This window comes from Diadema antillarum, unplaced genomic scaffold (genome assembly GCF_040938485.1).
Source record: "Diadema antillarum isolate AM-2024a unplaced genomic scaffold, OU_Dant_1.0 seq00000561_RagTag, whole genome shotgun sequence".
NCBI lineage: Eukaryota > Metazoa > Echinodermata > Echinoidea > Diadematoida > Diadematidae > Diadema > Diadema antillarum.
Window position 1 is genome coordinate 152,873 of NW_027271500.1, and position 144,179 is coordinate 297,051.

General features: G+C 38.8%; 3 protein-coding genes across 3 annotated transcripts; 2 read left to right on the forward strand and 1 right to left on the reverse strand.

The window, feature by feature from the left end:
- The first annotated feature begins 34,029 nt into the window (after nt 1–34,029).
- On the forward strand, nt 34,030–94,260 carry LOC139734981 (serine/threonine-protein phosphatase 2A regulatory subunit B'' subunit delta-like). Its single transcript, XM_071645758.1, has 11 exons — nt 34,030–35,096; nt 44,333–44,530; nt 54,375–54,478; nt 62,404–62,506; nt 64,204–64,278; nt 83,878–83,964; nt 88,158–88,314; nt 90,682–90,733; nt 91,809–91,895; nt 93,257–93,401; nt 94,069–94,260. Exons 1-11 carry the CDS (start codon nt 34,368–34,370, stop codon nt 94,258–94,260), a joined length of 1,929 nt encoding a protein of 642 aa, XP_071501859.1. The 5' UTR covers nt 34,030–34,367.
- A 17,918-nt stretch (nt 94,261–112,178) lies between these two features.
- Nucleotides 112,179–113,831, reverse strand: LOC139734966 (uncharacterized). The gene is made up of 2 exons (XM_071645742.1): nt 112,732–113,831; nt 112,179–112,638 (listed from the first exon to the last, which is right to left on the reverse strand). The coding sequence occupies exons 1-2, from the start codon at nt 113,663–113,665 to the stop codon at nt 112,214–112,216; spliced, it is 1,359 nt and encodes a 452-aa protein (XP_071501843.1). The 5' UTR covers nt 113,666–113,831; the 3' UTR covers nt 112,179–112,213.
- A 205-nt stretch (nt 113,832–114,036) lies between these two features.
- LOC139734967 (propionyl-CoA carboxylase beta chain, mitochondrial-like) lies at nt 114,037–131,980 on the forward strand. Its single transcript, XM_071645743.1, has 16 exons — nt 114,037–114,231; nt 115,272–115,391; nt 116,866–116,934; nt 118,079–118,249; nt 119,110–119,170; nt 122,044–122,093; nt 122,906–122,947; nt 125,058–125,124; nt 126,223–126,343; nt 126,833–126,914; nt 127,903–128,026; nt 128,630–128,737; nt 129,447–129,547; nt 129,944–130,042; nt 131,077–131,176; nt 131,859–131,980. The coding sequence occupies exons 1-16, from the start codon at nt 114,037–114,039 to the stop codon at nt 131,978–131,980; spliced, it is 1,632 nt and encodes a 543-aa protein (XP_071501844.1).
- The last annotated feature ends 12,199 nt before the right edge of the window (nt 131,981–144,179 follow it).

The following is a 144,179-nucleotide window of genomic DNA, read 5'->3' on the forward strand; positions in this document are numbered from 1 at the left end:
TAGGAGCCCTGGCGAGAACAGGGTGGATGAGTACCTCACCATACGTACACTGTATATCATTATAATCGATCTACTTATATCATCTTCACTCACTTTGATGTCCTGTTGTAAGTCCCTGGCATCCTCGAGACTGGACAAACTCCGCGATCGATTCAAAAGTTTTGGGAAGTGCTGATGCAGACGATCTTCTAGAACGACGTTGCTATGAAATTCTCGGCCGGGGTTCAGGTCGGACGACGAGGACAGCGACATCTCATTGTTATTGTTGTCGACATCGTCCAGGGCGTTGTACATCGCCGGGTCGGACGGTCTTCCTTCCATAACAACGCGATTAATCATCGAAAATTACGTGACATCAATTTTAGTAACCATTTTCAATCAGTGTGTAACATCGTATGCGTAAACATGTGGACAGAATAATTCATATCGATATTCAGTGTTCACCTCTTGCATTCTTGCAAGACTGTACAAAAATGAGAGATTTCGTATTTTGTCTGTGTTTCATAAACGTTAATTGACTAACTCTGTTTGAGATTAGCATTCGCAAGTGTTCTGCATGATCTAGACTTACAGCGAGAGTTTAAGAAATGCAATCAATATAAAAGTGGTTTAATGTTAATTCTGCGCTCTCTTGAAAAACACAGCGGGCAATCGATTTGCAATAAGGCTTATTTCACATACAATTGTACTTCTTTTCAGTCCCTTCTTCTTCACCACTAATTACTGTCGTTTGAAAAGTCGACACAAATGTGACTAGTTTTATACAATGTTTGGGTGAAGCCTTGCTACTTCATGACATCACAAAAGTGAGGAAGAAACATCAAAACGCTGATTTCCTAGACGAGCTTTGATTACGTGTGAGAAAAATGCCGATCACCATCGTCAAAACACCAATTCAGACAGCTGAATATTTGTTTTCTCTCGACGGGGTTGGGGATTGGTTATTTATTAGTCTATTCTTCCGTAATTTACGTCATTCAGGGGGAAAATAATGTGTCCTTGGTACCTTGTAGTTTGGCTTGAAGTATACCATGCAGCGCTCGGGCAGAAAATCGACGCTCCTTCCGCGCTCGTCCGCGCTCTTCGGCCACGGCCAGTAGATGGCGCTCTAATAGTAAAAGTTCTCTCTCTGTAGCCAACCGTTCGATTGCCAGCTGAAGCTGATCTCTGATAAACCTAACGTACGAGTAAATGGGGAAAATATTTGCCAACTCCTTTGAAATTCCATTCACATCTTCGTTTGTCTACACTTCACTAATATGGTTGAGGTGCCTTGGTCTTGTTGACTTAGCACTGCCCTCTCAGTGAGGAGGTGCAGGGTTCGAGCCTCCAATCATAACAAAATGTTCTGGGGGATATAACGGCTTTTATTTTCCTTTCTTTCAAGGTACATACAGAGGAAAGTAGTAGAAATAGGAAAGTTAAGGGTGTATTGTAGATATTATTATCATGATAACTCCATAGTTGGATCAAGTATAGATGCCTCCCTGGTTGGATCAGGGAGGTGTCTCTCACGTCTTTCCTGGTTGGATGTAGGATATGTGCACCGGAAAGAGGCTGCGCAGCGCTGCTTGTAATTCTGGCCAGCAGGGAATGGTTCGTTTGTAAATTGGCAAAAGATTTAGCTCCAGTGACTGGAATGGTATATGTAAATATTGTACCTCGAATACAGCGCCCTCAACATCACAGACAGGGAGAAGCAACGCTAGGCCTGTTCAATCCACTGATCTCCCCTCTGAGATCAGTGGTTCAATCTCAATGTACTAATGGAGGCTTATATTTCTAATGTTTTATCTCTACACTAGTACAGGGTTGGATTTTTCTCACAAACTTTTACAAAAGTTGCAATTGATTGAGAATGCCTCAATATCCACACGACTGGCAGTCCTATTCGCAAGTAGGCCTAGCTATACTGACCACTCAGAGGCACCTATATTTCATTTCTACATTGCTAGGCCTACATACAGGACTACCTTCATGCTATGCATCCCTATAGGTTTACTATTTCAGCAATTCATAAGGCCTACTAGTATTTGCCGTTCTTGTTGTTTTGATATACACTGTAACTTTGCGTAAGGCCTGTAGTACATCTAGTTCTATCATTACATGTATCTCTCAAGATTCACTGAGAAAATAACGTTTAAATTCCAATCAGCGGTACACAACCAATAAATTGGAATGCCCCTGGCCTCAGACACAGCAGTGGCAATCACACACACACACACACACACACACACACACACACACACCAATCAGACACATTAAAAATTACGTACGCACAGAGAGACAAAGACACAGAAGGGCATACGGACAGACAGACAGACAGACAGACAGACAGATTTAACTTCATCGTTCTCCTCAATCCAAAACGAAAGGTCGTCTTAAAAAAAAAAGATCGAGTGAGAGGAGAGAGGGAGAGAAGTTAGAGAGAAAGAAGAAAGAGAGAAAGAAAGAAGGAGAGAGAGGGATAGGTAGAAGAGGAAGACAGAGATTCTTATAAACAGAGAGCAATTGAGAGAAAGAGGGAGAACTCTCTGATTTCTCTCATTTTGGAGTGACCTCAGGGATCACTCCAAAATCTTCGAGTGATCCTTGAGGTCATTCCAAAATGAGTGAAAATGAACATTTTCACTCAAAATTCACTCCAATTTCACTCTTAATTCACTCTTTTTTGTATTCACTCCTTTAAGAGTGAATATTTTCACTCGATTTTTTTTTTAGAGAGAAAGATTAAGCGATTCGGTAGCTGTGTGTCTCTGTACAGGGATTTTGTCAGCCGTAATAAACTTCCCTTTACCTGTGTTTGTTGAGCGCTTGACCTCGTCTTCTCCTCGTCCCGACAACGGATTGGAGCTGATCGATCACAGATTCGTGGTCACACTCATAGTCGTCTAAATTGTCTTCATACAGACCTTGTACCAGCGTCGATATCGCATACCTGTTCGAAGACAATGGGTCATTATAATTAGAGGTTAAAGGTCATGTGATACCTTTGGGAACAGTGATTTAAAAAATGTTCAAGATATCACATTTGATTTATAAGTATGTGTAGGTCTGAATCTGGATCTGGATCTGGATGAATACGTTGAAAAACTCTGGATAGAGTATCACTCAGCACTGTGGTGTGATGTGCAGCTAATCACAACGGAGGTGACGCTGGAGCGCTTCTTTGAATATGTCAAATTTATGAATCTGCTTTATGTTACTCGGCAGATTATTCCAATCCTTCGCTGTTCTATGGAAGAAGGAGTTGGCGAGAGCAGTTGAGGAACCGTATAAAGTATAGTAATTATCAGGATGATAGCTTCGGGTTGTCATACCTCTCGGTGCTTGAGCAGGACTGATATAATCCTCGAGATTTAAATCAATATTACCGTGCTTTATTTTATGAAATGTTGATAGCCTTAAAAGCTTGCGTCGTTCTGGGAGTGGATGAAGTTTGAGATCCTTTATCATTCCGGAGACAGAAGATTGCCACTTGTAATCATTACAGATGAATCTGGCTGCTCTATTTTGTACTGCTTGAATCTTGGAGATGTTACGTTGAGTGAAGGGGTCCCATACTGTACAGCAATACTCCAAGTGGGGACGCACTAGGCTCTTATATGCTTGTAATTTAACATTTCTCGGTGCATTATGTAGATTACGACGAAGAAAGCCAATCATGCTGCTTGCTCTGGCTGTAGTTATATCAATATGTCTATTCCATTTTAATTTGTCTGATAAGACAACTCCTATTTGTGACTGGACACTGTTTCTATTTGGTGACCGGATAAGGTGTACGTGTGATGAATGGATCGAGACTTCCTTGTGAAGCGCATAACGTTGCATAAGTTTTGTCCAGCTTGTATTTCATTTGCCATCTTTTTCCCCAAGCCTCTAAGGTACGTAGATCTTGTTGAAGTATGACGCAATCTTTATGTGTCTTAATGGGACGGTAAACTACACAATCGTCTGCGAATAAGCAGACGTTGGATGAAACTTGATCAGGGAGATTATTAATATATTATAAGAAGAGCAATGGGCCCAGAACAGTGCCTTGGGGCACTCCTGAAGAAACATGAACGGGTCTTGAGGATGACCCTTGGACTACGACTGTTTGTTCCCTTTCTGTGAGAAATTGTGAAATCCATGAAAGTAGTGAGCCCTGGATTCCAAGATACTTGAGGCGATGAAGGAGCCTCTGATGTGGTACAGTATCAAACGCTTTTGCAAAATCTAACACAACTGGTTTCGACAGAGGAGAAAATATGATGAATTGTTGTAATCAGTTGGGACTCACACGACCGTCTGGATCTGAATCCATGTTGTGTGTTACTGAGGATATTGTTATCCTCCAGATGGCTCATAATGTGGCGATAAATGATATGTTCTAAGACTTTGCAGCAGATGGATGTGAGGGATACCGGCCTGTAGTTGGCTGGGTCGGATCTACTACCATTCTTGTACAAAGCATTTATGTTAGCTTGTCTCCAATCTCGGGGTAGCGTGCCAGTCCGAAGACTTTGCGTAAATATGACTTGCAATATAGGTGCTACTTGTGCAGCACATGACTTGAGGAATTTGGGAGAAATGCCGTCTAGGCCTGAGGCTTTATTCACATCTAAGTTCTTAAGAAGTTTCATAATAATAATAGAAATAATCAAATCTGATATTGTTGGGATTTGTCTCTGTCCCATATGAGGAATATTAATCAAATCTTCTTTAGTGAAAACTGATTGATATTGATCACTTAAGACTTCAGCTTTTTTCTGTTGTTTCACAAAACATCCTACTATAAAAAAAAATCGCAATAAAGTCTAAAATATAAGGAGATATCAGTATTTTTCTTATTAAACCATAACTGTATAGACAATGGTAGACGGTTTAGTCTGGAAACAATTTCATTATAACTATTGTTCACATTTTGTATATATTATTTTACAATATTAAACACTGATTAGAGGACTATACAGTGCCTGTGGTTGTTTCTATCCCTAACTCATATTTTGGAACTATTTTGAAGCACTAATGCTGGGTTTTTGTTTCATCTGCAATTGACATGCCTTAATCTCCAAAACTGATTATTATGAACAGAATAAATACACGACTTCGCTACCAAAGTCTTCAATGGTGCAACAAAGCGAACGTAGATTCTATATTCTGATGCCAGCAAATAATTCAGGTAAACAATATTTTCCAAATTGCCGTATATATAATCAAGTCACAAGATACTAAACATTGCATGGCTACGTGCGAGCGACTTGTAAATCGGCGAAATAGGGATCTTGAGCATACACATCGAAAAAAAAAAACCAACCACCGATGTTCCATATAGTGATGAGCATATTAATTCACTTTGACGTCTAGACTTAAAGTAAAATGAATTCTTTTAGTGCTGTCATCGGCGATGTCCGGATTCCGATTCAGAGAGTGTCAATAGTTCCTCCTCTAATCGCCTTGCATAAGTCGCTCACCTTTTATTACTCAGGTTCCGTTTAAATCGGGCAAATCATACAGGAATTGAATCGGAAGAATGCTATAAAGGGGAATAAACAGCAACCTCACCTCAAGTCCGTCTTCTTCTTGAAGCGGTAGAATTCCAGAAGATGAAAAGCAGCCAACATATTTTCGAGAAAGACCCGCTTCAAGCCAGTGACTATACTTTTTGCACCTTCTTATGAAATCAAGTGAGCGAGCAAGAATATTTGCGATCAAAACTCACTGTGGGAAACAACTATAACCACTGATAGTGATAATGCAGGTTCAGTATCAGGGGCCTTCGAAATGTTGTGGATGAGTTTACGAACCAAATATGAATTATCACACATGCTTTACTTTGTTTTGATGTAAGTGCGCGTCAGGCGTGGTTACTGGTACAACTTCCTGTTTCCAAGGGTGACGCGCACCAATGTTTTAAAACGTCATAATGTTGACGCGCAATATTTCATACAGCCTAGCCAGGTACAGTCAGACCGCAGCACGTACTTAGTATGCTAATGAGCCGATCCGGCAAGATTTATTCAGCACTCTCGTTGACGATCTTTGCGTTCGAAAGGTGTCTCGTCGTGCGAGATTTTGCGAGAGTTTGACAGGGCTATGGTTTTCACAGTGTAGCGACTTATACATTCATCATGGCTACAAGTCACGGTAAATTGTTTTGCAGACTCTGATCTTTATTTTGATACTAAATTTGCGTATAACATCGGATCTCATCATGACGATATAATTAGTTGAATTTGCGTAAATTTTACCTGCTTTTCACGGAAGATTTTGTCGTCTAAAGTTCGTTTTTGGTTACTGACCGGTTTAAGAAACTGTTGTTTCTGATTTTGGCTTTTTCGTAGAGAGGAAACTTAGATACTCATCATATATTGGAGTCAAGGAGATGCAAGCATGATTTATATTAGTTTTTCTGTTTTGAAATGTCTGTAAAATTCACTCCTAAGCCGGAAGTATGCTCCACACAAAGTGTACAGTGGCGCGAAAGAGCTCTCTCATTGGACAGTGCTTGCATTCAGTACTTGAACTTGGCTTGAACTACACGCTTGCCAAGAAACCGCAAGTGGCATCAAACCGTTATGTAGCAGCGTAATGACGTAATACAAGCGCTGAATGCAAGCGCTGTCCAATGAGAGAGCTTGCTCTTGAGATTGCACGGTTTCAAGCTGATCAGCACTGGCATTGATGTATATTTTACTGGTTCCTGACCGGTTTAAGCAACAAATTGTCAAGATGTTTACATGTACAGAGACTCCAACCCAAAGCACCTTCTGACCTGGAGATTCTCCAGCCTGAATGCTAGCAAACGGGAGACTCCAAATTGATGTGTGCAAAGCGCGAAGTTCCTAGGGTTCTAGATGCTCTCTTAGGCTATCGAAGGCTTATTTTCTTCAACATACAATAGCAATAAGTAAGAAATCCTTTCCAACGGGAGACACAGAGCCAGGGCGGGAGAAATTAAATCTCAAGCGGGAGAACGGGAGACTGTGCAAAAATGGGTTTTCGGCGGGAGATCTCCCGTCAAAAACGGGAGAGTTGGAGTCTCTGCATGTATAGAAAGATTAAGAGATATACTACCAAATAGTGCATTTTCATTGAGATGCAAAGTGAATTCGGTATTCTTTTGACGTCTTGAACGTGTACTGCACGAATTACTTTTTTCATCACTTTTCAAGCTCAAATTACGCTATGATACTTTTCATTTACAATAATTTGAGTAACATGTGACAATAGTTTACATATTTTCCTTGAATTTGCTACCAAATTTGTGAATATAAGGTGTATTTTGGTTGCCGAAAGCCAAAGGACAAAATCCCCTTCCGCAGCTCATTAAGTATGCAAGCCAAGAGCGGGCTTGCATACGAGTTGAATAAATACGAGCGAATTATCGGGTGCTGCGGTCTGACTGGGTAGAGTCATGAGCATGTCCCTGTGATGTATATGAATATAATTATGTCTGGGGTTTTTTTTTATTCTTTATATCCCTGCATTTCATTTTCCCCTTGTAAATCAAGTTACTTTTGATAATATATGAGGGAATCGGTTTGGTTTGGTTTGCTTTGTTTTTTTTTTCAGTTTCAGTTTCAGTAAGTTTTATTTCTCCACTGTCTTGTACATAACAGAAAATAAGTACAACAATATCGAACATATTATTCACAAGTCATGAAAATATAAACAAAATGTCGCGTTACAAATATATAGTCATGTGAAATAATACATAAATATCATTACAGATCTTTAAGTGTATATTACAGGTGGAGGAGACCGTTATCAATAAGCAAAATGCTTGACTTGGACAACGGCCTCTGAACATAATATGCCTTGTAACAATTTTTTTTATTTAACTAAAGGAAGGAAGGGAACAATTATACACACGTAGAACAAAATAATAATGTAAATCTTTAAAGTATTTTAAATGTCATTTGACCAAAAAGGACAACACAAGGTGGAATGTATAAAGACGAAAGAAGAACAAAACAAAACAAAACTCGAGAATAAGGCACCCGAATAGGAAGAGTAGAGGAAAGAGAGAAGAGAAGAAAAGCGATGAGATACAATGTTCAGGAGTTGGGAACTATAAAACAAAAGCGTAATTTCTAATTCGTGTGGTACATTGCGAGAAGAACGTTTTTATAAGATGATTTAAAACATTGTAAAAACATTGTTTTGGCGTGCAGATCCATGTAGTAATATAACAAATGCAATTTATTATAAGGTTTGTTGAAGGATCTAAGTGCAAGTCAACCATACAGTTTTCTTTTATGCCATGGCGTATATAGATGTCCTTTGAATAGAACCCTCACAGAATATATAAAAAAGAATGTCCATGTTATGTCTGTGGCAGTTCCATGACATTTTCTCCTGAGAAAACTGCTCCCATGAAATATCTGCACGCTAAGTCAAACATATTTAAATACTACTCACACACATAACCCTAATCCTAATCCTAATTCTCTCATCAAACTAAACCTAAAACCTATCACAACCAACCCTAACTTATCTTACTGTACGTGATTGTGATCAATGATAGTGTTCAAGTCCAAATTCAAGTTCAAATGATAATTAATGAATTCCAGGGCTTACTTATTGCAGGGGCCGCGGAACCCCCCCCCCCCCCTTCTTTCTTCCTCGCTCTCTCTCTCTCTCTCTCTCTCTCTCTCTTGTTTTTGTTTTTGTTTTTGTTTTTGTTTTGTTTGTTTGTTTGTTTGTTTTTTGGGGGGTGGGGATACAACATGCATGAATTCCAAAGGAGGGGGAGGGGGCGGGGGAGGACAGTTGATCTTCAACCTCCGTCCTGTATAGCCCACTAGGCCTACCCTAAAAAAGAACATTCCGCCCCCATTGTAAGTATGATCTATCTATCTAATCTATCTATCTATCTTTCTATTCATCTTGAGACGAGGAAAGACAGTACGACATGATGCAATGTACATGCTCATTACTCTACCGCAGGTAAATTATTTGCTTCAATCAGTTACTACTGCAGTCTTCTATAAACAATGATATTCCATACATACTAGATTACTACGCATACATAGAGATGAGTGACTAACGTAACAAGCATTAGCAGCCGACAATTGCCCATAATCCAACTTTTATGCGGCATACCGATACAGCTTCCGGTTGCCAAATACAAACATGAACGTTCTGCCAACAGACGGTAAGCTTTGACCGCTAGATTTGTATGAATCTGATTTGCACATCTTAAAAGAATAGGAAAATGACGTATCCATACAAAGGATTTATTGTAACGAGTGAAGGAAAAGTTATATGTTATTCGTACCTCGTTTTTAAGGTTCTAGTAACCCGTATTTGCGAGTTCAGTGACCCGCAGCGACAGGCGGTTGCCTTTAGTCCCACTCGTAGTATCCTTCGTTACGTACTCTGAGCACAACTGACTGCCTGGTTTTGCATGGTCTGCGACCAGCAGCCCCAACGTACAACGTACAGTGTTGGGGCTGCGCCGTTTTGGCATCGATATTTTAATGTTGTACCAAACGGGTGCCGTTCCGGCGCTGTATTTCCTTAATTTTTCAACAAAAACTACTGGGAAAACTTACATGGGTCGACTAAACCTAAATGATTCACATCGGCGACTGTTTGATGCATTTCATTGCTTATGATGCAGAAAATGCTGTCTTATATTCTAAGGCAAATATCTTCAGCTCACCGATGCTCACTAAAACTCACAATCACTTGCACATGCGCACACAATGCATTCAGTGCAGTGCATTGACAGCTGTATTACTCGCTTACATGATGCATATTCACCGTGCGATGATGCATTATTCATATCCTTTTGCGTCTGTAACGTTGACGTCATTGTTTACGCATACGTAGATGCGTACTGATGGATATACACGTTCAAAATAGCAGCAGAGCTCTCCATTAGGGCAGACCGCCTACTCCTAAAAAATGTGGAAAATTATGCAGTTTCCAGATAAATTGGTGAGAAGGACCAAGGCAATGGGGTAGTGTATATTTCATTTTATATTGTCACTGTGTTTATGATGGACATTTAGCCATGGTTTATTTGTGAAGTTGCCGTATATGTGGCAATAGGGAGTTGTTCGTGATTCTCACTTGAACGAAACTGCGGGTTGTAGCCAGGACCCCGCCGCAGAGCGGCGGGTCTCCAGGGCTAGGTCTCACTCTGTGTGTGTACGTGTATAAATCTGTACATAAGGAACGTGTGAAAATATGTAGTGATAACAGTATTATTTTAACACGATTATAGTTGGGAAGTGATGAAAATGCAAAATATTAGCCAAAAAGATATGCTGACAGTATTGTAATCTAGGAACATATCAGAGACTCCAACCCCAAGCACCTTCTGATCTGGAGATTCTCCCGCCTGAAACCCCTAGCAAACGGGAGACCCAAGTTTACCAGGGTATGTGTGCGAAGCGCGAAGTTCCTAGGGTTATAGATGCTCTCTGGTGCTATCTAAAGGCTTATTTTTGCAACATACGATAGCAATAAGTAAGAAATCCTCTCAAACGGGAGACATTGATCCAGGGCGGGAGAAATTAAATCTCAAACGGGAGAACGGGAGATTTTGCAAAAACGGGTCTTCGGCGGGAGATCTCCCGTCGAAAACGGGAGAGTTGGAGTCTCTGACATATCCGATTCTGCGGTTCAAATCATAGTAAAACCCCAGTTTTCGGCCGTGGCCGGCCTCAAGAATCCGGACATTTATCACTTATCACAAGCCAGCAAATTCTACTGTCACAAACACACGCATATCACATCGTTTTACATAGTGGCACACTCTTTCACCACAGGAAAGTGCATGAGTCACCTCCAAAAATCCATCTAAAATCCCAAATTTCGGCATTTTCGCGTCAAAAACGCAGAATCGGCACAACTTTTACAAAGGCAGGCGCGCGAATTAGGTCCCATGTTAAGAATCTGGCTGATCAGTTCTGTTGCGTGATTTTTAGCTTATCGCAAGCTCAGAGTGTGATGGTATCACTCAAAACACACAAAAAAACAAAGGCTAAATCGTGATATCGGTCCCCTCTTTGCTCTTCTTCTGCGTGTGCGTCTTCCCTATGTGCAAAGTCTATGGAGTTTGAAAGCATTAAGCAGTCACCAGCTATGAAGAAATGAATGGAGTGGTGGACTATTTCACGATATTGCCAAAACAATATCTCTCTACGTGCCGATGCAGTTAGTAAATGTACAGGAGCTGAATGCAAGTGCCGAGTCACCAGAATTAGGACACGAACGGGCTCCACAATGTTCCCAGTGCAACCTTGCGGCAACAAAGTATAGCGCGTGCTCATTCTTCAGCGACCTTGTATGCATATTGACATTGAACGCGTACAACGCGTGTTCGAAATGCTGTCCAAATTCTGGGGGATTATCAAGGTGATAATATTTGGGGATTTTGTGAAATTTTATGATTGTATTTAACAAAATCAATGTTGAGAAGAAGTTGTTTGATATATTTAACATACATTGTTATAGATATATAATTGAGTTGAACAAATATTGCAGAGAAGCTTAAGTGTCTGAAAAATGGTGGTTTTACTCTAATTGTGGTTGCTACGTATTCATAATGTTTTATTTTGTTTAATGTTATGATTGATTATTGATCCATAAATCGATAAATTGGGCCATAGGACCCATAGCAGTATCAGTCAATCCTCCACGTGAGGTTGAATTGCATGATGCATGTTGGGAAATTATAGTAGCATGTCAAAGTTGATGTTGTACTTGTAAACAGCTAAACAATAATTTATACTTATAGGGAATGTACTGAGCTTATGGCGTGATCGATCTTTACCAAGTTCACAGAGGTTCTATAGACACAATACTTAACAAGAAGGGCTCTTCAGGAATTAAAGTTGTAACGTTACACTACTTTACACATTTTATTCAGTGATGCTTTTGATCTCAAAATACTCCCAAACAACTCCTTATCCTGGCAAATCACATCAGCCAGACAAGTATCGTGATAGACCCTTCAATAGATTGCAAGCAAATTCCAAATGGTGGAAAATGCATTTTAAACCCTTCTGCAACATTGTGTGCTTCCCATTGAACCCTAGATCATTCTCATGATCAGGCCCACACTAAACTCAAAATGCATGACATGTGTACAAACAAGCTGCTGTTGGCAATTTTTGTATTTTCATTTTCATTCAGATCAGATCATTCACAAAGATACATTTACGTGGAACACATATATGTCAATGAGTAATCTGATGAAGACATGTCCCCAGATGTTACACAAACAGGTTTGATAAAGAGTTGAGCTTTATCCATAGTACAGCATAACTCATGCCCCATTTATACACAAAGTCAGGCACAGGAGCGCTATATAAAATTGTATTATTCATTATCATTATCATTATACCACTTCCGGAGTACTGGAAATGTTGGAGACCTTTTATACAGGAGTAGGAGCACTTCAGGAGCACTCCTGAAACTATCCTCAAGAGGAAAATAACCTTAGAATGCTTTGGAGCAACTTTGTCTATTCATACAGAGTTTGGGGCATTTTAGGAGTAATCATATAGCACTCAAATTACCCTGTGTGCATGGGGTGTCAGACAGCATTCAAATGCAGCTCGATTAACATAGAAACTTGCTTCATGCATGGTTATTGTGAGAATGGTACTCATCACATGTATTCCTATCATTTTACAGATTACTGTTGTGCTGCTTCTTGAAAATAAGGAAACAAGACTGCTCAAGGACTTGCAACTCTGTACAGTGGTCGGAGTCTGGAAGTTACAGCCAGTGAGATATAATTATGAAAATGAATTCATTCTAAGAGGATGACAAGTATTTGGACACTGCCTATGAGCACGTTTGTGAGAAAGAACTCGCTCTTCAAATACTCCGGCTGCTAAACACTGTTATTGAAACTCCATGGTTGTTCAAGCGGTAGCCATGTCATCGCTGCGGCCAGTCCTAAAGCTCAAGGTTGACGAGCTCTTTCTCCGGTGGCTCAGTGAGCCGGACACTCAGAAGAGCCTACGCGACGACCTGCGTTCCGTGGTGAAGGGGGAAGCCGTCCTCACCTCCCCGGTGCCAAATAGCTTCCAGTTCCGTGCCCACGGCGGGAGCCCCGCCTCCCCGCTCTTGCGGAGCGCATCCCCCTCGTCATCGACCCCGCCCTGCTCCCCGCCCCCGACAATCTCTGTCAGCCCGAGGAGCCCCCGCAAGAGGAGCAGCTCACGACTGTCCCGCTCGCTCTCTTCTTCTGCTGCTTCGCAGGTAGGCCGCTTTTCTTGTTTCAGATTTAAGAGAAAGCACAATTTCCACCATTTTCCCTTGTCTACACATGTGATGACAACTGGAATTGACAAACATTCTTCTATGATTTTACATTCTTTTACTAGTCTTTCGAACATGATATTCTTTCTTCCAATAAAGCCAAGGTTAAGCATGCATTAGGCTGGTCTGGAGTGACGGAAAGAAGCATATCAATTAAATTTTCTCAGGATTAACATGGTGACAGCGAAAAACATTGAACCTTGGATTGCTTACTGTTTAGGTGAGCAATTTGTTGGCATGAATCTTGCCTATTTGTCTCAAATACATTTTTGTATCTAATACTATTTCTCAATTGCAGTGGCACATTGTCACTCTGTATCTTTGTATAATCTATATGATAGCGTACGTGTATGTTAAATATCAGTTTGTCTTTGAAGACAAATATGTCTATTAAATTCCATGTGAAATCACGATACACAAGTTGTATTTTGTGTATTTTTTTCCATAATTCAATGATTAAATGGATCTGAAATTAACTTTGACACTAGTAACAATTCTACATGTAGGTTTTTAGGGAAATGTGACATCTTTTCAGTGCTTTCTCATCTATCAAAGTTGATATTTCTGTCACAAATTATTTCCTACTAAAGGATGCCCCTCAAACCAGTTCATGAATGTGGATGATTTTTTTATTAGCTCTTGGTAAGAGTGCTTTACTCCATCTAGATGATACAGAAAACTCTTGTAATAATTTTAGGACCTGAATTCTTACTTTGTTATCACAAAATTTCATTATAAAATTCTGTGTTCATACAATAGAAATGCACTGTAAGTGACCGAGTGAATTAAGGGCTTTTTACACTTGTAAATTTTTGCTTAGTCCCGTACCAACGGTGGGGCTAAGGGGGGGGGGGGGGGGGGTCCTTAGCCCCACCGTTGGTACGGGACTATCCTTAGCCCACTTTCTGTTTACACTCGTTTTTGCCAAAGTGGGCTAGCCCCACCGATAGTCCGGTACTATCTGGCCCTGCAAAATTGGTAGAGTTAGCACCGCAATTGCGGTGCCAAGCAAGTGAGTGTAAACAGAACGAAAAAATAATCCGGGGCTAAGCGACGGAGACAAAGTCCGACCCCCACTGACCAATCAGAAACGAGGTAGTGGTAATCAAGTGCTGCCGGTGCGTGCGTGTACGTGTACAGTGCACAGCGTTATCATGAATATTCATGTGGTTTGGAAAGTCCGGGGCTAAGAAATACGAGTGTAAAAAGGTCAGTTTTCTCCTTAGCCCCGGACAAGAGATAGTACGGGACTAATTAGCCAGTGTAAAAAGCTGAAGAAATTGGTACGGGACTAACGATAGTCCTGGGTCAGAGAAAGTCTGGAGTTAAGAAACACAAGTGTAAAAAGCCCTTTAGAAGGAACCAGTTTGGTATTTTCTTACTTTGCAGTGTCACTATCAAATGAACTTCGAAGAAGAGTTTATTCCTTTGTTTTTGTTTAAATTATTTACCGGTATATGGTTAACTTTAATAACATTTTTTTTTATGCCTCCGCAACGAAGTGGCCGGAGGCATTATGTTTTCGGGTCGTCCGTCCGTCCGTCCATCCGTCCGTCCGTCCGTCCGTCCGTACGTCCGTACGTCCGTACGTCCGTACGTCCGTCCGTCCCGTTTTGTTTTTGTCGATATCTCAAGAACCGTGTGGTGGTTTTACATCAAACTTGGTATGAGGGTATATCCTTGGGGGATGATACTTTGTGTGGATTTTAAGGTCACAGGGTCAAAGGTCAAAGGTCACAGGTTATTTTGTGAAAAAAAATTGAAATTTCATGTTTTTCTCCATATCTCGCAAATGGTTCAAGGTATCTTCATGGAACTTAGTATATATGCTTGTACCGATGGGCAGTGATTATCTAGGGAAGTTGGGGTCATGGGTCAAAGGTCAGGGGGTCAAAGGTCAAGGTCAACTCCTCAAAATATCACTACTTTCCTTAAAATGCAATATGCCTGAAGGGTTTTTTTTTTCCAAACTTGATGTATGGCATGTATTACCCAATATATATTTTTGGGGAAGTTTCTTGCCAAAAGGTCAAAGGTCAAAAGGTAAAAGGTCAAGTGAAAGTGCTAAATTGCACTTTTTCCTCCATATCTCGAAAGTAACTCAAGGTATCGTCATGAAACTTACATATTTATGCATGTTCTACCTAACAGTGATTCTCTTTGGAACTGTGAGATCAAAGGTCAAAGGCCAGGTTTAGATAATGCTATTTTCCCATTTGATACTGAAATTATGCTTTTTCTCAATACCTTGAAAATTACTCAATGCATAGACTTATAAAAGGGTCAAAAGTCAAGTAAAAATCATCAGTTCCCCAAATACCTGCACTCTGACATTTTAATCATTCATCCAATTGAACCTAGTTCTAGAAAAAGTGAACATTCAGCACATTTGTGTCAAACCTGTCATTTTAATATTTTGCCAATTGTGTGAAACTGTCATCACACATTGTCAAGACATTGTACTATAGACCTATTAGGAGAACCATGCATTATGGCGGAGGCATATCAGTAGCCGTAGCGATATATCTAGTTTCTTTTGGGGTGTGTGTGTGTGTGTGTGTGGGGGGGGGGGGGGGTGAAGAAATTCATGACAATGTACATCTACCATAGTGGATCAAGTACAGTATTATGTTCTGATCTGTGATGGCAAATTGGAACTACATTTTGTACATAGGCGTAGCACACAAGATCGAGAGCTACAATTTGAGAAAACTCAGCATCAGTCATGGCATGATCCTGTAGATGCCTTCCAATGCAAAACTTTCAGTGATTGTTTTAACACTTTAACAACAACAAACAAAAAGTGGAATGTGTTGACAGAATGCCATTATTATCAGCAGTGAAGTATATACAATATGCAGAATTAAAAAGTAAATTAACAACAATAATGAGAGCATCAACTGTGAACAGAAATTACTGAAAAATGTACAAAATTTCACCTATTCAATATTATTTTTTTACACATACCCTTCAAAATCAGATATTTCCTAATATGATATCTATAGCACTTTTTCTTTTTTGATAATTGACGCAAAGTGATTTCACTGATTACGTTATGTATAATGTACCTTGATACCTGTTCATTTGAAGGCAATTTTCTGTATAGAGCGCCCTCTTTAGCTATCATGCAGCACATCATGAGCATGATTTACTACTTGTATCACACTTGCTTGTATTACAAGTTTTTATAACTTTTCAGTAAAAAGGCATACAAAACAATCAAGCAAATAAAAACAACAACAGGTTCCTTTTATGCTTCAATGTTAACAAGCAAAATTATATTTGTATTGAGAACAACATGTCATCAGTTTGTGAAGATGCCTAAATTGCAATCTTGGAATTGCACATCACTGTGATAAAATTTTGGCAGATGGATTTTAGTGCAGTGTCCTTGTCAAACTGTTGAAGCATTAAGGGGAGGGTCTTTCCTAACTAGTGCTTTGTATTATACTGTAACTGCATTATCATTAAAATTTGTAATTCAAGCTCTATTTTTGTAAGCACCTTTGAGAAGCATCCTGCGATGAAATGGTATAATAGCGACACAGTATACTTGGGTCCTGTTATCCCAAACCAATAAAGTATCACATTTCCATCTATGAATTCACTGTATGCAGTATGCAAGAAATTTCATCCATGAACAAAACAAAGCAGGGTGACCTACAATGTACATGTACAAAAGCTGGAATGAATTACAATGTAAACTAAGGTCAGGGTTAAAGGTCAAGATCAAACTCTATAATTTTACTATTACCCGTTATTTTTTGTTTGTTTGTTTATCAAATTAGGTGTATTGATGAGTTATGACAGGCCAGTACACTCATTCAAGTTCATAATATTTATGTGAAGGCAAGAGTCAAAGGCCATGGTCCCATGCCTTCAATGGTGATGTTTGCCATTGGTGGTAATCCTCATAGAATGGTACACAATACACATAATCATACACCAGCTATCCTGGAAATATAATTGCGCAACAAATGCAATGGATGGAGCACATCCGGAGATCAACTTCGTGTCCACAAACTTTTGTTTTCATATTTGCTTGATTGTGGCTGGTTCGTGGTATGCAACAGCGACAGTGTTCAGATTCATGTTAACCTGATAATCCACACCTCCGAACATACAATGACAAATCACAGCTTATGATACGTAGAATACTACAACTTAAGTACAAGCTTGTTTGGTTGTTGGATCAACTTGGCCAATGTTATCTTACGCCAGTGAAGACTAGTCCCGAGTATACACGGGCCGATGTCTTTGGGAAATGCGTGTAATGATAGCAAAATCAGCACATCCTTATACCGGGTTAAGAATGTTCGTTGTTCATAGGTAAGCATGATTTTGTTTATTGTCAATAATTCCATTGCAAATCAAATTGTGGAATATTGGTAGAATTTTTTGAATATTTAGTGTGGTTTTGATGGAGACTTTTATCATTTAAAGTTGTCACTCTTATATAACATTCACCAATTATTTTTTAAATCATAACAAGATAAGTTTCTTCACACTTTACTTTCCATCAGAATGTTTGACGTACCTGGTAGAGAAAGAATAAAATTGAAATGTGAATGAGCCAGGTAAGTGCTAATTCACTAGCTGGTCTCGAGATATCATTCTGAGCCATTTTAACACAAATGTTCATACCTGAACTGACAGCTTTTTGCTTGTAATAGACAAACTTCCAGAAGTGTTTGCAGTCTTTGACAAATCTTCCCCCTCCCCCTCCCCTCAACCCCCCCCCCCCCCCCCCCCCCCCCCGCCTAATAGGAAATCATTAGCACTGGCCTGTTCTGCATCCCAAACCAGTGACCAGTCCACATGGAATTTTGATTGGTTCTTGTCGAAGCATCATTCCTGTAGTGAGTGTCAATAATCCGCTGTCTAATTGGCAAGACTTGCCGAGATAGATTTCCAGATGGATCTTCGTTTTCTTGTCGAGCGCACGGCACTTATAGCGTTCAATTCCACTCGCATTTTCTCAAGGATCCCGAATGATTAAAGACAGGCAGTCATGATATTAGCATCTGAGGTCAAGTGCAGTTCATGACGAAATGAATTCTACTGTTCCTGCCGTGTGCATTAGACTGGAAGCGGCCATTTCCTTCATTTTATGATTTGAGGAGAAAGGAGCCATCCAAAAAATATTGAAGAAGAATTACTGCACACCCCAAGATTAAAAATTGTCTTGAGATCAAAAGTGATTGTCTGAATGTTCTGAAATCTGTCTCTTGCTATGATATTCAGCACGTTCATTTCTGTATCGTCCTGTGTGTAAATTCACATTTGGCAAAGTGTCTACGTTTGGGTACTTTACTGTGACTCACATTAGTTGCTGAGAATGCGCTACTTTGATTAAATAAAACGAAGTTTTTCCTGTCTTCTGTGTACTTTTCTTCTCAATAGTTCACACAAATCGAAACTTCAGTAATAGCACTTTACAGTTGTTGCAAGTGATCGTAAGTCAGCTTTTAAATAGCAAATTCTGCGCTGACTCATCTTTTTCATACATTGAATACATCATATTTCTTTGGAGAAAAAAAAATATCTTCCCAGGATCCTGAAGTGGGGACTTCCACCTTTGATAAACATTGCAAAGAATGAATCCATTCAGTGTTGGTCATTCTCTTTCTTTTCTTTTTCTTTTCTTTTTTCTTTTTCTTTTTGGTCCCCATCACTTGAAGTTTAATTGGCTCACGGAGCATGTGGCTGGCAAAATATTTGACTGTAGACACAGGAGATGGCTGAGATTGGAAACTGAATGGGAAATGACAATTGCTCACAGTGTTTTCATCCCGTCTGGCGTTGCCAGAAAGGGCAACTCGGCTCGCGCTTGCACTCAAGCTATTCTCTTTCCCCTGTCTGGCCATGTCAGTCATAATTTATGAGTGTTGGGGTTGAAACGAACAAGGAAAAGAGTTCGGGAGAAAAGTTCACAATAGTACAGGGCTTTTGTTTGTACATATGTGCCATGAATTGTGCTCTGTTGAATTCTCTATGTCGTACAAAATTATCTGATTGAAACCGCCGTTGCAACAGAAAAGAATTTCTGAAAAAGATGTGATGTGGTATGAAAATCACTAACAGGTGTTAGCATAGAGGTATGTTGAATTGGGTGGATGCAATTTTGCACCTTGAAAATATAAAGTGCATCAAGATTTACTGGAGATAAAGAAAAAAGAATAAATCCATCACTAATCAATTTATTCCTTCAGTAATTAAAAAAAGTAAGAAATGAAGTCCCTATCAACCAACCACTGTCCCCCCCCCCCCCCTAAAAAAAAAAGGGAAGAAAAATTATTTTTGTAACTGTCTGAACTACACAGGACCTATAAAGGAGAAAGCAGTTTTCATGAGCATCAGCAGCTTACTACATGTAAGTAGTTTTTGTGGGTCTTGGCATAGAGAATATATGTCTCTCATTCCATAGTAGACTGAACACGCAGGATACAGTGTGACCTTTGAACCACGTCAGAGGTAATCCATGTAGATGATGATGGACATCTCAGTACATTGGGAATGATGGCCTTCGTTATTCTGCGTGCAGGTGCAACATTTGCTTATTTATGAATATGATATCAGAACAAATTGGCTGAATGCATAGAGCACACATTGAGTGGCTTGAAACCAGTGGAAGGAACGGGCACGGCGCCCGCTGCCTGCATAATGCAACGCGCATCAATCACGAGATTTCTCAGACGAGTTTGATGGAAATTCGTTTTCGGCTTGTGTGCTACCAGGTGCCTCCAGTTTAGATGCAAGAAATTGCCTTCCAACTTGCTTCATAGTACATGATTTGTACTGCACTCACTCTTACACCCTTCTATCGCTTTCTTTTCTTCTTCTTCTCTCTCTCTCTCATAGTTGTATACAACTGTATGTATATAATGCATATCCACACTAAATTTCATATGCTGAAGAAAAATATCTACAAATACTATTTATCAAAGAGCCATTGCAGATTTTGAAAAGAACTAGGTCATGCAATGTTTACAAGCACATTTTGCAGTAATTTAACAACTTTTATTAAGTCTACAAGTGAGGAATTCACTTTCACACATTCAGAAACATAGCAGCAGGTGAAGCCTTGTAAGTTTAGATAGCAAAATACGGGCCAGAATGTCAGTGCGTAGGCCTATAGACAACTGTGAAACAATAGTTTGTCATTGGATTTGTTTGATTATCATCAGTATACTGTTTACATGCTATCACTCTGAGTAGCCATAGCAATCTGATACTTGTGGCAAATCACTTAAAGGGAAAATTGACTAGTTAAAAATTATGTCTAAAAAAGAATATAATTTTTATGTCACAACAATGACAATTTGATCAAAATCAGATGAAAATGAATGACTTTATGAAATTATGAAGTTACACTGATTTTTCACGGAATAGTTCTTGAACAGTCAATATGAGTATGCCAATAGTGAAGTGATGATGTCATCCCTAATGACTTGCAATAAAGTTTATGTACATAAAATTTTGAAATTTCCAGGTTTTTTTGTTCATATACAATTATGCCCCAGTCTCAAATCTGATATCTGAGTAATCAATATGTTTAAGTTATTCAACCACGAATAACATTCACACTTAGTACTTTTACATGACAGAAAATTGAATTTTCATCTTTTGTGTTTGTACAATGTCAATGGAAAATTGTGAGGTGATGACGTCATCAGCTCATTAATTTATGCAGCCCTACATAATCTCATCAACTGTTCAAAAAAATTTGTGAAAAACTTAGCAAATCTTCTAAATTTTGTAACTTCCATACTTTGATCTAATTTTGACCAGATTTTCACAGTTTCACTTGTCATATTTTCCTCTTTCTTCTCAGACTTTAAACTGGCCAGCCTAGAATTCCTATAGCTATACCTATCTTAGCATTGTCTTCTAATGTGTCAAGATTGCATGTGACATATTTTCAAAGCTGAGATAATTGGGTTCTGTTCTTGAGTAGTATTATAGCTGCACATATCGAGTTTGTAAATGCAGTTGAGGGGACAATGAAGATAAAACCTCAAAAGATATTCACTTTTATTTTCTCCATAACAGATACTTTAGTAGATACTCTGTACCTGGCGCACTCTAGGCCTATGTATATCAGCTTTTTAGTCATACACACGGCATTATAATAAGGATATTCATTTAAGCAGAAAATACCAAAGAGAACGGTGTATTGCTTGTTAAAATGAGTCTATCATGCTCTAGTTTATAAGGTTTGCAATTTACTTTTCATTTGTAGTTCATCTCCAGAGTGTAGGGCGCTGAATTACAGTAGACCTCGCCTAAGTCGACATCGCCTAAGTCGACAACTCGCTTAAGTCGACACAATAAAAAAGTCCCGATTTTTGCCTTTGTTATTCCTTGAAAATTTCCTCGTCTTAGTCGACATTCATAAGTCGACAACTCGCGTAAGTCGACCTGATTTTTCAGTGCCAACTGAGCTGAAATACGTGTTAATTCCCTCGTCTAAGTCGACATAATTTTTCGCTCAAAATCTTAACGCCATTCTCTCAAAAAGAATTGTTTTCCTGCTCCGATTCGCTGCGTTTCTACTCGGTAATTCGCTAGTGTACGGCGCGGTAGCGTTCGCGCCAAGCGTCCTTTGTCTTGTATACCAGAATAGAAAGGGCATACACTCATTTACACTGGAGCATTACATGTAGTACCCAAGACAGTTCACTTAACCCCTTTTCTCCCTCTCGTTATTCTCAAATCGCACAAATTTTGTACACTTATATGTCCCAGTAGGTATTCATTATCCGAACATGAAATACGTGTTTTTGTAAATCCGAATATTCTAACGTTGATTGTTCCGAAGCGGTATTAAAACCAGGGCCCTTTCTAAAAAGATTTATTACAATGCAACTAATAATGCAACTCAAAAAATCAAATGCAGGTGTATCAAATCACACGCAACTTTTGCATTTAAACGCACGTGCGTTGCTGAAAAGACTTGCGTTTGATAATTTGAAACTAGAAAATAATTGTACGAACCTGAAACTCAATTGCGTTCAAACGCAACTCTAAAAATCAAATGCAAGTCCATCAAATCACACGCAACGATGTATTTAAACGCAAGAGCGTTGCAGAGAAGACTTGCGGTTTTTGCACGAAACTAGAAACTGCGTTTAAATACATCTCTATACATCTACGGAAGTGCGTTATTGTTGAAAAGACTTGCATTACTTTTTTCATTTCATAAGCAAAATTAGAAATTAAACGCAACTCTGAAAATCAAATGCAAGTCCATCAAATCACATGGAACGCTGAAAAGACTTGCGTTTGATAATCACACGAAACTAGAAAATGGTAGGAAACTTAAACTCAATTGCGTTTAAATGCAACAATAAAAATCAAATGCAAGTCCATCAAATCGCACGGAAAGCTGAAAGACTTGCATTTGATAATCATACGAAAACTAGAAAATTGTAGGGAACTTTTAAACTCAATTGCGTTTAAACGCAAATCTAAAAATCAAATGCAAGTCCATCATATCACATGTAAGGCTGTATTTAAACGCAAGTGCATTGCACAGAAGACTTGCGGTTTTTGTACGAAACTATAAGAAACTGTGTTTAAACGCATCTCTATACATCTACGGAAGTGTGTTATTGTTTAAAAGACTTGCATTATTTTTTATTTCGTAAACAAAATTACAAATTAAATGCAACTCTGAAAATCAAATGCAAGTCCATCAAATCACACGGAACGCTGAAAAGACTTGCGTTTGATAATCAAACGAAACTAGAAAATTGTAGGAAACTTAAACTCAATTGCGTTTAAACGCAACTCTAAAAATCAAATGGAAATCCATCAAATCACACGGAACGCTGAAAGACTTGCGTTTGATAATCATACAATACTAGAAAATTGTAGGGAACTGTTTTTTAACTCAATTGCGTTTAAACGCAACTCTAAAAATCAAATGCAAGTCCATCAAATCACGTAACGCTGTATTCAAACGTAACAGCGTTGCAGAGAAGACTTGCGGTTTTTGTACGAAACTATAAGAAATTGCGTTTAAACGCATCTCTAAACATCTACGGAAAAAAATCTACGAAAATTAAAAATTAAACGCAATTCTGAAAATGAAATACAAGTCCATCAAATCACACGGAACGCTGAAAAGACTTGCGTTTGATAATCACACAAAACTAGAAAATTGTAAGAAATTTAAACTCAATTGCGCTTAAACGCAACTCTAAAAATCAAATGCAAGTCCGTCAAATCACAAGCAACACTATTTTTAAAACGCAAGAGCGTTGCAGAAAGGACTTGCGGTTCTTGTCCGAAACTAGAAACTCCGTTTAAACGCATAAAGATGTACGGAAGTGCGTTATTGTTGAAAAGGCTCGCATTATTTTTCATTTCGTAACGGAACTTTCGCCGTGACCGAACTTAGTCTGCACTTGCAGGGGAAAGACATCGCAACATTTACACGTTTCAAACTACTGAAACGCATGCATGCTGCTTCACAAAATGTCAATGAAAAAAATGATAACGAATTATTGTTAAAGTTTGCTGTGCTGAAGTTTTAAATCTCAGTACAAAGTTAAATTAGTCCGACTGTAGTAAGAGGTTTGTTTTTACGAAGGTTATAGTAGTCCGAAAGATGTCCTTTTCGGATGAACAAACTTTTCTTCTTCTTGTTATTTCAGACGGGCCCGCGTCGTACAGAGCGGTAATGTCGCGAATCGGAGCGCGAGAACAATTCATTTTCAGAGTATGTCAATACAAATTTAAGCAGAACAAATATGGCGACTTAGGGAAGGAAAATCACACATATATTTCAACTCAGTCGGCACTGAAAAATAATCTCGACAGAATCATGCGAAATCACACGCATATCTTCCCAGCAACGCACTTGAATTTAAATTGCAAAGTTTAATGCAATTTTGGGGAATTTGCCTTTGATATTTCAAATCAAGTTTAAAACGTTAAGTGTCTAGAAACGGGCCTAGGTTTCCAATCCCGCTCTCTCAAAATCTCTCTAGAGATTTGGGAAATGTGCGTTGTCGTTATTAACCCGCGCAAGATTTATGCATGAACTAAAACATTATTGTTGCTCATGGCAGTAGGCATGTTTTGGCAGCAAAAGGAGTAAGATATAGGTAGCGATCCGCATCGTGATCCAAATCTTACTCTGTATAGGGGAAATTAGTTTTCATTTATAAGTCGACAAAATGTCGACTTACGCGTAAGTCGACATTCGCGTAAGTCGACGTGTTTTGCTCAGTCCCGATTATGTCGACTTACGCGAGGTTGACTGTAGTTTCAAGCTATGCATGTCTGCACAAACCAGATCAATGTCATGAATAGAGTAAAGGTCACTTCAACTCTTACCCTAGTTCTTTCATATGTAGAGGGAAATTGTAGCTATGCTTGACCTTTTACTGTTAAATCAGATTCGTGACTAGTAAGTAGTAATGATTTATTGCGTGGGGACTGATGAGAGTGGGCCAAAACGTGAAATCAGAGTATGCATAATGAGACTAATACTCCCCCACTGCGTTCACCAGCGCCCTCCCAACCAGCTGGTTCACATTCCTGGCTGATCTCCTTTTATGGTCTGTTGGGACAGCAGGGACCCTACTAGTCTTGCTTCACAGACCTGTGGATGTAATATGTTTCTTCTCAGATTCAATGCTGGTAATATGCACTTGGATAGTGAACTGATGAAATACGGAAGGGGCTGCGTGTCAATGACCTCCGGTTCTCTTGAAGATCGGTTTGCATCATTCTCCACATGGGATTATCTTAACTTGTATTGTAGAGGTTAAGTTTGCTTTTCCGATATCTGTTGCTGCCAAACATGAAGGCTGTACATAATATAGCATGCCAACCATCTTTCTGGATGTGTGGAGCATGTGGTAAGCGGGTGTCTCTTGAGTCATAAAGTCATGGGTTCAAATCCCAACAGACAGACACAGTGCTGTTCTTGAAATGGACCTGTGTTACGCAGTTGCTGATGCCTTAATAAAGAACGAATCTGGACCAGAAAAAATAAGTCTGAAAAGTAAGAGTAAAATTTTCTGAGCAAAAAAGGAAAAAAGAAAGAAAAAGAAATCTTGATTGAGATAGGGTGAAAATAAAGTAAGTTATGAAATTGTGAAGTTTTGCTAATTTTCACAAAGCAGTTCTTTAACAGTCAATATGAGTATGCAAATATTGATCTAATCACAACTTGCCATACAGTTTGTACATAAGATGTTGAAATTCCTAGTTTGTTTGAATGTCAATGCCATAGTCTCATATCTTTATATCTGACTGATCATTATTTTGAAGTTCATCAACTAGGAGCAACACTATATATTTTACACTTTCATACCAGAGAAGTGGAATTTATGACATTTTTTTTTATAACGCAATCAATGGAAATTGTGAGATGATGACATCAAGTCACTCATTTTACATTATATTCATATCAACTGTTTGAGAACTGTTTGGCAAAAATTAGCAAATCTTTTAAAAATTCATAGCTTCCTTAATTTTCAGTTCGATTTTGACCAAATTTTCACTGTTGTGCTTGTCATATTTTACTATTTCTTATGAGACAACTTTTATCTGGACTGGAATTCCCTTTTCACATGTTCCATACTGAATTCTGAAATGCCCATTGACTTCATTCGCAGGCCACCGGGTTCCTGTATGCGTACAGAATGGGTTAATTGTCATTGTGGAATAGGTCAGGTATGAATTCTTTTTCAGAGTTTTTCAAAAAATGGGAACAAAGGAAAAGAATTCTGGAAAAGGGAAAAGAATGATAATAAAAATGAAGAGAATTGTGAAAGTGCTGCTTGAAAGGTACTTAAAGAAGAAAACTCAATGATAAGAATATATATTTCTGAATGGGATAGTACAGTACTGGTTGAGGTGATAATTCAGCTTTTAACTTTTTGTAAGGTACTTTTAAAACCAATTATGAAATGTTTAAAATAATACAATTCTAAGAGGAATTCAATGTTTATTTGATGGAAATCGGTTTTGAAATGGCTGAGGTATCCAAAAACGAAGTAAAACAAAGCGATCCTAATAAAAGGTGGGTCTTACCTTTTATTAGGATTACGTTGTTTTGGATATCTTGGCTGTTTTAAAACTGATTTTCATTAAATAAACTTTGAAATCCTTATAGAAATTTATGCTTTTTATATTTCATATTAAGAGATTTCTCATTATCTTACAAAATAATAATCAAACACTTTAGAAACCTCAAGTCCCATCTGAACCGGAACTGTACCATTCCTTTAAGTTATGCATCATTTGTTTGTATTTTTATGCCTCCGCCACGAAGTGGTGCCGGAGGCATTATGTTTTTGGGTTGTCCGTCTGTACGTACGTACGTCCGTCCGCATTCGTTTACGCGATAACTTGAGTAATATTGACTGGAATTTTACCAAACTTGGTCAAAGTATAAAGTATGATGAGGCAATTACTTGATTAGATTTTTGGTGAAATCGGCTAAAGGCCAAGGTCAAAGGTCAAGGTCTGTTTACGTGATAACTCAAGACTGGATCAAGCAAATTTCACCAAACTTTGTCCGAGGATGATGTATGATGGGACAATTACTTGATTACTTTTTGAGTGGAATCGGACAGCGGTCAAAGGTCAAAGATCAAGGTCAAATCCTAAAATTTATCTGTTTACGTGATAACTCAAAACTGGATGAAGCAACTTTCACCAAACTTGGTCCAAGGATGAAGTATGATGGGGCAATTAGTTAAGTAGTTTTTTAGTGAAATTGGCAAGAGGTCAAAGGTCAAAAGGTCAAGGTCAAATGCTAAAAATATTGCTATTCCCCCCATATCTATGCAATGCCCAAAGGTATTTTCTTGAAACTTAGTGTAGACATGTACTACTGTGTAATGATTCTCCAGAGAGAGTTTCATGTCATAAGGTAAAAGGTCAAAGGTCAGGTGAAAATGTTACAATTTCACTTTTCTCGCAAATGGTTCAATGTATCTTCATGGAACTTGGTACATACTCATGCATTGACTGGCAGGGATTAGCTAGGGAATTTAGGGGTAATGGTTCAATAGTCAGGGTCAAAGGTCAAGGTCAAACTCTTAAAAATTACACTTTTTCTTCATACCTTGAAAATTATTCAATGCATAAACTTATATTAGGGTTGGTTAAAAGTTAAGTAAAAATCCTCAATTCCCCAAATACTTGTACATGTACCTGTGCTCTTTATAGACAATTAAAGCAAACCTAGTTCAAGGAAAGTGAACATTCAAGACATTTCTGACAAACCTGTCATTTTAGTGTTTTGCCAGTTATGTGAAACTGTCATCACACATTGTGAAGACATTTTACTATACACCTATTGGACGAATCATGCATTATGGCGGAGGCATACCAGTCGCCATAGCGACACTTCTAGTTTGTTTATAATTTGTGTCATTGCATCATCTTTATACTGGTACAAATGATCTCTGATATATGTCCATCTTTTAATGCAATAATCTGCTGTATTTCTGCCAGACAAGAAAGATAATAATTCAAGAAAGATATCTCATTAAATCAAAATTAGCCAAAATGCAGTGAATTTGGACCTATCAACGTCATGGATGAATGTACTTACCGCACTTCCAAAGAGAGTGCGCTTCTTCATGTGGATATGATATTATCAATAAGAAGTTTCAACCATTTTGTATTTTGCTTAAAGGACAAGTTCACTCTCTTATACATGTGAATTGAGTGAATGCATCAATATCAGTAGAACACATCATTGAAAGTTTGGGGAAAATCCGACAATCCGTTCAAAAGTTATGAATTTTTAAAGTATGTGCGCAGTCACTGCTGGAGGAGAAGACTACTACAGTGTATGATGTCACATGCGTACAACGATATCAGGAAAATAAAAAGAAAATTTCAAAAAACTTGACTTTTTTAATAAAGTGCACATTCTTTGACTTGTTGCTGACGTGTGTTCGGGGTAATATCATTCCCCCTGACTTCTGAAGGAGAGAAGTCAAGTGTTCTTTTGCTATTTGAGAAAAGTGAGAATATCTTGAATTTTCTTTATACTTTCTTTATATTTTTGTACTCATATGACATCACAAGCTGTGTAGTCTTCTCATCCAGCCGTGACTAAGCAGAAACTTCAAAAATTCATAACTTTTGAACCGATTGTCCGATTTTCCTCAAACTCTCACCAATGTGTTCTACTGATATTGCTGCATTCACTCAATCCACATGTCTATAAAGGTGAACTTGTCCATTAAGGATTGATGTGAGAGGAGTCAAAGGGAAACAAGGTGTGCTGCAGAGATAATGTGATGTATCAAAAAATGCAAATTCATTCTGAGAAACAATGTGATGCAAAATGCAAAATGTCTTCCAGTAATGTGTAACAGTAGCTTTGAAAAGTGTCAAAAATATTATTTAAGTCATTATTACTAGGATATGAACAAGATTAAGTACAGGCTTATCGAAACCCAAGAATAGATGAATTCAGACACAAAACCAGAATAAAATATTAAAGACAGAGTCCATCCTAATATCTTAATGTTGCTTTGTCTGCACACAGAAAAGTCAGAGAAGTAGTTCAGTGAAAATTTGCTGGAAACATCAGACACACAAAAAAAGGTTATGAGCTGATAAAGTTTACAGAGTAATTTAATACAAATTGGCAAAAGAAATTGTCAAAACCTGTTGGGGTGTGCTAATGAGCCTATTGCTTTCTGCCCATCTAAAAACAGGATAGTCAAGTTGTTGTTTGTTTGAATATGAGATCACAATTTTGATTGTATATTTCATTGTGATTCGATTATATGATTCTGTAAGATCCAAGGTGAAGATTTGTCCAAAGATAATTGAATTTGTGGACTGTCCAAAATTTGAAGCTCATTTTTGTACATGATTGAAAATACTGTGATCGATAATCTCTTACAGTTGTTGTATTGAGAGCATTTTTTTTTTAAAAACCATATCACTCATTCAATATCTTGATCTAGTCTGAGATGCCAAGGAAAGCTGCATGCACTGTTACAGGATGTATTATTTTTCTTGGGGGGTGGGGTGGGGGGGGGGGGGAGGATAGAAAGCCAGTGTAAACTGTGCTGGGATTATCAGGTGAAGTGCTAATTCCCTTGGTATTCCTTGTATGTGCTTTGCTCTAGTGAACACTGAATCGGATTAGACTCCATGAATGTGACAATTCTAGTTAGTTTGCACCCTTGTGGTGATCTTTTTCCTTGTCCGACTTTGGAATTCTGTCAATATGTGACCATGCACCTCAAAACGAACATAAAGTCGCACACACTGATTTTGCATGAGGACTGAAAATAAGTGAAATGGGTCAACCTAGCCGAACTTGACTTTTTCATATTTTCTGAAAGAGCGGGTCTTCTTTTACATTATGTTAAAATTTGGTATCGTAAAACGGGCAGGAAAGTGTGTTTTTTAGCAGTTTATCTCGAACATTTTTGGTAGAATAGTGCGATTAGGTGTGTCTTTAGAATCCCTTTTTCATTTCTGAAAAACCTTGTCCACACTCTTCACTTTCAACTCTAATAACTTTTGAAAAGATAGTGCTACTGCTTTGAAAGTTGGCATTAATTATGGACAGAATGTGTTAATGAAGCATGCTTAATTTCAGTTTAATCTGATAATCCCTTCACTGTTATTACTCTGGTGGTTTACTTCCTGTTTTTTGTCCCATTCATCGCACAGCCAGCACGGTTTGGTAAAGATTAAGCGCTTGAATAGACACTGTACTTCGGAGCCTCTTTTCTCAGTTCACACTTTTCCTGAGTTTGTGCTTTCTTTCCGCTATTTAGATAGGTTAGGAGAGTCCATTTGATTTGAGTTATACATCATTTTAAAGCTTAAAGTCTGCTTTTTCAGAATATGGTCTTAACTAAAAATTCATGTCTGGCGACCTTTTCTTTGTTTTGAGGTGCAGCGTCACATATGTGCATTATGAAGATGAGGAAGTTTGTTTTTCTTTTTTTACTGTTCAGATAGGCTAGATATTGGTAGGACGAGCTTGAAATTTATGCCTTCATCGTTCTCTGATCTGTGCTTCAGATGCAGACTGGAAAAAGTTGCTGGAGTTCATAGAAGTTAGAGAAGAGAATGTTTGCTGACATGGTGCTTCTGAAAATCAGAAATGAATACAAAATAGGAAAGAGTAACCGCCCTGCTAGTTCGCAGGCAGTCTGGAAGCTGTTCGATGAATAGTCAAACACTGTGTGGACAAATTTGCTTGCGCAAAAAAAAAAAAATAATCTTCAGATTCATCTTTTGTTGCTATACCAGACTCCTGGCTTCTTACAATGCAGCCAGACTGTAAGCTTGGCACAGAGTGTTCTCGGAAGAAGCATTCAGAATACAAATTCATATACATGCTTACAAATGTAAATGTTCATGACATACATTTGTTTGGTGCCCACTCCCCCCTCCCTAAAAAAAGAATTGTGTCCAGCTTCCGTGATTTGTCAACCTGGCAAGAACCTTTAATAGCATTTCTACTTGCCCAATATTTGTGCTTGGTTGCCCAAGGAAAGCAGTAATGTGAAGTCATACAGTGTAGTACCTTGAATTAGAATGTCTTAATTGTTTTCTACTTGGATTTGTTCAACCATCCAGTACTGTAATAGTTCCCCGCAAGTGATTAAACCATGTGGAATGTTGGCGGATGCAATTGACAATAGTACTTTCCGAGGTTCTGTCATCAGATCTAATACGGTGAGACCATCAGCAGTCAATAGCATCCTACAAAGAAAAGCATTCGATGAGATAATTTTCAAGAATGTTATATTTCCCCCCCCCCCCCCCCCCCCTTTGGATGTTGAATGGAAACACCACAGTATCTAGACAGCTGTACTCTGATCGCTTGTGTATTTGTATAAATTTGCACTTGCATTTCCAGGTAAAAAGTATTAAAAATGCAGTCGGAGAAGACAGAAATCAGTGAGGAAAATGAGCCATAAGAAGTATTTGTTGTACTCTAGAGGGTAATTCACCAATATCACGTAATTATGATCATATTTTGTTGCAGTCTTCACTTGGGTATTTGGAAGGCCTAAGTGTATATCTGATAGAACACCAAGAAATGAGGGAAAGTTTGACTTTTCTCCAATAGTCTGAAAAACAGACATCTTTTTATCAGAATCCATGCAAAGATGAGGTTTGTCATAATACAGGCTATAGAGCATAATGAAATTGAGAATATGTCCTTGTGAGGGGAAAGAAGTCTTATAGTGCTTAGTCCCACATATAGCTATTCAAATAAAATGAGGAAATACCTCACATACGGTATTGAAAAGATTTGTCTTGTAAATATCTACTTCCTGGAAAGTAAGCTATTTTAAACTTGCATTGTACATTTTACCAAGAATCTGCATAGTTTCTCATCCTGAACTAGGTTGCAATTTTTTTTCTCATTGTCACCCTTTCTTGCATTTCATCAAAGGAGTATTTACTCTATGGAAAACTCATTGAATTGAGTATAAAATATCATATAGAAGTTTCAGATGACTGAAACAATTGAACAAATATCAGACTGCTGTGGCCTTCTTTGATTGCATTGAAACAAAAACCATGGCTGAGTAATCAACATATTTTTATATGTACAACTCTTTCATTTCCCAATGCAAGATAAGTAGCCTATAAAAGATGTGATTTTCTGGAATTTTCCAGAAGAAATTGACTCTTTCACAGATACGCAGATGTGTATGGACATTGGGTCTTGGCAGTCGGCGGGGATATGCATTGTGAACATTTTGTAAACTTCTTTTTCATAAGAAAATAAATTGTTCATGTTTGCTGTACATAGAACAATGTGAAGTACTACTCCTGGGACGTCACAATTATGTCAAACGATGTGGCACACAATTTGGCACAGTTCAAAGAATCTCTTGACTCTCAAACTACAAATCCTGAAAATGTGTAAAGACTATAATTTTAATTGTATGGGAGGTGCTGCATACTATCACAAGCAGTGGGGCTGAGCTGTAAAATGCAGCTGTGTGAATGATATTGCCAAACCTCCATCTAGGGTCTGGATTGAGTGAGGCACGAGACTACCCAGTGGGCTTCTCCCAAGACATATCAAAACACACTTTGCGTACTACCATGTGTGAAGTTCACTCCAGTCCCCTACCTTCCAATGCTGCTAAGGGAAGGAATAGGCATAGTGCGTACGGAGAGAGAGTGTTAAACCTTGCTTTAGCTTGGAAAAGCACTTACAGGCAGATGGGACTGTAGTTTTTTTGTGGGTTTTTCACCACTGAATTGAACATCACCTATGCAATAAAAGGATTTGCGTGTCAAATCTTGGAAACTATGCCAGCAAGGAACAGAGAGAGATATAGCATTGACAGGTGAATGGAGAGGAAAATTAGAAGGGGCAGAGATTCGTTTGGTTAAGTTTTGTGTGTGTTGTTGTTTTGGCGCATCTTCAGAAGACAGTTTGCCGTGTAGGGGATGCCCCCTGGAACACGTCAGTTTTAGTGCCCATCTCCCATCCGGTGGAAGTGAAGGAGCGAATTGTGACTGCTGTATAAAAAAGTTTGCACCACCAGCAACGCCGGCGATAGAACAACAGCGGTACTGAGAACTCACACGGATGCAGTGCTTGATGTATGATATTCTTATGTCACTGATAAGAGCGAGGAACTCTCTACTCCGTGCTGAGGGCATGACATACCCATGTACCAGCACTCTCCTGTGAACTTGCTCCACATTGCAGAATGGATTAGCAGGGGGACGATAATAAGCAACACATCACGCATGCCTGGGCCATAAAAAGGATCGAGCTGAATGAAAACAACTTGGTGCTTTAGGGGGAAAACAATCATCACAAGATTCTTTTGGTACGCGAGTAGAGTAGAACGTGTCGTGGTACCGGCCGGGCTGTGGTGACAGAGAGAGACAGCGACAGAGGGGGAGAGAGGAGGAGAGAGAACACTGCAGGAAGGGCCTGGCGTGTGGACAAGGTAATCAATCCGAGGGAACAGCGTCTGTCGCGGCTGAACTCTTTATGGAACAATTTGGACTGTTTGATGTGATCGTTCTCAAAGCCACAGAGAGAGAGAGAGAGCTGAAGAGAGGGACAGAAGTGGGGAGAGTCTTGTGGTTGGAGTAAGGGGAAAATGTCAACTGGAATATCATTGATATGACTCACTGAGTGGAATATCACTTTGTGGGAGAATCAGGAGTGAGTGGATATCCTAACATATATCTCCAATCATAGCAGTGTAGTTTTGTTGTGTTTTTTTTTTTTTTTTGTTATTTCTCCAGAGGAGATGCAGCTTACGGATATTGCACCATCGACCTTACTGGCAGGGATTTTTATGTTGAGATGCTGCCGTACCGGCAACCAATTTTTCAACTGTGGTAAAGCGCTGCGTGCAGTATGAACCGTCCAAATCGCCGTGAATTGGAATGGAGTGCGGAAGTAGCCAGTGTGGGCTTCGGACTGAGCGTGCAACGCGTGTCTGGAAGAAATTTGATTTGATTCAAGCCGCATTGAGGACAAGCCATTGGATGTGTTTGGGTGCCGACAGTGCAAAAGTAGACGATATATACGCAGTTCGTAAAAGTTGATGTGTAGGTCAAACTGTCTATCGGCGTAGTCTGCCTTGTGAAGCTGAATGCATGTTGAGACCAGCTGGAATACTTTTTGATATCAATCCATGTGATCACATCTTATGATGTCCATCATTTCTCTGCAGTTATTTCTTTAACACTTTGATGGCTCCCAGAGCTGTAACAGAAAATGATGACTATAAAGTTTGATGGAGAAAAGTGACCATTTATGAACATACCAGGAGTGTCTGCAATAGGAGCTACTATTGTCCCATTGCGACCATATATGTATGATAACAAAAAGTGTTTAGACTTGTCTTCTAATGTGTAGCAGAGCGTAGTTGATTGAGAGTCTAGACAGCCGTTCACCATATCCCCCTTTTCCGCCTTTCTGGACTTCTCAAAGACAATGACATGAGTTCTGCTGTTTCCTAAACAATAGGTTCTTTGCCCCCTGGCTATGCCTCAACCAAATGTTAAGTCTTCCTTCTAAGCCAAAGTGCTTCAGGCTTTTTAAAGGGGGTAATCAGACGTGACTTAGCCAGAGGAAGGAGTGCATGTGTGGTAGAATGCAGAAATGTCGCCCACCTTTGCAGCCTGCCAGCTACAAGCTCGTTGCGACCCGCATCACCGTCTATTCCAGTGTGCACGTCGACCAGCGGCAGGTGCGCGCCGTCCACAATTGCTTCCTCGGGTGCCCGTTCAGTCCGGAGTATGGCCGCGACTGCCCGTCAAAGGGGGGTGGTGGCACGGGGAGGACGCGGCTCCAGGACCGAGTGCTCGCCGAGGCGGCGTTCATCTGCCACGCCATTCACTACGGTTTCTGCACTGTGGTGGCCGTCCCACCGGGTGTTGTCCCAAAAGGTGACGAAGACATCAACGAAAAGCGGAGGAGCAACGAACTCTTGCGGTACGTGGAAGATCCGCCAACGCCTTCTCCAACACCGACACCAACACCGACACCGACACCAGTATCACAAGTACCTCAGCCGATAACCCGCAGCTACCCGGACTTGGCGATAAAGGCTGGACCCGCCAAGGCCGAGATTAAAATCGTGAACTTCCCCGAACTTGCCCTCAGCAACAACTTGCCTGACCTTGTGACTAGCAATGACTTGTCCGATGTAGAGAGGAAAAAGTCTGCTGCAATCGCTGCAGCGGGCGATTTAGCCAATAACAATGTCGTCCACATCGACGCACCAAAGAAACTTGTGAACACCAGCGAGGCAACAACGGCCAAGGCTAATCCTCATCACTCTCAGGATCTAGCCAAGGTGAAACCCAAGGTAACCTCAACCTCTCTTATGGCTATAAGATGCATTGCTCCACACAAACCTTTTTCTGTGGTGGCCCTGGTGGCCCATTTTGGCCACTAAAACTTTTGAACTTGATATTTTGGTGGCCCCAAAAAAGAAATGTATTAGTGCGAAATAAAATGATGCATGACAATCGATTGGGCTTTTAGTTAAGACCAATTGGGCCACTGAAAGGTACCCTTTTTGGAAATTTGGTGGCCCAACATTGATTTTTAGTGGCCCCAGGCCACTGGGCCACCGTCAATGTTGAGCCCTGTTTTGAGCCCTGTGGTATGGATTGTGAACCCATTGGCCTGGAAAAAATTGAAAACTCAGGGTAATACTACAATGCTACAATTGACTTTAAGTCTGTTAAAAATCATCCTGAGTTTTTCTCAGGTTATAAGTTATTAAAGCGACAGGCCCCTGGTTTACAGTGTGTCACACTGTGGGGAAGTAGTGTATTAGTATTTGAGAGCTAAAGGGTTAAACAGGCTCTGAAGTGGTAAGATGATTACCTATGCAGTCTCTATGTAGGCCGGTCCTCTTTGGGAAATATTGCAATGTTAAGATATTGCATGTTTGACTTTTGCATTCACGCCACTGTGAAAGTTTATGATGTTATGATGCTTGAGAAATATAGTGATTTCTCACCAATGTAATTGCGCAGGTGCTGCACAACCCAGAACTATGTCGTTGACAATTATATAACCTGGCCAGCTAGGTGTGCATTTGTCATGTGGGTGGTTGAGGGATATGGGATTAGATGTTGCATGACAGAAATCTATAAAAGTTACATGGATTTCAAAAACAGAACGTTTTCCCAAAGCATGACAATGTTGGTGTCTCATGATAATGTCGCACACAGGGGGTTTATACCATGGCACATAAAGAGTTTAAAAGAATATATCGATGTCATGCCACCAATACATGCACAAGCATGTCTGGGTGAACACTTAAGCACAAATTAATTCAGAAATGTACGAGCGTAGACACATGCTCCCTTTCCCTAAATTGCGATGATTACATTTCTCTCTATAAAGTAAAGCTCTCGATGAAAGAACGAATTGTTGCAAAGGGAACAGCCATTAATGCTGCTAATAGAAAGCTCATTAGTGTTGTGATTGAATTTCTCCCAGTGGCTGGGATAGCATAGAACCCAGTTGCCCAGTTAAACTAATAGCCGGATTCACACGCAGGAATAATCGGTGTTTGCATCGCGATGTGAAAATCGATTAATATGGCTCTGTTTTCACAATGCAAAAAATCTCAACAACAACATAACCAAAACAAAACATGACATTTGAAAAGAAAGGACTGGGTGCAAATGACGCACTGTCAATCTCCAGACTGTGCATGACTAAACGATATGACCTAGTGTAGCAAGTTGCATTATGGGATTGATAAAAGACTTGATAGTTTCTTTATGTACCATTCACACACGCCACATAGGACAAATTATCGCGAGAGTTTAAAAAAAAATCAAGCTTGACAAATTTTTACATTGTGATGTATACTGGAGGAATTAACAATTTTCTTCTTTTTTTTGTACATACACAAGTTTATGCATCTTGTTGCAAAAATTAATTATCCCAAACTGTTAATTTCGGTTTTGTGTGTGAATGTGACAAATGTCACAAGGAGCTCACGAACTCTTGAACTTGACATATAGTTAGTGCTCTTGCTCATTAGGCTCCCCCACATCCGTAGCTCACTCATACTTCATCAGAAGCCAATTAAGAGGCCACCATGTCAAGCTGTATTAATTTCAAAGAACTAGTCTAGATGCTTTTATTTCAAGGGACACTTGCAAGCTTTTAGGGAATCTCAGTTGACATGCCAGGAGGTTTTGCTTTCCGTTTTTGAAACAATTGAAAAGGTAGCGGTGATTGTCCTTGTGATTACCATTTGCGCCAATCTGCGCATAGTTGCGATGCAATTCTGTGGTGTCAGTATTAGGGGTTAATGTCTGCGTGTTTGTGAACTTTACACCAGAAATGCCTGTCATTAGTCGTGTAAGTTTATGCCATTTAGGGCTTTGCAAAATAAATGCCTCCTACTATGGACAGGTGTTCTGTGAATGCTGATCTTAAAGGAAACCCAATCCCAAAGAGAAATGTGGATTGAGTGAAAGCAGAAACATTAGTAGAACATATCAGTGAAAGTTTGAGGAAAATAGGAGAATAGATGCATGAATTTATGATGTTATGAATTTTTAAAGTTTTGGTGTTGGAACTGCTGGATGAGGAGACTACTAGAGGTTATGAAGTATGTGTGGACAACAATATAAAGAAAATACAAAGGGAATTCCACAGAAATTCACTTTTCTAGCATAATGAAAGACCGTGTTGACTAACCGCTTTAAGAAAGCAGGGGGTAAATGGAATGTGTAATTTTCATGAAAAATGAATTATTGTGGAATCCCCTTTAGATTTTCTTTATATTGTTGTACACACAATCATGACACCATAACCTCTAGAGGTCTTCTCATCCAGTGGTTCCAACACCAAAACTTTAAAAATTCATAACTTTTGCATCAATTGTCCGATTTTCATCAAACTTTCACTGATATGTTCTACTAATGTTGCTGCTTTCATTCAATCCACATTTCTCTTTGGGTTTGGGTTTCCTTTAAGTATGCAGCAAATTTATTCAGCATCTTTGATAAACTTGAGGATATCTTTTTTTTTTTCATGGTGATTGTGTGATTTCACCTTTAAGAGTTAAAAGCATCAACAACAGCTATAATGCTCTCATATATTGTGCTAAAGTGGCACTCCTTATATGATACTTTCACCAATATTGGACATGCAATTTGCTGGCCAATAACTCTTACTTCCCTGTGGACAAAAATGGAGCTAGTTCATCATATGATATTCATCATTCTCTCTCTCTCTCTCTCTCTCTCTCTCTCTCTCTCTCTCTCTCTCCTGCTGTATCTTTCTCTTTCACTGCCTGTATGTCTGTCTGTCATTTTTGTCTGTCTGTCCCTCTATTTGTCTCTCCCCTCTCCTATCTCTTGGAGGGAGGGGATACGTACGCATGGCTTTATTGAAAAGCATGACACACCATGAGTTTGCTGTGTGGCTCATGTGCATGGAATGTTATATCAGCCTTTTTTTCCACGAACATGCACAAGGTACTTGAGAAATTTATTATACACGTTCATGGAAAAAAGGCGGATATGCTCTTTTGTTGTATAGCTATGTGGGATAAGTTTCTTCTCACACTGCCACTAGACTTATAGAATTATCATTCAAAGTATTGCTACAAATATCATTGTTATTATCATCATTAATATCATCATCATCATTTTCACTGATTGTATAAACAGGCATCGGCGTGATTTGAGCACTGCAAGATGTAGCATTGAGTATACGTGATTAAAGGGAACGCAGACCCAAAGAACAATGTGGATTGAGTAAAAACAGCAACATTAATAGAACATATCAGTGAAAGTTTGAGGAAAATCGGACAATCGATGCAAAAGTTATGAATTTTCAAAGTTTGGTGTTGGAACCGCTGGATGAGGAGACTACTAGAGGTTATGACGTATGAGTGGACCACAATATAAAGAAAATATAAAGAAAATTCCACAAAAATTCATTTTTCATGAAAATTACAAATTCCATCAACTTGATACTGACATATGTTAAGGGTAGCAATTATTCCCCCTGCTTTCTGAAAGAGGTTAGTCATGTGCTCTTTCATAATGCTAGAAAAGTGGATTTTTGTTGAATTTTCTTTATATTTTCTTTGTATTGTTGTCCACTCATACGTCATAACCTCTAGTAGTCTCCTCATCCAGCGGTTCAAACACCAAAATTTTAAAAATTCATAACTTTTGCATCGATTGTCCGATTTTCCTCAAACTTTCACTGATGTGTTCTACTAATGTTGCTGCTTTCACTCAATCCACATTGCTCTTTGGGTTTACGTTCCCTTTAATGGTTGTTTTTTTTTTTTTGTATACCAGGTGATATTTACTGTATGTGCTCTTAGTCCTACAAATGTCAGAGGAAAGAGTCTGCTCATGTTGGAGATTTCGTCTCATCCGTGAGGATCAAAGGATGCTGTTATCACCAATGCAAGATGAACGAGATTAGTATTTAATCCCCACCACATAATCCTGCATTCAGAGACCATATAGGAGGTTCTTGAGCCCTTGAGTTTGCAAAATATTTTACCCAGTCTTACACGAGGAAATCTAGGCCCATTGCACCTTTGAGTGAATATTGACACATGGTACATTTCAAAGTACATGTTTAAGTATCAATCTGAGTTTAATCCTGCCCCATATCAATGTTAACTTTTGTAAGTGAAGTGAAGTGAGGTGAGACCTTTAGAGCTATGTTAGATGGGACATAGAATGAGAAAAATGTAAAATGTTAAAGTTTCACATTGATAACAGTAATTCCATTTCCTAATTTGGAGATAGAGGGTGATGATGTCATGATCTCACAGCTCCCTCATGGGTCCTGTTCATAAATTTTCTCTATTTTTTTAAACATTAGATTGATAAAGATTAGTTGTCTACCATGACTGTTAAAGGCATAATTTACCATTTGCAGATGAAACAAAAACCCAGCATTAGTGCTTCAAAATAGTTCTAAAATGTGAGTTAGGGATAGAAACAACCATCGTAACAATTTGAACCAGTATAATCTATGTTAAGTATTGTTAACTATACAAAATGTGAACAATAGTTATGATAAAAATGTTTCCAGACTAACCCTTCTACAGTTATGGTTTAATGAGAAAAATAGTGATATCTCCTTATATTTTAGGCTTTATTGCAAAAATTTTATATAGTAGGATGTTTTGTGATACAACTGTTTACTGACCTACATATCTTTATGCATCAAAAGTGATATCTTGAACAGGTTTTAAATCGCTGCTCCCAAAGGTAAACATGGCCTTTAAGAGGAAAAGGGGGGGGGGGGGAGGGGGGGGGGGAGGCTTTTCACCTGACCATGGGTACCAAAGGATAATGTCTGCCAATGCCATGCCAATGCCTTTGACCGATTTTGATGTCATTTTACCCATTTAGACAGTTCATGAAATATATTTCCGAAATGTTTACCATTACAAAGTGCTAGACTGATGTTTACGCATGCAGTATTTGCCCCGACAGCGATTATTTGTTCAGAAATTCCCACAATGCATACATCACACATGAGTGATTCTAATCAGCTAGCTACGTTTTTTTTTCCTGTTTTTTGGCATTGGAATGAAAATATGTTGCACAATATTTTGCAAATAATTGCTGTGTGGTGTTGGCCGTGAGGCATAGTTTTGTAGCATAGCCCTGGGAACATATCTTTTTGTGTGGATTATCAAGGGCTAGATCTGTCAACTGTCATTTGTACTTCGAGAAAATTCTAGAAGTATATTATTTTGCCTGAAAGCAGCAGTGTACAGTACCTGTTATGACTATCAATTCACATGTGTAGCAACATGTGTGTGTGTATTATGCAAGCATGTGCACATATATTGTGTATCAATTCATGCATCTAGTCTGTGCATTTAAAGGTACAGTGAGCAGTGATTATATGCATTGCAGTTTGTGTACTAGGGGAATGTTTTATGCATCCCAGCTTTATGCCACGTTCTGTTTTTCTCTTATTTTCTCTCTCTCTTTCTCTCTCCCTCCGTTCCTTCTCTTTCCCCATCTCTCTGTTTCTATCTATGTCTCCCATTCTCTCTCGTCCTCTCTCCTTACAGTCAAATTGAATTGAGTGGAATACCAATAGAGGGAGAAATGAGGATGGATGCAGATTCTTCGTCCTCCCCCTCTCTTTGTTTTTTTTTTTTTCTGCATCTCTTCCTGAAATTAGTCTTTGCACTGCATCTGTTCCAGACCCTTTGCATTTATATTCCATCCATACACTTTGCAAATTATCACTGGTAGAAAACAAAGCCCTGCAAGTGATGACTTCTAATTCCAAAGCAGTGTAAAAACAAAAAACAAACACCAACAAACAAACAACAAAAATACAGCAATCACTGTCGATCTATGAAGAGCCACCAAAAAAAAAAAAAAATTAAAAATATATATATATTGGATAGCAAAGTTTAGATCCAATTTTTCTGTATCAACCCAAGCACTTGAGTAAAATCAGTGAAAGTTATGTAATGTGGGATGTACTCAATAGAGTAGACATATTCTTCATCTTTCATAGAAATATTGTTGGTCCATAGTTATACGGTATTCTGTCCAGGATGTAATGATGCATTTTTGAAACGTCTGTGCTCATTATGTAAACATAATTAACCCTGTAGAATAGATTCTTGACATTGCCCTAGACATTCTCTTGCCAAAAACATTAAAATTGCTGTGGTTATCATCACTATTCCACATAGTACGTTCAAACAGGGTTTTTGGTATAGACTATCTGTGCATCTTTTCATTTCCTTAGTTTAGTCTTGGAGCCACAGGAGCACTTTCAGATCTCAGGTGGTACACAAATCTTCTCAGCATTTTGTCATTTGAAATTGAAAAAAAAGAGAATGACTGTAAATTATTCTTCAAATATGTATTTTTTACTTTAATAATATCCAAACAAAGATGGCTTTTAACGGTGTAGGGATCGTAGCTGTTATTTTTTTATTTTATTTTATAATTGTTTTTCTTAGCCAAGACATGGTTCTTTTTAAATTAGGAGTTTGCCTGATAAGTGATATTATGCAGCAGAGGCAAACTCCGCCACTCTATAATGCATTCAAATTGAGAGATCCTTAACCCGTTGAGGACGGTTTGATTTTGCTACAACACGCATTTCCCATAGACGCTTGCCCGAGTATACTCGGGACTCATCCTCAGCGGGTTAAAATAAAAAGAGGAAAAAAAAAACTGTGAAAATACCTGGAGACTAATGATTAAGTTGTGGTACAATCCATTACTCTATAAAGCACTGTGGAACCAATTTAAATGTACAATTAACATATCATTATTGTCTCATCCCATTGTGTATGTGTGTGTATGTGTCTGTATACATGTGATATTGCATATTCATATGTGTACACACTGACCTTACCTTCTTCCAGTAAATTACTGCCAGAGGGTTGACTTAATTCCCCAAATTATGAACTTGTTGCCAAGATACGAATGGTTGTCACGGCTTCCTGTTTTCGATCCAAAGTTTCCTGAAAGACGGCCACTCTGAAATATGAGCATCAGTCCTGCAAATTCATTGCGAGTCTCGTGCAAGAGCAGAAATACAAAACATTGTGTAAAGTAAAACTCAGTATTGATGTTAAAGGGTGTGTACAGTTCTGGTCGAGGTGAAGATTTAGCTTTTAACGTTTTGTGAGATATTCAGAAACCACTCTATGAGATGTCAAAGAGCATGCAGTTCTATGGGGTATCAAAAGTTTAATTGATGAAAACCGGTTTTGAAATGGCTGAGATATCCAAAAACATGGTGAAACAAAGAGATCTTAATAAAGTTGTGGCATGTCGCCTTTTATTGTTAGCACTTTTTGGGATATCTCAGCCATTTGAAAACCAATTTTTATCAAATAAACATTAAATCCTTCTTAAAATTACATGCTCTTTCATATTTCATAAGAGGCTTTTCATTATCTAACTTAGGAATGTTCAAAACATGAATCCCTACCTCAACCAGCACTGTACAGTCCCTTTAACCACCTTTGCGTGATGTAGACAATTTAAGGAAAAAGGACAATACCACTACATAGATAAAAGGGGAACAGAGACTTTAGAAGCAAAATATCTCTTGATCATGTCCTGTAGTTCACTAGAGATTTTCTCAATGTACATTAACCCGTTGAGGACGGTATGATTTTGCTATGACATGCATTTCCCATTGACACTTGCCCGAATATACACAGGACTCGTCCTCAACGGGTTAAGAAAATCTCTGGTGATTTAAATGAAATTGTTTCATTACATTGAATGTGCTCCTTTTATCAAACTCAACTTGAATCGCAGCATCAGTTTTCCCTTTAAAATGCTTCAGGCTCAAAATCTAAGGATTTTTGTGTAGAGTCTGAGGAATCAAAGAGCATTAAATAGCAGAAGGTGCAGACCGAAATTGTCTGATTATCAAGATATATATTTTGCATTACTGGCTTATAGGTCAGCATGACTGTGCCAGGGTGGTGATTGGCATTTTGCAGTCGACGGATGAGTTCGACGCAATCCTGCGTAATTTCTGTCTCAAGACGTGGGAGCCCATGGTCTAGACAGATTTGAAATCGCTCGGTCATGTTCCGTGGGGACCTCTCCCTGGAACAATTATTGCTGTTACCAGACATACCTCTCAATTTTTTTTTTTTTTTTTTTGCGCTGTCATGCAGAGTTGCTTCAGGGATTAGAGCGACATATTTTCAATAGTTCAACATTGCCTCCATTTCACATCTGTACTTTTGTTGGTGTTTTTTTCTCTCCTCCAATTTTTGTTGGGTTGTTTCCTCTCTTGGACATCTCTCTGTGAGCCAGCCAAATTTGATTTGAACAGTTAAATCAGTTCATCTATTCCTTCAATTAGATTAAATTTACCTTCATAATTTTCAGCATGGCAACATGATATGAAATTGTATCAATGGGAAACATGGGCAAAGGAGTTGATAGCAAAATCTGTAGAACGTATCTAATGTGTTCATATTTTGTACTAGGGTCACTATGCCTTCCTCAATATTTTCATTACCATTTATGTCATACCATGTTATTCTGTGAGTGTGGCATAACTTTAGTGATTACCTGATTAATAAATGAGCTTCTCCTTTTGTACGTTAACCCCCTCATACCAGTTTCAGCATACAGTCTACAAGTACTGTACATACATGTATGAAAATAAAAGCACACTAAAGTTTGTGCTTGTTATATGTAGCACCATTTTATGTTTTGATTTAACAAAAACAAAAAGACTTAAATTTCATCTTTCCCTTCCTAACAGTAACAGTGCAAAAAATCAGTCTTGCAAAAATGTCCACTTTTACAGTATACAGTATCATTTGTACAGTGGTATACAGAACTTATCCCCCCCCCCCCCCCACCATATATTATCATGGACATAGTTGTGCATTAAATGTTTTATAACCCTTGGCAACCTCCATATCATTTCATTTCAGGCATAACAGTGTTTGGTTTCCATGTGTGATGAGCAAGACACATATCGTATGAATTTCACTCTGAGTAGAAATCCGTCTTTTTGATCAAACAAGTATTAAAATCCCTCAATATGTCGTATTTCCTGTGACAGCTATTCCAGGAGCAGCGAGAGGCCAGCAAGCGTCAAAACTCCACACAGGCAATAGTCAACGTTCCCCAGTTCTACTTTCCCTTCGGGAAGCCTGTGCCTAGTGAGGAGAATGAGGCAGTGCTGAAGAGGTTAACGGAGGTCTTCAAGACACTCCCAGACCAGAAGGCTGAGAGGGGAGACATGGACAAAATCACTCAGGTGAGCAGATAGTAATCAGGGGCGGATCCAGGAATTCCATAAAGGGGAGGCGCCGTTACAAAATTAAAGGGGGGCGGACCCCCCCCCCCTTAGTTTTTTCTTTTTATTTCTTTTGTTTTAACAAAAAATGAAGAGGGGGCGCGCACCCGATGTGCCCCTCTCTGGAGCCGCCACTGGTAATACAAGGTACATTCTGATGGCAGAAGGAGTAAGATTTGGATCGCGATTGGAATCACGATCGAAATCGCGATCGGAATCTTCATAAATAACCATTCAAATGAGGCGAAAATTTTGCTGAATAACTGCGATCGAAACATCAGTGTTTTTTTGTTAGGTGTTCACATGATGACCAAAATATTTCGCTAACTCACTCGAGTGGAATGCCCGTGATTTCAGCCTGACCCCCAGCCACTAGAGCTATCCAGCATGTAGCATGATTGTGTGTTTTGCATTCCTTCATGCATTGAAGGACATCGGAATGCACCTGACACATTGAGGGTCAGGTGCATTCTGATGGCAGAAGGAGTAGGATTTGGATCGCGATCGGAATCCCGATCGGAATCTTACTTTTTAAATAACCGTTCAAATGAGTCAAAAATTTTGCTGAATAACTGCAATAAAAACATCTTAGTGTCTTTTAGTAGGCTTTCATATGACGGCCAAAATATTTCATTTATTCGTTAGACTGAGACCCCGTGACCTCAACCTGATCCCAGCCACTAGAGCTACCCAGTGTGTAACACAGTCATATGTGTCACACGCATTCACGCATCGCAGCACACTGAACGCAGGCCCAGGCCTGGACACTTAAACACAAATGTCATTAGTGTGTATTGTATGCACTCACTACTGACCCCGATACCTAATCATTGGCTCTTTGCAGCAAAAAACAGACCGTACTATGGCCGCCCCAGTGAAAACAGCTGGTGCACTGTGAGCTTAAAAACATTTATGTTCAAATCACCGTTTTGGTGAGACACGGCGTGGAGTAATCATCCTGATTATTTGGGAAACATTGCAATTATGTGGGAAAATCGCACAAATAGAAAGATATGGATCGCGATCCGAATCGCGAACCGAGAGCGATACAAATCTTGAGATTTGCATTGTGATCCAAATCTTTTGATTTTCACCTGTATGAATGTAAAAATCTCACTAAGTTTTCCCATGAGCATTGCGATCCAAATCCCAAGAAATCTTGCAATTATTTTGAAAAAAATCATGATGATTTATATTTGATAATTTGAGAAAAAGCACAATATTTTTCACTGCTACGAGTGTGTTATTGCTGTAGCAAAAATTCTGTCGATTTAAATCCTGTCATTCAAAACATGCATGCTGGAACAGCACACAAACACTAGGGCAATGGTGACCATTTGGGCATATTTCGGCCATGCGCAGTTTGATCGACAAGTAATCACGATAGGCAATAAGCAGGATATTTCTGTCCATCAGAACAGGTGCAAAAAATCTTGGTATCTGGATTGCGATCGTTATCCCACTCTTTTGTCTGTGTGAATGTGTTTAGTGAGCACTACATCTTTGAGGATAGATGTTTGATTGTTTGTGGATTACTATTTTCATCAGCACGGGGGGGGGGGGGGGGGGGAAGACAACAAAGCAACAAAGAGTATTATTCTATGGGTTATGTGGACTTTTGTATTGAAATTAGTGAGCATATATATTCCTTTGAAGCTTCTGGGGAACCTGTTTTCACCCTCTTCTTGAAAGGACAGATACCTGTATACATTTATGCACATGGCGGTTTGTCAGAAGCGATATAGTTGCTCCCTGTCTTTCTACTTATTGACTGCATGCGAGCATTTCGCATCTTGACTGTTTTTTACGTTTACGAGCGAGTCCTTCATCCGAGGCTGGCACGCAGCGATTAATAGTGGCATTCTTTCACTTCTCGTTAGCGTTATTAAGCGCCAGCCAATGGGTCGTGGCGAAAAACAAGAGTTGATAAGTAGTTTCTTTCCAGTGGACAATTGTGGAGGTTTTTGCTTTTCTTTCCCCTCCCTACCTGGATAATATTCTACAGAGCTCTGCAGATTAACGGGTAATATCATCACAGAAGATGTAATGATGGCTGATCTGATTCTGTGTTCAGAGTGAAAAACACATGACATATCCATTTGTGTGTGTTTGTATGTATGTATGTATGTGTGTGTGTGTGTGTGTGTGTGTGTGTGCTTAAAAAGAGACTATCTATGAATTAAAGAGAACATATTAGAAGTCTGTTGAGATGATATCTTTGGGCTCAGATTAATTTCTCTCTCAAGGTAAGGAGGGCAAAGTGTTTATATGATACACATGATACTAATAGCTGAAAATTGTGAAAATGAAGGAAAATAATTCTACCTAGCTCCATAGGAAATTACATGAGTACTGTATACACTGAATATTTTGTGAGGTTTTTATTTTTGTGAATTTCCCGAGTCAGGTGCTCTTCACAAAATTAAAGACATGCAAACATTTTGACTCTGATCCCGATATGAGTGTGACTTACGTGCACACAATTCTCTGTTCAGTACAGGACCCCACAATCGCGAATTTAACCACGAAATTGGTAGGAAGTGGATTCGCGAAATTTTAGACTTGCTAAATATATGGCGTATACAGTAGTTGTTTCATAGGTCCATTATAAATGTTTTCTTCATATAACACATCTCTTCTGTTTCTCTCTGTCTTTTGTTCTTTCATGGTATCTCTCCCTCTCTATCTATCTATCTACCTCTGTCTCTCTGTCTATCTCTGTATCTTTATATATCTCTCCCTCTCTATCTATCTAGCTATCTACCTCTGTCTCTCTGTCTATCTCTGTATCTTTATATATCTCTCCCTCTCTATCTATCTAGCTATCTACCTCTGTCTCTCTGTCTATCTCTGTATCTTTATATATCGCTCCCTCTCTATCTATCTATCTATCTATCTACCGCTGTCTCTCTGTCTATCTCTGTATCTTTATATATCTCTCCCTCTCTATCTATCTATCTATATACCTCTGTCTTTCTGTCTATCTCTGTATCTTTATATATCTCTCCCTCTCTATCTATCTATCTATCTATCTACCGCTGTCTCTCTGTCTATCTCTGTATCTTTATATATCTCTCCCTCTCTATCTATCTGTCTATCTACTTCTGTCTCTCTGTCTGTCTCTGTATCTTTATATATCTCTCCCTCTCTATCTATCTATCTACCTCTGTCTCTCTGTCTATCTCTGTATCTTTATATACCTCTCCCTCTCTATCTATGTATCTACCTCTGTCTCTCTGTCTATCTCTGTATCTTTATATACCTCTCCCTCTCTATCTATCTATCTACCTCTGTCTCTCTGTCTATCTACCTCTGTCTCTCTGTCTATCTCTGTATCTTTATATATCTCTCCCTCTCTATCTATCTATCTACCTCTGTCTCTCTGTCTATCTCTGTATCTTTATGTATATATCTCTCTCTATCTATCTATTTACCTCTGTCTCTCTGTCTATCTCTGTATCTTTCTATTTCTATTTCTATCTCTCCCTCTCTTTCTTTCTCTATCTCACTCTCTCTCTATTTCTATCTCTCTCTTTCTATCTCTCTTCCTGTATCTATATCTATCTATCTCTCTCTGTCTCTCCATTTCTACTTCCATCTCTCTATTTCTCTTTCTCTGTGTGTCTCTTCCAGTTACTCTGCCTGTAGTTATGTGACACAAATAGTAATGCCATCATTCCTGTGGGATATTTATTGTGACAGAAACTACTTTGACCGCGTCTTCAAAACAGTGCGCCCGGTAGGCTCCATGCGTCACACGTGCGTCGTCTTGTCGACATACATCCGAGTCACTGTCGAGGTAGCTTGGGAAATATATAGATATGGTGCGATGAAATCTGCACTATCTGTTCTATTTTTGTTCTCACTGGGCCGAGGAGGTTAAGGGATACCAGTGGAAAGTTCACTTTGCGTATGCCATATGTTTTGCTAGTATATACTAGACAGAGAGGGACTTCAATATAAGACAATTTCATGAGTGGTGGAATTCACAATTCAGAGCCAAGTAGATGGAAGGAGAAAGGACTATGACTCTTTCTGAGAGAAAAGTTAAGTGATTTTCTGCCGTGGAGACAACATACAGCACATGTGTGTTACGGGAGCAATGTATTTTATGAGCTATTAATTTTGAAAAATTCAGTTGACTCGTAAAATGGTTAGAAATAAAACACTATGAAGGATATTGCATTTGCAGGATGGGTTGCTGCCAAAAAAAGCAGCCCATATGGTGATATTTTCAATATGTGCTACATTCTGTAAGATTCCCTGAGCATCCAGAGAAAATGATGAAAATATGGTGATAATGATGATAAGGATAGTGATGATTTTCAACAAATATTGCTTTATTTGGAGCCGTATTATTGTGTATTCTAATAACAATAATAATGATAATAATAATTATTATTGTAATAATAATAATATCAATAATAATAATAATAATAATGATAAATTAAATTATTATTGTTATTATTATTATTACTATCATTATTATTATTATTATTATTATTATCATTATTGTTATTATTGATAATATTTTCATCATTATCATTATCATTATTGTTATCATTAGACCAGAATAAGCATTGTTATAGTACTGATAATGGAAATAATGATAATGATAATACTAGCAGTATCAATTCTGATGTGGCTTTCGAGTATGACAATCACTATTATTGTATTGCTGTCATTGTTACTACTACCATGTAGTGCAGTCATCATTATTATCCCTAATCACTCCAGGTATCTTACAAATGCCTGAGGATAAAAGGATCCACCACATCAACAACATGTACCTGTATTCAGCACATTAGCCAATGTCATGCATCAAATGGCTTGATACATGTATGCATATCTGCTAGATTGCAAAACATCATGCGCAGCAATGTGCTTCGTGAGGTTCAAAGTCCTCCGGAGATTTTTACGACTGGGCAAATATCCGGAAAAGAGATAATGAATTGTTTGATCATCTCAAAAACACAACTACCCAATTCTCATGAGGCAATAATGACCCCTTCTGAAAATCATTAAATCTGGATTTATCAGTTATTGATCTACATTGTAGTGTTGAAGGGTGTGCCCAAATAGATAATGTGATGGCACCTGTATGACAAACAGTTTTGGAAATGTAGAGTTGGATCAGTTCAGATGTAGAATTTGACTAAATGGCAGATACAGTGTGTGTACATACAATTAAGCTATTTGGAATTGGTCTCTGTGTGTGTGTGTTTGGTGTGTATGTGTGTTTGTATGATAGACCTGCATGCTTCTCCCATACCCTCCCCTAAATTGCATTGGGTTGGTCAGTGCACTTAACTCCCTCCTCCTCCTCCTCCCCTCCTCCCCCCCCCCCCCCCCTCCCCCATTAGAGTGTTTAATTAAGAGGTGAATAATTATATTCCCTTCATAGGTCAACCTTAGCAGCTGATACTCCAGTGTCTGGAAATTACTAACTCTATCTTAAATATTGTATCTGAAGATCCAAAGGTGCATAGAATCACACATCACCTCACTGAAAAAGGCCATGATTGTATTATGAAGAATATGATTGTGTACAGTGTATGTATTTAATTGTTTGTTTAAGAGTCCACTTGCTAGTCTGTTGCCAAATGTGTTTTTCAAATGAAATTTGGTGAATTGATGTTAAGACATTGTAAAAGAAGGCTTGTGTGTTTGTAAGGGGAAGCTTACCCCAATAACATGGATAAAGAAAATACACATATCGGTCAAAAATATTATACTCAAATTGAGCCCATACATACTGAATCTAAGAATATATGAGTTTGGTTTATTGTGATAATCTCAATGCACCTGACAAACATGTTAATGTTAAAGTAGGTGTGATATCTTTTTGAGTCATACTTTTGTTTTCTTTGATGGAATTTGTATTCTGGGAACATCAGAAGGCAAATAAGCAATGTGTAATTTAAGCCCATAAACTAAGAATAATGACAAGGTATGTTAGATATTGATAGTAGCTTCACTGCTTTATCCCCCTCCCAAAAATATTAAGACCCATTGTATATATATATATATATATATATATATATATATATATATACATATATATATATATATATATATATTATATATATATATATATATATATATATATATATATATATATATATATATATATATATATAAATGTATAGGCCTATATGTATCAATATATATTCATAAAGTTCGAGTCTCCCTTTAAAACCTCCTGACCTTGTACCAGTGGAAGCTTGATTCAATCTCTTCCGAAGATGATCACAGATGTGCGATAATGGAAGGCGATGTGCGCAGCTGTGGTGGTGTTACAGGCCCATTCTCATCGCGGGAAATATCGCATCATTTATAATCGCGATGTTTGAACTTCCCACTTGCACTGCAATGAGAAAAATTGTAATTGCTTGAAAGTTAGAAACATTGCATGTTTTTGCTGCCGTTAGAATCTTCATGCGCCATGGGCTCAGCATTGTGTGGTTTGCAGTTTGCTACTATGGGTTTTACATAACTATGGCCTGGGCAGCTGGTTGCATGTTCCATGTGTGGCCGCAGGGCATAATCTTATTGTTAAGTTGAAATCACATGATAGCTGTCACCATTACTCTGCAGTGATTTTTTTTTTATCGCTATTAAATGTCACAGCAAATTCACGTGAAGTTCAAATGCTCATGCTGCAATCTGCAATATTTTTGGCAAAGTTTCAGTTCGCTTTGGGCACAGCTGCCCCGCAACTTTCACCCAGATGTTGACAAATTTTTTGGAATGTTGTGATTTTTCATCGGCAGTGTGAATTGTCCCTAACGTCTTCTCTTTCTGTTATAACACCGTCATAGATCTCCCCATCTCATTTCCTGCACCATCTTCCCCTTGGCTTGGCCCAGGCCGTCTGGCTGGTAATCAAGGCAAATTACTACCATTCTCTTTGGACAAGGCCATTTATCGGATGATCATCATCTGTGCCACCCAAAACCAGCACTCTCGTCTCTCTGTTCTATTTTTTCCTTCTTTTTTCTATTGCCAGCATTCTTGGCAGTGTACTGAGATTGCTTCAAGACTGAGGCCCGTTCCTCTTGCGGTGTTACCATAATCATGTATGTTCATATTCTTATGTTGAATTCAGTTCCTCCTGCCTTTAGCCAAGTAGGAATCGACCAGAAACAATTTCTTCAGTGTTAACGTGCAGATTTCCTGGGATGTGGTTAAAGGGATATTCACTGTTGTGTGAAGCCAAAATCTTTTTTTTTTTTTTTGATGCTATAAACTGTTGATATTAATAATAAGAAAAAATTCTTTTCCTTTGAATTGTGCGTTCAGTAGGTTCATATCTACCTCTGAAAAAAAGAAAAAAACACCAAACACCAATTTTCTTGAATGAGCAAAGAGAGAGAGAGAGAGTGAGAGAGAGTAATATGATTTTTCCTGAAAAAAAAAAATATATATATATATAAAACTTGAAGTCATGTGAAAGTCTAGTCGAAACCAAGGCTGTAGTTCTTTTTGTTCAATGCACCACCCTCTGGGACAATCACTCTCCCTTCCTTCCTCCTCCCCTCTCAACTTTTTTTTTCACCCCCATCTCAACACATCACTGCCATCTGCCTGTGCATTCAAGCCTGTAATTGGGACAAATTTGTGATGTGTCCCCCGGGGGGCTCCGGATACAGTTTTGTCCGAGGAGGATGTTCCGAGCCCGCTGCGTCACTTCTCGACGAAAAAACCGACAGACTGATGGAGTGACGTGTCTTGTCTCGAGTCACGTTTCTTGATTGATGATGCCGAGTTGTTCTGTCATGCTCCATTGATTCCCCCCAACTCACCACCGGTCTTCACCTGTGATGCAGGCTATGGAAGATGGAACAACATTCCCTCTCTCCATCCCCCCCCCCCATCTCTTCACCGGTCTTCACCTGTGTTGCAGGCAACGGAAGATGGAATATTTCCTCTCTCCATTCCCAACTCACCACCGGTCTTCACCTGTGATGCAGACATTAGAAGATGTAACGATATTCCCTTTCTCCATTCCCCCCAACTTACCACAGGTCTTCACTTGTCATGCAGGCGATGGAGAAGATGAAACAATTATTCCCCCTCTCTCTGTCCTCTTGAGCCACGTATAGTCACTAAATTCAGGTTTTATATGAGGTTTCATAAATATCAGGTTTTTATGCCTCCGCCACGAAGTGGTGCCGGAGGCATTGTGTTTTTGGGTTGTCCATCCTTCCGACCTTCCGTCCGTCCGTAATGAATTTTGTGGACATTGTAACTAAAAAACCTTTTGAGGTATCCTAATGGAACTTGGTAGGTATGTGTATTAGGGGCTGAAGTTGTGCATATCATATCAAGTTTTGGGTGCAGATGCCCAAGGTCAAAGATCATGGTCAAATGTTCAAAATTTTACTATTTCCCCCATATCTATGCAATGACTGAAGGTATTTGCTTGAAACTTTGTGTATACATGTACTACCCAATAAAGATTCTCTGGTGAGAGTTTTGGGTCATGAGGTCAAAGGTCAAGGGTCAAAGGTCCAGGGAAAATGTTAAAATTTCACTTTTTTCTCCATATCTCGGAAATCGTTCTAGGTATCTTCATGGAACATACTGCATATGCATGAAATGACTGGCAGTAATTATCCAGGGGATTTTGGGGTCATGGGGTCAAAGGTCAGTGGTAAAAGGTCAAGGTCAACTCTTCAAAATTTTACCTTTTCCCTCACATTTATGCAATTCCTGCAGGATTTTTTTTTAACTTGGTGTATACCTATGTATTACCCAATAGAGATTCTCTGGGAATTTTTTTTGCCAAAAAATGTCAAAGGTAAAAAGGTCAGAGATCAAGTGAAAAAGCTGAATTTGACCTCTTCCTCCATATCTCAGAAATGGCTTAACCCGTTGAGGACGAGTCCCAAGTATACTCGGGCAGGTGCCTATGGGAAGTGCGTGTTGTAGCAAAATCAAACCGTCCTCAATGGGTTAAGGTATCATCGTGAAACTTAGTACATATCTATGCATGTTCTGTCTGACAGTGATTCTCTTGGGATTTTTAGGGTCATAGGTCAAAGGTCAAGGGTCAAAGGTCAGGTTAAAGTGCTAGAAATGTATTATTTAAATACAAAAATTATATTTGTCTCTATATCTTGACAGTTTCTCAATGCATAAACTTATAAAATGGTCAAAAGTCAAATAAAAGTCCTCAAATCCCCAAACATATGCTCTCTCAGAAAATATAGCCATTCACCCAATTAAAACCTACTTCAAGGAAAGTGAACATTCAACACATTTGTGACAAACATGTCATTTTAATATTTTGTCATTTATGTGAAACTGTCATCACACATTGTCAAGATGTACTATAGACCTATTAGGAGAATCATGCTTTATGGCGGAGGCATACTAGTCGCCATAGCGACATTTCTAGTTTATATCTCTATTTCTCTGCATATATTTACATTTTTCTCTCTCCCTATTTTTCTTTCTATCTTTCTGTATCTGTCTGTCTATCTATGTGTACCCATCTATTCATCCAACTATATATCTACCATCTATTTGTTTCTATAGCACAGCCTCTATCACTCTCACTTATATTATTCATCTTTTATATCATGTGTCTGTCTTACTCCCTGACCTTTTTGCACTGACTATAACTCATTTTCTTGTTCATGATCAAGTATGGAAATTGTTAAGTACTTGTATGTTCTACAGATACATGTACAATTCAAATGTTATGTACTTTCTGAATTCATGCAATGAATGTTGTATAAAGATTTCAAGTGAGTGGTCAGTATGTTGAGAATTGTGCATTCTTTACTCTTTGTTGCAGGCATGCAAATGTCCGAAGTTTTGGAGGGTTCCCTTGTACAATGCAGCTGGAGGCGAGACGTCCGACTGCGTGTCAGCACAGGCATTTATGGCAATGTGGAGAAGGTAGGTGACTGTGTGAAACTCCCCCATGTGAGGCTAATGGTGCTTAAGATTTTTAATACATTTGAGCCGAGAGGAATAAATAAACTTTTGATTAAAAGGCCAACCATCTCACCCCTACTGTGAGTGACCCATGTACAATGTAGCTCTATGTTGATTTTGGTTCCTAAGCTGTACAGTGTTTTCATTATGGATTTGATATCCTATGTATGTGTGCATGTAGTAGTGTGAGCAGGGAGGTGGAATGTGCGAGGTAGACGTTTACTGTAAAACAAGAGTAGATATGAACACATCGGAGATAGTTTTGGCTGTATGGGATATTTTAAAGAGATGCATCTAGGTGTAATTGTTTGTCAGATTGTGTTCATGTGACTGCTGTATTTGACATAATACATATCACGTATGTTGTCACTGAATGCCCAAGTTGCAGGTTTTGTTATGGAAGAAGTTCTGGAGTCTGTGCAGTCAAGACTACAGATGAACATTCCACAGTCCTTCTCATAGCAGCGAACTTCTTTTTTTGAAATAGGGCAAAGCGTTTGACAGCTTCAAAGCAAATATAATGCCGGCCTAATCAGCAACAAGCACAAGTGTAGTCTTGTCCCAACAGGCTGTGCATAATCTTTATTCTTCTCATGCACAAGGGCCTGGAAATGTGGGCAAACCAAAGGGCATATCACTGTGAGCTATGTCGTTGAGATCAGTAACCTTACATTTGCAGCTTGGAGCTGTCATCTTTGGCATATCAGAGGCGCATTTTTTCAAGCGTTTTGTCAGATATTTTTTTTTTCTGACAAACTGTGTTAAGCTACCGAAATTCTTGCATCTGACTTGCTGAGAGCAAATTTGTTTGAAAAAAAAAATACTCTGAGGAAACGATTGATGAAATACCCCCAGATATACATGTGTGATAAAGTAATTACCTCCTCCAAGGGAGGAGGTTATGTTTCGTTACTGTTGGTTTGTTTGTTCGTTTGTTTGTTAGTTTGTTCGTGTGCAAAATAACTCAAAAAGTAGTTAACGGATTTGGATGAAACTTGTGGGAAAGGTGTAGAATGATACAAGTAACAGATGATTAAATTTTGGTAGTGATCCAAGAATTTTTGGGGAATTTATGAAGAATTTGTGATATTTTGGCAGGTAGGGTCAAGAACTTGGGAGTTCAGGCTGCGCGTATTTGAGGTTTGCATGTGCGCACTAAAGTGCGTGCTCTAGTTTCTGCTAGGGCGAGGCGCGCCGTGCAGCTGAGGGTTTATGACGTAACAAAGGCTTCGATATTGGGAAATCGGGCGACTTTCAGCACACAATGCTATTTAGCAAGTACGTATGGATGAAGTCACTGATATCTCTATGGAAGAACAAGATCAGTGATGGAAATGAGCTGCATGCTTGGCGGAGGTCTGCGCTCTCAGAGTGCTTCTCTAGTTGGGAATGCTTTGAAGGTCTGTATGAATAGACTAGCAAACACGGCAGAATGTAGACTGCTCTAACTGGTAGAGGAGTAGATCTTGTCACGATGACTTCGTATGGAAAAGAGATCTTGTCCCCGCGAGGCGCCGAAAAGTCATCGTCCACCGCGGCTGGCCGCAGCCTCCGTTTGCCCGGTCATCTCATTGCACTGCCAATCCATCGCTTGAAGTCCAAAACATTCACCATCCGTGGACGAAAATACCCCTGTTGTCAATGTGGGGGTGTTAACTGTTATTGCTACAAATGAGTGGAATAAGCCCCGGTCGAACCAGGTGGAGACTGGTGTAGTGATGGAGGCATCACCAACCCCACACGCCTCTGCTCACCCCTCGGATCCCAGTACAGAGCAAAACCCCCAGAGCTCTTCCAAAGCCCATAATTGGTCATTGGTGTTTATGAAAAGTTGATGGCTCTTAAAGCGTGCATGCTGGTGGAATTTTCCCTGTATCTCCGAGCATTGCAGCAAATGTGATAAGCTAGGATATTAAGAGGCCCACTTCTAAGCCCTATGAGATGTAGATTTTGTGTCCTCAAATGTGAGTTTATCATATGTGTATGATAGAGGTCAGGAGATGTATGTACAGATGACAGATGGCAGAGGAATAGCAACAGACAGACAGACCCACACACATACAGAGGACAGAAGTAGTTTGAGAAAGGGTGATGCTGTACCGTAAGAATGAAAGATGGGGGGGGGGGGGAGAGAAAGAGGGAGAGAGAGGCGCTATAGGGACAAACTTAATTTACAGGCGTTAACATTATCTTTACAGCTGCAATTGATGCTTCGTTTCGCCTTAACTCACTCCTCGGGAATTCCATCGGCATGACGATAGTAGGAGGGCATCTGACAGATTTAAAGCCAAAGTATGGTTTTTGAAAATCACTGGGGGAGAAATGACCCAAAATAACTACACAATCTTTGCTTCCTTGTTGCCTATATCGAGAAAACATTATGTAGCGTAGATTCCAGTGAGGTTAAAGCAAAGCAAAGATGAATTACCTCAACATTACAAGTTGTAGACGATCAAATCGCTTGTGACACATTATTTTTCAAAATTGCAAACCTGTCCAGCATACCCGCAGTTTGTAATGATACATATTCTTTGCTTGTATGGCCGTCAAAAGAGTTTTGACGATTGTGAAACTACTGCTGTAGTCCCGTTGACTGCAAATGCTGTGGGATATCAGCACTCTTCCGCGGAGAATGTAGAACAATACGTAGCCTGTTTCTCTTAAAGTAGGTTGTTGCTTTCAAAACTCTACTGTAGTGCCAACTTCAAGGCATATCTCCTCAAGCTGAGACAGTTGTATCATTCTATGAGATGCCCAGTCTCTAAGAGCTGTCATTAATCACATTGAATTGTACATCATTGCTTTCACTTTCTAAGATGTTATTGTTCAAATAGAAGTATTTGCATTGATAGTTATATACTTTAAAATATTATTACTTTGTATTAAAATTCAAATGAAAGAGATTATCATGTGAGGAAAATACTACCTTTGCTGATGTAAGGATAGTGTCTAAGGCTACTTTGTGTCTTTCCCTTTAACAATTCTAGGAAAAACATGAAAGTCATGCATTTAAAGGAGCAGTTTACCATTGGGAGCAGTTATTCAAAAAAGATGTTCGAGATATTACATTTGATGCATGTGTGTAGATCAGTTGTATCACAAAACATCCTACTGTGTAAACATTTTGCAATAAAGCCTAAACTATAAGGAGATATCACTCTCTAATTTTTCAATAAATTAAAACTGTAGACGGTATAGTCTAGAAACACTTTCATAATAATTATTGTTTATATTTTGTACATTTAACAATATTTAACATTACTTATACTGAATCAAATTTTTACATTAGTTATTTTTATCCCTAACTCACATATTAGAACTATTTTGAAGCACTAAAGCTGGGTTTTTGTTTCATCTGCAAATGATAAATTATGCCTATAAGTTACGTGTTTGGCTTATTCTCCCTTCATCAAATCATAAAAGCTACCCACAAGAAAAAAAGAAGAAGAACACATCAGTTCATTGTTGTCTCAGTGAGAGTTCACAGTTTTCTTGTTGCAGTACTGTAAGTGGTTTGTTTTGCAGTGTTTTTATTTTCCGGAAATTTTGCAAAATTTATAATTCAGGGAAAATATTGCAAGTCATAACACATCTGTGTTGAGCATTGTCTCCCAAGCTGGGAAATAACTAACTGGTCTCTTGTTAAGGGGGTAATACTATCTTCATCGTTCTGTCAGCATGGTTCTTATTCATACATGTAACCACTCATGCAAATTGTGCGAGAAGTCCCCACTTGTGTAATATCCTCATCAAACATGCCAGCAAAGCATATAATGGTGTAGAAAAATTGCTTTCAGGTGGGAGTTGCAGCTAACTTTTTGTTGTTGTCTCGATGTTTCTGTTGCACTAACATTGTCCCCATGATCTGTTGGCAATAAACATTAGTTAATGGAAGAGAACGAAAGAGACGGGTGACGAAGGGAATAGTTTTATGTGAAATAAAAGACATACGAGTGGGAGACAAGGAGGAAATTGCGCACACGGCCAAATTCTTCCTGTAGTGTGATTTATCGCTGGCACATTCTTCAGCAGTTTTTAATCAGGCGTGTGGGTATGACCCAGTGCGGCTCTGCGTGCCAAAGTCGTCATAAACTCACTCATGTACCACTCAACGTTGTGATCTTAATCAAATTTTGCCATTGCACAACTTACTTTGTCAACTATTTCATTACCCCCTTTAAAGGGAAAGGCAACTAGACTAAAGATCCTAGCAATTTTGAGTTTGAGTTTATGAACTGCTGCTGTGTGAGTCAAAGATGTCATAAACCCACTCATGTACCACTCAACTTTGTGATCTTAATCAAATTTTGCCGTCCCAAACTTACTTCATGAACTATTTCATTACCCCCTTTAAAGGGACAGGCAACTAGACTAAAGATCCCAGCAGTTTGGAGTTTGAGATTATTACCAACAGTACCAAGAACTAAGGACAAGGTTCTAGTCTTCAAGTTTACCAAGTAAGGTATAAGGTATAAATGAAAATACTTGGGAATCTATATTATAAGAACAAGGTTCTAGTCTTCAAGTTTACCAAGTAAGGTATAAGGTATAAATGAAAATACTTGGGAATCTATATTATAAGAACAAGGTTCTAGTCTTCAAGTTTACCAAGTAAGGTTTAAGGTATAAATGAAAATACTTGGGAATCTATATTATAAGAACAAGGTTCTAGTCTTCAAGTTTAGCAAGTAAGGTATAAGGTGTAAATGAAAATACTTGGGAATCAAAAGAATTAAGGACCTTCAAGAAACATGATACAGACATATATAAGAAAGATATGAACAACAGTTGAAAGTCAATGTATTACAAATGCGAAATTGAATGTTATTTTGTTGTTAAAAGCAACCAGTAGGTTGCACAAGTGCAAGTCCAGTCTGTGTCCTTCTATCTTTGGCAAGATTTATTTAAAAAAAAATGATAATACAGTACTATATTCTTTGAACCAGATTATATGTACAAAAGGTAGATACAAAACAAAGACAGGAAAAAGTAGATAGTAACTCGCATACAAATATAAAAGCTAGTTGTATTTATCCTTATTGTCTTAATTCATTTACATTTCATACAAATTCAAAGGGCTCATAGTACACATGGTCATGTTGTCATGTTATCAAAAACATCCCATTTGTGGATGATTTTATGAGAATAGTGCTGAAAATTCAAAAAAAAAATTGGAAGAATGACCCATGCCACTTGTAATTCAAGAGACAGAAAAAAAAATATATATATATATGTATATATATACATACATACATACATATATATACATATGTATATTACCTTTTTTTAGAGAAAGAGAGCATATACAGGGATTTGGAGAAAGTTGTGACAATCTAGCAGAGCACACTTCCTGTCATTCTCCATAGACCTCTGTTTCTTGAATTAAAGAGAATGAAATAAGTAGAGGGAGATAGATTAGAAAATCATGTGAAAGCTGTTCCGTAATGATATCCTGTCAGCTTTGATGATAACGCAAATTGCAGAAACTTTTTTATGACTTTAGCATCATGGTGTCGAGATATTCTGCATCCAGCGCAGTTTGTGAACTGCGCAAAGACATGGAGGTCACCCTTGTTTCTAGATTCATTTGAATGCCAAATTTTCATTTTGAGGAATCAGCTCAAATTGACATCAGCAGTGGAATTTGCTAAAAATCAACAGAGGCCGGCTTCCCTTCTTACACTGAAATAAATGTCGGCAGCAAAAATGGATAGAAGGCATTGGATATTGACAATATAATGGCTGCCGCATCCTGTACCAGATTTTCTTAGAGTGGAAAAATTTTCAGGAGTCAGCTCTTCACTTTTCTTTACATGAGATGTCTGTCTAGGCCTAGTCTTTAGAGGGATTTCATACTGAAAAATTAGATTGATTGTAATCATGTTTTAGTGCCTGAAAACAAAAAAGATATTGTTGAGAGTTATGAAGTGTTCATCAGACACTGAATTGGTCAACTTTGCTGACTGCTAGTTGTACATATGGCTTTCCATGCAAACAGCTGTATCATAACCTGTGTATCAAACAGACAAGTTTGTGCAATATTATCATATTTTTTATGAACACTGCATTCCCCATGTACCATGGCAAGGTCAATTGTAGCTCCGCATTGGTCAGTCTTGTTTCAGAGGTCAGACGTGTCGTGTTGCACATGCACACTCGTGATGTGATCGAGCAAAGCAAAATTGGACAACACCAATAGACCAATATTAGCCAGGTGTGATAGAGATATGTTTGGAGAAATGGTATCTAAGTTTGCCTTCAGCTTTAAAAAAAAAAAAAAAATGAAATAGGTTAGTGTGGGGCATGTTTCCAGACACACTTATACAAGTAAGTTCTTTCATAGGTGTGAAAGGAGAGCATTTCTGCTTCCCATCTTAAAGGGGACTTCCAATCCAGTTATAAGTTAGTCTGATAAGAAAGAGTCAAATCTATTGACAAGTACAAAAGTACACTTCCTTGTGAAAATTTGATCAAAATCAAATAAGAATTAGGGGAAGTTATGATTTGTGAATTTACGCTAATTTCTGCAGAACAGTTCACATACAGTTGATATGAATAATATGCAAATGAGTGAGCTGATGATTCCATCACTTCACAATTTTTCATTGATTGTGTAAAAAAAAAATGGTGAAAATTCAATGTTTCTGTTATTAAAGCATAAAATATGATGTTATTCCTGGTTGAATAACTTCAGAATAATGATCATCTAGATATTCCAGGGTATGAGACTGGGGCGTGATTGCGCTTGAATGAGAAAAAAAAAAACCAGGAAATTTCACAATTTCATGTACAAACTATATGGCAAGTTGTGAGGGTATGACATCATCACTTTACAATTTATATATTCATATTGATTGTTCAAGGACTGTTTCCTGAAAAATTAACAAAGCTTCAAAATGTCATAACTTCCCTATAAATGTTTCTTCCGATTTTTGGCAAACTTTCAATGTTGTGCCAGGGAAATTTCACTCCTTCTTAGACTAACTTTAAACTGCACTGGAATTCCCCTTTACCCTTTCGTCCAGGTGTTAATGGGCAACGTATTGAGAATGTAGGCCACCCTGATTCCAGGCATGTGTTTCGTTAATATCCACCCATCTCACCATCATTTCCAGGTGGAGTGCGGGCCTACCTTTGCCTCCCCAGTGACCGCCACTTATCGATGGGATGACCTAGATGGGTCACAAATGATATTTGCACACACACACTTACAAAAAAAAAATGCTCTGACTGCCCTGTAAAAGAATTTCTACTGTGTGAATGTCTTCAATTTTCTTCCCTCTCTATCCATCTGTCATACTCTTTACCTCATATCTATACCAGCCATTCTGTGCCTTGTACGGACATTTGTGTAATTTTACTCGCGTACAGCGCACTCCTGTCATGCAAAAAACATGGCTGTAATGAAATTTTATTACAACAAAGTAAAAATTCCAGTCTTGAAATCATTTCCTATATATCTTTACATATATACTTGATTCGTTCAGCCGTAACGAAGTTTTGATGTGACGAAAGAAAATTGCCTATCCTGAGGACTTTGTAATAACCAGCAGTTGCCTGCATACCTCTCTCTCTCTCCCTTTTCTGTTTATTTTCTGTTGCAATTTTTTTCTCTGGATTTTTTATTTTCTGTTCCATCCTTTCTCCTGCTCTCCTTTCTACTGCCCCCGCCTCTCCCCTCCCTCTCCCCTTCCCCCTCCCCTCTCTCTCCCTTTTTTCCTCTCTTGACATGCTCTTTATGATATGAGATGACAACAGATTGAAACTAAAATGATTGAGGCTCACAATGCCAATGTAAAATATCAGTTTCAAATATTCAATTTCCATTGTGTAATTTCCAATCTCTTCATCTTTGCTTTCTTTTCTTTTTTTCTCACCATGAACAGAATAACCAGAGATTGTCATGACGACCCATCAAGATTTTTCCGTCTTCTCGTCCGGCACGGCAACACCTTCATCACCCCCGAAGATTTCAATCCCATTGTGCAGGTAACTGTTGTGATTGAATTCATATATCAATTTTCAGAAAGCTATAAATGATTAAGTATCAGATTGTTATGACTTGCATTCTTGTTACCGTACACAAGTCGATATTTTGTTAATATCATTGGCTTGTGTAGTGAAGGTTTTATATTGTCAATTGAGAACCAGAAGGGCACTGTCACGTTAAAAAAAGTGAGTGTGAATAAAAAAGAAACAATCAATTTTCATGAAATGAAAAGTCTATTTAATCAAAGTGGGTTGTTTCAAATATAGGATACAATAGTGCCCTTGTGGTTTAGATTTTTAACAATTCACTGAAAATTAAAAGAATCCCCAATTGACACCATAATGTAGAGGAGATAGAGCTCTACAACATACCAATAACCCCCAAAATTGTGATAAAGCCCTTCTGGCTCTCAACTGACAATATGTAAAAAACAATTCCTTGTTATATAAAAGGGAGAAGAAAGTTAAAGGTTTGAGCATATGTGCTAAGATGTGAATTTCAGCTCATGTTTATATGAATTTGATAAGAATCATACTGTTCTTTTATAATTGAAATATTTATACAGACTCCCATAAGTCAGGTAATGCTGGAAGATCTAGGAGAGAAATACGAACTCCACAACATTGTGCATCTACTAGGAGTATCTGACCTGTGGAAGGAAATAAAAAGAAGTAAAATGTTATGTGTGTGTGGGATTGTAGATTTTGTAGGATACATTTAGCTTTTTAAATAATAGAAGTGATTCTGTTTCTTTGGAAAAGGAGGTAATTTAATCCATGTACCATCACTCACACATACACACATACCACACAAATGCACACACACACACACACACACACACACACATCACACACCCATTCACATACATGGAAACTCAAAGAAACAAACACAAATGATGGAAGAATGAGAAAGCAATTTCCAACTATGCAGTCAAATTTTAATCTATTTTGATACCTGCCAAGAATTCTATTAAATTCAGTTTATCATTAACATTATGAATGTCAAATCAGACAACCGTATGTTCTTTATATTCCCCTTTTCATAGAACAGTGGATTCCTAATATTTTCATTGTCAAAGCATAACCACCTCATATTCATACAAAAAGAGCGACTGTTGTACATATTTGAAATACAACATTTCATACAGGGTGTTCAGACGCAAAAAAAATTTATACTAGAACGCTATAGCTATACCAAAACGGTATAGCTATACGATGAATTTATACGTCTGAACGCTGACTAACGAAACGACGTATAACGAAACAACGTTTAACGAAACGATGGTCAGAGCATTGTTTCGAACTAGAACTCGATAACGAATCAGCATTCCATCGTGTCCATTGTGCATCTGAAAGCATGGCGACCATAGAACGGTATTACGGGGGGGGGGGGGGGGGGGCTTAGTGGGAGCACGCACGAAAGGTGACGCCACAGCTGTCACTCGTGACCATAACAGCATGCATAGTGGGAAACTGCGCATCTATATGACCTTTTCTAGAACGGTCTGTCGGCTGTACGATGATTCTTTATACATCGTTTCTTTATCGAGTTTTGGTATAAACTGGCTTGCGCCTGAACGGGGTAAGTGGATGAGGTGAATTATGTTTACACTTGTCTGTGTTTTCAGCTCTTACTGACCAACTTCCTTGCTGCAAAACATTTCCTGCATTTTTGATATTCTGATTTCCCGCAACAGGACATAGTGGATTCACATCCAGGGTTGACTTTTCTGCAAGACGCCCCGGAATTCCACTCAAGATATATCACAACAGTGAGTATGCCTTCAAAGTTTCCTTCTCTAATTTTTGTCATATCATAAAAAACAAACAAACAATGATTCATTTTTTTCTTCTTTTTTTTTACAGCAGGAAATATCAATTTATTGTATTCAGGGATGTATCAGATAAACAAGGGATGGTATATGCTATTGTTTGTTTGTTTGGGGATTTTTTAAGATGCAGATGTACTAATGTGATGCAAAGCTGATATGGAAAACTTAGAAATCATTTTAGATGCAACTACTGTAGGTTCTACAAACTTTGCCACCATATACACCTAAGTCGATGCGCCACTCTTTTATTGTTGATTATTTGCATACTGACAGAAATGATGATTTGGAGTGTCTCAATCTTTTGAATGTCAGATGTATTTATATTATATTGATCTTTGCCCTCATTAACCAATGAATTCTTACAACTTCATATGAACAAGATATTTATCACATCTATAAGTGCAATTAATCAGTATTTTTGCATTAAGGAGCTATAACTGCTCTACATATTTTTTTCCTTGTATTTTCTGTCTAAGTTTCTTCAATTTCAAGTTCCATACAATGCATCTAAAAGACGGAAAATTATTTGATTGTGATAAAAGCAGACTTTTTGATATAGATTACATGCACTTGTAAGTCTACAGGCAAATGTTATAATCTCAAAACAAATACTCTAGTACACAAATCATGCCGTCACAAATGTTCACAGATTAGCTTGCCTGGAAGAGTAGCATTTGACTGAAAAGAAATTCAAAGAAAAATAACAGATTTATCATAGTTTAAGAAAGTGTGGCTATGAAGTGTTGGTTTAGAAGCTAAAGCATGTGTATGTAGAACAAAAATGTGTTATAAAAACATTCACCATGGCCATTTCAATATAAGTAAAAATGGCCTTTTATTATGTTTCTGATGAAATCTGAATTCTGTAATACTATGATGCTCTAATAGTTATGGAAGTATGAAGTTAAAGAAACAGGAAACTCCTTGTTCATACAGGCTGCAATATAGCAGCAAGAAGCTTCTTCTATGTACAATCTCCATTGACTAGTAATCCGACATAACACCAGTGGTGTCTATAGATTCTGTCGCAGTGTGAATCTCAGTGTATGTTCGGGTTTCCACAGTGGAACTGATAGTCTGCTTGTTGGCCTCTGATGGATGTTTGGTGTTTGGTGTCAAGTTGAGAGATGCGTCTGAATGTGGAGTTTCATTGTATGGTGTTAGTGTCTGGTGCTGCGGTGTTGAGGTTTGTGACTTAGGTGTTGGATCTTCGTACTGATTTTGAGGATGGCTTACTTCCGCAGCAGGATGTGACAAAGCTCGTTGTGTTGGTTGGAGATTTGCACTAGAATTTAGGGAACCAGTGCTGGATACTGATGCAAGAGCTGCTGACACCACAGATGTGGTTGTATGGACTGATGAGGTGTTTGGTGTTTGGGAAACACTGAAGGTGTTTGGTTTTACAGACGATGTAGAGGAATCATCTGATGGTGGTTGTGAGTGACTCAGTGTCTGTGGTAGTGATGAAGTAGGATGTTGCATAGGATGTGCAGCTTTGGCCCTTGTGGTCATGTTGGATGATAAAATATATGCTGTTAGAGTGGAAACTGTGATGTTCAGGGTTTTAGTTGAATCTGTGGTGTTTGGTGTTTGGTGAAATTGGGTTGTGCTAAGTGTGGAGTTCGATTCAGGACCATTCTGTGCTTGTTGTGATTGACTGGTGCTTGGTGTCAAGGGCTGTGTTGCTTGAGGCAATGTGTTGTCAGGAGCTCTGCTGTTAGTCTGGTAAGAAGGTAAAGGAGTTGCATGCAAAGAGGACTCGCCCTGTGTTGCCTCAGTGTTCGAGTTGTTCCTCTGTGTATCAGCAAGGACACCAGTGTCGGATGAAGAATTTTTCCTTCCAGGTGATCGTCCATCATCAGACAAATTTTCTTCCTGTAGGGTGTTTAGTGTATCGATGGAATCAGCAAGATTATCCTGATACACCAGCGGTGTAATTGTTGCCTCTCTGGTGTTGGATGTTGAAGTTGTTTCATCCATTATGCCAGGTGTAGTGCCTCTAGTGTTGTCAGTACCCATGACCCGTGTAGAGCTCACATCTGGTGTAGAGGTTGGGATGTTGGTGGAATTCACTTCTTGAGTGATGTGTGTCTTGGCGGTGTCTGTGTTTAATGACGCTGAAGCGGGAACAGAAGATGATGTAGCCCAATCTCGATGTGCAACACCAGCAGTGGACTGTGTTTTGGTGTTTAATGAAGAGATAAGGGGAGAAAGAGAAATAAACATTTAGTCAAATGGAATCTGATTTACTGCATGCCAAGGGTAATATATCAACTATGAATGGACATGGATCGTGAAACATTGATATTCTACTCATTGTCTTTTACAATTTTAGATGTATTGTCGTGCTTTGTACACACACACACATACACAAACAATTTGTGATTAATCAGTTGATAGGCTGTAAGTTGTACACCAATCAAAGGCATTCTAAAAAGAATTTACCTAATATCAGGAAGGCTTTGTATTTATGAAAGTTTTCTTATGACAAATCAACAAAATCAGATTAATAGAGTAGCTGTTTTATATTATCAAATATTTGTGTATTTACAACATGATAGTGAAACAACTTAGTTTTTACAGTAGTAGCCAGTTTCGTACTGATCCCCCCCCCCCCACAAAAAAAAAAAAAAAACACAGACAAAAATAACACTCATTGGCATAAATCTTATTCAACTTGATAAGTGATATGTGGCAAAGATTATGTCTCAAAATTTCAAGGGATGAAGGAAGGGGACAAATTTACAGAATATTCCAGGACTTTTTTCCATATGACAAAGAATTATCCAAATTGCTTCTGATGCTACAGGTACAGATATAAATACAGATACAGAATACTCTTTATTAGTCTTTCTTCCTACAGAAAAAGATAAATTGTCATCCAGGTGAAAATAGATGATAAGCAAGTCATAACATATTCAGTTTTTATAAATAAGATAAATTGCTCAATCATTACACAATCCACAAAGCATGATATTGATATTAAAGGAGGAAATTGAGAATAAACATAGATATTTCTGAAATATATACCTGTAAATCGTAACAAAAAAGAGATACTAAAATACAAAGGGTGGAGGAAAGACAGAAAACAGTGAGAAAAGAAAAGGGTAAGGTAGGGAAAACAGGAAAATAGAGAAGGAATGGAGTAGAGAGAAGAGTGTCTGAAAAGGCAGTGTTTCTCACATTGACCAAGTTCTCATGCCCAAGCTGCATTAGCTGTGGTGCGCCCTCTGTAGCCAGCTCCGTGACAGTGATGAGTTGGGTGTAGGTCTCAGTGTCTGGATGAGGGGAGGAGTGGGTGACAATGGTATCCTGCGGCAATGGGAGGGAGAGTGAGGTTGTGATCCCCAGGAGGAATATGGCACCAAACCACATGTACCTGAGGGAAGAAAAGATAGTAAATGCAATGAAACAGAAACAGCTTTGAGGGATGCATTATAAAACTTCACAGTCAAACTTTGGTGAAATTTATAAAATGTACTAATTGATAAGATAAATAAATTTTTGAAATATACATAATGATTAAAGAAACAGATTGATAAGATCTGCACATTGTTAAGATGTTCAAATTGATATGATACTGCAAATTGATATGTATATGAATTGATAAGATATGCAAATTGATAAGATATACAAATTTATAACAACTTATGCAAATTGATAAGATAAAAAAGTTGATAAGATATATGCAAGTTGGGAAGATATACAAATTAATAATAAGAATCTACAATGTGTATACAGAATGGGAATCTATATCGCTCATCTTATGATTAAAGTTTGCAACTTATGATAAGATATATGTAAATTTCAACTTAATTGAAGCTGGCAATGGTACATTTGTCCAAAAGTTTCTCCCTGTCAAATCTTTATATCAAAATGCTACAGAAATAAAATGCTTCAAAGAAACCTCTACTGCATTGTCACTTTGTTCATTGAATGAAGTGAGGCAGACAGAGCAGTGGAAATTTATCCAAACGGGAAGTAAACAAGGTTATGAAATTTTGAAGTTTTTTCGGGTGAAACACTGCAATTCCTCACAATCACAAAGGCATATTGACAAAAGAGATGATTTCATTTCCATATGAGTTTGCAGTTTTGGCATTCATAAAGAGTGTAATGAGGATATTTTTCTGGAAAATATAGCAAGAACTATAATCTCTCCTGGTCAACAACTGTGTTTGCCAAGTTATGACTCTGAAATACTTTGATGCGAAGGAAATGATTTCTTCCTTTCAAAATCATTCCAAGGAAAAGAAGAGTTTTGTATCCATGTCAATGAGAAACTTATGAGGTGATGATGTGATGATTTTTATGTAATTTGCATAGTTGATTTTGACCAGCATCACTTTAAAAAAAAATCTAGAACCTCAAATATTCTGTAAATTTCTTATTCTTAGCTCAACTTCAATGATACCTTTTACATTTTGTTTCATCTCATCCTACATTCAACTTGAACATGAAATATGGTTTTACCTTAGATAAGCATATTTGCCATGGGTCAATTCATGTAGGCAGGCATTTTATCATGTGATTTCATCAGCATACCCATACATGTATATATCAACAGCGGTAATTATACCCTTGCCAAACGAAGTTTGAAGGGGGTAATAGGAATCAGCGGACGGTCGGGCAGTCGGGCGGTCGGGCGGTCGGTCCGTTGCAAATCTTGCGTCGCGAACTACTTCCTCAGTTTTCAACCGATTCCCATAAAACTTGGCACAGATGTGTGCCTTGGGTTGTAGATGTGCAAGACGTATTTTTTGACAGTACCCAAAAGTACGTTGCCATGGTAATGGCATATTATGGGCAAAAATGGGTACAAATCTTGCGTCGCGAACTCCTCCCACAGTTTTTGATCAATTTTTATGAAATTAGGTACAGATGTTCATCTGAATATGTTAATGTGCAAGACACATATTTCCGCAGTGGCAAAAAGTGCGTTGCCATGGTAACGGCATGTTATTGGTAAAATATAGGGCAAAATGCTTCATGGCAAAACTGCTTCATCAGTGTTCTTCCAATTCTCATGGAATTCATATTGAATGTTTGTCTTAGGATATAGGTCAGCATGACACATTTCTTGACAGTGACAAAAAGTATGTTGCCATGGTAACAGCTCACATATTATGAGCCAAAATGATGGAAAATTTTGTGTTGCAAACTACTTCCTCAGTTTTTGCCCAATTTCCATGAAACTTGGTACAGATGTGTGCCTTTGGTTGTAGATGTGCAAGACGCATTTTTCGACAGTACCCGAAAGTAAGTTGCCATGGTAACGGCATATTAATGGCAGAAGATCAAGGAAAGATCTTGCGGATTTAACTACTTCCTCAGTTTTTTGACCAAAGCTTATGAAATGTTGTTTGGCGGGGGTATAACCAGTCGCTGTAGCGACATTTCTAGTTTTCGCTTACTTCATTTCACGAAATTGGTATTCTGTTTACAACTGTGCAGAAGTAAATGGGTGTGCTCTGCTTTGATTTTGATGTGAAAACTCATATTTTTGAGGATTCAAAGTAATACGATGAGCCCAGCAAGAGAGACAGTGCCAGTTTCTACACATTGCTTTGAGCTAAAGATTGAATTTTATGTCTGAAAAACTGGAATTTAGGCACCTGGTGCAAAACTGCACAAGCATCATTTGCACAATGGAAAGTTATGGTGCAGTCAAACCAGCCTTAGCGACAACCTGTCTATAACTGCCACTTTTTTTGTCTCCCCCAAGTGCCTCTATAGACAGGTTCTACTATAATTATGGTTCAACTTAATTTTTACATGATTCAGAACTATGACAACAGTGGTTTACTGTAATAGTACTTGACACAGTCAGTTTCACAGCATAATCGAGATGTGAAATCCATCAGAAAATTGTAATATTTGAGGAGAAGCGAGTAAAGTTTGTGGGCTAACTGTCATATAAACATCTTTTTTTTTTTTACTTTCCTTCATTTGGACGGACACTACATCTCATTCTAGCCATGAGCCAGCATAGAGTACCAAGTTTTAGCTGCAATAGTATTACTTTGTAGTGATACAACCGTGCAGCTTTTTTCCCACTGAAAAACAATGAATTGTATAACATTGAAGATTTAAAATAGGTCATACAGGGAATATAAAGGCTGTGTATGTTGGAAAAGGGGGGATTTAAAAATATTAATATTAATTGTCTTGTCTTCAGTGATCACTGTGGTAATGCTTTAATAGGAAAGTGTTCTCAAATGATATGCACAGATTCATTGAATGAAGAAAGATGAGCAGACAATTCTGTAAAAGTTTAATCCTAATCCCACCCAGTTTTTAGAGGGACTTGAAACCACGGGGGGGCCTTCAGATCTCGGTCGTGGATCGCGCAATCCTCGCGAAAATTTGCACTAAGGTAGAGGCCAATGTATTCGACAAGGCAGTATAGTTAGATTTTTCAAATTTTAATTTATGCATTTTATATTGATTAATTTATGCTAATTTATCTATAAATCAAAAAATAAAGCTCCAAGACTTCTAATTTTTGGTGAACATATTCTTTTCAATATCCTCAACAATAATATTGAAGCAAAAATTTGTCTCCATAATTATTTTTTATGTATTTTATTGTTTATTGAATTTCTTTGTTTTTTTACTTTTTGTTTTTGTTGGGTTTTTTTCATCAAAATTTATTGCAGAAACTTTTTAAAGCATAATCAGGCTAAAATGAATCATTATCAGCCATTGAAAGTAAAAATATTTATTTTTATATGAATTAATTGCAAAAACACAATTTACATTGGATTTGTACACAAAATCATGTTTTTGAGAAATTTTTGGGTCAATGAATTTTTTTCAAAGGGGCGTGACTTCAAAACAGTATGCCTAGGAGCGACAAATTTGGTCTCAAAATTTGTGCATACTTAAAAGAAAAAAGTCATAAAATGTCGCGGCGAGAGCATCACGCATTGTGGAATAATCACGCGAAAAGTGAGGGGGGGGGGCCAACATGCCCCCCGGTGGGAATAGGGTTAAAGGAAATCAGACGATCCTTTTATAAGTTAGGGATTTTAGAAAGTTTTGGTCAGTTCCATGTGACACATATTCTAGATGGGGAATCTACAAGAATATTTTATATCAGAATAATTCAAGATAAGAAATATGAAATATAATTTGTACAAATGCTGATTTTCTTTTCTTTTTTAAGATGAAAAGTACATATTCCCTCAATATATTTTCTTTAATTAAGAGCTAGGTTGAGTGTTCTTTGGAAACCTAGAAAATAAAAATGGTTGATTTTGTGTGTAAAGGTACAGAAGCGATTGTTTTTTATCAGATTGTGCAATATTCCTCACTGAGTGTTTCACTGAACTTTATGCAAGTGCTGAAGCAGGATACTTGTATTGGGAAATTGCCTCTTTATGTTTCATCAAGCACCAAAATAAATTCATTTATTGGAAGTTATAGAATATTGCTTAAAGTGAAACATATGACAGACATGGCCCAGTAATAGAGAGAGTTACAACTGATCGTAAGCTCAATTACTAATCATAACCAAATAGCTTGCTTAGCAGATAGCTTGTACAGAACCAACTTACAATGACCTGCGACTCTTCAAAATATAAAGCCCAGCAAAAATATTTTAGCAAAGTAATATCATAATACTATTCTACACCTATGTCAATCATGTCAAGAGTAGCTAAGTATTAAGTCAGAAACTGTGAGCATACCTCATTGTTGAATAAGTTGCGTCAGTTCCTCTCAGAGCAGTAATGGTTGCTAGTCAGTGCTGAGTTCAAGTCAAGCGGATTGCTCTTCCCAACAGTCAGCTGCTTTTCAGCTGGATCCTGTCCCATACACCGACTGCATCATATCTGATCACCTGTGAAAGTCTAACTGAATATGTTTCATCTGATCCAGACCAGTTTATGGATACATCGACTCCTTTTTCTCCCTGTCTTTTTCTTTTCTGTGCAAAAAAAAAATGTACTCAAGCATTTCCTCCCCCCCCCCCCCTCTATTTTTTTGATTGGTTGGGAACATCTAGAATATTGCCTCTCTGACACAGTTTGTTGTCGCCAGTCTTGGTGTTCGATTAGTCAGTACCTTGCAAACAACTCCCTCCAAAAGTCGTAGAATAAAACCATGGGGGGGGGGGGGGAGGAGGGGGGAGAAAGAGAGGGTAGAAAGAGAGAGGGAGAGATGCTGACATAGATAGACATAGGGAGAGATAGGGACAGGGAGAAAAGAGAGAGACATACACACACACACACACACAGAGGTTGAAAAAAGAGAGAAGAGAGAGATGCAGAAATAAAGGGAGAGATAAGACATAGACTGTTTTCACACGGGTCAAGAAGTATAATTGCAATGCTGAATTACAATTACAATTGCAATTATGATTAGAATTTTCATCCGTCATCCGTTCTGTGGTTTTGAATGTCAGAGTTAGGAGAGGAGGTGTGACCTCTTTCTGAGTTCCCTTCAATCACTCTTGAGTGGTTAGGAGGGTGTAGTTTTTCTGCAGAAGTGGTTGAAAGGTCATCGCAAGCTTAACCCCCAAAACATGATTTGGAGGTCAATCCGTACACACGTCTGTTTAGTTCTGTAGTTCTGAAGAATCGTCAGAGCTAGAAAACACCTCCAGACCGCCATTTGAGTTATGATATGAAATACAATGCAAATCACCCCCCCCCCCCCTCCATGATTCCACTTTGCATACACACTGCCAAATGCATCAACTGAATTATGATTCTAGTGATGCATCACCAGAATCGCGATTCAAATTATGCACTCTTGGTGGATGATGGGGACATAGAGAGAGATGGGGGGGGGGGGGGGAGATGGGGAGAGTGTAAGGTCAATGTCTTGTAGTGTAACAGGTAGCACAACAGTCTGTGAATTTGGTGAGAAAGCTTGGTAGAAAAAGTTTATTGTGAAAAAAAAAAAATGCAACTCATGAAGTTCATGTATCATGGCAGTGTGATCTAGTACTGTATGTAGATTTGTGTATGTTCCAAATTCAAATTTATGAAGTTCTTCCGTCGTGATGTTTTCATTGCAACTGATTGACAAATTGCCCTACATCGACGTAAATAAGCACTGAATTGATCAGTGTTTTAGTAGTAGCCATGATAAAAAATCATGGGCGTACATACTCGAGCAGGATTCGAACCCACGACCTCCTGATCACCGGACAGGCGTCATCTCCACTAGACCACCGAGCTTTCGCCCGACAGCAAGTGTTGGTTCTAATCCTTATAGCATGCAGCGGGTACTGCTTTTGTTATTCAAATTTATGAAGTTCTTCCGTCGTGATGTTTTCATTGCAACTGATTGACAAATTGCCCTACATCGACGTAAATAAGCACTGAATTGATCAGTGTTTTAGTAGTAGCCATGATAAATGTAGCCATGATATCATGGCTACTACTAAAAGCCATGATATCATGGCTACTACTAAAACACTGATCAATTCAGTGCTTATTTACGTCGATGTAGGGCAATTTGTCAATCAGTTGCAATGAAAACATCACGACGGAAGAACTTCATAAATTTGAATAACAAAAGCAGTACCCGCTGCATGCTATAAGGATTAGAACCAACACTTGCTGTCGGGCGAAAGCTCGGTGGTCTAGTGGAGATGACGCCTGTCCGGTGATCAGGAGGTCGTGGGTTCGAATCCTGCTCGAGTATGTACGCCCATGATTTTTATCATGGCTACTACTAAAACACTGATCAATTCAGTGCTTATTTACGTCGATGTAGGGCAATTTGTCAATCAGTTGCAATGAAAACATCACGACGGAAGAACTTCATAAATTTGAATAACAAAAGCAGTACCCGCTGCATGCTATAAGGATTAGAACCAACACTTGCTGTCGGGCGAAAGCTCGGTGGTCTAGTGGAGATGACGCCTGTCCGGTGATCAGGAGGTCGTGGGTTCGAATCCTGCTCGAGTATGTACGCCCATGATTTTTTATCATGGCTACTACTAAAACACTGATCAATTCAGTGCTTATTTACGTCGATGTAGGGCAATTTGTCAATCAGTTGCAATGAAAACATCACGACGGAAGAACTTCATAAATTTGAATAACAAAAGCAGTACCCGCTGCATGCTATAAGGATTAGAACCAACACTTGCTGTCGGGCGAAAGCTCGGTGGTCTAGTGGAGATGACGCCTGTCCGGTGATCAGGAGGTCGTGGGTTCGAATCCTGCTCGAGTATGTACGCCCATGATTTTTTATCATGGCTACTACTAAAACACTGATCAATTCAGTGCTTATTTACGTCGATGTAGGGCAATTTGTCAATCAGTTGCAATGAAAACATCACGACGGAAGAACTTCATAAATTTGAATAACAAAAGCAGTACCCGCTGCATGCTATAAGGATTAGAACCAACACTTGCTGTCGGGCGAAAGCTCGGTGGTCTAGTGGAGATGACGCCTGTCCGGTGATCAGGAGGTCGTGGGTTCGAATCCTGCTCGAGTATGTACGCCCATGATTTTTTATCATGGCTACTACTAAAACACTGATCAATTCAGTGCTTATTTACGTCGATGTAGGGCAATTTGTCAATCAGTTGCAATGAAAACATCACGACGGAAGAACTTCATAAATTTGAATAACAAAAGCAGTACCCGCTGCATGCTATAAGGATTAGAACCAACACTTGCTGTCGGGCGAAAGCTCGGTGGTCTAGTGGAGATGACGCCTGTCCGGTGATCAGGAGGTCGTGGGTTCGAATCCTGCTCGAGTATGTACGCCCATGATTTTTTATCATGGCTACTACTAAAACACTGATCAATTCAGTGCTTATTTACGTCGATGTAGGGCAATTTGTCAATCAGTTGCAATGAAAACATCACGACGGAAGAACTTCATAAATTTGAATAACAAAAGCAGTACCCGCTGCATGCTATAAGGATTAGAACCAACACTTGCTGTCGGGCGAAAGCTCGGTGGTCTAGTGGAGATGACGCCTGTCCGGTGATCAGGAGGTCGTGGGTTCGAATCCTGCTCGAGTATGTACGCCCATGATTTTTTATCATGGCTACTACTAAAACACTGATCAATTCAGTGCTTATTTACGTCGATGTAGGGCAATTTGTCAATCAGTTGCAATGAAAACATCACGACGGAAGAACTTCATAAATTTGAATAACAAAAGCAGTACCCGCTGCATGCTATAAGGATTAGAACCAACACTTGCTGTCGGGCGAAAGCTCGGTGGTCTAGTGGAGATGACGCCTGTCCGGTGATCAGGAGGTCGTGGGTTCGAATCCTGCTCGAGTATGTACGCCCATGATTTTTTATCATGGCTACTACTAAAACACTGATCAATTCAGTGCTTATTTACGTCGATGTAGGGCAATTTGTCAATCAGTTGCAATGAAAACATCACGACGGAAGAACTTCATAAATTTGAATAACAAAAGCAGTACCCGCTGCATGCTATAAGGATTAGAACCAACACTTGCTGTCGGGCGAAAGCTCGGTGGTCTAGTGGAGATGACGCCTGTCCGGTGATCAGGAGGTCGTGGGTTCGAATCCTGCTCGAGTATGTACGCCCATGATTTTTTATCATGGCTACTACTAAAACACTGATCAATTCAGTGCTTATTTACGTCGATGTAGGGCAATTTGTCAATCAGTTGCAATGAAAACATCACGACGGAAGAACTTCATAAATTTGAATAACAAAAGCAGTACCCGCTGCATGCTATAAGGATTAGAACCAACACTTGCTGTCGGGCGAAAGCTCGGTGGTCTAGTGGAGATGACGCCTGTCCGGTGATCAGGAGGTCGTGGGTTCGAATCCTGCTCGAGTATGTACGCCCATGATTTTTTATCATGGCTACTACTAAAACACTGATCAATTCAGTGCTTATTTACGTCGATGTAGGGCAATTTGTCAATCAGTTGCAATGAAAACATCACGACGGAAGAACTTCATAAATTTGAATAACAAAAGCAGTACCCGCTGCATGCTATAAGGATTAGAACCAACACTTGCTGTCGGGCGAAAGCTCGGTGGTCTAGTGGAGATGACGCCTGTCCGGTGATCAGGAGGTCGTGGGTTCGAATCCTGCTCGAGTATGTACGCCCATGATTTTTTATCATGGCTACTACTAAAACACTGATCAATTCAGTGCTTATTTACGTCGATGTAGGGCAATTTGTCAATCAGTTGCAATGAAAACATCACGACGGAAGAACTTCATAAATTTGAATAACAAAAGCAGTACCCGCTGCATGCTATAAGGATTAGAACCAACACTTGCTGTCGGGCGAAAGCTCGGTGGTCTAGTGGAGATGACGCCTGTCCGGTGATCAGGAGGTCGTGGGTTCGAATCCTGCTCGAGTATGTACGCCCATGATTTTTTATCATGGCTACTACTAAAACACTGATCAATTCAGTGCTTATTTACGTCGATGTAGGGCAATTTGTCAATCAGTTGCAATGAAAACATCACGACGGAAGAACTTCATAAATTTGAATAACAAAAGCAGTACCCGCTGCATGCTATAAGGATTAGAACCAACACTTGCTGTCGGGCGAAAGCTCGGTGGTCTAGTGGAGATGACGCCTGTCCGGTGATCAGGAGGTCGTGGGTTCGAATCCTGCTCGAGTATGTACGCCCATGATTTTTTATCATGGCTACTACTAAAACACTGATCAATTCAGTGCTTATTTACGTCGATGTAGGGCAATTTGTCAATCAGTTGCAATGAAAACATCACGACGGAAGAACTTCATAAATTTGAATAACAAAAGCAGTACCCGCTGCATGCTATAAGGATTAGAACCAACACTTGCTGTCGGGCGAAAGCTCGGTGGTCTAGTGGAGATGACGCCTGTCCGGTGATCAGGAGGTCGTGGGTTCGAATCCTGCTCGAGTATGTACGCCCATGATTTTTTATCATGGCTACTACTAAAACACTGATCAATTCAGTGCTTATTTACGTCGATGTAGGGCAATTTGTCAATCAGTTGCAATGAAAACATCACGACGGAAGAACTTCATAAATTTGAATAACAAAAGCAGTACCCGCTGCATGCTATAAGGATTAGAACCAACACTTGCTGTCGGGCGAAAGCTCGGTGGTCTAGTGGAGATGACGCCTGTCCGGTGATCAGGAGGTCGTGGGTTCGAATCCTGCTCGAGTATGTACGCCCATGATTTTTTATCATGGCTACTACTAAAACACTGATCAATTCAGTGCTTATTTACGTCGATGTAGGGCAATTTGTCAATCAGTTGCAATGAAAACATCACGACGGAAGAACTTCATAAATTTGAATAACAAAAGCAGTACCCGCTGCATGCTATAAGGATTAGAACCAACACTTGCTGTCGGGCGAAAGCTCGGTGGTCTAGTGGAGATGACGCCTGTCCGGTGATCAGGAGGTCGTGGGTTCGAATCCTGCTCGAGTATGTACGCCCATGATTTTTTATCATGGCTACTACTAAAACACTGATCAATTCAGTGCTTATTTACGTCGATGTAGGGCAATTTGTCAATCAGTTGCAATGAAAACATCACGACGGAAGAACTTCATAAATTTGAATAACAAAAGCAGTACCCGCTGCATGCTATAAGGATTAGAACCAACACTTGCTGTCGGGCGAAAGCTCGGTGGTCTAGTGGAGATGACGCCTGTCCGGTGATCAGGAGGTCGTGGGTTCGAATCCTGCTCGAGTATGTACGCCCATGATTTTTTATCATGGCTACTACTAAAACACTGATCAATTCAGTGCTTATTTACGTCGATGTAGGGCAATTTGTCAATCAGTTGCAATGAAAACATCACGACGGAAGAACTTCATAAATTTGAATAACAAAAGCAGTACCCGCTGCATGCTATAAGGATTAGAACCAACACTTGCTGTCGGGCGAAAGCTCGGTGGTCTAGTGGAGATGACGCCTGTCCGGTGATCAGGAGGTCGTGGGTTCGAATCCTGCTCGAGTATGTACGCCCATGATTTTTTATCATGGCTACTACTAAAACACTGATCAATTCAGTGCTTATTTACGTCGATGTAGGGCAATTTGTCAATCAGTTGCAATGAAAACATCACGACGGAAGAACTTCATAAATTTGAATAACAAAAGCAGTACCCGCTGCATGCTATAAGGATTAGAACCAACACTTGCTGTCGGGCGAAAGCTCGGTGGTCTAGTGGAGATGACGCCTGTCCGGTGATCAGGAGGTCGTGGGTTCGAATCCTGCTCGAGTATGTACGCCCATGATTTTTTATCATGGCTACTACTAAAACACTGATCAATTCAGTGCTTATTTACGTCGATGTAGGGCAATTTGTCAATCAGTTGCAGTGAAAACATCACGACGGAAGAACTTCATAAATTTGAATAACAAAAGCAGTACCCGCTGCATGCTATAAGGATTAGAACCAACACTTGCTGTCGGGCGAAAGCTCGGTGGTCTAGTGGAGATGACGCCTGTCCGGTGATCAGGAGGTCGTGGGTTCGAATCCTGCTCGAGTATGTACGCCCATGATTTTTTTATCATGGCTACTACTAAAACACTGATCAATTCAGTGCTTATTTACGTCGATGTAGGGCAATTTGTCAATCAGTTGCAATGAAAACATCACGACGGAAGAACTTCATAAATTTGAATAACAAAAGCAGTACCCGCTGCATGCTATAAGGATTAGAACCAACACTTGCTGTCGGGCGAAAGCTCGGTGGTCTAGTGGAGATGACGCCTGTCCGGTGATCAGGAGGTCGTGGGTTCGAATCCTGCTCGAGTATGTACGCCCATGATTTTTTATCATGGCTACTACTAAAACACTGATCAATTCAGTGCTTATTTACGTCGATGTAGGGCAATTTGTCAATCAGTTGCAATGAAAACATCACGACGGAAGAACTTCATAAATTTGAATAACAAAAGCAGTACCCGCTGCATGCTATAAGGATTAGAACCAACACTTGCTGTCGGGCGAAAGCTCGGTGGTCTAGTGGAGATGACGCCTGTCCGGTGATCAGGAGGTCGTGGGTTCGAATCCTGCTCGAGTATGTACGCCCATGATTTTTTATCATGGCTACTACTAAAACACTGATCAATTCAGTGCTTATTTACGTCGATGTAGGGCAATTTGTCAATCAGTTGCAATGAAAACATCACGACGGAAGAACTTCATAAATTTGAATAACAAAAGCAGTACCCGCTGCATGCTATAAGGATTAGAACCAACACTTGCTGTCGGGCGAAAGCTCGGTGGTCTAGTGGAGATGACGCCTGTCCGGTGATCAGGAGGTCGTGGGTTCGAATCCTGCTCGAGTATGTACGCCCATGATTTTTTATCATGGCTACTACTAAAACACTGATCAATTCAGTGCTTATTTACGTCGATGTAGGGCAATTTGTCAATCAGTTGCAATGAAAACACCACGACGGAAGAACTTCATAAATTTGAATAACAAAAGCAGTACCCGCTGCATGCTATAAGGATTAGAACCAACACTTGCTGTCGGGCGAAAGCTCGGTGGTCTAGTGGAGATGACGCCTGTCCGGTGATCAGGAGGTCGTGGGTTCGAATCCTGCTCGAGTATGTACGCCCATGATTTTTTATCATGGCTACTACTAAAACACTGATCAATTCAGTGCTTATTTACGTCGATGTAGGGCAATTTGTCAATCAGTTGCAATGAAAACATCACGACGGAAGAACTTCATAAATTTGAATAACAAAAGCAGTACCCGCTGCATGCTATAAGGATTAGAACCAACACTTGCTGTCGGGCGAAAGCTCGGTGGTCTAGTGGAGATGACGCCTGTCCGGTGATCAGGAGGTCGTGGGTTCGAATCCTGCTCGAGTATGTACGCCCATGATTTTTTATCATGGCTACTACTAAAACACTGATCAATTCAGTGCTTATTTACGTCGATGTAGGGCAATTTGTCAATCAGTTGCAATGAAAACATCACGACGGAAGAACTTCATAAATTTGAATAACAAAAGCAGTACCCGCTGCATGCTATAAGGATTAGAACCAACACTTGCTGTCGGGCGAAAGCTCGGTGGTCTAGTGGAGATGACGCCTGTCCGGTGATCAGGAGGTCGTGGGTTCGAATCCTGCTCGAGTATGTACGCCCATGATTTTTTATCATGGCTACTACTAAAACACTGATCAATTCAGTGCTTATTTACGTCGATGTAGGGCAATTTGTCAATCAGTTGCAATGAAAACATCACGACGGAAGAACTTCATAAATTTGAATAACAAAAGCAGTACCCGCTGCATGCTATAAGGATTAGAACCAACACTTGCTGTCGGGCGAAAGCTCGGTGGTCTAGTGGAGATGACGCCTGTCCGGTGATCAGGAGGTCGTGGGTTCGAATCCTGCTCGAGTATGTACGCCCATGATTTTTTATCATGGCTACTACTAAAACACTGATCAATTCAGTGCTTATTTACGTCGATGTAGGGCAATTTGTCAATCAGTTGCAATGAAAACATCACGACGGAAGAACTTCATAAATTTGAATAACAAAAGCAGTACCCGCTGCATGCTATAAGGATTAGAACCAACACTTGCTGTCGGGCGAAAGCTCGGTGGTCTAGTGGAGATGACGCCTGTCCGGTGATCAGGAGGTCGTGGGTTCGAATCCTGCTCGAGTATGTACGCCCATGATTTTTTTTATCATGGCTACTACTAAAACACTGATCAATTCAGTGCTTATTTACGTCGATGTAGGGCAATTTGTCAATCAGTTGCAATGTTCCAAATTGTTGTGATTTCCCACATTTTTGGGAATGTGCCACACTCTTTTCATACTCCATCCTTAAAACCTGTGAAAGCAAATAAACATTATGATACTCACATCATAATAACCCATCCACTAAAAATATCAAGAATATACAGAATGATCAAAGAGAATGTGGTATAAATGGAACAGAGAGATTAGACCCACTTTTACCCCAGACAGGAAAATTCAAGAGTGATGTATTTGTGACCATTAACGAAAATGAAATTAGACAAAGATCCATGAATTTGAAGACTTGTGAGGTATTGAAAGATATACCAGAAAAGTCAGATTATTTGAGGCTTTGACTTCAACAGAGAGGGAGGCTTGAAAGTTTGTCTAAGAGAGAGAGAAAAAAAAGAATGAGAAAAAAGTGTTTGATTTTTTTTTGGGGGGGGGGGGGGGCGGGGGGGCAAAACATGCCTTGTATAGGTCATCAGAGTTTTGCAGACACAATCGCAGATTTCTCCGTAGCCAGAGGTAAATAAAGGTATTAACCTGCTGGCATAGTGCATCTGAAGGCTTTTGATATGTCTCTGCTTGAGGAAACCTCTCTCTATTAAAGTTATTTTTTGTTCCCCCCTCTACTATTCTGACTTCATGTCTTCAGAAGCTGGGTGGACTGGGTGGGATAGTTGGAAGACAAAGATGAAAGTACACATGCCAGCCAGAAAGTGTGGATTGCCAAAAAACAGTATCTCTCCTTTTCTCTCTGTCTCTCTCTGTCTCCATATATCTATCTACAATTGTATCTATCTATCTATCTATCTATCTATCTATCTATCTATTTATCTATCTATCTATTTGTCTGTCTATCTATTTGTCTGCCTGTCTATCTATCTATCTATCTATCTATCTATCTGTCTGTCTATCTATCTGTCTGTCCTTCTATCTATCTGTCTATCTATCTATCTATCTATCTACATTGTATCTATCTATCTATCTATTTATCTATCATTCTATCTATATGTCAGGGCTCAATACTATCTTTCTGTCTGGTGGCCCTTTTAGGCCACCAAAATCTCAAAATTATATGACTTTTTTTTTTTTTTTTGGGGGGGGGTCCAGCAAAAGATGTGTAGTGGCCCTAAATGAAAGTGAAAGTAACAGTTCTTTTTCAGTCCTGGTTGCCTGATCAGGCCACCAAAAGATAAATTTGGTGGCCTGACACCAATTTTTAGTGGCCCCGCGTCACCAGGCCACCACCGATGTTAAGCCATGTATGTATGTTTTGAAAATAGATAAATCAGTAGAAATAAAGATATATTTTGAGGTGTGAATTTTCTTAAATTGAAGAAAATTTGCCTCAACCTTCACCCCTCTGATTAATATTCTCTTTCAAAGATATATTTATGATAAATTTGACATGTTTTATTGAAGCATGTATCCTAAATACACACAGATGTGAATTTTCAAGAGTTCAATACATTATTACCTCCGCCAAGGGGGGAGGTTATGTTTTCGTTACCGTTGGTTTGTTTGTTAGTTGGTTCATTCGTTCGTTTGTCTGTGTGCAAAATAACTCAAAAAGTAGTCAACGGAGTGAGATGAAACTTGCAGGAAAGGTTTAGAATGACACAAGTACAAACGATTAACTTTTGGCAGTGATCCGAGAATTTTGGGGGAATTTATGAAGGATTTTTGATACTTTAGCAGGTAGGGTCAATGAACTTGGGAGTTCAGGCTGCGCGTATTTGAGGTTTGCATGCGCGCACTTAAGTGTGTGCTCTAGCTTCTGCTAGGGCGAGGCGCGCGGTGCAGCTGAGGGTTTATGACGTAACATTATTAAAGGACAAGTTCACCTTCATAAACATAAGGATTGAGAGAATGTAGCAATATCAGTAGACCACATCATTGAAAGTTTGAGGAAAATCGGACAATCCGTTCAAAAGTTATGAATTTTGAAGTTTTTGTGCAGTAACCGCTGGATGAGAAGACTACTGCAGTCTGTGAATAACTTAAATGTCACATGCGTACAACAATATAAGGAAAATATAAAGAGAATTTCACAAAATGTCATGTTTTGAAAAAAGTACACATTCCCCCGACTCGTTACCGACAAATGTTATGGGTAATATTATTCCCCCTGCCTTTAGGAAGAGGCAAGTCAAGTGCTCTTTTATTGTGCGAAAAAAGTGAAAATATGTTGAATTTTCTTTACATTTTCTTTATACTGTTGTACGCATATGACTCACAAGCTGTAGTAGTCTCCTCATCCAGCCGTTCCAACACAAAAATTTTAAAAATTCATAACTTTTGCATCGATTGTCCAATTTTCCTCAAACTTTCACTGATGTGTTATACTAATATTGCTGCATTCTCTCAATCCTTATGTTTATGAAGGTGAACTTGTCCTTTAACAAAGGCTTCTATATTGGGAAATCGGGCGGCTTTCAGCACACAATGCTATTAAAGTACGTATGGGTGGAAATCACTGATCTCTGTGGAAGAACAAGATCAGTGCGGTGGATATGAGCTGCATGCTTGGCGGAGGTCTGCGCTCTCAGAGTGCTTCTCTAGTTACACATGAATACATGATTACAAATTGTTCTAAGATGACCTATATGAGTCAATGCAAGGTTTTTACAACAATATTTCAACAGATGAGATATGAGACAAACTGTTCCCCCAAAGAAAAGCTTCATTAGACTTATCAAGTACAGGATTGTAATTGCGTTTATCTATATTCTACAAGTCCCAAATGTACTTGTGTGTGTTTGTCTGTTGTTGTCTCAAGCTGTTTGCTCTTGTTCAAATGTCTTCAACTGGTCTTTCTCGTTCCAATCAAAGGTTGTTTCCAGAATATTCTACACGGTGAACAGGTCTTGGTCTGGGAGGATAACCCTGCCCGAGCTTCGGAGGAGCAATCTACTTTCGGTGAGTTGAAAGTGACCTTGTCAAGGAGAGATTAAAGGACAAGTTCACCTTCATATACATGTGGATTGAGTGAAGGCAACAATGTTAGTAGAACACATCAATGAAAGTTTGGGGGAAAATCCGACAATCCATTCAAAAGTTATGAATTTTTAAAATATCTGTGCAATCATTGCTGGGGAAGAAGACTACTACAGTGTATGATGTCACATGCGTACAACGATATAATGAAAATGAAAAGAGAATTTCACAAAACTTGACGTTTTGAATAAAGGGCACATTTCCTTGACTTGTTACTGACTTATGTTAGGGTAATATTATTCCCCCTGACTTCTGAAAGAGAGAAGTCGAGTGTTCCTTTACTATGTGAGAAAAGTGAGAATATCTTGAATTTTCTTTATACTTTCTTTATATAGTTGTACTCAGTTGTACTCATATGACATATGACATCATATGACAGGGGATCTTCGGATGTTCCGATCAGTTTGAAAACTTTTATACACCTGACTTTCTGTGTCAGTTTGATCTGAATTTGTGTCACGTCACTGGTACTATTTTGATGGCAGTTTTGGATGTAAGATATCACAGAATTCACCTTCTTTTGTGAGATGTAATTCACTGAATAAATTTATCTTGAACATTGCTACCAACCCCATATGCCCATCTGGCATAGACGAGTAACAGTTTGATGTTTTTCATGCTGACTTTTTGAAATCGTGTAAAACTTATCTAATAGAATGCTAGGAATTTCATTAAATGCAAACATAACATAATATAACATAACATAACATAACATAACATAACATAACATAAGTTGTGAAAATTGGATAAAGTGATGTTAGATGACTTTAATGTAGAATTTTAACAAGCAATGATGCAATGCTGATTGTATGGGGTATAGTGTAGCAGTTGTTATTGACAAGCCAGAAACATGCTTTTTGTTGTACACTCACTTGCAAGCCACTACGAATATGTTGAAATGAGATATTATCTCATCTTATATTCTATTTAATTTTTTTTTTTTTTTGCATTTATGGAGACAAACAAAAATTTTCTTCAAAGCAGGTGAAGGCTTTGAAATTGATTTTGTCTCAGTATGTTCCATTTTCTTGAAGTTGTAATATTTTAGTTGTTTGAATCTAATCTATGGAATATTGAAGTTATTGAAGTCAATATGGCAAATGAGCCAAGTATTCTGTGTAAATCTGGGAATTTGTTTAATACATTCAAATCTTCAGTTTGGTGAAAGTCACTGGGTCAAAGGAAAAAAAAAAACATTGTAGAAAGAAAAAGCAGACAAGTCTCTGTCAAGTTCACCGACACCTTTCATCGATGGATGTCCTGACGTGATTTTTGAGGGGTCAAATGGGGTCACCAGGCACTGACAATTACGTCCCTGTATCCTGGAAGGATCCGTACCAGTCGCCTTGTAGCGCTTTGGTTTAATGACCAGCAAACATAGGTACATTATACGCCAGTCATGCAGCTTTTATTTGGGTAACCCGCACTGTAAATTTGGCAGTGCCGCTGGGCGAGAACAAGACATCGTCTCTTCTTCAAAATGTTTCTTCCGCTGAAATGAAAAAAAAAAAAATTAAAAAGTGAAAAAGAGAAAAAGAAGGAAACAAGTTGTGTTGTGATAAGTGTGTGGATCCTGTTTTGATACAGTTAACCATCGTTTGAAGATAAGCATGGACTGTGGGCGTAGATTGCATTTTTTTTGTTGTTGTTGGTATGATCTGGTGAGAGGATGAGTTTACAAACAAGGTGCAACAAAAAACTCCATATATTGCAGTTTGGGGGGGGGGGGGAGTGAATGAATTTGAAGTAGGGATGAACTTTCAGTAGTGGTTCACCCAAATTTCAAAGTTCACGGCAAACTTTGCGAGCAGGATAGCATGGTGGAGCATCTAAATTATTGACTAAACCGTGATTTACCTTTGTCATCTACTACTAGTCAAAGAGTTACATAAAAAGGGATCAATATCTGGAGGAGAAAAGTGTATCATTTAGTGTTAGAAGCAGATGCAAAACAGTTTTTTGTTGCATTTCCTGTTCTTTGTACCTGGCAGAATTAGCAGGAAAAATATCTTTTCTTTAATATGTAAAGTGAAGAATAAAAAAGAACAATTAAAGTAGTGTGTTCAGAGATATAAGTTTTGAAGGTTTTTTAAACCTATTTATTTGTGAAAATTCCCTGTAATCAATTATGATAATAAAAAGACAATGTATTTTTCTAGTAGTATAATGGAATGCACTGAGAGAAGAGTGCACTCAAGTAATTTTTTTTTCGAGGCTATGATAAAGTAAGTTATACAGCATTTCCTTTACGCAGTATCACACATTTATATGTCTCCTTTTCGATACAGTAGCACACGCTGTTCAATCAACTTTTTGAATTCGGTTTTTTTTTTCCCCCTTGGATTATTGTTCATGCTTTCAGGTGAAATTCTGATAATCATGGATATACTGTAAAATTCTAAAGAAAAAAAAAGGAGAATGCGACAAAGATCCTACATTTAGATATCTACACTTATTTGGTTTACTTCCCTTTATGTGTGATTACATCATGGTCTGCTTAATAGGCCTATGTGGAGATGATCAGGGCATATGCATTTTCTTCTTTGTTACATTTGAAACATTGACTGTGCCTTTAAGAAACTTTGTCCCGCATATTTGTCAGAAAAGAAAATTTATTTCCTGCTGGCTCAGCAAATTAATTCATCTTTCTCCCTCTCTCTGCCTGTCACTCTCTTTCTCTCTATATGCACTCAGCGAAAAAAGAAAGTAAACACTTTTCCGAAGTCATATTTTTCATAGAAGATTTTAATGAAAATCAATGCATTATATACCATGTTAAAGGTAATTTAATTGGCTATTAAGCTAATATGTTATTTAAAAAGAAAACTTTACGCATGACTGAGCACATTCGCTTTTGTTCTCCAAGGCTCAAAATTAAAAATTGCAAAAATTGACATGTTTTCTGTCATTTGCAAATGCCCTTCAGAATAACATTGTTAACAAAAGACCAGTTTTACACAATGAGAGACGTGAATGAAATAGGACAAATAAGTTTTTGTTCTCTTTATCTCTTTATAACCTCTAAGAAAAAAAAATGGGAAACTTAAGGGGAAAATAAGAATTTTCTGTCAAGTCAAACTTCAAATGACATAGTGAATGATATGCTTAAAGATGATTAAATGAGCAGAATTTCTGTATTCATTTCTTTTAATCTAGTGATTAAAGAGTCTATGTGACAATTTCAAGAACCAAACATTATTTACAATTTCTTAATTTGAAAAAAACCCTCAATTTTCTACCATTTTTGTTAATTGTTACTTCTCTTATTTCATTTGAATTTAGATTTGACACAAGATGTGTCATTTTTCTCCATTATTTTTATCCTTCATTGATTTTTGGGGCTTTAGAGATATCATAGAGAACAAAGGTTTATTTTTGCAACTTAATTCATGGTTCTTTTTGTGTGAAATTTGTTGTTTGTTCTTATTGTTCCATGGAAGAGCACATATGCATGAGTGACAACTTGTTCAGTTTTGCAATTTTTGCTTTTGTGCCTTGGAAGAGAAAAACAATGGTGTTCACTCATGCGTAAATTTTCCCGTCTTGTTGACCTACCAGGTTGATAGCCAATTAAATTACCTTCAATATGATATATAATACAATAGCTTTCAACCAAGTATTCGATGAGAAATCTAAACTTGAAAAAGTGTTTACTTTCTTTTTTTGCTGAGTGTATATCTTTCTATCTTCCTATCTATCTGTCTATCTATCCATCTATCGACCTGTCTATATATCTATCTATGTATCTATGTGTCTATCTATCTATCTATCTATCTATCTATCTATCTATCTATCTATTTATTCATCTGTCTATCTATGCATCTATCTGTTTATATGTATCTATCTATCGTAAAACATGATATATTCTTGGCATGAAATTTTCACGAATTGGAGCTGATGGCCTTTTATCATGATATGAAATTTGTGCAAATTGCCACTGGCGTTCAATGCATATAGTGAAGACAAGAACACTTTTCACATGCATTTTAACTTCATGAATCTTGGCAATTGTGAAATTCGCGAAATTAAAATGCACGCGTACATTCCTAGTTTTACAGTTAGCTACTTACCCATCTCTCCCTTCTCCCTTGGTGCCTCCTCATCTCTGCTCAAAGGTCATTGCACTTCTGGAGGAGGAGGATGACATTAACCAGATATCGGATTTCTTCTCCTACGAGCACTTCTACGTCATTTACTGCAAGTTCTGGGAGCTGGACACTGACCATGACCTCTACATCGACAAGAGGGACTTGGCCAGACACCAGGACCATGGTCAGTTGGCCCGAGTTGAGCCAGAATCCACTTTGTAATATTTACATGTTGACCAGTACCTGGTACATTTTGGTTTAGTAAATGTTTTTTTTTTTTTTTTTGCCTGTATTAATTATGAATGAAGTGGTTTCGTTTGTGTACATCATGTTTGATATGATGTGTTTTTTTTTATGTTTTGTTTAGCAAGTAGAGAGGCAGACATGTGTCTAATAAGCAACAAATGCATTAAGAATTATAAAGTGATTGAAAATTGGCACAATGCCAAGACCAGCTTGGAAAAGACATTAAGTTCTGATTTTGTTGCTATGTAATTGTTGCAGTAGCTGGTAGCTCTATCCTGCTGAAACATTTATGAAAATATAAGGGTTTGGTTTTGGTATCATGTGTACAGAATTTTCTGCTCACTAAATTATCACATTTGAGATCTGTATCTTTCAGTAATGTGGATGTAAAGTGCCAGAAAGCCACACAGTCAGATTGAGAGTGCAAATCGTGTTCACAGAGAACGAAATAATGTAATCTCAGCTTTACAAGATTTTTTATACCCCCGCCAAACGAAGTTTGAAGGGGGTATATAGGAATGAGCGGACGGTCGGGCGGTCGGGCGGTCGGTCAGGCGGTCGGTCTGGCGGTCGGTCCGTTGCAAATCTTGCGTCGCGAACTACTTCCTCAGTTTTCAACCGATTCCCATAAAACTTGGCACAGATGTGTGCCTTGGGTTGTAGATGTGCAAGACGTATTTTTTGACAGTACCCAAAAGTACGTTGCCATGGTAACGGCATATTATGGGCAAAAATGGGTACAAATCTTGCGTCGCGAACTCCTCCCACAGTTTTTGATCAATTTTTATGAAATTAGGTACAGATGTTCATCTGAATATGCTAATGTGCAAGACACATATTTCCGCAGTGGCAAAAAGTGCGTTGCCATGGTAACGGCATGTTATTGGTAAAATATAGGGCAAAATGCTTCATGGCAAAACTGCTTCATCAGTGTTCTTCCAATTCTCATGGAATTCATATTGAATGTTTGTCTTAGGATATAGGTCAGCATGACACATTTCTTGACAGTGACAAAAAGTATGTTGCCATGGTAACAGCTCACATATTATGAGCCAAAATGATGGAAAACGCAGTGGCAAAAAGTGCGTTGCCATGGTAACGGCATGTTATTGGTCAAATATAGGGCAAAATGCTTCATGGCAAAACTGCTTCATTAGTGTTCTTCCAATTCTCATGGAATTCATATTGAATGTTTGTCTTAGGATATAGGTCAGCATGACACATTTCTTGACAGTGACAAAAAGTATGTTGCCATGGTAACAGCTCACATATTATGAGCCAAAATGATGGAAAATTTTGTGTTGCAAACTACTTCCTCAGTTTTTGCCCAATTTCCATGAAACTTGGTACAGATGTGTGCCTTTGGTTGTAGATGTGCAAGACGCATTTTTTGACAGTACCCGAAAGTACGTTGCCATGGTAACGGCATATTAATGGCAGAAGATGAAGGAAAGATCTTGCGGATTTAACTACTTCCTCAGTTTTTTGACCAAAGCTTATGAAATGTGGCACACACCTTGATCTTGGTGGGAAGATGTGGAAGACATATTTTTCGGACGTGTCGGAAGCTGCGTTGCCATGGTAACGGCATATAAATGGCAGAAGATCAAGGAAAGATCTTGCGGATTGAACTACTTCCTCTGTATTCGACTGAAGCTCATGAAATGTGGCACACACATTGGTCTTGGTGGGAAGATGTGCAAGACATATTTTTTGGACGTGTCGGAAGCTGCGTTGCCATGGTAACGGCATATTAATGGCGGAAGATCAAGGAAAGATCTTGTGGATTGAACTACTTCCTCAGTTTTTGACAAAAGCTTATGAAATGTGGCACACACAATAGTCTTGGTGGGAAGATGTGCAAGACATATTTTTCGGACGTGTCGGAAGCTGCGTTGCCATGGTAACGGCATTTAAATGGCAGAAGATCAAGGAAAGATCATTCCTTGGGTAAGACTGTCGTCACAGGGCGGGGGTATTAATCACCTTCAGTGATATTTCTAGTTTTTTCTTATTGAGGGCGAAACAGATATATTCACTTATTGGAACTTTGTTTTCAGAGATGGATGCAATGCGTCTTTGCAAGTTTTGAGAGGTTACATTTCTTTGACACGAGGAGAACATATCTTGCCAATAGGGAGAACAATCCTTTGCAGTGGGGAAACTTTGTGCTATTTTAGTTTGTGCTGATAGTATTATGACTCAAACATCATGAGAAGGTCCACTTGGTACTTGGTGTATATTATCAGTGTTTAAAAACAGTATAAATGTATTTTTCCTGTCCTTTTTTTTTTCTTCCATGCAGCCCTGTCATCAAGAATGATTGATAGAATCTTCTCCCCTGGGACGGTGCTGAGGTAGGTTCCATATTTTCAAACATCCACCCCCCCCCCCCCATACACAAATTCAAGACACACAATGTCATGTAGTGATAAGGTGCTAAAATGGCACAAGGAAATATGCTAACCTATAATGCACAGTCACAATCATTAAATTGTGCATTGTGTCCATGAAAGTCTGTCATTTCTTAATTCATGTCTCTGGATATCCCTCTGACCGGTTTGTTCCAATTTCTAATGTATATTTCCTTCATGAATGTCAATCCAAAATGATTCCCAAAGTTTGTCCCAAGGCTTTCCTGACCTAGCAATAATTATTCATCACCAATGTCTCTTTGTTGATATGTGCAATACAGTTGAACCTCTCGTATCCGGACAAGTCGGGACCGGGGCTCATTCGGATGAGGGATTTTGCCGGATACGGGAGACTCAATGCTTTATACATGTACATATACATACACATGTACTGATTTAGCCCGTTGTAGTACCACATGTAGTAATGTGTATACTGCAACCTTTTCATTGTTACACTCAGTAACAGACCCCAAAATAGAGGTTCGTGTTTGCAAGAATGAAATCATTTTCTTTTATAAATTCTTGGGATGATTTACCTAAATAATTATGAAGAAATGTATCAAGTATATGGAATTCATGTGTGATTGTGTAGGAGTTCTCAAGGAGTTGGGAATCCCCCTTTCCTCCCGTAATTATTGGGAAAAAATCACAGCGAGATTGCGTCCGTATAATAGAGAGATCCGGATAAAGGGAGGCCGGATAAGAGAGGTTCAACTGTAATAGGAAAAAACAAAACAAAAGTATGTATGTAAGTATGTATCTGCATATGTATGTATGTATGTATGTATAACTGTATGAAATGTGTAATTGTATGTATATGTGTAAGTATGTAATTGTGCATATGTATGAAAGTATGTATGGGTGTATGTATGTAAATTTATATGCACAATGTATGTATATAATTATGTATGTATGTAAGAGTGTATGTATTCAAGTGAACCTTAACATGAGTTGCTCTCTAATGTCCATGGTTCTGTGCCGTGCTGTAATCATTCATTTTCCTCTCCACCCATGGCAGCTCTGCGTCTGTGAGGGAAGGCAGGATGAGTTACTACGAGTTTGTCTGGTTTCTTCTTTCTGAGGAGGACAAGAAACAGCCCACCAGGTAAACATTTCTTGTGCAATTAGAGTCTGCTGTTGGACCCCTTTAAAGGCATCATGTACTGTTTGCAGATAAAACAAAAACCAAGCTTTAGTGCTTCAAAATAGTTCTGAAATGTGAGTGAGGGATAGAAATAGTGTAAAAAAGTTAGTATAATCAATGTTAAGTATTGTTAAATATACAAAATGCAAACAATAGTTATATATTAAAATTGTTTCTTGACTAAACTGTCTACAGTTATGGTTTATTGAGAAAAATAGTGATATCTCCTCATATTTCAGGCTTTATTGCAAAATTTTCATAGGGTAGGATGTTTTGTATTACAGCTGACCTACACATATGCATCAAATGTGATAACTCGAACATTTTTTAAATCACTGCTCCCAAAGGTAAAAAGTATCTTTAATGTATCCTTTAAAGGGTGTGTACAGTTCTGGTCGAGGTGAGAATTTAGCTTTTAACGTTTTGTGAGATATTCAGAAACCACTCTATGAGATGTCAAAGAGCATGCAATTCTAAGGGGTATCAAAAGTTTATTTGATGAAAATCGGTTTTAAAATGGCTGAGATATCCCAAAACAAGATGAGACAAAGAGATCATAATAAAAGGCGTGGCCTGTCGCCTTTTATTATTATCACTTTTTTGGATATCTCAGCCATTTGAAAACCAATTTTCGTCAAATATACATTGAATCCTTCTTAAAATTGCATTGTCTTTCATATTTCATAAGAGGTTTCTCATTATCTCACTTAGGAATGTTCAAAACATGAATCTCCACCTCAACTAGTACTGTACAGTCCCTTTAAAGGACACTTTCACCTAAATACACATGTGGATTGAGTGAATGCAGCAAAATTAGTAGAACACATGAGTGAAAGTTGGAGGTAAATGGGACAATCCATTCAAAGTTTTGAATTTTAAATTTTCTGTGCAGTCTTTGCTGGATGAGAAGACTACTACCGTTTCTGAAGTCACATGCGTATAACAATATAGAACAATATCAGGAAAACATTAGATGATTTCGCAAAATTTCATTTTTGAAAAAAGCACATATTCCCTCAACTTGCTACTGATGTATGTTAAGGGTGATATTATTACCCCTACTTTCTGAAAGAGGCAAGTCAGGTGCTCCTTAACCCGCTGAGGACGGACTAATTATCCTGCAACACTCATTTCCCATAGACACTTGCCCGAGTTTACTCTGGACTTGTCCTCAAGGGGTTAATTATGCAGGATGTAGAATAATGCAGCTCAGTTTTCTTCAACTCTCAGCTTTCCACTTTGCCGTCTTCAATTTGTCCTTCTCTCTCCCCGTCATCACTCATTCTTCCATCTCTCGCTCGTTCTGTCTGTCCGACCGCCAGCATCGAATACTGGTTCCGCTGCCTCGACATCGACGGAGATGGCTACCTGTCCATGTTTGAGCTGGAGTTCTTCTACGAGGAGCAGCTGAACAAGATGGAGAGTCTTGGGATTGAGACGCTACCGTTTGAGGATTGCTTGTGTCAGGTTCGTTGCAGATAATGCCGATCATCTAGGTGGAGGATGCAGCTATTGTCTTCACTGTTACATGCGCGCTAAGCATCTGATGCGGCGAGACTACAAGCAGTGGAAGCATCCACCGCCTACATCTACTCGTCTTGCTTCAGTCGTTGTTTTCTTATCATCGACTATAAATTGGTGGCTGTTTTTCGTATGAAAACTGCCAAGGATTTGTAGTCGATAATAAGAAAACGACTAAAGCAAGTCGAGTGGATATAGGTGGTGGATGCTTCCACTGCTTGTAGTCTTGCCGCATCAGACATTTTATAGGGTGACAGTAAAGACCAAAGCTGCATCTTCCATGTAGATTATAGGCTAAGGGAGATGTAATAAGTGAGAGAAAAATACAGGCAACTCCTGTCATAATTAAGTCCTCGGGTCTGGCAGTTTTCCTTCTTAATATCGAAATGTATTGAAGCTGAACAAGAGTTGTTCCTAACCATACTTGCACCTTGTCCCAACTCAAGCTATAACCAAAGACTGTGACATCATCACTTTGGTACTCTACACGTATTCAGAAGAGCAATTTCATGCTACCGAAGTGAGATGAAAAGTTTAGGGATAATCCACTTTTAGAATTTCATCGTAGGAGTTTACCAAGTTTGAATTATAACATTGACCTCGTCCCATGCAGCTCCTGGACCTTGTCAAGCCCCGGCATCCCGACTACATCACCCTGCACGACCTCAAGAACTGCAAGCTGGCCTACATCTTCTTTGACACCCTCTTCAACCTGGAGAAATTCCTGGAGCATGAGCAGAGGGACCCGTTTGCCACCAACCGAGTGAGTCGAGAAGCTCTCATGGAGGAGTTCCTTACTAATTAGCATTATGCCTGTCGGGGTTTACGGCATTGTCCGTGTCATGTTCACTAGAGTAGCACTGTACACTAACAGTACTGTGATATATCAATTTGTACAGCAGTCATACTCAATTGGTTCCACAACATTTGACAAGAAGAAGTGGTAGGAAAATATGTTGAATTACACTACTAGGTCTTACAGGTTACACATCCCTTTTGCAAATGTCATAAGATTTTGCATGGTTGAAGAATAAAGTCTTCTCACATTGTGCATGAAATCCTTACCATAATTCATCTCAAGAGTTTTTTTTTAAGAAATGAAAAACTTTACCCATATCATTCAAGAATATTACCCACGTTTGTGCCGAGAATAACAGTTGGTATTTTGGGGGGTCTGAATAAATTCACTGGAAATCTATAGTATTGTTTCTCCCTCAATGATAAAGAAGTTTCCAGCTTTATTATTCTGAGGAAAGGTCTAAATTACCTACCTGTATAATATACCAGCTTATGAAAGGAATCTGATTTTTCAGAGTTACAAAAGGAACATATGAACTTTAACCCTAACTAGGCCAAGCTATTTAGGTAGATGATAGAGCCAGGGGGGCTCCCATGCCCCCCCTCCAGATCTCGGCAGTCGACCTCGCGATCATGAAGAAAATTGGCACACACATTGCCTATAGATGATGTAATCTAAAGTACCATGAAGTTAATTTTTCAAAAAATTATTATTTATGCTGAATTATGCTAATTTATGCATAATGATGCATGAAATCAGACAATTTGGTATAAATCACTAAATAAAGCTCAAAACAGGCACATTTTTTGTGTGTAAATATTCTTTTTAGTGTCCTTAGCAAATGTAAGAGAAAAAAAATTGTGGCATCAGAAAAATTTCTTAATTTTTTTATTGTTTTTTAAATTTATTATGTATTTCTTTGTTTTTTCGACTTTGTGTTTTTCATTGTTTTTCAATGAAATTTGTCCGCAACATTGTTCCAAACAAGAAAATATGTTATTAATTGATTTTAATCAATAAAACCCCAAAATAATCATGCTTTTATGAAATTTGCCTGTAAGCACAGTTTGCATTGAAATTGCAATTTTTGGTCCGACATGCACGTACATATTTATGCACAACTTCAGAACCGCGCTCCCGGGCATCGCAAATTTGGTGTTAAATGATGCGGGAGACTCGAAAGAAAAAAGTCATGAAACATCGCGGCGGTAGCTTTTCACGATAACGATACATCGCGCGGAACGTGGAGGGGGGGGGCTCTGAGGCCCCCCCGGCCTAGTTAGGGTTAAGCATAAGGTATCTTTAAATGTTGCAAATAAGGGTCCAATACTTGTTAAAGCTACAATTTACAATAGTGTGGAGACAATCGTAGTTTAGTATGTTTGTATATCAGAATACTTTGTGAGGGTAAATCACATTGAACACGCAGGGTGCATATTTTATGAGGATGTATCCATCACTTGACAGAAGGCAAATCTTAAAAGTGTTTCGGGTAGCACTGGTGTAGACTCATCTTTGATTTTCATCCTACCTCTTGAACAGGACTATGACAGCGATGTGCCAGAGCCAACTGACTGGGAGAAGTATGCGGCTGATGAGTACGAGCTGCTGGTAGCGGAGGAAGGGGGTCAAGATACCCAGGCGCAGTCTGTGCAAGGAGAGGAGGGGTAAGTGTGGGTTGTTGGCAAGTCTGGGTCTAGGGGTAAGAGGGCCCAGGCTGGTAGTTGGGTAGCAAGGGGGAATTCTTGGTATGGGGGTAAGAAAGGGGGACTGTGGGTGAAGAGGTGAGTCTAGATGTGGGGGGATTATGGAGGACTATGGATTTAGGGGTGGGAGGAATGAGTCTTGGTCGTGGTGAGGAAGAGAGACTTTGGATTTAGGGGTTGAAAGGCCCCCAATACCACACCTTCCAAGATAATATTCATTCGTTTAGCAATTTTTGCAAGTAATGTATTCTGTCTTTCTTTTCCCTAGTTATCCATCTGCTGCTTGTCAACTCAATTTAGACTAGTGATGAAAAATATCTCAACAGACATCATTCATGTGCACTCACCGGAATAATATTCAAACTATTTCTTTCTTCAACAATCTCTCCCCCTTTCCTTCGATCTGTCATCTCACAGGGACTATGCAGACGACTTTGAGTCCGACGACGACATCATAACCATCGACCTGCGGCAGAAGGCGACCATCTCGGAGCCCGGGTCCGATCCCCAGCGGAACAAGTGGGTGGACGACAATCAGGACGGCTCTGGAAACAAGTTGTCATGACGATAGTCACGCCCCCCGGATGGTGGCAGTGTCCCAGACACAGATTAGCTGCTTCCAAAGGAGCATAAATTCTATCTAGTAAGCAAACAGTGACAGAAGATGGAGGTCCTGTTTGGTAAAGGTGAAGATTATTTGATATGATCATAGCAATTACCATGGCAACAACAAATTATCCTGGGTATGAGCTGTTGCTATGGTAACTGTTTCAATGAGTGTTAGTCATAATGTCCAGTAAGTCTTTTATATCATTATTTCGACAGAGTGCAGATGGATTATGTTTTGATCTGTGCATGCCTGTGAATTTTTCTTTTTCTGTATTCTTATGTATCAGTCATTAAATGATGCCAATATTCTTTCAAAAATCAAAATCGGTACCAAAAAGGAATTTGGCATTATTTATTGAAACGAGTTCTAGTAAATCATCAAAGGGACTGTACTGCTAATTTTTGAAGTCGTGTTCTCTGCGCATGAGATAAATTGTCACACACAAATTTGACACAAATTTTGCATGCAACTTACACTTGATGCCAATGGATTTAGCGTTACATTGTTTGTGATGCGAATGGATCAGTAATTCACGATTTGCCAAGTCCAGATGAATTTCAGCAGATGAAATAAATGGAGAGGAATTTCGCAGTATCTCGTAGAAATGAAAAAATAATTTAGAATAAGAAGAAAATGTGAGAAGAATTCACACTTTATAACTTCACTAGTTACAAGTCACATATATGTACTCAAGACAGTAATATGCAAGAATGCTGAAAAAATTGAAGCAATATAACTGTGACTGCTGATACATTTTTGCACTTGTCAACCTTCACAAGTATGGTTGCATTGTTGATCTGATATTTCCTTTACAAAGAAAAAGGACAAAAGGAAATGAAATATGTGCAAGGCCTGTAGCTCTACATTGACTCTCTGTAATGTGTGTAGTATTAGTGGTAGACTATTTTTGATATACCATTGCGAGCAGTACTGTCAAAGGTACCGAGTTATATCAAGAAGTATTACAAGAAATATATATTTTGGCCAAGATGCTGCGGCAAAGTTCCCAAACACTTAATTCTTGTCACAACTTATATTCCCTCCCAAAGCAGTTTGCCAATTCTGGACTGTCCCACCTGTTAAAACACAAACTTGCCATGGAATTGATAATGTACTTATGATATTGCTGTCCAATTGTAATACAGCTTTCCCCACTTTAGTGAGACAGCTGACTAGATGTATGCGCAAGGAGTTTCTTACTCGTGCAATACCTTTCTGAAGATGTGATTGACACATTTGGTTTGGATGTATGGAGGCTGTTGGATATTATATACCCGTATCACAATCACACCTAAGGTGCGTTCGAGCGCTCCAAAGTGAACAAGAGCGAATTGTACAGTGCTGTTCCAGAATTGGAGCGTTCAAACGCTCTGTGGTGGAAGCGTACCTCTTGAGTTATTTTAGAGGGGGGTCACACATTTTGTAGCAACAGGGTCATTCACTTGGCGTGCTTAAGCTACTTACAGATGTCCCGAACAAAGAGAACGAACTCTTTGTATTATGATGTATGTGCATGTTACATGCATTCTTCACGTACAAATTTTGGGTACGGTCTTGGTACGTTTTTGGAGCACTTCGGGAAGTGGTCCACTTTGGCTCTGTACAGTTTGGTGCGGTACACTTTAGGAGTGTGTGAGTGCTTCTCTGAAGCAGGTATGGCACAGCTTAGTTCACTTTGGTAGAGTGCTCAAAAGCACCCCTAGACACATAATTAAAGGGATAGATAAGCCCATAGCACAAACTAATTTGCGGCATTACACTGCCGATATGCATATTAAACCATTTCTTCATCTCTGTTCAAAAGACTTTGATTTGATATAAACATCTTTAACTGTGTTTACTGGTATTTGTAATAAAGTCATTCCTGGTATATTGAGACACTCTCCAGACAATTAAATGCTAATGACTTTAAACCATGAAAGCTCAGTGAAAAAAAAATCATCTCACTTTTTTGTGTGTGTTTAGTTGCTTTGTGAGAATTGGAATTGGAGCAGCTAAAGTTTGCTAATTTCAGATTCATAAGAAGGTACCAGATCCTGTTATGTTATGTGGGATGTGTTGCATTTGATCTAAAGTAAAGCTGTATTGCCATCATTCACATCTGCAGAGTCTCAGAAGCACAATAGAAAAGCATCTCATGTTACAGAGAAGATGGTTCACTGTGAGCCACAAGCTGCCGTCAGTCATTTCAACGACGGTTTCAGATTACAATCCTATTATTATTACGGACCCCCTGTAAAAGTGATAGTCTACTGTCTGGCAGCGGTAGCTTGATATTTCATGAGAAACTTGTTTTCCGTTGATGATCTGATGTTTTGTTTTCATCGCCAGGGGAACGGCTCGTCAGTTGCTTCTGCAATGTGTTACTTCCTGGTTTTGTCTTGGTAATTGTAATACCTTACAAGTTTACCATGTGGTGTTGCAGAATGCAATGAAATACAGGAGTTCTCAATAGTGGCTCGTCTTCCAGGCAAAAACAAAAAAAGGGGGAAAAAATTTAAAAAAAATCAAGATTTTTTTTTTTTTTTTTTGGGGGGGGGGGAGAATGAAATGAATAAATTATAGTGCTCTCATATGACTACTATATATCAAGTTTGAAGTAATTATGCTAATTTTGTGTTTCTGTGTAATATCAAGCTGTGGCGGAGCTCATTACCAATATGTCTCTCTTCCCAACCACCCCAAAATGCCTCGGACTTTGCACACAACTATTTTCCCACATGGTTCTGGCAGAGTTGAAGTCATATATAATTAATATACATGTATATGACATAAATCACATGTGTGAGATATAAGACACATAATAGGACATAAATGACATCTGTGACATACATGACATTATATGACATACTGTATGATATATTTATGGAATCACAGTTTTTCACTCTAAGGATGATTGCAATTACAGTATATCAGACTTGCCACTTTGCACAATGGAATGCAAGCGTATCATGGGAATTGGTCTATTAAACCAAGGAGGTTCGAGAGATGGAGTTACAACTGACTATGATTATTCAATCAGCTGTCAGTTTTCTATGGATGGACAAAAGAATTCCACAGGTGCATTTGTGCCTTTGATGTTCGATGCTTGAAGCCGCCATCTTTCTGAGCAATCTGAAGATTCATTTTTAACGCTAACATAATATCGGTTATATGCTGCTCGTTTATATATCAAATGCAATAAAATTTCACCTAATGATAAAGCATATAAAACAAAAGTCAATTCCATTCGAAAATATGTGCAAAAGTGTAAATCTGAGCTGTATTTTGTGAAAGTGTTCGAAATTTTACCCTCATGGAAAGCCGGTTTTATCACTTTTCTCCTTATTTCCGCCAAGTGAAACTAATATGGTATCATCTTCAAGTATAGTTCTTTATCAATCAATATGTCAGATTATCGTACAGACACGTACAGTCGAGTAATTTTGATATCTATTTCAGCAATATTTGAGCAATTTCTGTTCGCGCACCCCCGTGCCTTTACCATTGTCTACCGCCCATCGTTTGTAAGTAGGGATAGTGAAAAGTAATTACCATCACAAAGACATATCTTCCTTGGAAAGTGGCTGGTGATTATGCAATGAGACACGAGTCAATTGTCTTCGCATCTAAGTGGCAGATCCAGTTTGACACATACTTCAAATATTTTTGAGTGGCGGCTTCAAGCATGGGATCAAAGCGAATAGGACTGTTGTGACTCCATTTTTCGAACCTGCTTGATTAAACAGAACACAAGATTGTGTGTATTATAATCAAGAGTACTTCCATTTATCCCATTTCTCTTCATACTCAGATGACTTCAGGATACTTTGACCTTAGTTTGTACTAATTGATACCATGGCATTAATGCTGGAGTTTGTAGTGAATGTGCATATAACATTTACCAACCTATGTATTTTCAATAGGTTAATGACCTCCAAACACTGACCTATTTTCAATAGATTAATGACCTTCGTACATTAATTTGAGTCCATAGTGCACTCATGTGGGAGTTTTCACATTTTCTGGACCTTGAATTTGAAAATACTAGCTGCATGGGTCTTGAACGGTTCCATTAGTACTCACAATATAACATGTAATCAGAGTGAATGAAATATCAGGCAGATTTTCAGCACAAGTTGTATACTTACAGGACACGACACAGCTACTGTTGTAAACACCAAACAAAAATGTTCAGCCTAAGTGTTTGCTGCGCTTCTATCATATCAATCTCCATCCTACCTTGCTGTTTGCTTGTTAGATCACAAATGCATTGTCAAACTTTAATAATTAACCCCGCCTGAATCCTCCCATCACCTTTCCACCTACAAAAAAAAGAAAAGAACCCCAGAAAATAGATGTACAGTGTATGTAGTCATCTTCTCTGTGACCACTTTTTGATTACAGCTAGTTTTGTATATGCAAGAAAAAAAAAAGAGCAGGAATATGTCACTTAGATTATAACTCTGCAGCAAAATCAGCGAAAAAAAAAAAATATAAGTGCTGTACGTTCAGTCTTATCTCCATGGTAACATCATGCCTTCTCTTGTCTGTTAGATTTGGTAATGGGAGTGGAACTTCTGTCATTTAGAAAAAAAATTAAAAATGTTGACCTCTCTCATTGACTGCTGTATGTTTTGTGAATAACTATCATAAGTCTTACCAGATTAGCGAGTGTAAGGTGATACATCAAACTGTCGTGTTTCGATGGTCAGAATTGAAAATGTGTCTGTTCCAGAGAAAATTTTGCGGTGCTTGTGGCATTACTGAAAATTTTTCAAGTTTGAGATGAATTTAGATATTAATTCTGCCTTCAGGTTTACACTGTTGATAGTAATTTTGTGTTTTGAGTAATGAACTTTTTTGTTTAAAATTGCCACGACCATACTTTATACAGGGCTCCACACTAACTTTTTTATTTGGTGGCCCGATGGGGCCACCAAAATCATTAATTTCACATTTTGGTGGCCCCCAAAAACAATAAAAAACATTAAAATTCCTACTTTTTTTTGATGAGTCAAATATTTAAGTTTTATCATAGTAACAATTGGAAGCTGGACATATCTACTCATAAGTAAACTTCAACAAACTCGCAACACTCACTCTCAGGCACTCATTCAGTCCTTTTCATCCATCCTTTAAACAAATTTAACTGCTGAATGGTAAGACTAAGTATAAATATTCATTGACAGGCGCATGGGTTGCAACATCTTAACATAGATAAATGACATTTTTCAAAAAACTTTGGTGGCCCGATGTGGGCCACCAAATTTGCCCTTCTTTTAAATTTGGTGGCCCGACTTTCATTTTTGGTGGCTGGTGGCCCCGGGCCACCGGGCCACCGTTAGTGTCGAGCCCTGCTTTATACATTGAGTGTTCTCTCAATTCTTTATACTGTAGAATCAGAAATGTTTTGCGTGCATTTTAATTTCACAACATTCGCGAGAGCCAAGATTTGCAAAATTAAAATGTGTGCAAAAGTTCTTGTACACTACATGCATTGGATGCCAGTGGCAATTCAAAAAAATTTCACGCCTCGAAAAAGACCGTCGGCTCCAATTTGTGTGACAATTTTATGCCGCAAACATGTCTTGCTTTACAGTAAATCAGGAGTACTACTCCAAATATAATGGTACATGTTAATCAGCAGTTGTGAAGTCAGCATTGCAGGCATATAATTCAAACAGTAATATATGTGTGATGTATGTATAATCACAGCAATATGAGTAAATATTTCACAACTATGCACACGCCAATGATTGTTTGTTTTGTGTTGTTTTGTTTTTCCTCTTGATACCATGGTTTTGTGTCGAAAAGAAAACAACTCCATGATTTATCTCTGTGCCGGACATCATTATAATTGTACTCATATGGGAACAGTACTGTTTGGATATTTGGGGGAACTTTGTTTTTATTTTTTCATACACTGGCTTCTTCTTGGTCAGCTTTAAGATACAATGTAATATGTGTGCCACTGAGATTTAAGCTAGTGAACTGCTTGAAATGGTAATAAGACCAAATATATGACCACCCTACACAATTGTGATTTTTTTTTAACCGTGACCACAGTACGATTGTCAAATTTCTTAGTCCCACATATACATAACTATGTTAGTAGGTGATAGTATGCAGTACAGGCTTTTCAGCAAGTTTTCTCTTTTCTTTTCATCTTGATCTTATCATCTGAAGTCGGTCAGACCAAATGCAGCATTCTTTGCTTGCAGTGGTGTATTTTGCTAATGGGTTTCTAATACAATGTACTATAATGATACCTGCTAAGTACAGAGCAGGCTTGGGTGTTGTATGGAGACTGCACAGCATACAAGGTGCAGTTACCATAGCAATAGCTGAAATGCTCTCAGCAGATTGGTTGTTGCCTTGTTGCTGCTGTAGCAGCTACTGTCACATTAGCTTGCTCTATAAACTGGTCATTTTTTTTTTCAAAACCTGTACACTGTAATATCACTGAACTACATTTGGATACTCTGAAGCAGTGTTATGATTGAAGTCAAATATTGTATTGTTTACTTTACCTTTGCAATGTATGTACTACTAAGTACTTTTCTATTGTCAAAAAGTGCACTTCTTGAATTTTCTCATGCAAAATTTAGAAAGCGATTATTACAAATGCTTGTATACCGTTTTAAGCAGTCAACCTTGTGTAGGACAAAAAATAAAAAGATAACAATTTTGACATGAAATTGTCAGTTCTACTTCATGAAGATAGATGGCCAATTCACGAAAAAGTTTGGTCTTTACGGTGCATGAAATGTGAAATTTTGATATCAATTGGTGTAATTATGGCTTATGCAAGGTTGACTGTAAACTAATCAATGAATTCTGTGAATTTTCTCAGTGTGATATGCTATGTGCAGGGAATTCTATATGTCTTTATATAATTATAGATATCGATGACTCTATGATAATGTATAGCAATAGATATAAAATTGTGAAAGTGGACATATAGATAAGCGAAATTTCGGGCCCCATAACATAAGACTGATTAATTGACTGCAATTCTGATTTACCAATCAGATGCAATTTTTATTGGACTGCAAGTGGTTGTTGAAATATGTACTGTAGTCAGTTTCTGAGTTTTATGTTATAGGGCCCCGTTCCTATTAGAAAATTAGCAGCTATTTATCTCTTTCGTTTTTTGTTTTTCTGTGTGCTTTGAATGAATAAATTTCGTCAAGATCATCTGGAGCATAATAAATATGTTCTGAAAGAGCACAGGCGTAATACCTGTGAAAGTTGTGTGAAATTCTCTGCATCAATGTACATTGTACCAAGTGTTGAGGTTTTCGAGAGAATTAAATGCATTAAATGCTTCACAGCAAAATATCTCATGACTGGAAAAACTTAGAACTGACTTCACTTTTAAATTGGAGTATGTTATACTCACCAAAAAATAAATACATGTGTAGTTTTCATAGCCTTCATGGACGCACTAGGCAGAGAGATGGACAATAATCATTGCGGCATATAATCTGTATGTTTGTATGACCAAATAATGAGCCATATACAGTGCACTCCCGTTACAACGAACACGGTTATAACGAAATTTCGTTATAACGAAGTAAAACTTCTGGTCCCAAAATTATCGCCATTAAAGTCTATGGTACAAAATTCGCTTATAACGAACACGGTTATAGCGAAATCTTCGATATAACGAAGTTTTTTCCGAGCACCACTGACAAAGAAAAACAAAAGAAATGTGCTCCGTTATAACGAAATGCGGATTGCTTTCGAAAATACGTAGCGGAAAAAGGCATTTACAGCGTCTCTGCATAGGCGAACGCGTCACGTCACTGTGTCTTCGCTTGGTGTGTCACCCACAGTTTCCGAGGGGAACTTGCGTTATTGTAATACAATAATCTGAAATTGATTAACTATTTGTTTTATTGTTCACATAGCTTTCCAGTGTATAACGAGTCCTCAACAAACAGAATATCGTATATGCGTGGCTTCCTTGTTTTCGTTATATATTGCATTTTTTCGGTTATAACGAAATTTCGTTATAACGAAAGAAAACTGCCCGTCCCGAGCATTTCGTTATAACGGGAGTGCACTGTACATTTATTGTATACGCAGTATATTTTGCAGGGTTTTTATTTTTGCACATTTTATGAATTCAACATTAACAACACACAAAAAATAATCAACTCTGATCCCGACATGAATGGTAAATGCACGCATACATTTCTGCGCTCATAACTGTACTCTGATTGTGAATGTTAACACCGGGGGAAATGTTGCAAGGTCCCTGTTTGCGGAAAATTAGACTTGCTATATTTGGCGTATACATGTACCGTAAAGTGTAGCAGAGACATGATACAATGTATCACATAATTATCCATAATGTTGGTCCAGTTGTAACAAAAATTTGACTGACTGGTCATTTGCATTTGCCCGTTTTCATCAGTCAACGTGAACATAGGATGATGCGTCCCTTTAATCAACAAAGCACACTGAAGCACAGTTAAAGAAAGAGAATGCAGTTAAATGCACTTAAACATGGTTGTGTAAAACCATGTCCAGTCGTATCACCTGCAATGATTTTCAGTACTGAACAGGACGGTCCAAGCAGGTGTCAAAAAGAAAAAAGGCAAAAAGCAAAACAAAACAGAAAGTACGCACAAAAAAGACCAAACGAAACAACAGAATAGTCAGACTTGGTCAAACCATTTTCCTGCGAAATATCCGCAGTGATAACTTTATTTTTCGACTAAAGGTGACTCTGTTGAAGAGAGTAGAAGCATTGCAATTCCATGAAATTGGTGTGGTTTTATTCGTAGTCTACTTGTACAGGAATATTTGTTAACACACACACAAACATATTTACTTCCAGTGCATGATACAATTGACATCATGCATACAAAGTACATGTACATGCACATACACTTGTATAATCTTAACTTACACCAGTTTATGTCAATTTTGATTTGAGAATAGAAATACCCAGTCTGGAGTATACCCTTGTGCACATCTTTTATCGACTAGACCACAAAATGTTGGGGGAGAAAATGACAACTGAACTGTGTGTTTATATATGCAAATGAAGCAGTGGTTTGAGTTGGACACAGATGCCACCTGTACATCACGAGATATTTTCTTTCGCACATTGAACATGTAATCAAATCATGAATTAAATGTAAGTTGATGTGAAATTCTACATAATGCACACAAACCAGCAGTTCAATTTTGACAGCTATAGAAGAGAAACATGTTGGGACATCCATAAATAATACAGTTGTACTACTGTAACCGTACTACCACTGCTCCTACAGACGAACCCCACGAAAACGAGATACCAATAGTTGGGATCTCAAGAATTGTCCCACTTTAACAAAATCTCTTTCACACAGACCAAGTCAATAAGGGAAGTAATGAGATTTTTACCAGAAAAATCTTCATGAATGAAATCTTGTATCCATGTTTGAGGTAGCTGTCACATGAACTCAGAACTTGAATTTCTTTTCATTTAAAGTGGCTATAAAAGTGATAGTCTATTGAGTGGTCTGAACAAGTCTTTAATAAGAAATACTGATGCATAATAAGCCAGGTCAAATATAAGAAGATGCAGAAAAAAAAAAACCTAAACAGCTCTCCCCCCCCCCCCCCCCAAAAAAAAAGAGTGGCCTCAGGTAAGTCGATATTTCATTGAAGTTGTACATAACAAGGACAGATGAGCCTTTTAATCAATCAAGTAAAACTTGTGTGTGATGAATCCATGAAGCCTTTAAGCAAAGGGGACAAAAATCTATCCATATTATTATTTTTTCTTTCAATCATGACTTTTTTTTAAAAGACTAAAGCAAACACAAAATAAAACTGTTTGTACTGTGGAATCTTTCATAATGCTTTGACTCTGCAAAAACCCATCTTCATACAGGTCTACCAGCTCACGTTTGACTTCAGTATCAAGGCTTTCAAAGGGATAGTACAGTATTGGTTGAGATGAGAATTTGGGCTTTTAAATTTTTGCAAGATACCAGAAAACACTTATGATATAGCACAGAGCATACCATTTTAAGAGCATTTCAAAGTTTATTTGATGAAAATCGGGTTTGTAATAACTGAAACATCCAAAAACAAAGTAAAACAAAGCGATCGTTACAAAGTGTGGGTTCCACACATTATTAGAATCGCTCTTTTTTGGATATCTCAGCCATTTCAAAACCAATTTTTATCAAATAAACATTGAATTTCTCATAGAATTGCATGCTCTTTCATATTTCGAATGAGATTTCTTATCATCTCACCTAAAAATGTTAGAAACCTGAAATTAGGTCTCAACCAGTACTGTACAGTCCCTTTAACAACAAAAAAGAAAGAAAGAAAGGGAACCTAATGACCTTCAAAATCTGACAAACAAATCACACACAGGTAACCTAACACCCAACCACAGCACACATGTACTATCCAACAAATATTTCTGCTTGCAAAAGAACGATGATTTGTGCCAGTCGTGGACAAATGCATACTGTAAGAAAAGACTGCATTACACCAGATGCTATATCACTGTAACTCACACAGCTGGGTCATATCAGCTCACGGCAGTGAAGCAGGGCGACTTACAACATCAAAGTGATCTTGGGGAATGTCCGCAAAACCAGAATTTGTAGTCGAAGGCGGAACAAGAAGAATGGCACAGTAAATAACTGAGACATCCATAACTCTTTTTAGGTATCACTCAAGTTTGTGTGCAAGCATAATCTCGCAAAATCTTTGAAGGTTATTATTCTCTGAATATTCATGGAATAGGTGTGAGAACACAACATTATATGATATGTCATGGATTTTATTACAGAGAAATTGCAGATTTAGCAGTGAATGTTACTAAAAATGCAAACGTTGCACAAACAAAAATGCTTCACAAGTGCAGAGACTCCAACTCTCCCGCTTTCGACGGGAGATCTCCCGCCGAAAGCCCACTTTTGCAAAATCTCCCGTTCTCCCGCTTGAGATTTAATTTCTCCCGCCCTGGCTCTGTGTCTCTCGTTTGAAATAATTTTTTACTTTTTGTCTTAATCGTATGTTGAAAAATAAGCCTTAGATAGTACGAGAGAGCATCAAGAACCCTAATTATTAGAGCTTCAAGGGCCCAAGCAGGCCCTGGACCCCGGCCACAGGGCCACTTTGCGCTTGTGATATGCGCTTCGCGCACATCAAGTTGGAGTCTCCCGTTTGCTAGGGGTTTCAGGCGGGAGAATCTCCAGATCAGAAAGTGCGTAGGGTTGGAGTCTCTGCAAGTGATATCAAAGTCAAAAGACTCAAGTCGGATACTTCCCGTGGAAACAAAAACAAAGCATGATGTCATTGTAGATGACTCGAAATATAGACATACACAGCAGGTCACACCTGAACATTTGGACCGCAGCACCTTAGAGAGATGGTATAATTTTGGTTGAGATAGGGGATTCAAATCTAAACATTCTGTTAGATACACTATGTAATTAGAAACCACTTATGAAATTTTAAAGAGCATACAATTCTAAGAGGTACTCAAAGTTTATTTGATGAAAATCAGTTCTGAAATTGTTGAGATAACCAAAGGCACAGTAAAACAAAAGGCCTTAATAATAAACTGTGAGTCCCACCATTTACATGAATCAGGAATACTTTGCTTTTAGACATCTCAGCCATTTCAATTATACCAATTTTCATCAAATAAATTTAGAATTCCTCTTAGAACTCTATGCTCTTTCATATTTTAGAAGAGATTTCTCATTATCTCACAAAAGAAAGTTGAATACCTGAGGCTCCATCTCAACCAAAACTACACCATTCCTTTAAATTTCAACATCCTCTTCACTGGTTTGTTTTCATCGATAATTTCCTTTCAGGGCAAAATTCCTTAGTCTTTCACTGAATCACAAATGTCAAGAAGAACTTCAACTCTCATTTGGTGATTTGCTTTCATTCTTGTACATTGTATAATCACTCAAGACACATTTGCTTCCATAACTTCCCACACACTACCCTACAAAGTGACAATAAACATACACACGTCAAGGTACATGTAATGTAGACAACTTAGTCGCACCTCGCTTTACTTGACCCGCACTGATTACATTTAGGGGAAAAAAAAAAAAAGGTAACTACATAGTTCTCCCAATCTTAAACTTGATTTTTTAAAATCCATTTTCACTTCTTACTTAATTCAAAGCTGGTAGATGAGAAAAATACATGTACACATTTCTTCAATCTGCACTGAACTGCTATTGAACAGATAATTTGTCAAGTGTCGCTGCACGTACAGTTCGACCTAGCTCTTATCTAGACGTGTCAGGACCGCTGCTCATCCAGACAGGGGATTTGGCCAGATATGGGAGACTCGATGTTTGATACACGCAGCTGCCTACCCAATGGTACCTTGATAATGTAACCTATTGCAGGTGGCGTGCACTGAAACTCTTTCTTTGCTATCAGCACAAAATTTGGGGGTAGTGAATGCCTGAATGCATGCTTATAGATGAAAATTTGATGTGAATGTATGTTAATTATGTTGGGAATAATATGCAATTCATGTGAGTTTGTGTTGGAATTTTGTTTGAGTTTGAAATCCCCCTTTTCCCCGCAATCATTAGATTGGAAAAAAAAAATCACGGCAAGATCGCATCCGGATAGTAGAGAGATCAAGATAAAGGAAGGCCAGATAAGAGAGGTCATTTGAACTATAGGCCTATGGGTAACACAGTACAATTTGTTTGAAATCGGTTGACTCTTAAGTATACAATGCAGTACTTCAACAGCTGTATCTGCTATGAAACTCAAAGAGAGTAAACTCACAGGTTGATTACACTTCACAGAGTTTGACCTGGGCCCCATTCATTAAAAAAACTAAACTAAACTAAACAAAACAAAACAAACAAACAAACAAAAATGCCATGATGCCAACTCTTGCTGCAATGACAAGCGTCATGAAGAATCCTGCTCCCTGATTGGCTGTTGCACGATGAGAAGTTGTCATTCTGGTGAGAATTGCTAATATTATACACTTGTAACACCTTTGATGAAACGGGGATAAGGACTGACATGGTTACAACTTCTACAAACTTTAGGGAACAATTTGACACCACCGGCGGTCATACAGACAATACATTACTTTGGGGGCCCACAGCATTTAACTCTCTCACTACCATTTGGAAGATGTCTGCACACAACGTCAATATCACCTGGCAGTTGAGGTCCCAAGAAGCTTTTAAAGACTTTACTCATATTGTCTACCAACTTAAAGCCATTGCAACTACATCTCTGTACAGTAAAAATAAATGTAGGGCCCTCAAGGATTTCGGCTGCACCTTTACTAGTTTGAGTTACTGTAAATAAGTAAAAATTTTGACACAAGTCATTTTTAACGATCAGCCAGATAAGATGAATTTCGCACGTTTATTAATTTTGCCGATGGTCGCGACAATTGAGTGAGCACCTCAATCAGCTAACCGGTGCACGAGGCCAATGAGTTGCACTGTATTGTTTGCCGACTTGCAGCCTTCACAACTATACAACAACAATAAATAGAGGGTCCTCACAGATTTTGGCACAACCATATTACAATTGTCATTTGAGTTACTGCAGGGGAGGTGCGAAAGTGGAAATTTTCACGCAAGTAATTTTTTCATACTTGGCCAGATTTGTATTCATTTTTTATCTTTATTTCATGAATGGTCTCCATAATTTAGCAACACTTCAAACAGCTCACAGATGTATGGGGCTAATGATGAACATCCAGTCAGCCACTCTTGAGAAATCTTTACGAGTACTGTGAGCACTGATGTACATTGTAAGACAGCAAGTAGACATTTTTTTTTTCTCATTCTAAAATCATACATGTAGCATGGCTGTTGCCATTACCATGCAGTTAAGTAGGATTCTTTGTACTGTCATGCTTTGATTGTACAGCATGATCAAAATTTCAAATACGTCATAATTTGAGACGGGAAATTTCATCAAAGCACTTTCCATTACTGCACTCTGTTGTGTTTCCCACTCATCTGCAAAGATTCTATGAAAAGGATGCATCTATAACAAAATAGAATACAAGTAACAAACATACTACAACGTCGTACAGTCCATCACACCACCCTGTTTACACTGCGATGATGGATATTAACTTTCTGTAATCTATCATACAATTGTACATATACCCATCTACACAAACATGGATGAATTTCCAGCAACCATGTCTTTTATCATTTTGTCTTTTCTGTTTGTTGCTGTTGGTTTTTTTTACTGACCAGAGGGAATTACAATCATGGAAGTAGCGTGTAGATAATGAACATTATGGCCAAAATTCACAAAAGTAATTTTGATTTGCCCATGGATTTCTGTAGTTTTCTACTGCGTAATTGCATATCAACATCGCATATGTACTCCCAACAAACATCAAATAATGAGCGCGTGCTGACATATGATGCACATGAAAAGTACAATGTGTGCATATTTTGCCATTGTTTATTTTGTGAAGTCCGCTTAACCCATGGGTTTGATTTAAACCACCTTTGTGAATTTAGGTTAATGAAAGTTTGAAACAGTAAAAGCACAGAACTTTTTCACTTCTCTTACAGTCATATGTACAAAATATTCACACATTTTGGTAGGCTAGCTACATTGATTATTCACACTTATTTTACACCATGTACATTGTACAACATGAAAATTCTAACTTGCAAGGGTTTTTCACGTCTTACCTTCATTTCTCATAATTCCACATAATCAGTACAAGAGTTTAGCCAATGATACTTTTTTTTTTGTACACACTATAAAAATAAGTTAAAAGTGTTTGTACATTACCCGCATTTAGATTGGCTCTGAAAAGTAGTTTACACTTTGATATTACAAAATTAGGGAATGAGCAGTACATAAGCAAACAAGCTTTTAAAGTGTATCTTTGGCCAAAAAGAATTATTTTTGATATGTGAAACTGAAAGAGACACATTTCAGTAATCCATTGCACCATCTTTCAGAGAAAATGGGTCATTAATTAGTGAAATAATGCATCTCAAAGTTTCCAAACACACTGTGTCTGGGAGATTCAGGGACCGCTGTGGTTCCGTAACCCAGTGCAAACAATAGGATTTGCTGTAGTCTTGCCTCCCAGACCCATTATGTTTGGAAACTTTCAGATGCATTATTTCACTAATTAATGACCCATTTTCTCTGAAAGTTGGTGCAATGGACTCCTGAAATGTGTCTCTTTCACATATCAAAAATAATTTTTTGGGCAAAGATACACTTTAATGATTTCACTTCGAAATAGAGTGTGTCTGAATATTGGTCATAGTTTAGATTTTCTTAGGAGATCTAGTCCATCATCAGCACATAATTTAAGAGTAATGACCTAATCATAATTTGTGTTGGTGCTCCAACAAAGATAGAGTCTATGTGTGTCCAATGAGTGATGATACATCTTCAACATTAATAAAACAACATCAGAATTCTGTAAAATTAATAACATGTCAAACTACACACATTTATATTCATGAAATGCTGATGAAAACATTGAAAATTGAAATTGAGAATTGAAATTGAAAATTGACACTGACAATTGAAGTATAGCTTGGATACTCAAATACATTTCATTTTTTCAAAATCTACACCCGATTTATTCAAAATGATGGCAGAACACAGAATCATACAAGAAATTTTGTCTTCAGGGTCAGATATCAGTGACATCAATGTCTAAATCACTATCGCCATTTGTGTCTCGCTTCTGAGGAGATTCCTTCGAATCACTCTTCGCTTGAACCCTACTCTTTTTCTTCTCCGCATCGTCTGCATTGAAAGGATTGCGACAACCTTTGCACTTGCATTTGCCACAACCTTTTTCCTCCATGTAGCATGGACAGCGATTTCCACAGCAGGTGTTCAACCCAGGGTGCCGGTTCCACGTCCCGCAGCGACATCCCGAAATGGGCGGGAGAGATTTGCCAGCTTTCAGCAACTTTGCTCGGTGGCCAGATATCACCAGGGACAATTTCTTCGGTGTGTCAGGTCCCAACTCAGACTCTGTTGGGCTCAGATCCCCATTGGTCAACTTCTCCTTTGTGCTTGGCTCCTCCCGTGGCTCCTCCTCCTTTGGCTCTTCCTTCTGTTCCTCCTTCTGTTCCTTCTCTTTTATAGCAGTCTCCTTTGCGCTAGAGATTTGCTTGTCTTTCCGCGACTCATCTTTGTGACTTTTGTGCCTCCTCTTCTTCCTTTCACTGCTGCTGCGGCTGCTACGGCTGCGGCTACCCGAACCATGCCTCGATTTCTCTCCGTCAAGCTTTCGTTGCTTGTCCTTGTCGCGCTTCTTTTTCTTCTTCTTTGCTTTGCTCTTGTGGTCTCCACTGTGGTGCTTCCTTTTAAGCTTTACTCTGGAACTGTCCGAGCCCGAAACTGATGCACCGCAGAAGGAATGATGATTATCACCAGTATCCTGATGATCTGGGCTATCCAGCCCATTGCTAAGGCCATCAAGTCGCGTGGGTGATCCCACTTCCGGGTTACCCGATCCGCTGGCGCCCGACGGTGCAGGGGATCCCCCGTCCCCCAGGCCAGTGGAATCACTATCCCGCTGGCGCTGGCGTTGCCCACGACGGCGGCGCGGTGACTTTGAATTGTTGGCTCGCGTCTTATCGTGTGAATTCGCCTTAGCCAGTATATCGAGGATATTGAGGGTTTTATCGGTGCCCATGACGTTCGCGCTCTCGTGCGTGGCGTTGATCGCCATTCCCTCCTGAAGAATGGTCAAAGTGCTGTTGGATTCACCGTTCGCACCTACGAGGCTGCGTGCGATGGGTGTGGCAGCGATATATTCGCATAACTTTTTGTAGCAGGAGAGTAGTATTCTGAGCTGCAAAACGTCAGCGAATTTCGCGTAGTCCTTGCACCAGCTACAAGATGGTTTTAGGAGCATTTTACCCCCGACACAAGTCCGACAAACGAAATGCTGACAGTTGGAATCCGTCGGTCCCTGAGGGTCGTCGAGAAGAGCTCCACACACACAGCATGACAAAGACTGGCGCAGATAGGGCAACAAGCGATAAAGATCTGCCCAAGATTCACAGTTTTCAAAGTCTGCCTGCAAAATGTATCGGCACGTTGATACATAAAGTGTGGTTGCATTCATATCTATTGTGAATGTGTCCGAAAAATAAGTCGGTAAATTATTATAGTTTAGTTTTTTCTGCAAATCCCGCCAGATCACGACCTCAGCTGAAGCGACGCATACCAGAAAAAGCTGTAAATCGATGTTTACCGGTGCTATTGACGTCACTTATTTGAACTTTGACATGCTGACCTTTCTCAAATGATCATTTCATCGAATGATTCAGACTATAATTTGGGGGTTTCATTAAATGCTAGCCAAAAATGGTGAATATATGTCTATTACAGTTTGTATCCTTGAAGAAAAATACGTTATACACGAGAAAAAGTAGAAAAGATGAAATGGTGACTGGTGCCCCGGAAGTAAAAGTTTGACTATTCGTCAGTCGCGAAATGGCGAGTGCACGCGTAGCTGCCGTCTGTTCCACGATTAGAAATGGCATTTTGCTGTCAAAATGGCCAGCAGTTGCTCAGAGGCAATACTGTTCTGTGTCCGAGATGACAAAAGTCATTGAGAGAATTGATGAAAAGCGGCAAAGGGCCCTGCAAGGTGGCGGCCAACATAGGATCCAAGCTCAACACAAGAGGGTAACGTTTGCTCAGTCCCGTCCAGTATGAAAATTGTTAGTGATGCCACAGGCTACAGCCTGCGCTCCGCCTGCAGCTGCGTGATGATTCTAGAGGACAGATAGGGTACCCCAGGGTTTTAGTCTACTTGCTATTGTATTGCTGCGGAAATTGTCGAGTAAATTTATTCCTGGACACTAGCTAGAGTCGAGTAGAAGTGTGATTTTTTTTTTCTGTGATAGGCAAGGTTGACTAAAGCCAGGCAAGGGGCCGAAGAGCGCACAAAGCCGCAAAGGAAATGCATTTTGGTGTAAATTTAGAAAAAAAAAATATTATACTGGAGTATCTAGCTAGACAGAATGAAGCGCATTTTCATTTCGCCCGGGTTGTAGAGTGGATAGCTGAGTGAGAGGGCGCGAGTAGCAAATTGTATTAAAACTACCCTCCCATTTATGTATGTTTTTGAGTCCATTGTTTGTCAGTGCGCGCGTGGCATGTATGAATTCTGGTAAAATTGTATTCATCACTGTTCATCGTCAAAAGTAGTATGGGAGAACTCTACGCAAAAGAGTAAGTTTATAAAATAAAGATATGGTGAGTTTTCTTGACTTGTATTTTACTTGGTGATCCAGGTTGGTCGCTACATCGACATGCATACATTGTCATTGTATTAAATGCAAGCTGCCCATAATTAGACAGCAGTGCTTTTTGTTGCAATGTTGGTGGCCAGAGTAGAAGTAAATTGACAATAATTATTTTGCATAAACATGATAGTGATATGTCTAATCATACTCGAGGTTGCTGTGCTGTGGAATGTCATTCAATTCTCACAATGCAGGATCATGACCAACCATTTTGTCAAGATCTGCAATATCTTGTCCCCACTTTTAATTATGTTCAGAAATTAAAAAGCAGGATTTAATACCAAATTGACTTACCACCCTGTAAGAATGAAGTGATATTCACCCCAAAATATGCTAAATTTATTACATATATTGCATGCAATGTCCACCTTCCAGATGCTAGACCAAAATAGAATCTCCTCTGATCTGTTTTTGCAGGGCAAATTGACAGCACGGGAAAGAGTTCAGCTGTTGCTGGATCCAGATTCTTTCATCGAGTATGACATGTTTGCAGAACACAGGTGTTCAGACTTCGGCATGGATGCTGATGACAAAAAGGTTCACATTTTTAATATGTTTGTTCACAGCAGGGAGGTGCTAGAGAAGGAGAGACAACTACTGCTCTCCTTTGAAGTCATGCGCGGCACCGCCGAGAAGTTATGCGTTCAACTACAGGTGTTACCCATGTGCTTTGACAAAAGAGAGCATCAATGATGGTGACTAGCGCTCTCACATCTAGAAATACTAGCCCCTACTGCAATTCGCTCTCTCTTTCAATGTGATGACAACAATGAATTTGTGTACCTTGAATTGGAGCAGCGAATCAAAATGCAGTGTAAAACAGACAATTTTAACAGCAAATAGTTTAAAAACACGCTGGAACACGCTTTAGCGGAATACTTCATTTGAAAGATCAAAATATCCCAGATTAAAAGATAGAAAACTAACATGTGGAAATGTGCGCATTATAGAAAAATATTAGGTTTTTAAAAGGGCCTAATTTTCATTTCATTTCGATTTGCGCATTACGAAGAAACTAGAAATACATGTTTATAATATTGAATTCTTTCTGATACTATTCTAAATCAATTCGAGTATTTCATTTAAAATTTTACGGTGAAATAGAGCTTGTAATTCAACGAAAGGTGAAATTCGTTCTTCGTCTCCGAACTTCGTCTTCAACTAGAGCGGTGCCGAGCATGACTTCAAAGCGTAGTGCAATGCTAGACATCCCATTGTAACGCCTTGAACCTAAACATGTGTTTGCATGAATTACGAAGAGTTGCCGCTCCATCTCTGTAACACCTCCCTGTTCACAGTTTTGTGCCCAAGCCGTTTGTGCATACCTTGCCCAATGGTAGAGAGGATAAGAATCTTAATTTTCTAAAGATAAAAGAAAGCGCTGTATGAAATATGCATTCTTAGAGTTTCTGCAGAATATCTCATACATTAAAGCAATGTAGCTGCATGTACAGTATGTGAAGAGCGTGGAAAGGCATATTATGACCATGTGCGTGAGTGAACAGTATGATACACAATTTTCTGGAATGTTTCGGAAACGTACTGTATTTCTTATGTTAAATGATGTTGGATGATCAGTCTGCAGAAGGATGTATTTAATGTTGCTATATGTACATGTTATGAGGTACAGTATTGATGTTTATGTGATACCATGTGGCTTTCAAAAGTGAAAATTATCATGTTTGCCTCAGAACCAAAAGTCATTTTGTTTATCAAAGCAACAATAATAATGATATAAGAATGATAGAATCAACGAAAAACAGAAACCAATGTAGACCTGTAATAAAAATGTACACAATCAAGGTTTAGTACTGATAATAATAATAATAATAATAATAATAATGATAATAACAACTAGACACAATTTGTCTAGCTGCCAAAAACCATAAATGTAATTCTCCAAGTCTTGATTATCCCTCTCTACTATCTATATGTAACCAAACAAGATCATATTCGAACACACTTGCATATATTCATATAAATTCTATTTTCAATGCTGACCCCTGTGTAGTTTCCAGGAGATGGTGTTGTCACCGGTCATGGCCTCATCAACGGGAGGGTCACTTACGTCTTCAGTCAGGTATGTATGTCCTGTTAACCCGTTGAGGACAGACTGATTTTGCTACAACACGCATTTCCCATAGACACTTACCCGAGTATACTCGGGACTCGTCCTCGATGGGTGGTTAACCTAGCAGTTTAGAAATATGTACAGTCAAACCTGCCTTAGCAGCCACCTGTCTACAGTGGCCACCTGCCATGATATACCATCACTGAAAATAATCTCCCCCCCCCCCCCCCCCCCCGAAAAGCCATGTTAAATAACCTGTCTATAGCAGCCACCTGTCTAGTAACAGACACTTTTTTGTTTTCTTTGGTTGGCTGTTATAGACAGGTTTGACTGTATATGGAACCGTGTGGACTTTTGATGTCGTGCACCTTTCCATATTTGTTTTTCGAACTACTTCTTCTCACTGAATGGGAAAGACGTGTCCTCTCTCAGATGACGGCTCTTATTTTTCAAGCATTTAGAAATTAGAGTTTATATATAGAATGGAGTTTTCCAAGATAGACTATTTGCATGCCTCCTCTCAGAGCGTGATTATCGGGTGTATGTCTTCCGTCAGAAAATAAATGTCCTTATATATCGATAGCAGGCAAAACTAAAATGAAGGTGATAATGTTAAGCAGCTAGAAATCCTTTTGTAACACAAACAGGTACTAGTGTTTTCTTTCTGTCTCATCAATGGTCAAATCATATGTCCTCAGAGAGATAATTATCTTACTGTGAAACAAATGGGTGATATATGTCTCCTTTTTCATAATTTTTGTCATCATTAATCACATTTCCAGATGTATCACATATTTTGCATATTCAAAATATGTGATACTTTTCAACTGACTTTGTTTAATAAACAAGTTTATTTCCTCCTTGTATCACTACAAAGGCTAGACCTCAATATCTGAAATGGGGTGGACAAGCTATTTTTAAGAATTTACTTTTACTGTAACAGTTACTAAAATCTATAGGGATTTTTGTTTGTTTGTGATAAACCAGTGTCATCGAGGATGCAATAACGTATTATTTGTTCCATGATGTTAACTTTGATATGATTGCTAAATTAAAAGAGATGCATTGTGTGTTTATGTGTGTGTGTTGATGGTTTTCCATACCAAATAGGCAGGGTTTTGTGTTGACTGTCTTGTACCACTGTCGCCTCCAGGATTTCACAGTACACGGGGGATCACTGTCCAGTGCTCACGCCCAGAAGATTTGCAAGGTCATGGACCAGGCCATGCAAGTGGGGGCGCCAGTCATCGGCCTCAACGATTCCGGTGGAGCTCGCATCCAAGAGGGCGTGGAGTCTCTGGCAGGCTACGCCGACATTTTCCAGGTAATCCATTTTAAACTCTTGCAATATCAAGTTCATAGTAGTTGTGATACATGTACTATGTGCACTGGTATTTCCTCAGTTTTGTAAAGCTGTGCGGAAATGCATGATTACACAACATGCAGAAACACTGCCGGTATTGCTCAGTACTGCACTAAACCAGTTTACTAACACACATAGATTTTGTGAATACCATACCTTTATACATAAGGTCGTTAATGAGGTCTGCCCAACAAAGCAACAAATAATGCATGCAAACTTGACTTGGAGTATTGAAATACATTGAATTATGCCGGTGGATGGAATGATATATTACTGGGTCCACGGAGAAGAAAAATATCTGTAAATGTGTTAACATACACTGTATTAAAAAGTGAGCTGTGACCACCATAATTTTGAATCATGAAGTTGAATAGTATATTACTTCTTCCCCAAACACATATCTGACTAGATGCATGTTTCTGTCCTTCCTGAGGACCAATGTTTTAAGTCGATGGATCTTGTGAATCACCTTCGTTACAATGAATAAACATTTGCAATATATTCAAGTTTGCACAGCTCAATAAAGTCATCATTCAGTGAAAGAAGCAAACAAGAGGGCTGAATCATTTAGCACAAATGGCAGTTGTAATAATGATAATAATCATCATCATCATCATCATCATAATAATATGATATGACTTGTATTGTACCATATCCATTCTGTAGAGTGCTAAGGGGGTATGGATACTATATTTACCCTGGTCACTGGATAGCCCTACATTATGTGTTTATCATGTAAAGGGCATGCTGACTAATACTTTAAGGCCCCTCAACAGGCGAGTGCTCCACTGATATTTCATATTTGATGTTTTGTTCGGCAGAGAAATGTGATGTCCTCGGGAGTCGTGCCACAGATCTCCCTGATCATGGGACCATGTGCTGGTAAGTGGAGAATTGAGGCAGTGGTTATCATGGTGATTGACTGTCAAAATGTTAAAAGATGTTAAAAGATGCATCAGATAAATCGTTGAGATAGAGGAATAGTTAATGGATGGATCGAGGAAATGAGTATATAAATATACTAGCAGCACCCGTGGAAATCCACGGGTCTAAGGGCCCCATATTTTTAGATTTATTTATATTTCTTTCGCCCCGTTTTATTAGTTGAAGCGAAAGAACTTCGTGTTTGTTTATTTTTTTTTAATATATATACATGAGTCCTCTCTGGCCCCCACAGACACACATCTTTTCTCTTCATTCGTAAGCTTGAAAGAAGCTTACATTGTATGTCATGATTCATACTTTTTTTACCACATTTTCATTATAAAATTATTTTTCCTCCCAACGCAATCCCATCTAATAAGTTGTCGTCCGTTCCTAATGTTAATACACCTGTTTGATCGATCATTACACACACATAATAACACACACACACACACACACACATACCTTTTCGGTTCAATAAAAAGATGCAAATGGGTTATATCATCATTTATATCCCTTTTCCGACATTTTTATTGAAAAAACCCGTCTGTGCTCCTTCCACCCGATGACAATCTCATCTGACGGTTATGACTTGTTTCTGAAATGCACTTGATGGATCATTCATTGTTCCCCCCTTCTCTCTCTCTCTCTCATTCTGATGTTCTTTAATTTCCTCTCGAGGACATGTGTCTATATAGACAAAGTCAGACTTTTCATTAAACCACCCATTCATGTGACTCGGACTTTTGTGGTATTTTCTTACTTCATGTTTTATATATTTCATGTTTGTTTGTTTTCATCAAAAATTGTGGTGTTTTGTGTTTATAGAATTGTCACTGGAAGTACGCTAAGTATTCCACTGCTCAGTTGTACAGGATATCAATAAGAGTGTGAGAACACGTGTCTGCATCAACGAAATAAGGCCTTTTAGAAAATGACCTGACAATTTGACTCGGATTTTTGCTGTTTTTTGTTTTTGACTTCAAATTATTTTTTTCTATTTCCTTATTTTACTAATTTTCGTGTTTTGTTTGTATTGTCATTTTTTTCTGTTTTACCCCCTTTATGTGGAGGAATAGGATCGAGAGGGTCTGGACGTGCATAAAAAAAAAAAAAACACACACACAAAAAAAAGAGAACAAAAGTATACTATAGGGACGAATGATTATTCTAGGGAAGTGAAGGAAAAAAGTTCATTTGTCCATGACACATGTCCGAAGTCATTATGTTAATAAGTAGGCACCCGTTGGAATCCATGGGTCTCAGGGCCTCGTATTTTTCTTTAATATTTCTTTTCCCACGTTATGGGGGGAAAGAAAAATATTTTTGTCTTCATTTGCTCCCTCTGTTTTATTTTCATCACCAAAACTTGGTTTGATGGACCATAAAGAACCACACCCATTTTATTTCCACTTGTACGGTAATTTCAAAAATAGGTGGTCGGCAAAGCGAGGTTTCCTCTACATCCGCACATGTCTTATGATCATTCATGTGTACAGCAGCTATGACGAATGGACAGCGGCGCGTGTAATCTGAAATGGAAGGGCACGATCGGCAAGGATAAAAATTTAAGTGGATGTTTAGCCGTCCTAAACAGTCTGACAATGATACCCGACGTGAGAGCAAACTAAATGACGTACCTGAGCTGCACAGTATCCTGTAGTTGTGCAAAATACAATAAAATAGCAGCATTCGCTGTTTTCATTTGGGCACGCCAATGGCGAACTGTACGTAAATGCCCTTGTATGACCGGCTCAATGCATACACATATCTCTCAGCGATATATTGCCCGTACCCGGTACCCATAGTGTGTGTGTCATGTCTCCGCGAACGATCAGCTGGGCGAGCGAGAATGCTCACTGTGCTACCGCCACAGATTGTATAGAGTTCTGTGTGTGCGACCTGAGCCTGCGAGCTGGCGCGAGCTGTACTAACCCGTATACATCGTGTGCGTGTGTGTGCGTCCAAGAACGATGATAGAGCTTTCGCCAGGCACTGACGCGGGATACCAGCGCGCAAACGCTGCATGTCGGTGTTTGTCTTTTGTTTTTCTTTGTTTTTTGTACCGCTCTCGACATCGACTTGGAGGAGGAGCGCGGACGAAACCCGAACGGGAAATAAAAGAGACCCTCCCGCTGCCGACGGCACCGGTCTCGGGGGCCCGGAGCCGGTGGCTTCGGAGGAGATAGCCGCACAAAATAAACCACGGGAAGGCATGGGGGCCATCCTTACGCGATTATAATATAGGATGGTTAGATAGATAGGTAGATAGATACTGTATATGCTATATATTTAGTGAGTCTAAATTTTTGCAAATCCGGGACTTTCCGACGATTTCGTGAGTGGTTAAATTCGCGATCGTGGAGTACTGTACTAAATGGAGAACTGTAAATGTGTGCATTGCGTTCATATCGGAATCAGTGTCATTATTTTCACATACAAAGTATCTTTAATTTCGCAAATAGCACCTGACTCGCGAAATTCGCGAAAACTAAAACCTTGTGAAATATTCGGCGTATACAGTAGATAGATAGTAAGATACCAGGTAGATCAATAGATGGATAGATGCATGAATAAATAATGTGAGAGAGAAGAGGAAACATATTATTGTAGTTTTCAACAGACATGTCTCAGTAATCTCCCAAATAGCTAACAAAATTCTTTCTCGGCTTTGACAGAAATGCTCATTTACAGACCTTATGTGTATTCAAAGGTAACTAGCATCTGTTTACCAACTGAATCTGTTGTACTCCTACAAGTTGTATTAAAAGTCTTGTTTAACTCCCTGTTCAAATTAGATATGAAACATTTGATTATATTTCTCCTCCCAGGTGGTGCTGTTTACTCTCCCGCTCTCACTGATTTCACCTTTATGGTGAAGGTACGTTAACATCTGTCGTTATGTCTTAACATTTGTGGCTCTTCGACTTCTGGTGTGAAGTCTGTAAATCATCAAAACATTCATCTAATGTGCAGATTAGGTAGTGTATGTAAGTATAGTTGGAAAAAAAAAAGAAGAAAATAGTATTTCAGTCCTCCACCTCCATTGACATTTTCAAAAAGAAACTTAAAACCCATTTATTTCTAGAACAGAACTGATGATTATGTATAGTTGATTATATGTTTGTTTTGTTTGTTTGTTTGTTTGTTTTTGATAATTGTAAAGCACTTTGAAACATGTTTGGATTAAGCGCAACAAAAATATTTCATATTATTATTATTATCATTATTATTATTATCATTATTATTATTATTATTATTATTATTATTATTATTATTATTATTATTATCATTATCATTATTATTACTACTACTACTATTATTAATATTATTATTACTATTATTTCATTGGTCAAATGGGAAGACAGATTAGAATGCTATGTAGGAGGGAATGTTGGTTTTTTGTAATTTTTTTTATAATTATTATCATAACTCACTCAAAGAGGAAATATGTAGAAAAGCTAAAGTGAAACTTTGGTTAATCTCTGTATAGGGAGGGAGGAAGACCTGATGCAAGTAACAATTGTTATAGGTTCCAAATAGTGCGAAATGAAGAATTGAATGATAGGTGAAGGTCTTTCAAGTGGTATTTACATGTATTTCTCTTTGATTGTACATATTGACCATATCCTTCCATTTTTTCTTGCCGTGGTTACTTTCACAAGAATAACTTCTTGATTTTCTCATTATTAGGATACCTCGTACTTGTTCATCACTGGACCTGATGTTGTAAAGGTAAGGAGGTACATAATCAAGCTTCTAATGCCACCTGCTATTCCCAAAAAATTTCATTCTAATTCTATGAGAGAAAGGAAGAGAGTTAACACTGTTAACAATCATGCTGGTGTATGACCTAACATCACCGATCACATTGATAGATCAGTATATTTTGTCCATATTACACAGCTCTCCTAAAACCTATGAATTTACTGTGTATTGCAAACTCAGTAACCATGTACCTATCAACACCTCATCAAGTACATTTTTTTTCAAACACTTGATACAAATCAAATCAGGCTGCACACACTTGAAGCAAAACTTGAATTATTCAAATTTATGAAATTCTTTCATCAAGGTTTTGGGTGTTTTTTCAGCTGATTATTTATTATTTATGTCGATGTAGGGCAATTTGTCACCTAGTTGCAATCAGGAAAAAAAGAGCTTAAATTAATTCAAACAATGTTTGTACATGCAGCTTTGGAAAACTAGTTCTTCCTAAGTCAAACATCAACAACAACAAAAAAAGAACAATCACAACACTTCACATTGCCAGGGTTTGTTTTATTGAAATGCTGAAAAACAGTGTACCACATTGCAGTTCTGCCACTTTATATTCTTGTTTCTGATGTGTAGTAAATCCTAGAGGTTTGAAAAATTATTTCAGTTACTGGATTGGTAAGGAAAAAGACAATTAATAAAGCAAGTATTGCAATTTAACTATCTACTTAGATTTGGGGTGAAGGCACTCTTCCAATGTGGTGCAAGCCGTGTTGTAAATACATGAATTTGTGTACCCCTTGAAGAGTTTTATGATAATTTTTCCTTTTCCGGGGGAATGGCATTTCATTTGTTGATTTGGTTCCATGACATTTGCTCCTGCGCCAATTGCTCCCATGAAATATCTGCACACTGAGCCAAACATGAAACCTACTGACAAATATAACCCTCACCCTAATCCTAATTCTCACATCAAAATAAACCTAAAACCCTATCACAACCCTAACCCTAACCCTAAATCATTGGAGAAAATAAGACTGGAGCAATTGTTGCATGAGCAAATGTTGTGTCACCGTTAATTTATTTACTTGTTTCTGTGTTATTCATCTTTGTTTTGTGGTAGTGCATTTTTTATCAAAAAAGAATTTCATTTTGTTTTACATTACAGGGGAAACTCGGTATAACGAACACTGCTATAACGAGATATCGGTTATAACGAGGAAATTTTCTCGGTCCCAAATTTCCTTCCACACAAGTCTATGTAAAATGCTACTCTTATAGCGAGATCGGCTATAACGAAATAACTGCTATAACGAGATAAATTTTGTGACTTCCAAACAAAGAAAAACATAGTAAATCAAGCCTGCTATAGCGAGGTAAAGCAAAATGCCTTCGGTAAAGCTTTGCCTTTACTTCGCCTGTGCTATCATCTTCCGAGATTGTAAAGCTTGATGCGCCCAAAACTGTCTTGTACACACATAATCATTTTCTTCAGTGCACTCCAGCTAGCACTGCATGTTGTACGTGTGAAGTGTGTGTGTGCACGCACACTGATACATGCAGAAAATGTGGTGGGACGGCCATATGTATACATGACATCATCATGACGTTTAGCAGGTGTGAGGCAATCTGATGCTGTGATTGGCCTTCTACTTAGGGAATTCCCCGTCTTCACACACACGCAGTCATAATGTACATCACACAGAATGTGTCACATACACACACAGCATTGTGCAGACCATATTCAAGCTTTCCACACAACACACACCCATACGATAACCACATACCAATCCGCAGACGATCTTGATACAGTCGCAAGCTATATAAATTCACAAATTCAAACATCTACAATTAATAAGAAACACATTCTTGATATTGGATTTCCTTGGCGAAAAACATCTTCTTACCCATAAAGGTGAGTAATTACCTCACACACAATATCAAGTTATCAGTATTGATTGAAATATGATGGGTAGTCCCACATGTGCAAATTAATGTCTTTATTTTATGCCTTCTTTTATGCCTACTGATATAACGAGATATCGGCTATAACGAGGAAAATGACTCGGTCCCGACCATCTCGTTATATCGAGTTTCCACTGTATTTTGTGATTGTGGTCTGTTCCAGGCTGTCACGCAAGAAGATGTCACATACGAGCAGTTGGGAGGGGCCAAGACTCACACATCAGTCTCAGGTGAGCTTATACAGAGAGAGAGAGAGAGAGAGAGAGAGAGAGAGAGGAAAAAAGATCAGAGTGACCAGTGTATGGCAGAGAGAAACAAAATACAGTAACTGAATTGTGTTGCAGTGCTCTGTAGCAGACTAATACCATACTGCTCCTACAAGTCTAGCCTATACTAGATATTTCTTTTGGACAGATAGGCTGTCAAGTTCTGTAAAGCAAGATATTTTGCGGCATGAAATTTTTGCAAATTGGAGCCAACAGCCTTTTTCGCGGTGTAAAATTTTCGCAAATTGCCACTGGCATTCAATGCATTTGGTGTAGACAGAACTTTCATGTGCATTTTAATTTTACGAATCTTTGCTGTGGCAAAATTCATGAAATTAAAATGCATGCAAAATTTCTTGTTTTACAGTATTGTGTACTCTTTCAAAGTCATGTGTAAAACGTTTTGTGTCATGATTCTGCTTTTATAATTTTGAGAGAGGCAGTATTCTCCATCTTCAAGATGGTAGTTGCTGTAACAAGTCCCCATACACTTTCATGGCATCAGTCTCAAGTCAATCAATGGATGAGAATGTGAAGTACGTAGATTGTCGTTGCATTGAAAATGTCAGATACTGTCAGACTAGTGATCATCGTGTAATGTTCGTGAGGATGTGGGTGTCTCTGTAACATTTCTCAGTGTCAGCATCATGGTTCTTAAGAGAAAGAGCTCTTGAGACACCTGCATCCCATGTGCACATGACTGGGAAATGGTCATTCTCTTGAGTTTATATTTGACAATATTTGCATCTGTTGAAAGGTTACACAACATTTGCCCTGCGACAATTGCTCCGGTCTTATTTCTCCGAGGACTCCAGGTTAGGGTTAGGGTTGTGATAGGGTGCTAGGTTTGGTTTGATGTGAGGATTAGGATTAGAGTTAGGGTTTTGTTTGTAGGTAGGTTTCATGTTTGGCTCGACATGCATCAGAGCTGTTGTCTTAGGAGCAAATGTCATGGAACCATGTTGAAAACAGATGAACTACTATGTATAATGAACCTTTTCACAATACTCTTTGTGGTGTGTGTTGTAAGTGAGTATTACACGATATTGCTTCTGCCCACAGGTGTCGCCCACGGCGCCTTCGAGAACGACATCGACGCCCTGAACCAGATGAGGCGACTCTTCAACTATCTTCCCCTCAGCAACCAGGACGCGTCTCCCGTCATCCAATGTGACGATCCTCGGTGAGTCAACCCCTCCCCCGCTGACAATTCTGAACTTGCCCATTTACATTTGAGCCAATGATAGATGTTGTAAACACAGGAATTTTTGCAGTACATTGATTTTCAAGTATTTTGTGCTGCTTCTGGCTAGCACAAATTCTAAAAACCCACAAAAATAACTTCACAAGTTTCACTGCTCATTTTGAATTGGTTGACTATTGCGCAAGACAAATTCAAGAACCTGCAAATATGTTTTTGAGCCGCTCAGCACGAAACATTTCCGGTAATCATGTGAAAATATTGACGTTTACAGTAGATGGAACAGCTGGAGTCATGTAAGGGTTAGGAAGAAATGTAATCTCTGGGCAGTGTAGAAAGGTGACCCTTTTTCGTGTGCCACTCCAAAGCACAAAACTCCTGGGTGACCCGTAATTACTTGTACAGTCTTTTTTATTTGATGCCATTTTTGCAAGTCTACTTTGTCACCTTTGCTTGTCTGCCCATAATCAGTGACCGCCTTGTACCCATCCTGGATGACCTGGTTCCCTTGGAGTCCAACAAACCTTACAGCATGAAAGATGTCATCCTGGCAGTAAGTAATACAGGATTCATTCTTGTCATGTGACCACAGCAGGGCTGCCAAGTCTCGTTGATTTATGTATTACCTCCGTCAAGGAAGGAGGTCTTGTGATCATTGGCGTTGGTTTGTCTGTTTGCAAAAATAACTCAAAAAGTTGTAAACAGATCTGAACGAAACTTGCAGAAAAAGTCAATAATGACACAAGAAAGAGATGATTAAATTTTGGTAGTGATACAGGAATTTTTATGGAATTTGGAAGGATTTGTCGTCTCTTGGCATGATAGATTCCTTATTTTACAAAGACTGTTTGGATGAACCATGGAAGCTTGTGGAATCAGGGGGGTGTTTCATCAAGTTAGTCAGCACTGACAAGTTGTCAGTCTCTGACAATAACCATAGTAACAGTCAGTGACCAGAGCATCTCAGCCAATCAAAACCAAGGATTTTGCTGAAATTGTCAGTGACTGACAACTTGTCAGCGCTGACTAAATTGATGAAACACCCCCCAGATATCAGTCGATGTTAAAGGGAATCAACTGACTGGAGGATGAGGATGTTTGGAATTCACACAGATACCTTTGTGCTGATGTCATAAAAGACAGAGATAATGATGGGGTGTGGGGAGGGGGAGTTGGAAGATGGCAGACATTCACTTTTTAGGTCACAAAGATATGCAAAACACTCACACACAGATAGACAGACAGGTATGTACACACACATTTTTAGAGTAAATTTTTGTTTTTCATCCAATTTACATAACATTACACAATTATATAAAAGTAGATGAGCTTATTTTTTTGTTTGTTTGGCATAGGCTGAGGCAGCACTCCTTTCAAGTCCTTGAGGCAAGCTGAACAACCAGAGATTACACATTCCTGGGCCATACACCTTGACTCTTGAAGTTATTTCAACATTTCAAATGTTTCCTGTGTTTTATATTCATCTCAAGAGCATATTCAAAGCTGCTGAAGTAACTTGTTTGTTTTTCTTTTTTTCACAGACCGTAGATAACAGGGACTTCTTTGAGATCATGCCAGCATACGCCAAGAACATCCTTGTTGGCTTCGCGCGGATGAACGGTCGCACCGTGGGAATCGTCGGCAATGAACCGAAAGTTGCCTCAGGTTAGATTATGTCATCATCTTGACAAGCAGTTTGCCATTTGTATCACCAAAAAAAGATATGTCTGGAACATCCTGCCGATAGTGACTGTTTTTCATGCTTTAAACAAGAAACACTTCTGGTCATGTAATTGTCTGTCTGGTAAAGGGCAATTAGAATAAGTTTTGTTGCCATAGTCATAAAAGTCCATCTTTTGTCATCTGCTACGATAATCAATAGCAACAAAACATTTGTTAAACTATCATCCATCTCCACTCTTTCTCTAATGAATAAATAAATGTTTAAGCAAACAAATTGGGGTGAAAATATAAATGCATAGATAAATGAATAGATGAATAAATAGATACTATTGTTTCCAGATCTTTAAGTTTAAAAAAAAGTCTGTTTGATGTGAGTGGTTTGCAGTCATCGTAGAATGACTCCTGTTGAAATCCAGCAGCATTATCTCAAGTAGTGATTCTTGTTCTTGTTTGCCTTGGTTCCTGTTGTCAAAGATTTCTGTCACATTGCCATATGAAATCATGATAATGTCTTTGTCACATTTTTAAAGACATTTGAGGCCAATATGTCACTCACTCAGCTGGCTGTATTATGCTCCATTGCAGGCTGCCTTGACATCAACTCGTCGGTGAAGGGCGCCCGCTTCGTGAGGTTCTGCGATGCCTTCAACATCCCTCTCATCACATTTGTGGATGTGCCCGGATTTTTACCGGGTAAGACGGTAACACAAGAGGACAGAGGCATATTGCGATTTCAGTTCAGTCGTGTGTAGTGACGTGTCACCACAAACCAGACAGATGGTTGAAACGCCACTATGTTCTCATTTGTTCTCTGCTGTTTTATATGTTGGGTTTTTTTTTTGCCATTCATAGAAACACATAACACAAAAATATTTTTCATAATAATGCATGTAGGTCAAATTGTTTGCAATTATTTATGTGTCAGTGTGCTGTATCATATCTGTAAAGCAGATGTTGCCATGCTTATTGCTGTTTTGCATATAGAAGCTGAAATCTCTCCTATTTCTGGCTAACATTAAGACAGAAAAATGATAGGTAAATTACAAAGAGAAAAGAAATGCATCTTAATTAAATTGGATAGCAGTGATCACGCTGGTAAAACTTCCTGAAGTTGAAGTTCTCAAAGTTTTGCCAATGTGACCACGACTGAGTAGGGCCTAGAAAGGCCCTTTCCTATCAAGAACATTGTTCAGTTTTGTGGATGTTGTTGTGTCAAGTCATGATGTTTTTGCAATTTTTGAAATTCACACCTTAGGATATGGTTTTTTGCAGCCCATATGTGAGAGCATGAGGAAAACAAAGAAGATGTGAAATATTTAATAAAGATGGAGCAGAGCTTATTTTTCAAAGTTCATAGTTCAAAGTTCAAGTAGTATTATGCTCGGTTGATATCTATCCCTAGGGACCAGTCAGGAGTATGGAGGCATCATCAGACACGGAGCCAAGCTTCTGTATGCCTACGCAGAGGCCACAGTACCAAAGATTACGGTCATCACGAGAAAGGTGAGTATGCTGGCACTGTGGATAAAGCTTGGACTCTTATAAGGGGGAAGTTTTCCTTCATATATTTTTGGATTGAGTGAATGTAGCAATAATAGTAAATCTCAGCAGCAAAGTTTGACGAAAATTGGGCAAACCATCAAAAAGTTACGAATAGTCTTAAAGTTTAGATGCAGTCATTGTTGGATGACTACGTCAGTTTGCAATGTCACTGCAGCACAATGATACAAAGAAACTAAAGAAAATACCCTGAAATTTCTTTCTGTATATAAAGTACACATTCCTTTCACATGTTACTGACATGTGTTATGGGTAATATTATTCCCCCTGCTTTCTGAAACGGGTAAGTCAATGACTCTTCCATTTCACTAGAAAACTGAAATTTCCTCTTCCACGTAGGCCTACGGAGGAGCATATGACGTGATGAGCTCAAAACATCTGAGAGGAGACATCAACTATGCCTGGCCGACCGCTGAGGTTGCCGTCATGGGGGCCGCTGTAAGTAATACACCAATTATGCATGGTAGTGAGTGCATTTTGGCCCCATGTAATGTGCAATTTGCATGGAGAGCCCCGGGATAATTTATTTCACACCAAGGTCTGTAAGACGGGAGTGCAGTATATCCAAATAGCAAATCAAGCAGAATGCATTGTTTCAGCCTATGAATGCAAAAGCAAACATGCGTTATTTGTTTTATACAATTTCTCTTCCGACGACAGAGCTGCCCCGTCAAAGAACCAATGAATGAATAATTGAATTGATACCAAATGTACTATACCTGCACTTCAGCAAGTGCAGGTATTTCACATTTGGTATGGTATGTTTTCCGAACTCCCATGCAAATGATGTCACAGTGCAGTCCACTGAGTATCATGTGACCTGATTTCAACCAAGCAGATTACAGAACATTCTTGGAAGTTGTGTAATGTTATGTGCTTCATATCTGGTGAGAATGGTTGAAACTTGTGCGCAATTTAATAGTACAGTTTGTCTGTGTGATTGTGCATTAGTCACTGTGTACAGAAGAGCAGTACATGGACCTGATGTGTCAGATTTTTTACGCAAACCATTCACATGACATGTGAATCTTGGTGGTGGCATATACAATTTCTTTTGTATGCTTGGCTGGCTGCTTCACATATTTAGATTTTAAGTCTTCCAAATATTCCAATACTTGATCGTAAGAATGATCAGTCATTTAACTTTGTAGCCATTTAGATATGTAAATATCTGAATTTTCATTTATCCAACTACAATGTACTCACTTTTTCAACTGTGAAGGTATTCAGACATCCAAATATTTCAATATCCTCAAACAAATGTAGACTTATTGTGCATCAGAGTGTAGCTGCACTATGTAATTATGCTCACTGCTTATGTAATTGAGTCATCGTGGGTCGATTCATTATCTGTAAATATTGGAACATCATTCCACATGGAGTCACTACCTGCATGATTTCTCGATGGGATTTTGTCCGTCAATGTAAAGTCATCTGTGCACGCTTATTTTTCTTAATGATCGGATTTGCAGGGAGCAGTGAAGATCATTTTCCGCGATGGCCAGGAGGTAGCAGAGAGGGAACGAGAGTACATCGACAAGTTTGCCAATCCTTTCCCCGCTGCCACGAGAGGTTAGTGATGAAAGAGTTCAACTTGTCCCCTGCATCGGTGCGTCGGTCAAAGAAGTATTTACACTTAAAAGGGACGTCCACCCTGAAAATTGATTTGTGAGAATAGGCACAAAAATTAGAGGAACAGAGCAGTGAAAGTTTCATCAGTCTTATTAAATCTAAGAAAGTTAAGATTTTTTGAAGTTGTGGTCAAACACAAATTGGCAATTACATGATGCCATATATACAAAGCCTTCCCCCATTTGCTCTGTTTTTTATTTTCCTATTAGGTAAATTTCCAATCATCCATTCCCCCTAATACATACAATCATTGTAAAAAAAAAAAATAGTCTGTGCAACGTGTGCATGTACAAAAATGTATTCCATCATCAGTAATGAAAAGAAAAGAGAAATTTATGCCCATTTATGTCTTGGGCAAATGAGAGGTGAGTTTACATGCTGCATCATGGAGTTGTAAATTTCTTCAAAATTTTATTACTCATTTTCTTATTTCTAATCAGAATTTGGTCAAACTTTCATTATCGCATTCCTCTGAGACTGAAGACATTACAAACTCTTCATTAGTTGTGTGCATTTTTTACTCTCGATAATTTTCGTCATTTAATGTGTCATTGTTGTTTCCAGAGATATTAGCTCTTCGTGGTTTATCATTGTGTTTTCTTACATTTCATGCCCTATCTAGGGTTTGTTGATGACATCATTCCCCCCAATGTGACGCGGAAGCGAATCTGCCGCGACCTCGACCTTTTGGCCAGCAAAGTCCAGAGCAACCCGCCCAAGAAACACGCCAACATGCCACTTTGATGATAAAGCTGGATCAGTCGGTAAAAGAGCAGAAAGTTCAGGGCATTGAAAAAATGAATACTATTTCAGATTTGGGATATGAGGTATGATGTCTTAACCGTTTGCTTAATGCTAACAGTGAATAGGGATTGGGTGCAGGCATGTAGATATAGGGGAATCCTAATAAATGTGAATGATAATGCAGTCGACATCGATTGCCATAGGGACAGTCCAGCCATAGTCTGGGGAAGGAACGGCGTAAAGAGAACCAATGAAGACCAGGGCCTCGTTTCATAAAAAGTTGATACGATAACAACTCTTGCTGGAATTGCAATTGTCATGGTAACGACAAGAATCCAGCTTCCTGATTGGCTGTTGCTATGGGAAGTTGCCATTCCAGCAAAAGTTGTTATCCTAACATCTTTTATGAGATGGGACCCAGGTCTTCTAGAAGCTTCTGAAACAATTATGTGAATGTGTCACATTGTGTTTCATTCAGTAAAATTTTCCTCCTTCTGTCTTTCAAGAGACTTTTTTTTTTTCATTCAATAACTGGTATACTGTCTATCTTGAAGAAATATTTGTCTCTACTGCACAACCATCTCTACGTAGAGGATGCTTCTTTTATGATGATCTTGTATTCTGAAATAAGGCAAACAGAATATTGGGAAAGGCTCCCCAGAGTCTTAAGTGAGTATAAGCTTTTAGAACTTCCTTTGTTTGTTATTCAAGAAAGTTTTTCATGCGAGGTCATTATGCTAAGAAAATCATTTTGCTTATATCTTGTGTGCAAGCAGCACATTTTGCACATATATACTTGCACTGTCGAAACAGCATCTAGAGAAATATTAAATGAAAATGATGGTATTTAACCAAAATGATGCTTCCCCTCAAACATACTAATATTTTGTTCTATCAGTGCAGTATTTTCATTGAATTTTCCATTTTGACGCTGTATGCAAGAAACTTTATGACATATGAGATATATCCAGTATGCCATAGTCTGGTCCTTTTTTTTTATATGCTTGTCACTCATTTAATCTCAAATGTGTAAGAGCTCTCGAGGGATTTCCTCACACTTCCAACACGATGTGGCATCCATTTGTCTGGGAGAACTGACATCATTGTTATAGGAAACCAAAAATCTACATCACTCAGTATTTTGTATTCAAGTTTCTCTTTCTGATCAGAGGAAAGAGAATTTTGCTCAAGACCATTGCGTGTTTACTTGTGTGGATTTACCCAGATACTAGAGTGCAGGATGTGTATGGATGCATTTGTGCTTTACCTCAAACCTATGGGACTGATATTCTGGTGAAGAAATAATGTTTGTTTTATGTATTTCTCTGAAGTCAAACCTTCACCCATGTCTGTCAAATGTTTGGAGGACCGAGCTGTCATTTAACCCTTTTTGTGCTATGGACTTTGCACAGTGTATACAATGCTATGGGGTTTTCTGTGTCTATCAGCCCTCAAACCACACAAAGGGTTTACTGGTTTTCCGTGGTTCAATTTTGACATGTTGGTAGCTTGGTTTGTGATATGCTTCTTCCCTCGTGAACTACTTTTGGCAAACTTTGAGTCAAGTGCAAAACACGAAAGGAAAGAAAATGAAGCATTAGTCACACACACACACAAAAAAAAAATAGTTGCTCTGATCCAATATAAAGTGTGCTGTATTTCAAAGTCTTGACAGTTGTAGCTTAAGAGTGCAAATTTGTTATCACTTTAACTTCATCAACTCTCATGCAGTACTTGTGTTTTTCTTGTCCATAGTGTTTGTGTGTGTCAGAAGAACACAGACATTAAACGGACAAAATTCTGAAGCAGTATTCTCAACTTTTGTGAATTTTACATAGACATTGGCCCAATTATTTTGATGTGATTTTGTCACGTGTTCTGGCCAAGTTTGTGCAGTGAAAATGATGTGCTGCTAAATGGTTTTCCCAGCCCAAAACTGCCATTTTTTAGCAGTTTTAAAGAGAGTGCAGACTACAGTAAAATGATGCAGTGGGATGATGGTTATAATGACCAGAGTTTCACTTGACTTGTCACCGTGGTATGGTAAATACCAATACGCGTAATATATTGGTATTGAATGCTTTTAAAAAGTTCGTATTTCACTGTAGACATTTACATATACAGTATATTTTATGAAAAAGTCATATTTCACAAGAGATTTGCACGCAAATGTATATTTGCTAGCATAAAGTTGAAGATATTGTACACTCTGATATACTCCAATACAACATGGAGTTGATAAAGGGGGGAAAGTACAAGTATGAAATGGGCATGTTTGATAAAGAAAATGGCATCTCATTTCTCTGAAGTTAATGTTATACTAGATTATTGAGGGAAATACCATGTGGTTGAATAGTACCATGTTTGGCTGAAAAGAGGTGTAACTACCTTTCAAGTTCTTGTTTCTCATTTGTGTCTGATGGGTGGAAAATCTGTGAGCATAACTTTTCTATCAAGTGTTGCACAATTTGTAGTTGTAGTGCAATAGATCTATGATGTACTGAACTGGGGGAAAATGTGTACTTGATATTTTTCTTGTGATGCAGGAGAATTTGACTCGCTCACCGAGCAGCTACAAACGAACCGCTGCGTTTCATCATTTACCATTTGAGGATATATTAATATAAGACTATCTTTGCTCAGAATGAGGGCAAAAAAAAAATACTTGTAAGATATGAACTATATTGTGGTGAAATAAAATGCTGATGGAATATATTCAGTCTTCCGTGTGGATTTGCTTGTGTTTATCGAGCTAGAAACTATAAGAGGCAATTCCTGATGGCAAATTAGTAATTAAATCTATTTAAAAAAAATTACATGTATGCTACACTGAAAGTGTGTACAGAATTACCACATAAATTGTGCAACCGCTTTGACTTTTATGATAACTCCCTCTTTCTTTCTTTCTTTCTTTCTTTCTTTCTTTCTTTCTTTCTTTCTCCCTTTTTCTCTCTCTATCTTTTTTTAATGTATGTATGTATGTGAATGAATCAAACAGTAAAGCTGACCAGAAATGAAAATGAGATATGGCCTAGCACATAACTGTGGAATGAAATAGAATCACATTGTGTAGGGCGGTACGTAAGAAAAAGTTCTGATAAAACGGCACTCGTCCAACTTAATAATACCTTTATTACCATCATGTGATTAACACACTGCCGACATCCTCTCACGAAAATCTGCATTTATAAGTAGAGTTGCAAAGAATAAAAATACCTCACAAGATTTCAAAACCCAGCGTTTGGAAGACGAGACAAGCGGAGGAACTTCGCGAGCTACATTGTACATGTATTTCTTTCGTAAATCAAATTGCCAATGCACAGTGAACTATGTTTTCTGTCAGAAGTACTCGGATGTGAAGCTATGAAATCACTTTCCCTTCTTACCATCCAGGGGTCGCGGAAACGGGGGACGGGAGGGGATCCCCCCCCCCCCCACACCCCCCCCACACACACACACAAACACACACACTGTTGGTTCGTCACAAAAAGAAAAAATCGGGGGAAAAAATCTGGGAAAATTCACAACACCAGTGAATTTCAATTTCCGAAGATTCTCCCCTTAGATTCTTCACGATATGAAATTGGCTGGCAGAGGAAGAAATCATGACGAAATTATCTGAAAATGAAGCAACATTATGCATTGTTAATGCATTACAAATAAGGACACTATGCAGCTCTTTCTGATTAGCAAACTAACATAACTTGTTCACATCCCTAATTTTGATATTGATTTTCTGCTGTCGTATCTTCCCGAATATAGTCAGATGGTATACACGTTGTAGTAAAGGTTAAATCTGGTTTCGTGAAGCTTAGTTTCATGCACCATCTCATCTTAGCCAAAACTGCGTTTCTGTGTTAGGACCAGCCAATCAAATTCTTTGGGAACATTGGTGAACATTGCTCGTTTAACCCCTAAACCCCCTCGCCATAGATCCGTCACAGAAATTTATTCTGTTTGTAGTCCAAAGTAGTCCAGTTTGTAGTCAGTTTGTAGTCATTTAGTTGGCCAACGACGCAGGGGACGAAATTTCACTTCAATTGTCACGCACAAATAAGATACGTAAGAACATTGATCTTGATGCAAAAGCTCAGGTAGGTGAAATCTAAACACACTTCAAAGGTTAGATTTCGGCAATGTCACTGCTGTATACCTTCCCGGCACACCGTCAGAGAAAATTAATGCTAACGAGGTGTGACCGATCGGCGGTCGGCGTTCGGATATTTGGTAGAGTCTCGATCAGTAGCCAAAGTTTAGCCGAAAGAAAGTGTAGGCAGCCATCGAAGAAAAGAGCCTCAGCTACATTTCTCAGGCAACCGACCATAGTAGGAAAAAAAAAAAAGAAAACTGGTTAGGAAAAGTTTTTTTTTTTTTAATGCCGGTGGGAATCCTCACATATACCGAAATGACACCAAATAACAGACAGAATATGTCATGACAATAAGCCAGTTTGTAGTTCCTCTTTGCACATGAATAGAAAAGGGTCATTTGCGACTAACAGGCGTGTTTGTTTGTAACTTCACGCAGGTAATATCCTGTGATGCAATGACCATTTACGTAATTCGTATAATTATAGTGCTTGCCGGCACGTCCACCTGACTGCAACAAAGTGTTCATTAAAGCCTGGTATTTGGTAATAATAGATGAAATGTTCGTTAATGCATTCAATGCAAAACAATGACAGGATTGCTTTCCCAAGTTTTAATTGATGGGCCATTCGGGTCACCTGGTCTACGCCAGTTCACTCCTTGTTTGAACATGAATTCCATAAGTTGTTACGTCAGGCAAGTTTACGCATAATGTCGCTCTGAAAACGAGTGAAGTGCCTAAACAACTGAGAAAAAACAATAGAGGTCATTCAGGAAATGTGCACATAAACGAGCTAATTACGAACTGCTTTTAGGTGAGTTTCTGCCAAGTTATTGATACCATAGACTATGGCCACGTAGAAAACAGTCCAGACGATAGACGAGCAAAGCTGTGGATGTACGTGTCACGTGGTCTGTATCGCTGGCAGTAAGGAAGGGTCTCCTGGAATTCCCGCTCCCAGTACAGGACCGGCGTGCTGGGGTATCGCTCGTACCACTTGGCGAGCTCCTGAATAGAACTAATCATCTGATTTACAGAACGACGATGGATGTCACTTTTCACGGTGCTCGACGACGGTTTGCTCTCGTCCTCGAAGTTGTTTTCATCCTCTGCGACGATGGGGATATCGACTTCTTCGAAAATATCGGAGGTGCCCTCGTCAATATTGTTTTGGCGTGAAGTTATACCGACTTCATCACCATCACTCTCTGTGTCTTTGTCGAGTTGGTGGAACGTTTTCGATGGTGTTGCTCTCGTGTGAGTGAGAGAAAGTCGGCTTCCGATGGGGCAATCTTGATCCTTGTCGTTTTCTCGCTTTCGGCTTTTAGATCTACTGCTGATGTGAAATTCGTCTCCATCGCGATGTCCATCACGCTCGACCTCGTTTCCGTTGCTAGAGTTGTCAATTATTTCTGTACCTTTTGGTGGCACGGTGTCATCGACATTCCGTCGAAGACGACCTACATCTGCAGGCGGATCATCGACGTCGTCATTGCCAGCCCTCTCAGCGTGATTACCACACCCATAGTGGTTCAGTATGTCATGATTGACGACGTCCGTTCGCGGCACGTGTATGCTCACTTTTCCCGCGCGTTGCAACTGGCAGACGACGCAAGACGTTCTCGAAGCATTTAACCGCGATCCCGCGTCGTCGTCTGCGAGACTCTTCTGACCGTACACAAAGTCTCTCAAGTGCTTGCCGGAAAGCGGAATGATAGCGCCCTCACGTTTCCCCCACTCCATTAGAGGAAGCCAGAATTTGCCTAGAGATTCACTGCTCGTTGAGGGTTTAATTTCCAGCCCTACATCCCTTTCCCTAACCTCGGCCGAATTTTCAGTCCTCGCAGTTTTATTTTGGTCGTTTTGCCCACTTTTTAGCGGAGGCAGTGCCTTCCGCAAATTTCTGAAATCCATCCTGCGCTTCCCGAAGTCTGACTGCGTTACGTTCCGGTATCTCTCCAGAGCTTTCAGCCGCCGAGGCGGGTTGCGGAGTTGTGGAGCGGACTGCCTGCGTGACCATGGTTGCCCGGTGGATGTTGATGGGGCAGAAACCGATTCTCCCTTCTCACCGGGTGGGTCGCGTACCATCGCAGCATCCAGCTGGATAACATCCTTTGTTGGTTGCTTAGCAACCGGTGAAGGAGGAGAGTTGGACGCCGCATCTCGACGCGGTGATGAGTTTCGCATCCGCCGCCTTGGTGAGATGGACCCTACAAAGTCAAACCAGTAATGATGATTATGTTAGGTTGTTGCTTTTCACGTGTTCCTTTTATTCGGATAGCATGTCAGGATTATCTTGATTTTCTTTTATAATCATGTTTATAATGTGACCATTTCAAATAAGACAAACTGAAACCGAAACCACAGTAGTAAATGAACATAGCTAAAGTTACCTCACTACCTCTCTCAATTTGAATCCTCAAAATTGACTGAATTCGTTTTAACATGATATGAACGTCAGTTACAATCAGTCACAAGTGCATTTACATCTACACTGATTTCCTCTCTTCAAATAGCTTGAACACTGACACATTGCCAAGATTGACGTCCTTCGTTATCGCCTGCGTTCATTCGGGTGAGAACTCCAGCATCGGACAAACTCAGAGGTTATTGGGAAATTAAAAAAAAAAGAAATCTTATGATGCCAACCTGAGTATTACTCTGAGGATTGTTATATCAGTCAACGAGCATCCAGCGTATCTGCGCGACATCGAATTTCGTTAAACACTATGTTTACGCAGCCGTGAGTTTAAGTTAACGTCAGATTTATGTACGTGCACCTGGAACTATACACGGCAGCTCTTATGAGCTAGTTCAAACACACTCAAAGGATTAACCACTGCCTACCGCTCTTTCTCGTCGGAGACTTCGCCACGCTGAATGAGTCCACTCTGACCTTCGAGGGGCTGCCTGCCAAAATTCCCCGCCGGTACTTCTCCAGGTCCGTCTCTTGCTGCCTGAGGAGCTTCAGCCGCAGGGCTTTAGTTCGACGGGTGCAGTCGAGCTGTCTCTTGCGTGCATCGCGATATTGAGCCATCCACGGCGTCTCTTCATCGTCGCCAGCGCCTGGCCCGGCGGAGGAGTTCACTCCGGATTCTCGACTCTGGAGAGGACGGACTAGCCGCTCCACGTTCGTCATGATGAAGATAACCATGCAGTTATCATGCGATGGTTGTTCGTGACTCCAAAGAAGTTACAGACGTTGGTTCTAGATTCATGACGACAATCTGAAGATGGCAAGGGGAAGAAGAAAAGAAAAATATTATTGTTGTTACGTCTGCGTTTTCATCACGTTGTCAACATAATAGTTTGCGGGTCATAAAAAGATAGACCACAGAATATTTCCAAGTAAACGCGTCACAACTTCAATACTTGCACTAGAAAGAGATATTGCTGTACACTGGATTTACCCCCCTTCAAGATAGAGTAAGTCACGAGCTTTCATTCGAAGAAAATGGAAATGGCATTACACTTCTTTGATCGTCAACTGACAGGAAGTGATTATATATCAGATTAAAAGATGAAGTGAATGTGCTGGCTATTTCATGGGGAAACAACATGCTGCTATTCACATTGATTACCATTCTTGTGTCAATTGGTTGCTTTATCATGGCAGAGAAATCTGTCAAGTAAATCTAGAGGAATGAAAGCGTTAAAGGAAGTAGCCTGTTGGATTATGCGCAAAGACTATCTGTGGATCTCGGAATCTCGTTGGTTGAGAACAGGTTGATAGGCCTACGTCCAAATTATTTGGTTGCTCTCGAGTGATAAAAGTTTCGCAAATATCAAATCAACAAATCAAAATTTTTGTCTGTGGATCCAAATCCCTCCTACATCACGCACATTGATACACAATTATGTCAGACATCATAAATCATCACGTACCAAATTACATCGAACAAGGACGGTCGTTATGGTGAGCGCAGAGTGTAACAAGTCTTTGATGTGAAAGATTATCAACAAGTATGATCGATACTCTGCGATCAGTTGCCTGCCGTGACTAGGGATGAGCTCTACAGGTGATATGTGCATTTAAGGGCGCGGGCGAGGGAATCTTTCTCTAACAGTAATGAGAAAAGGGGGTGATCAGATAGATGACCCGAAGGATCATACAAATACAAAACGTGTCTGTAAACTAATGAACTAACGTGAGTTTTTACCCTCCCAATCAGTCCCCCCCCCCTCCGCCATAAAACAAAAGAAAAACACAACTAAGAACCCTCCCTCCCGGCCGATACCAAAAGCTAAACGCAAATGCATTTGTAGTCTTTGGTTTATTATCAACCTTGATTCTTTGCTGCTGCAAGCCGAGCGTGTTTCCGAATGGTGATTATCGGTAAATCTGATCGATCGAGTGATATGATCGTATTCTGAAGTGTTGAAACAAACGCACACCGCCCATTGTCTGACTATCGACCGAGCGGCGACAAAGAAAATGCTCGGTGACCGCCAACTATGATTGCAATACTTTGGATATAAAGGTGTTGAAGAGGGACGGGCCAAACTCGTACAAAGGCCTATGACATTCTCGTAATTGTTACATTGCCCGTGACAATACGAAATCGCAATCTCTGTTCTGTTCTTTTCATTCTTTTGTTGGATGGTATTGTCCTTGAATATCCACGACATGACAACATCAATAAGTAAAACTGTCCCGTATATAGTTCAATCACGATCAATCGATGTACAGAAATAGCGCTCGTTTTTGTTGATAGTTTCTTTGTCTTTAAATAGGTCTGCGTTGCCATGTTGGCGTCTCTGTACAAAGACGTATCCAACGACTCTTTTCTCTAACCTGTTTTATTTTGACTCTATTTTCTTCGTTTCTCCTTTTTGATAGATGTGCCATGATAGGAAAAAGCAACAATCTTTACATCAAGCAATTATGGATTTGGGTACCTCTTTAATATGTTGGCACCGTCATATTTCCGTTACTGCTTTGCGACACCATCGTACCATTATGACCATTAACATTTGTGTTAAGTACGTGTTGTTGTTTTTGTTAATGTGCAATCCAAACTGCCAAAGACACGGTTGTATACATTGTACTTCCATTCGTTGAACCACTGTCAAAGAGTTTGTTATTCCTTTGAGAAATATGGAAATATGAAAATAAAATTGAACTGAACTGATATGTTAACATATGCATATATTTCTATATTTCAGCTTATACTATATCAATTTCTAAAATATTTTCCAGGAATAGAATCCTGCGCGAAACGAAAAGAATCGAACATGACTTTCGTCGTCTGACGTATAGTTGAAAATAGGTGTGCTATAAACATCTTTGCTAATAATGTATAACAGAGAGAATATTTATTATGCATCAGTGGAAAAACGCAGGTCTACTTATCAATGACAAGATAGGAGAAGCGATAAGAGGTACAAAATCTTATGTCAAATCGTTATGTTTAAGTCATATTATGTAGCATTGTTAGTGTGCAAGAAGTGAATCAAATACAGCATTGAATAATGAAAGCTATTCCTTTTTACTGCTGCTAATGATAATACTGATTCGATCTTCTCTCTATATATTACATATTTATATATATATACATATATATAATTGCTATATGTATATGTAATTAATATATATACATACACACACTATACATACACACACATAGAAAATAAAAGGAAGGAATCAGCAATGCATTATTAACGTCTGGATTCCTCATTGTATACAATATATAGATAGATAAACGTATATCTTTATCTCTATGATTGTAGATAATACTCTTTCCTACTTCCCAAAACTTCGTCAAAATTTATAGGAAGATATTTCATTAAATTTATACAAGTACAACATGTACCTGTAACTTACAATGTACATACACTGTCATTTATGTGCAACTGAGGTATACTCAGATATATACATTCAGAACAGTAGAAAGGTCACAAAAATTATGATAATGACTGTAGATGCTTAAAGATATTATAATACTAATATAGTTGATAGCATATTCATGGTGATGTTTCAATTGAAATATTACTGTAAAATCACAATATTGTTTTGATAATCAATTAATCATTGCTATTGTTGCCATTATGTCTGCTCAGGGTCATCCTACTAGACCGACACCCACGAGTCATACAGCCCACGAGTTCGATATTGAAAAGAGGTCCATGAGTCATACAGCTCACGAGTCATACAGCCCATTTATTTAGTTCGACACTAGGCAAATAAAGCCCATGAGTTCGACACTAGGTAAAAACAGCCCATGAGTTCGTCAGATACAACACGGGGCTTAATGTTGTCGGTCTCATGGGCCTTGTTAGCTTAGTGTTGAACTAATGGGCTGTTTGACTCGTGAGCTGTATAACTCATGGGCTGTACATATGACTTGTGAGCTGTATGACTCGTGGGCTGTATGACTCGTGGATGTCGGTCTCGTAACGTGCACCCGTCTGCTCAAGAAACAGTACGACTTCTGTGTAACTTTCATTTAGCTTAATTATGCATTCTAAACAGTGATATTATTACATTATTACAATCGTTATCATCATCACTGCAATTAAAAACAAATCAAGATAATGATTTTATGGAATCATGAGACAAAATTTACATTCAACATTAATATTATACCATCGTGGCCTACATGATTTTGTGCAAAGCGGCGAGTATATAGTAAACTCCGAATAAAAGCAAAGCTCAGTGAGAATCCACACACATATACAATCTACAATAATCGGGCCATGATATTTTGCTATTTAGTTTTAGACTGTCTTTATTTTGAAAATGTTGCATTTCAGTTAATAAAATTGTCCTTCAGTTTGTTAGGAGAGACATTTTATCGTCTATATATATTAGATAATTTTATGGGTTGATGAGTCTGAAGAGAATAAAGCCAGTGCATTCGGTATCCGTATTGTCGATATTAATGATGAAAATCACAGAGAGCCGACTCGTTGAACACTGTTGAATGAAGTTCTTATCAAAACACAGTACCCACATGCTCATTTTTAACAATTTGCTTCTCGGGGTCCGGAACCAAAGCAGCTCTCAGTTGAAGGTTTGAAGGTAGGGCCTAAACTCGATGGGTGTTACATCACATGCATTCCCACTTGCACACAGTGCCATACCTATGCTATTGCAGCACCGACACAATGAGTCGCTCAATTACAGTGAAATGGAAAGTTTCGAGAGTTAATGCTATTTATATGTCATAAAAACTCAAGTGGCTGCTTCCGCGTGCTTGATGTTTGATATCTGATGGAATTAGTTCTGCTATACGCAAATTGCTATCTATTATACTTGTTGGTAAACTTGCCAAAAATTTTTGAAAAGCCTGCAAGCATATGAATCCAGAAAACCTTTACGATATTTCCAATTGCTTGCTGTCTACTTATCAAGCGTAAAGTAAAGACCAAAAGGGGCATTGCTATACACTTATTACAAAAAAGAGAAAGTTGTAGAGAGGGAGATAGAGAACAAAAGTGGAAATAAACTGAAGTCATGCAAGTCTACTCAAATTACAATAAGGTAATAAGAAGCAACGGCAAGTACACAAAACAAAACAGATATACACGTCAATGAACACAAGCACAGGAGAATAAATCAATTTGTTTTCCAATTTGTCTCATGATTCGCGTATAATAGAGAAGAAACGAACATTCATTATTTCACCCGTCAAATTCCTTTGCTCTCAATCAACAGTCGGGTATTAATGCATAGCCGAAACACATTATTTAAAACCCATCTATAAATGTATGTCGGATAGAAACAGTCACAAACGTTGTTAAAGGCCTACCTCAGACGTCGTCCTAGTTCGGAAATCCATCTACAGCCCAGCATCCACGGATTGTATGAATGTAAGTATGATAAGAACACCAGCACTTCTACGTACTGAGCATTTTGCTTGCGAGGCGCACTCTTTTCCCATGAAGAAATCACCTCATTGCCCTTTGTAGTAAACAGTCCATACAAACATGGATCGATGATCTTCGAGCTGATATCGATTAAACCCATATCATTACGGCGGTGATTGCGCGCGGAGTCAACACCGATCGATCGACGGAATCGTCTGCGGGGCAAAAGCTATCTACCGTTTCTTGATAATCAACAATGGGTTTTTGTGCGTGTCAAGGGTATCAGGGTATCTATACGAGG

Excerpts from the sequence above, each read along its gene's own strand:
- LOC139734981 (XM_071645758.1), top strand. The coding sequence starts at position 34,368 with ATGTGTGGTAGAATGCAGAAATGTCGCCCACCTTTGCAGCCTGCCAGC. Across the intron at positions 35,097-44,332 it reads TAGCCAAGGTGAAACCCAAG|CTATTCCAGGAGCAGCGAGA; the intron begins GTAACCTCAACC and ends TTCCTGTGACAG. Across the intron at positions 64,279-83,877 it reads ACTCAAGATATATCACAACA|GTTGTTTCCAGAATATTCTA; the intron begins GTGAGTATGCCT and ends TTCCAATCAAAG.
- LOC139734967 (XM_071645743.1), top strand. The coding sequence starts at position 114,037 with ATGGCGAGTGCACGCGTAGCTGCCGTCTGTTCCACGATTAGAAATGGC. Across the intron at positions 114,232-115,271 it reads TCCAAGCTCAACACAAGAGG|GGCAAATTGACAGCACGGGA; the intron begins GTAACGTTTGCT and ends CTGTTTTTGCAG. Across the intron at positions 126,915-127,902 it reads TGAAAGATGTCATCCTGGCA|ACCGTAGATAACAGGGACTT; the intron begins GTAAGTAATACA and ends TTTTTTTCACAG.
- LOC139734966 (XM_071645742.1), bottom strand. The coding sequence starts at position 113,665 with ATGAATGCAACCACACTTTATGTATCAACGTGCCGATACATTTTGCAG. Across the intron at positions 112,639-112,731 it reads GAAGAAGAGGAGGCACAAAA|AGCCAAAGGAGGAGGAGCCA; the intron begins GTCACAAAGATG and ends AACAGAAGGAAG.